Below are 134,003 nucleotides of genomic sequence, written 5' to 3' on the forward strand. Positions count from 1 at the left end.
TGATAGATGTTCACAGAATCAAGATCCGGAAGGATAATAAGGAAATAGACACAAAACACATGATCCTGACGTTCAACACCAGCACACTGCCCGACACAGTCGAAGTAGGTTATCTGAAAGTTAACGTAAGACCATACATTCCCAACCCTCGCCGATGTTTCAACTGCCAACGGTTCGGTCACGGCTCACAAAGTTGCCGCGGCCGGAAAACGTGCGCTAAATGCGCCTCGAAGGATCATTCTGATCAATGTGACGCAGCCCCGCACTGCGCAAACTGTGAAGGTGACCATGCAGCATACTCCAGGGCGTGTCCGTCCTGGAAAAAAGAAAAGGAGATGATCACCATAAAGACAAAGCAAAACATTTAATTTAAAGAAGCGAGAAGGCGTTTTGCACTCACCAACTCATTCTCCTTCACAACAAAACAAAACTTCGCCGATGTGGTGCGTGGGCGCGGCGCACCACACCAGGCTTCGGCACCTGTCCCGGTCACACGTAGTGAGCCTGGGGCGGGGCCATCCGCGCCGTCTGGTGGAGTAGCTCACGCTACTCTGCCAACTCCAAGTCAGGCTGCGCAGACCCCCGGGTCGGCGGGCCTCAAGACCTCTTCCCACAGGTCGAGGTCAAACTCTAACGTGAACGTGCCTTCTGCACGGTCATCCAGCGCCTCCGCAGAGGCGATGGACACGACCCCGGGCAGCCCCGCGCCGTCCACGTCGGACGGTCGGCGGAGCTCTCTGGATCGATCAAAAAAAGACAGGCCCCGAGTCACGGGGCCATCAAAAACTTGATCTAGTTTTTCACCCGATACAAACACAAAAATAAGATGGCTTTCATAATACAATGGAATTGTAGAGGACTTTTACACAATTACAGTGACATAAAAGACATACCAGGAGCACACGCTCCTGTCGCCTTATGTCTACAAGAAACAAATTTAGGTCCCCAAAAAAATAACTTTCTTAAGAATTACACTGTTTTCCGCCGCGATCGGGAACAGGCGAGCCGACTATCTGGAGGCGTAGCCATCATAGTGAAAAGCGGCGTCCCTGCTCAAGAGATCAGACTGAAAACAAAACTTGATGCAGTTGCAGTCAGCATTGTCAGCTACAAAACAACTACAATCTGCTCTGTATATATTCCTCCACATCTCACACTAACAGTCCGCGATCTACAAGGCCTCATTGATGAACTTCCAGAACCATATCTAGTAGTCGGGGATTTTAACGCTCACTCCCCTTTTTGGGGAAGCGAGCACTGTGACTCTAGAGGTCAAATAATTGAAGATTTTATCCTCACAAAGAATGTATGCATTTTAAATACAGAAAAAGCCACATACTGCTCCCCTACCTCAGGGAAAATGACCTTTTTAGATTTGTCGTTTAGTTCACCTTCTGTTTTTAACGATTTTAACTGGGACGTTATTGACAATCCATATGGCAGCGATCACCTCCCTGTACTAATCACTTTAACATCACCACCGGAAATAATCCCAACCAAACCGCGGCGCTGGAAACTGCATTTAGCAGACTGGGGACTTTTTAAAGCAAAAGCCACCTTAGAAAATATACTTTTAGATAATTTAAGCATTGACCAGATAAACGAATTGTTCACAAATTGTATTATAACCGCCGCACTCACAGCTATTCCTCAGTCGTCAGGAGTGACGCGACAAAACCATAAAGTATGGTGGACAAAAGAATGTAAAGAAGCTAAAAAACAACAAAACAGAGCTTGGGGTAAATTCCGTAGGTATCCGACGCATGAAAATTTCCTAAATTTTAAAAAGGCAAAAGCTAAAGCTCGGTATGTCCGTCGCAGTGCCGAAAAAGCTTCATGGCAGAATTATGTTTCATCTATCAACAGTCAGATCCCATCTAAAAAAATGTGGGAGCAGGTTCGAAAAATAAACGGTAACTTTTCACCATTCACAATTCCTTTTTTAACAACACCCGGAACACAAACAAGCATAGACGAACAGGCAGACATATTAGGGGAACATTTCACTGCAGTTTCAAGTTCATCACACTACACGCAGTCCGTTTTAAAATACAAAAATACAGCTGAAAAACAGAGGCTCCCAACAACTGGAGGTGCAAATGAAAAATACAATAGTCTAATTACCCGCCAAGAAATCAACAGAGTACTGCCTGCCGGAAAAAAAAAACTGCTCCAGGACCCGACCATATACATTATGAAATGCTCGTACATCTTTCTGAGCCTGCCATAGAAGCACTTTTAAGATTCTTCAACACAGTTTGGATGTCAGGGAAAATACCTGAAGCCTGGAAGAAAGCTATTATTGTACCGTTCCTTAAACCTGGTAAACCCCCAACCTCTCCTAGCAGTTATAGACCCATAGCCTTAACCAGTTGCCTCGCCAAATCCTTCGAAAGTGTCCTAAATATCAGACTAACCTTTGTTCTTCAATCCTGTGAACTGCTTGATATCCATCAGTGTGGATTTAAGAAAGGATGCTCCACTACAGATCACCTAGTCCGTCTCGAAAATACAGTCAGAGAAGCTTTTATACACAAACAGCACTGTCTTGCAGTTTTGTTTTATTTAGAAAAAGCATATGATACAACCTGGAGGTTCGGGATCCTCCAGGACTTAGCTGAGCTCGGCATCCGCGGCAGAATGCTGAACTCCATTAAAGACTTTTTGTCTAACCGCTCATTTAATGTCCGCCTAGGCTCGACCCTTTCGAGGGACTTCATTCAGGAAAATGGAGTTCCTCAAGGGTGCATTTTAAGCACAACTCTCTTCGTTGTAAAAATGAATTCTATTAGAAAAATAATCCCAAGGTCCATTATGTATTCAATGTATGTTGATGATCTTCAGATAGCGTGCACATCTTCCAATATATCCACATGCGAACGACAAGTACAGCTTACAATCAACAAAATGGCAACATGGGCAGACAAGAATGGTTTCCAGTTCTCACCACAGAAAACAGTGGCCTTACTTTTTTCACTCAAACGAGGCTTGCACACAAAATCCAACATTACACCTAAACCAAACCGAGCTGCCTTTAAAAAAGGAACACAAATTTCTAGGCATCATTTTCGACAAAAAACTTACTTTCCTGGCTCACATAAACGCACTGAAAAAGAAGGCGTCGCTAGCACTGAACATACTGAAAGTCCTTTCACGCAAACACTGGGGTTCTGATCGGGTATGCCTTCTACAGATTTATCGCTCTGTGGTACGTTCCATTCTAGATTATGGTTGCATAGTGTATGGATCAGCAAGGCCATCGTACTTGAAGCGACTGGATCCTGTGCACAATTTGGGATTGCGTCTTTCAACTGGTGCATACAGGACGTCACCCATAAATAGCCTGTACGTCGAAACCAATGAACCACCACTTGCAGACAGAAGAACAATGCTCACATGCACATACATTTTAAAGATCCGTTCCCAGCCTAGACACATCTGTTACCCGCTCGTTACAAAGTGACCATCTCGAACACTATTTACCAACAGACCCCTCGCAATCAGGCCACTTCTTCTCCGCTTTGAAGAGAAATGCCTAGAACTAGACATAATGAACACATTGCCTAATATAGCCCTCAAACCTGATCCACTCCCTCCTTGGTACTGCCTACCATCTCTGTGCGACTTCACATTAACACAATTTCGGAAGAAACACACACCGCACGAGCAGATATTACAAGAATATTTAGCACTAAATGAAAAATACCGCAAATACGAAGCATTTTATACTGATGGATCAAAATCAGCACACTACGTCGGAAGTGCTGTCGTTCAGAAAAATTGGGAAAAAATAGTACGGCTACCTGAGTGTACATCCATTTTCACCGCCGAGTGTTACGCAGTCTTGGTGGCTGTAGAAAAAATAATAAATGAGAACATTCAGAACAGTATCATTTACACTGATTCTCTGAGCATACTAACCTCACTTCACCATAGCAATGCAGTGACACCACTAATCGGGGATATCATACATAACATAACAAGCGCCACAATAAAGGGACAAGACATAAAATTTTGCTGGGTTCCCAGCCACATTGGAATCGCTGGCAATGAGAAAGCAGATGAATGTGCTGGAAAAGCTCGAAACAAAGAAATAAAGAAAGTGTACATTCCCTACAAAGATGGTATGAAGTTGGTGCACTGCAAATTAAGAAATAAATGGCAGTCGCAATGGAATATCGAAAGAAATAATAAGCTACATTTAGTAAAACCCATCCTAGACGAATGGAAATCATGCTCACACCAAAAACGATTCATCGAAGTTATTTTATGCCGTCTCCGTATAGGACACACACATCTCACACACAACTTCCTGCTAACAAAGAAAGACAAACCTGTTTGCGAGCAATGCGGACATGAACTTACCGTAAACCACATACTACTATCATGCACAAAACTTGAATCATTAAGGAAAAAATATTTTGCCATATTTTACAAAGAACATATCCCATTTCATCCAGCGTTGATTTTAGCTGAACATGCACCCGTTAGTATACTTGATGTTTTTAGCTTTTTAAAGGAAGCCGGTGTTCTTCAAAACCTGTAATGTTCTGACCCTGTGCTTCTTTACTTAGAACGATACACCTCAGCCACTTTCTCAGTCCTGAGAAGGAGGCTGAGGTTTTTATCTGAGTAGTTGGGGGCCTCGAGATCCTTGGCAAGCCAAGGATGTCCACGGAGGTTAACCAACTTTTAAAAGCTTCTGCAAACAGCCATTTCTAAAAAGTTTGTATTTAATCAGCCAGGTAATAAAAATAACTTTTAGGCCCTTTACACCACCGTTTTTATCAACTTTGTTTTCACACTCTGCTCAAGCCAAGTTTCCATACCTTGTTCGTGGCGCATGATAGCCTTAGATGCTTATGCGCCAATAAACCCAACACAACACAACAACTCCATTCTGTGGTCCTGCTGCGTCCACGTAAAGGGTGTTAGTCTGCTTGTCCCATTTCTTCTGCAGGGCTTCCCCTCTTGCCTTTCTCCTCTCGATGTTATATGCGGGATGCATATTCCGCGTAATGGGGTGCACGTTGATGCGTTTTCTCACATCGCGTGGGACCTCTTCCCTTTGGTCAATTGTATAGGGCTGATTAACATGGATCTTCTCGAGCAGTTCTCTGCCGGGTGTTGTGAGTGCGAGCCTATTGAGTTGAAGACACCGTATTCACTAGACGCGCCTTTGTTCATTCCAAACCATCGAGCTGGCATGGCGGAGTGGATAGCGTGCTCGTCTCGCACTCCGAAGACCGGGGTTCGATTCCCGAGCTCGACCAATTTCTTACTCGGTATTATTTATTTATATGGCCTTACTAGAAAAGTTAATTAGGTTAATTCCGTAATTAAGCAATTAACTAAGCTCAGTAACTTATGTGGAGCATCACTATATGATTCCTTCAATTGGTTGCATGGTTTACTAGCCAAAGTACAATTGGCCCCGTTTAAAATTTGCGCACTGTGACGTCACGACCGTTTCTACCAACTTAAAAGCGTGACATTTCTGTCGACAACTACTGCTTACAACGATGAGACATCAAAGGCTTTCGCCTTAATAAAAAGAATGCCTGGGGTAATATGATGCCGGTGAGGTAGGTCACAAAGCAGATATTTACACTTTCCAGGAAACCTGACCAGAAGAGCTCGTGCCATAGATAATGCAATACGTGACCATTACTGTACAGATGAACGTAGGATTCCTTTGAACACATAAGGCTAGCATAACGAAGCGCTGTATATTTTTCGATCAAGAAAACTGTAATGAAGGCGTCGGGGTTCAGCGACATTGGAGAACCACGAAGTTGATCCTTGATTTTAACTGCCCGCCAAAGAGAAAGATTGGTAATGGGCGAACACCGTCGATGATTATCAAGGCGCCTGCCATCCTGGTTGTCACTGTTACTCTCGCAGCTGACAGTGTCGAAGGGCTCATAAAGCCGCGCCACTTGTCTTCCTGCTGACAGTCTGCGCAAGACGAAAGTTTGACATTTCGGAAACACAACACTAAAAAAGTGCAATTTATTTTCGCTCTTCGTATTTGCGCAGCTTGTGTGGGGATCTTCTTTCAGCGATTCCGCGCTGCTTTTAAGTTTGCAAGAACCTTCAAACAAAAGCAGTGCAGGGGCATCATGTCTAACGATATATAAGAGGTAGTTTAATTTGTTGGTGGCTTTCTTGACTCATTAAATTGGAAGCATTGACACATGTCGTTTCAGAAAATCGACGCAATGCTTCTTAAATACACTATTTTCCTCGTCAAAGCAATGAGATAAGATAAGAGAAACAACATACTGTGAGGTAGTGGTGGAGGCAGTCCAGACAGTGAGGAAGACAACGAAAGTTTCCTCTAAAAGAAAACTGTTTATTGGGGCCGACTAGCACCCACAATGGACTGAATGATTCGGCGGCGGTGAATGCAGCAAGCGTGCTCGGCAGTCGTCGGACAGAATCTTGGAGATCTTGGCTCCACTGAATTTAAGGTAAGGAGCCAAAAGCGAAAAGCAGCTACAAAATCGGGAAATATGCAAGCAGTTGTTAGTGGCCATGACCAATCGAGATATGTGTGGTCGCATCTCGCGTCATAAATAAAATGATAAAGCCACCTACGGGTGACTTTGAACGCGAACGAACAATCTACAAAGATGCGTGGAAATATTTAGCTGAAAATTGGTTTCAATGTAGATGAGTGGTACCTGTTGTCAGGCTGGTTCGCGTAATTATTGAGACATAGGAAAACTATGCAAAAAAAGTCGTGAATTAATGGTATGGTAGAGTACAGGTGCAGCACTGAAAACTGAATTATTGCAAGTTGGTGCCTCGATATATGCACTTTCGAATCTCAGTAAAAACAGTTGCCATTGTTGCGCTCATCTGGCACCCTTTTTTGTGTCTTGCTATGCACACCTTTCCCATGTCCAAACAGACACAATGATGATTCCAAAAAGGCCGTTTTCGGTGAGGTAGAACCATTACCTGAGAATTTGGTTTTCAAGTACGTTCCTTCTATTCGGCGCTACTCTCTGCCACCGACTAAGAAGTAATCTGTGAAGTAACGGATATTCAAGATCAAAGTCACCAGAAGAAGCTTTTCTTTATGGTATTCAGAAACAGCGCAGAAACAATACTAGCCATTAAAGAAATCCCCACTTTGCAAGCATGCGTTCTTTCATAATTTGCGTGCGTAATTTGGGCTTGTGTTTCTATATGCATAAAGATCCCAATTGCTGTGCGTTATAGTTTAAAAACAGTAATCCACTTCAAGCGAAGCTTTCATTGCATCTATAGAATTAATATTGGTGTGCTATTCTTGAAGCTTGCAGGTGACGCTTCCTAGGTGTTATGACGAACTCTTTCTGACGCTTGACAGGGCTCAGAGCTCTCGTCACCTTCTCTTAGTTCCTTGGGCTGCCTGCCTTGGACTTCTAAAATCGTCATCCAACCTGATGACGCTCCTGCTGCAAGAACTAGCCGCAATGACATCATTGCGGCAGTGTGAGCAACGGAGTTCGTTGTCAAATTTTCCTTTTCCATGTTTGCTTCGTGGGAAATTTTTACCCCACGATTATAAATTTTAAAAATGAATCCTCGTGTTCATGATGAGTCGTCGTGAATACGTAGCTTCATTCCGGGAAATGCCTGTAATAAAAAAACCAAATAGACTGAACCCTCAAGTTTCTGAGCACGTGAATCCTCCACACCTCTCTCTCGTAACTTGAATCCCAAATCTTCTGTTGCTCTTAGACCACTTCACAAGCGATGTTTTTGAAGAATAGACAGCCGTTCCCTTGGAAAAACCTGGGTGCGTGGAAATCTTCTACGGCCTTGATCACGAAATGCGTGTCACACGTTGTACACCCTATCGAGGCTGCCGTCGACATCCTTTCCATATACCGTCGTGGTCGAGCAGGTGCGATGCCGTTCGTGTGCCAGACCGCTCCACAGCTTGCTCCTCTGTACATAGAGGGGGAAATCGTCGAATTTCTCACGGACCTGCCAACGAGACTCCAGCCGTTAAATGTAATGAAGTCTCCATTACTACCCCTCTCATCAACGCCGTGCGCGCACTTGTGAATTTCCTGCCACCCCAGTGTCCTGAGCGGCAGCTATGGGAAATTTTTCTTCCAAAAGACTTCTGGCACCCCATATTGGCCAGGCGTACCCGGAATTCTGCTCTTCCCAGTATTCGACAGTGGAATACTCATATTAAAAAACATTTATCACAGATAAACATCGCTTTCTTCAACCTTTCTCCCGCTACCTTTGCGTCCTTTTCTGGACCTTTGCAAAGCTTTTTGTACATCTTTGAGCCCAGGCAACCATCCGTTTGCTGGAATATAAATCGGACTTAATTTAATTTCACTCGCGCAACAAGAATACCGTATTTAAGCAGAGAGCATCTCCCTTCCCGACTATCCTGGTTATGCAAGATTTTAGTGCATGCACCATACTCAGCTGCTGCGCCTAATCGTGCGTTCATCCCCCATATCCTCAGTTTTAAACTCTTTCCACAAGTTGCGTCAAGAACAAAATAGCGAATACATTTCTTTCGGTTGGCCATTGTTGTTTTGGTTGCCACACCGGGGTTATTAGGCCACCTGACAAGAACGTCAATTGAAAAACTACCCTTCCCATGTAGCACAAAGTGGACTATGAAGTGAAGCCCCCTGTTGGTGCGTTGTGCGGAGGCCATGCCAGCTCCAGAGGGGCCAATGTGGGTTATGCAACGCGTTTGTTTCAGCCCCCTCCCCTCTCCCCGTAGGCTGCCCACAAACGCCAGACGACAACAAAGTTCTGACTCTGTTCTCAGTGCCCTTCGCAGCTGTTATTTTCTATCTGTAAATATATTCTTTCCCGCAACTTATTTGGTGGATGTGCGGATTTCTTCTGCGCCTACCGACAACGAAGCTCCGCGGCGGCCGCCAGTTCCTTTCGCTAATCATGACCCAAGAAGCCTCCCAGCAAACATCAGCACCGACCATGCCATCACTCGTTCTTTCTCCCCCTCGTGACCTTGGAACATTTTCTGGCACCGACAACATTGACGTCGACGACTGGATCCACATGCACGAACGCGTGAGTACCTACAATCGCTGGGATCCAAACCTTATGCTCGCAGATGTCATCTTCTATCTCAAAGACACCGCCAGGGTCTGGTATGAGACCCACGAACACGATCTGACCAGCTGGGACGTGTGCAAAGAGAAAATGCGGGAAATGTTTGGACTGTCGCTCGGCCGAACGCTTGCCGCTAAGAGGGACCTTGCCCCCCGAGCTCAAACTTCTACGGAGTCCTATATTTCGTACATTCCGGACTTGTTTGCCCTCTGCCACGAAGTTGACACCAACATGCCCGAGTCTGACAAAGTGGGTCAAGTGCTGAAGGAAATCGCCGATGATGCATTCAACTTGCTCGTATACATGAACTGTACTACAGTCGATGGAATTATAAAGGGATGTCGACGCTTCGAGGAAGCCAAGAGTAGGCTTATTAGCAAGCCGTACATACGCCTCCCCAACACGGCTGCGACTTCCTCATGTGAAGACCTGCGGCAGCGGGAAACCACAGCGCCTCCAGAAAATGTGACCCGCATCATCCGACGCAAGCTCGAAGCCATGTCCCCTGCCCCCCCCCCCCCCCCCTGCATCTACGTGATGGCGACAACCATTTTCCTACAATCGCTCTGGTACAAGCCATCGTCCGTCAAGAGCTTGCAAACCTGGGTCTCCAACCCGTCAGCCCCGTACGGCCTTCATCACCACCCGAAATCACTGCGATTGCTCCTGGAGGACCTTCATACTTCACTCCACGTCGACGAAGCACTAATGACTGGCGGACAACCGACGTCTGGCCCATTTGTTTCCTCTGCCACCGTATTGGCCACATCTCCCGTCACTGTCGCAATTAATGGTCACGTCGTAGCGGATACAGTCCTCTAAGCTCCCACCGCGACGACGAACAGCTCAGCCACGTTACGCCCCCGCCAGCCAAGCACAGTGCTACGGTCGCCGGCCAGATGCCCCGCACCAGCCGCTCCCCGTCCCCCCTACGTCGACAGTTTCGTTCGCTCCAACGCCGTAGCTCCTCTCCTCGCCCTCATGGACGCTCGCAAGCGGAAAACTACACGCTATATTCTCTGTAGGTGATGCTGCAGTACAGCCCCACTCCCAAAATCCTCTTTTAGCCTTTCGCGCGCACCATAATTTGGTCGCCATTCATGTCGATGGAGTGCCTGTGAGAGCCCGGATCGATACAGGCGCGCACGTATCCGTCATGAGTTCAGCCCTACGACGCCGCCTTCGAAAAGTACAGGCCCCTGCTCCCACAGCCATTCTCCGCGTTGCTGAGGGCGGAACGCCTCCTGTTGTTGGACTGTGCACCGCCCGGATGACGATATCCGGCCGCCATACATCCGTTCTATTCTCTGTTCTGGACCAGTGCCCTCATCAAGCCATTCTTGGCCTCGACTTCCTGTCTGAGCACTCAGCCCTCATCAGCTGCGCCTCTAGTGTTGTTCAGCTTGACCTTCTTTTTGCTGCGTCGCCGTCCCCAGTTATACCTTGTATTTGTGCTGTCGACTTTGTCCGTCTACCGCCTCAAGCCTCAACTTACATTTCTTTCTCATCTGTTCCCCCTGTATCTGATGGTCACTACATAGTGACTCCGAAACTTGACGTCGCCCTCACGCGAAGCATTGCACTTGCACACACTGTCTTTACAATGTCGGCAAACCGAGCGTACTTTCCGGTTCTGAACTTTGGCTCGTCCATCCAACCGCTCCCGCAAGGCATCTCACTCGACACACTGTGCCCTGCAGCCGAATGTGTCATATCGATGGTGGACAGCTGCTTACCTTCCACCCATCAGTGCCGGTTGCGTGCGGCCGCATCAACAGAGCAACCAACGGACGACTACGCCGACATGATCGCTTCTGACCTAACGCCGATTCAAACTCACGATCTCAGGTGGCTCTTATCTTTCCGCGACATCTTCGACTTTGATCCCAGTGTTTAGGCTCGTGCCTCCTTGGTGACGCATCGCATAAACACCGGTGATTCCACTCCTCACCGCAGACGTCCGTACCGAGTGTCCAGCGCCGAACGCACCGTCATAAATCAAGAGGTGGACAAGATGCTCGCAAAAGACATCATCGAGCCCTCGCCAAGCGGTTGGGCTTCACCAGTCGTCCTGGTAAAAAAGAAGGATGGCAGGTGGCGCTTCAGCGTTGATTATCGGCACCTCAACCGCATCAAAAAAAAAAAAGACGTACATCCTCTCCCGAGGCTCGATGAAGCATTAGATTGCCTTCACGGCTCCAAATATTTCTTTTCAGTGGATCTTCGGTCAGGGTACTGGCAAATTGGCATTGATGAAAAGGACCGCGAAAAGACCGCCTTCGTGACGCCTGATGGCTTACACCAGTTCAAAGTCCTGCCGTTCGGACGCTGTAATACCCCGGCTGCCAATGAACGAATGATGGACTCCCTTCTTCACGGCTTTAAGTGGTCCACCTGACTCTTTTACCTAGACGGTGTTGTGGTTTTCTCGCCTACTTTTACCACGCACTTCGAACGCCTCTCCTGTATTCTGACAGGGTTCCGTAAAGCCGGATTCCTGCTTAACTCATCGAAATGCAAGTTCGGTCGCCGCCAACTCACTATTCCCGGACCTTGCTGACGCTTCCTTCTTCAGGCAGTATTTTGATATGTCAGCTTAACTAAGTAGCCAAAAAATATATCTGGAACGAAGGGGGCAATATGGGGTGCCATCACTGAGCCCATGTTGGACATTCTGCAAGCATTCCACAATATTGCGTTTCGAAAAAGTTTTATTAGACATTAGCATTGGAAACTTGACGACTGGCCACTTATTGGTGTGTGCTGCGAAGGCAGCCTATGCGGGTGTTCAGAACTGTAATAGCATTTGGAGAGCGTCAGGCAGTCCAGCGGATAGTGGTAAGTGGGCATAGTTGTTCGTGCGCATGGTCTGATTAAGTTTTCTCGATTTATTTGAGTGCGAGAGCCCAGAGGTCCTAAGTTTGAATAATCCAGTAAAAATCTTGATAATTTGTCTAACATTTATCGGTAATAGTAAGTTACGACGGTTTATAATCCAAATTATTGAATTAAGAAATGCGTGCATATTACGATCGAGGCTGCCGGTGGGTACAGGCCTGCTGTAGTCGATTTAGTACCGCCTGCGACAATGCATTTGCAGCCGTATTTGGGCTCGCGGGCTTGCTTTGCTTTACTTTGAGTTATTTCTACCCAGAAGACTCCGAAAAGGGACTCATGTTGGAGCCTCTCGGCACACACGTTCTCTACTCCCGCCACGGCTGATGTGAGACCTTAGCAGTTTTGTTTAAAGCCAATTTAAAGCTTTAAAGCAGCAGTTTAAAGCCAATTAGGCTTTACGAGGTTTTTCCCGTCAAGAGCAAACATTTGTTACTCCTGCCCTCAATTAACCTGCATGCGACCAATGTGGCGAGCATGTGGGTGCGCCCTTTTTCCTGCCCAAACTCGGCCTATGTGGGACCTATTTGTGTAGGCAGCCCCATTTTAGCTAGCAGAGGATTTTAGAGGTAAGTTTGATGTTACATCTGCCCTCAAGTACTCCAAAAGGTAAGGTTGTGGGGAGCATTTGGGCGCGCCTCTTTTCTAGCCCCGCCGCGGCGTATATGGGACCTACAGCATTTTCGTACTATCAGCACTATGTGCACTAGCAGAGATTTACTTAGCATAGAGCCCATATTTACGTTGCATATGCCCACAAGTACCCGAAAAGGGACTGATATCTTCTACACGCAGGAATGCGGCCTGAGGTAGCCCTTGCAACGCGGTTATGAGGTCCTTGTAGAATCAACTGGGGCTTGCCCGATCTGGGTTGGCCCACTTACTGCTCACAGGGGAACGGCGTAGGTAATAGCCGGGTTGCTCAAGCCCCACTTGCTCATACGGACCACTAGGAGGGCCTCACATTGTGTCGTAATTGGATCTTACTATGTTGGTGGACACGGGGTCGCCCGTAGCGAAGCAGGTGTGGCAGTGCTGTTGGGAGTGGCCACGAGTGTGCAAACGGTTGAGTTCTAATCAGCCGGCACGGAACTCCAAGAAGCTGGTGATCTCCGGCTGAGAGTATGACTGTGTTGGTGCGAGCGTGCGCGGTCTTTCTTCTTCCCTGGATATTAAAAAGTTTGCTATGGTCAAGCGTGTAAATTTACACCAATAATTCTGCGATATTCGGACGTCCGGGCTTGATTTTTCCACGAAGTCACTCACGCCACCACTATGCTACGTGCACGCCTGGGTCGTGCCAAGACTAACGCTTTCGCTTCAGGTAATGGATAGAAAACTCTGGTTCTTGTTGGTGTTGACTACTTTGAACGCGACAGCGATAAGGTTCCCGCTCAGCGTAAAAAATCTCCGGGTGGTATAGCATTGCTGAGCACGAAGTACTCCCGCGAAAGCAATTTTTGCCGGTGAACACCACCGCCACGTACCTGTAAGCGCGATTGGGGTTTCCACTGACCCCGATAGCCAGTTCTGCTCCTTTTCTTTCCTCAAAATCAACGAAGTGCTTAACGTTGCCAACGCAACCGCCAATGAACCTTATAAATGTCGGTGGCGTATTGCTCAAATGCCACCTTTCTGGCAAAATGTTTTCAACGCAAACACAAGCAGCGCACATCTATCTGTGACTACAGCGTCGTAGCTCAAAACGCGATTGTGTTGTCCACTGACCCAGGGTCCCAGTTATACCCGTTTTCTTTTCTTTAGTTAGTTGGCGTACAGATAGATGTTGACGAAGAAAATTACGTGCATTGCACAGAGCAGTTGTGCCATTAAGCCTGAGGACATCATCATCATCATCATCATCAGCAGCAGCAATTGAACACCAGGCGTTATCGGCTGCAGTGGGCTATCGTGCAGTGGTCAGCGAAGCTGATCCGTTCACACCGCCGCTGGTTCGAATCTCACTCGCAGCAATAAATATTTTATTTCTACAGTAATCATCTGGTATACGATGGACCCAACCCCAAACAATCGTAGCGTTCGACGAACATCGCCTCCTTTACTACTGTGAAAGCACTATTCCGATGGGTGAAACCCCGATCAAGATCTTGCGATGTTTGTGGGGTTGCACTGAGTGAAATAAAAAAACAAAAAATCAAATAAATATCAGCGAGTCGGATTCATACCCAGATCGGCGCGAACAGATCAGCTTCAGAGGCCACTGCGCAAGAGCAATAGGTTATCACCGCAGCCGAAGGCGCTTCGTGTTAAACTGCAAACTACTCTCGCACTGTGCATTGCACATCGTCTTCGTCATCAACTAATACTACTGTTCAATTCAATTCAATTTCAATTTATTTCGGACATAAATGCACGATGTGAAATATGTCGACAAGGTAAGGCAAAAGGAGACTCCTGCGTCTCCTGACAAGGCCTTCACCCCGGACGTACACATCTGACAGCTGGCCCAGAATCACTAAAAGTATGTTGGACATGGACACAAGGAGAATCACAAAGCTAACTACACAGGTATGCGCACAAGAATGAACCCATATGAAGACATTAATCCCTGCTGAAAAAAAAGTTATATGATGCAATAATTCTTCGTACAAAAACTAGCGCAAAACACGACACACACAAGAAAGGTAGACAGGCGCGTTGTCCTGTCTACCTTTCTTGTGTGTGTCGTGTTTTGTGCTAGTTTTTGTACGAAGAATAATGCACCAACTAGCCCAGCAACAAGTGATGCAATAACCTCGTAGATCATTCATCATAGAATATCATACAATCTGTATGACATATCATACAACCTGTATGATATATCATACGAATTGTATGATATATCATACAGACTGTATGATATGTCATACAGATTGTATGATATTCTATAATGAATGATCTATGAGGTTATTACATCATAGAACTTTTTTTCAGCAGGATTGGAACAAAATTATTTGTGAAGAAGGTTATACAGTTATTAGCAATCTTTGCTGAAGTATTTCACAAAGCAACAATACATCAATTTCAATCACGTCATTTAAATCACAAGGAAAATTAGTGGAAACCTCAATGGGACATCAGGAGAAAGTTATTACACATTTGAAGGATGGAGAATTAGCTTTACTTGTTTTTTAAAACGTGGCATCGTCACGTTTTCATTCGCAAGTGTAAATAAGTATGGATATTCATTACACAACGCAATTATTTGATTCTGTATAGTTTTAGTACCACAGTTCGTTCTTGGTGTTAACCCCGTCAATGAAGTAGTGCGTAAGTTGTATGCTACGTCTCTGTTTAAGTTTGTGTTTGAAAAGGCGGCATAATCAAGTTTAATTTCGCGGAAAATCAATGTGGCTAAGCAAACGTTATAGAGCTGTGGAAATGGTAATATTTATTTATTTATTTATTTCTTGTACACCTCAAATGCCACTGAATAGGGGTATTACATGAGGGGAAACAATACAAAAAATGAATCTGAAATGAATGACATGGGGTTTAAAACAGAACATTTACAATGGCTTTTTTAAAATGGACGGGGCTGGTGTGGAGTGCGGCATCGGCAGGCAGGCCATTCCAGTCTACTGCAGTCTGGGAAAAGAAGGAATGAAGGTGCGCAGTGGTGCGTGCGCGGGGGGGATAAACGGCTTTGCTGTGGCTGGTGCGAGGAGACACGTGATGAGCTGGTTTTAGATCTGCAAGGGATGAATGATAAAACTTGTGAAAAAGGATTAGTCGGCAGATTTTGCGTCGCAGCTCGAGGTCAGGCAGGTTAGCTCTTGACTTCATGGCAGTCACACTAGAATGATAAGAGTAGTCTGAATGGATGAATCTAGCTGCACGGTTTTGCACTGATTCAAGTGCTTTAGTTAGATAAGAAATGTGAGGGTCCCAAACTGCGCATGCATATTCCAGCTTGGGACGAACCAACGTTATGTAGGCGAGAGTTTTAATAGACGAAGAAGCTACTGACAAATTACGTCGTAAGTAAGACAGGACACGATTAGCTTCATTAGTAATGGCAGTGATATGGGTGGACCAAGAAAGATCATGCGATATGTTAATTCCCAGGTACTTACATGTTGATGTCGGAGAAATAACGGAACCGCAAAGTACGTAGCAAGGAGTTGGGTAAGTGCGTCGCGGATGAAAAGAAATTAACGAAGTTTTTTTCACATTCAAGGACATTAACCATGTTTGTACCAAGTTTCTATGTGTGAAAGGTCAGTCTGAAGGGCTTGAGCATCGGCTTGATGGTTAATAGGACGGTAAATAATGCAGTCGTCGGCAAATAGGCGAATGGAAGATGAGATGTTTGAAGCAATGTCATTTATATATATTAAAAAGAGTAGAGGACCAAGGACAGTACCCTGAGGCACACCTGAAAGTACGGGAGACCTGGAAGAGGCGGTATTATTAACATACACAAACTGCTGGCGGTTAGTTAAGAAATCACATATCCATTCATATATGCGCATATCAGGGTTAAGACACGAAAGTTTTAAAAATAGCCGTTTGTGAGGAAACTTGTCAAAAGCCTTTTCAAAGTCTAAAAATATGGCAACAACGGGAATGTTATTATCGAGGCTAGAACTAAGATCATCAATGAATAATGCTAGCTGAGTGTCACAAGAGCGACCCTTACGAAACCCATGTTGGTTTCGACACTAAAGAAGACGTTAGTGTCATCGGCGTACATTGCAATGGCAGGGGTAAAAGGAATATTAGCAATATCATTGATGTATATCATTGATGTATCAAACTAATATTCGTGCTCCGAGCCATGTGGCGGTAGTGACAGAGAGCTGTGCCCTGCATGAGTTGGCGTGGACAATGCTGTGGCAGAAACATGGCACTAGAGCAGTACGTGTTGGCGTTGACAACATTACTGCAGAAACGCAGCACAGGAGCATAGGCCGTCAGTGTACATTGGATAAATTGGCATTGACGATGAAAAAGTTTAAGACGCACATAACTGGGTCCCCGGGTGAGTGGACACATTAATCGCGCTTTTAAGTACATTGTGGTCCGCCTTGAAGAAAATTTTGATTTGGCACAATACTTCGTGCTTTGCAGTGCTGAACCACCGGCCATTTTTTCCGCCATTTGCCGCACGAAATGACTAACTTGAGAGGATTTACCACACACTGGGGTTTTGCAGGTTAGGAGGCCTATAGTAGTGTCGCACTAAAAGCGGAGTGGCCCACTCGGCGGCCCTGTGCAGCTAAACTGACATCACACGCAGCGTGACGTCACAGGTGTATCTGTTCAATAAAAGTAATTAATAACTGCGTGTATTGCTATTAGGTTCGACAGAAATTTTAATCGATGTAAGTATTAAAGTAAATTATTTGTACTGAAAGAAACATTTCAGCTATTTTAGCCACAACACGTCACTACGACTCTGTAGTTGCGAGTCAGACACATACCCCATAACTACAGCGCAAACGACAGGACAGAGATGAAGAGGGACATCACACAGCGCTGTGTGGTGTCCCTTCTTCATCTCTGTCCTGTCGTTTGCGCTGTAGTTATGGATCATCGAAAACACCAACTCGCCCAACAAATGCTTTTGTCGAGTCAGACACGCTGCCCCTTGGGCCCACCGGCATGTTTTTACTGCTCGGGTGCAAGCTGGGCTTACTATCTAGGTTGTGTGGTCATTCACCTTGAGTTGTTTATCTTACAGCCGTATGATAATGAGCATGGATGTAATTAAAGATGTATTAATGGTGGCAATGGCAAATACGCTAGTAGCAAAGTGCATTTCGGCATTATGTACCTCCTTTGGTTGACTTGGCTATGGGGCGCCGGCATGCGGCGGCAGTCGGGAAACCCCCGCGACCCAATGTACTATCAGCGTCAATTGAAACGCGAACAAGCCAATTGAAACGCGAACAGCCCAACTCGCAGATATTATACTAGGGAGGCAAAATACATGAGCAGTTGATTTTCCCATTGACGCCGAAAAGACCGCTCTTCTGAAATGTTAATAGCCCACGCCTGTATTTAACCTCCAGCCTCTAATATGCTTGATTTTTTGTGCTCGCGTTTTAGGTGTTTTGTTCGCATTTCATTTGACACTGATAGTACTTCCCTTCTAGAGCAAATGGCACGCGGCATTTCCATGGCATAACGTGCGTTTTGCTTTCGTATGATGCCTTAGTGTCCGTGTCTGCGTGTATAGTGGCTCCGGAAGGCGCCCATTATTGCTGCCGCGTTGTATACATATGAGGCAGAGCTTGAGGGTCCCTTGAGATTTTTGCGCACTTGGCTAGTAGACAAGTCTTGTTTAAAAATGAATAGTTACTGCACATGATGTATTCCCCTTTTCTTTATTTGAGCACACGCACAATGATTTATGAAAACCAGATTAATCATAATTACCTTTTATATATTTACCGTAACTGTTCTGTCCCATCAACTCGTAATTTTCTTGTTCTTTGGAAGGCGAAAGGAGGTGGGCTCTGAGGCGGCGGCGACAGCTCAATTGACCAACGTAATGGGAAATGAACCTGCTATGATTATGCATTCGGCGGTTCTAATTTTTTGTAAGAAAGAACACATTTTTTACGCCATTCCATGGAGGTTCGGATTACGGTCGTCGATCCGGCCGAACACGTCTCTACTAACATCTCGCTGTATAAGTCAGCGCGTAGCATTTGCAGCAAGCGCTTGCATCTATTCAGAGAGGTGTGCGCATGATGTAGCTTGCAGAATAGCATGAAGAATACATGCTATTCGCTGGATTCAGGAAGCTATTCTGAGGTTCTCAAGAATTGCATTGCCAGGCACAAAATCAATCTGCATGTTTTGAACTGTCGTTCCAACTGTTGTGGCAACTTGCTTCTCTGCATTTTTGAGCCATCGGCAAAACAGAAATCTCAGTGTCCCTCAACAGTTCATGTCAAGGCGTTTTAAGATGTCTATTGTTTCGTCCTACGCATACATGGTGCATTTCAACACTTTCTAGACTCGTTCTCCAACTGTTCTGTCAATATGGCCAGGGTTTCAGGCTCTTTGGTTACATAGTGCGTAGAACACTGTCATGTTTTTCCGTTTAGTAGGCTATTGCATTCACTTGCGGGGCATAGATAGTTTCAAAAAGAAAGAACCAGAATGACTTTTTTTTTTATCGGACACAGCAGACAAGCCCCTGTTTTACACTTTAAATGCGGGTCTTTAATCCTATATAACAGCATATTCTGAAAAACTAAGAAACAGACAAGCAGTGCTAAATTTTGTGAGCTGTTAACGCGTCCTTCATTTCCACCTCCTTCTGTTCCTAAAGCACATCAAAGCACTGGTGGTGTCAAGAAAATGTTAAAAACTTGCCACGTTCAGAAATTACAGAACGACGAAGGTGCCGGCAAAATGTCACCACTGTCGCACGTTCCGAAATTGCGCCAATAATATTTTGATTCTTCTTGTGAAGATTCAAGACAACGAGAGAGATAGTTTCTTTACCGGCATTCTTGAAGATTTTTACCCGTAATGAAATATGGAGATACTTAAGCTCCGCCTTAGGGGCATGACGCTAGCGTATTGAGGTAATTCCCGTACATGCCGGTCATTTTCTATTTTATATATTCATAGATCGCTTGTGTGCTGTGCGATGTCAGTGCATGTTAAAGAGGCGCAGGTGGTCGAAATCTCCGGAGCCCTTCATTTTGGCGTTCATCATAGCCTGAGTCGCTTTGGGACGTTAAACCCCAAAACAAAACCAAACCTTTTTTCTTTCTGAAATGTTTTTCCTGACTCCTATCTATTCTGAGCACGGAAATAAATCGCTTTTGTTGATAGTAAGCGCCTGCCCTGTGCGGTCGTCCTCACGTGTGGTTGACTTTTTTGCGCTCAAGTATCCATTATCAATCGTGTAAAAGATTTCGACTCTTGCAGGTGCGGATGCACCTGCAAGAAGGGTGTAGAAGAGGATGTTCCTGCTAGCACACTGGACTTGACAAAGGACGTTGTTTGAGAATACGATAAGATTAGGTCTGGTGTTGAGTGCTCTTGGGCTGTTTCTTGCAACGCTGGCTGAAGTTATCAGATGAAGTTATGTGTTGATAACCGAAGTAGGAGTTTCCGCCACGCTAACCTTTCGTGGAAAAGACGGCATTCTGGCTGTCCCGTACTAGCCGAAATGAGCGAAGCTTCATCCATCGAGCAATACTTCTGAAGTTTTCGCAGAAACACACAACGCAATATCTGAGAAATTATGCAACACATACTTTTATGCAATGTAAATATTTATTGGGGGGAAGAATATAACGGTAACATTTGATTTAGGCCAGGACTTCTTTTGGACACCAGGAGCAAGGGGAGCGTGGCCGGTCGACAAGGTTTCTCTTAAAGTCCATATTGTTCTGGTCACCTTCCTAGCCGATTGTTCGTAAGGCAAGCTCTATAAGCCAGGTGTTTACAGGTTAATTTACTCATGATTCCTAGTGTCTATTCAGGGCAACAAAGTACGACGCAGCGCGAATGCATTCTTGCAAAGTGATAGTGTGAGGGCTGGACTTGCAGCCCCCGGATCCGGTGTGCGAAAGTTTTCTTTGACTATGCCCCTGTCTGGGCACTGAAACGTCATCGCGACGCCCTTTCTTAAGACAGGCGTCACGAAGTCTTGCTTTCATTCCATGCAGCAGAGTGTCTCTGCGCAAGCCATCGGGCCCACGAACGCTGGACGCCCCGCATCTCGATGACTCGTTCTAAGCTGGTGCGATGTGTTAAAAAGGGGAGCAAATAAAAAAATATTGGACGAGAGCGTCGAATAAGCTGAGTAGTTCGTGGTCGCAAGTTCGGAACCGGCGGGAAGGTTCTGGCAACAGGAGAAAAGCGTGAATGCACTCTTCCGCACTCATCGCCGTTTGTTCCCTGCTGCGTCGACGCAGTACACAAACTGAGGCTGTCAAGCGGAGTGGCGCAGATATGGCATACGGGGCGCCACCTAAATGTGAGGCTAGGCGAACTTCGAAATTTGCTTAATTACCGGTATGGAAATTTAACTGAACACTGCCATGCAGGTAAAGATAAACAGGAATGAAAGAAGAGAAAAAAAGTGCACACCTGTATTTGCAGAAAAACCATCCTTTTTAGACACCGCTACCAGGTAGTCCATGAAATTATGGAAGCTTACCACATGTATCACCAGCACTCTGTCGCCATGGCAGACTGTGAATAGAATTTTTTAGTCTCAGCCGTTAAAAGTTTTTCATAAAGTGCAATTACGTTTATTTCTTTTCCCCAAGCGATGAATGACACGTGCTGCATGCGTTCCGTTTTAACCTTTGAATGTGAGCGGAAACTGCTAGTTTCCCCTCAGACTTGGACTTCAGTCAACCAAATGATCAGGCAGGCTTTCGTAAAGGATACTCAACAATAGATCACATTCACACTATCAATCAGGTGATAGAGAAATGCGCAGAATATAGCCAACCCCTATATATAGCGTTCATTGATTACGAGAAAGCATTTGATTCAGTGGAAACCTCAGCTGTCATGCAGACATTGCGGAATCAGGGTGTAGAAGAGTGCTATGTGAAAATATTGGAAGATATTTATAGCGATTGCACAGCTACTATAGTTCTCCATAAAGTGAGCAATAAAATTCCAATACGGAAAGGTGTCAGTCAGGGAGACACGATCTCGCCAATGCTCTTCACTGCCTGCTTACAGGAGGCATTCCGGGGGCTGGAATGGGAACAGTTGGGGATAAGAGTAAACGGAAAATACCTGAGTAATTTGCGATTCGCTGATGACATTGCCTTGCTAAGCCACTTAGGACAAGAACTGCAAAGCATGATCAATCAGTTAGACAGGCAGAGCAGAACGGTGGGGCTAAGAATTAACATGCAGAAAACCAAAGTAATGTTCAACAGCCTAGCAAGGGAACAGCAGTTCGCAATTGGTAGCCAGGTGCTGGAAGTAGTAAGAGAATATGTCTACTTAGGGCAGGTAGTGACCGCAGATCCGGATCATGAGAGGGAAATAACTAGAAGAATAAGAATCGGGTGGAGCGCATATGGCAGGTTCTCTCTGATCATGAATGGTAGTCTACCAATATCCCTGAAGAGAAAAGTATACAACAGCTGTATCCTACAGGTACTCACCTATGGGGCTGAACCGTGGAGGCTAACAAAGGGGGCTCAGCTTAAGTTAAGAACAACGCAGCGAGCTATGGAAAGGAAAATGATATGTGTAACGTTAAGAGATCGGAAGAGGGCGGAGTGGGTGAGGGAACAAACGCGGGTTAATGATATTTTAGTTGAAATCAAGAGGAAGAAATGGGCTTGGGCAGGGCATGTAATGCGAAGGCAGGATAACCGCTGGTCCTGAAGGGTAACGGAGCGGATTCCAAAAGAAAGCAAACGTAGCAGGAGACGGCAGAAAGTTAGGTGGGCGGATGAGATTAAGATACAGTGGCGGCAACTGACAAAGGACAGGGTTAATTGAAGAGACATGGGAGAGGCCTTTGCCCTGCCTTGGGTGTAGGCAGGCTGAGGATGATGATGATGTTAGTTTGACGTTTTTCTTGGATTTCATGGTGCCATGTATAAATTGAGTACATTAAGCAATAAACCTCATGTGCGAGTTACCGCTTGTCCTCGTCGTACTGTCCGCATGTCGTGTTCTTTCGGGCTATTTTTTACACCAAAAACGTTCATCAATTTACCTAACTTTCAGCTCTACTCATTCTGACCGTCCACCGTGGATGGCGAGAAAAATACACAGACTACGGCCCCGTCTATATAAGCCCTGAAGCCATGCCAAGCCTTTTTTTGAGACTCTATTGTTCTTTATGTATTCCTCGGGTCGTCTTCCAAGGTCTGGGATCCCGTTAACGACGGTTGCTTGCCAGGCTTGGTGAATCAGCTGGCGCTATAACGACAGCTCTGAGTGAGGCAACTTCGTTTCCCACTGGTCTTAGCTAATTTTTGTGTTCCGTTATAGTTTGAGTTGCGTTCGACAGTTCCAGACCATGTTGAGGAAAGTAGATGTCTCTCCACAAGCCTGGTACTAATCTGTTGTATATTTGTCCGGCCAAACCATTGTGTAAAGCGTGAGGTTGGGGAACGTCCGCGCGTGCAAGCTACTCCAAATGGTGGTTTGTATTCTAATGAGGGCTTTGTGGGGAGAGCAAATTTATGGCAGCTGAGTCTATGAAACTCGCTACGTACGTACGTTTGCGGCGCCGATTCCTTAGAGTGTCTTGTTGCGCGACAGGGTGTGACTAATGGAAGTGAAAGGAAATGTGGTTTATGGTTTATGGGGTTTAACGTCCCAAAGCGACTAAGGCTATGAGAGACGCCGTAGTGGAGGGCTCCGGAAATTTCGACCACCTGGGGTTCTTTAACGTGCACTGACATCGCACAGTACACGGGCCTCTAGAATTTCTCCTCCAAAGAAATTCCAGCCGCCGCGGCCGGGATCGAACCCGCGTCTTTTGGGTCAGCAGCCGAGCACCTAGCCACTGAGCCACCGCGGCGGCTAAGAAAGGAAATGTGTAAACATCACAAGAATGCAACGAGCTAACCACGTACGGCTGGCGCAAGGAATAAAAGCAACCTCGCAGCATTGCTGACGGCTAGCAGGATTATTTGACGCAAAAAAAAACGGATTGACTATGGTAACACTCACGAAAGCAAGCAACGGCGCTACAGAGCGATTTTATGGCGCTATGTTGCGCAGCCAGCATTTTAGTGGAACAGTTTCGCACACAGGCACGTCACACAGCGGAGACAATTCAATGTCCGCAAGGGCACAGTCAGTGATCGGGATATAATTTGCTCACAGAGTTGCAGCTAGAATTACCTCGCGAGAGCAATGAGACAGAGAGAGAAGTTTGATCATGTACAAAAGGTTCTGTACTGCAGGTGAGGTTGTGCAAAGCCTTATATAGCTTCGATGCAGTAAAGCAGGCAGTGCGAATGGAAAAGTTTAAAATCGGCGTCATGTTTTTTTTAGGGCAAAATGTGGCTTTAATATAAGACAATGCAGTGTCCGTGTTCAGAATCCTGAGAACATATAAAGCGTCGACACATACTTCAGTGGCATTGGCTGTATAAAACGGAGGGCTTTGACAGGCCTTGCATCGTGAACTGCGGCTGTTAGTCCGCCTCAGGACGTGTAGGAAGTCGGCAACGCATGGGAAACAGGAAACGACGAAGGGGAGACAACTGGAGTGAGACGGCTGCTAGCCTACAACCTGAATTTTTTAAAAGTGCGTTGTGATCAATTCCAGTTGGTCCTCTTAGTCTCTTCTAGGATTCTAACATTCAGAAAATGTGTGACACAAGAAGTGGTGTGACACAAGAAGTGGCAACGTACATTTAGAGGAGGAGAAATCTTTGTTGAAAGATACTTCATGTCTCTATTGGCTTCGCTGCAGCTGACAGAACCGCAGTAGGCGTGTGTGCTATAGGGCAACGCAGCAGTGCAGCAACAACTGTAGCCACGCAGTGTTCAATGGTGTTTCATGTCTAACCGCGCTGAACACCATCTTTTAGTCACGAATTTCACTCCTGCATCAACCCTACTTCTCTCCACACGGCCAGCTCAGCTTTAGAAGAATCACAAGAATCGTCTGTTGCGCGAGTCAGCTTAAGCCTTTACAATGACTAACCCCCTCGCTCGACGGGCGCCGATAGAAATGCATGCCTACCACCTACAGGCCTGCCTGTATTTACGTAGTCTGGCGCTCTGCTCATAGATGACTTTCGAGTGACAGTACGCTGCTCACCGCAATCCAGGGGGCGGCATTTTGTCACACTAACAGAACATTGAAATTGAGGTACGGAATAATGCCATTTTTATTACTTGCTGTTAAAGCTTTATTAGCCAGCACGGAACTCAGTACATAAGGCTCTCCTCATAACTAATAAATAGGAGAGAAAGCCAGCTGAAGTAATAGAGTTCACAGTGACGAGGCATTATTTTTTGCTGTTGTCTATCCAGTCACGAAGTTCCTGACTACTTCTACTGTGCGCAAAGCATATCTGTAGTCTTTTGGCAACAGATGACCTCCACATTTCTGCAGAAATAACAAAGTTACACAGTCGCGTTGGTAAGCACGCCACGCAATAGCATAACATACTGTGAAAGTTCATGCACGAAGTTCAGAAGTAGCAAAGAGAACCCTGAATTTCTCTTCCGCTTACGTGGTGTTCAGAGGTAAGATTTTTCCGCCTTCTTATAAATTACCTCTGAAATCGCACTGATAAGGAAATAGGAAGAGAAACTCGTACACAACAGGAAAGGTCAAAACAGCTTGAAAGAAAGCTCTGATGGGGTCAGTATCCACTCAGCCGAAACGCCGTTGGCTGTCAGCCTGTGCGGTCCACTAATTGGCCGGTGGGAAGGGGGGGGGGGAAGGGGGGAGCAAACTGCCCACCGTGGCAGGCGGCATCCCAATAAAAGATTGGTCGATGAGGTTCCTTGCAAATTGCAACATGCGTCTCACAAGCCCCATCAATGCCTTTAAAGTTAGACGTTTCACGTGCAGAACATTTATCTATGCGCATTCATTCTTACCACGCACAATATCTGACTGGAACACTCTGCCTTCACATATCGCAACCACCACTGATCCTGATCAATATTTTAAACTTATATCTTCAATAACTACTGCTTAACTCTTCGCATACATTGTTATTTTATTTGTTCATGGCTTCCTTTTTTTTGCAGGGTTTGTTACTAAAAAGATTCATTGTATTAGTGTTGTGTTTGTATAATTTTAATGCTGCAGTAATCTTCGTTCTTTGCCGCGCTCCCATTCTTTTGATTCTTTTGCTTACTTATGTTATGCAAAGTGTCTTATTTGTGCTTTTGATTGATTCTTTTGCTTACTTATGTCATCCAAGGTGTCTTATTTGTGCTTTTGTTGATTGTTTTATATTTGTGGTTTGTTTTATTCTGTTCAATTGCCTGTCCCCCCCCCCTAACTAATACCCTCTCGAAGGCCTTTAGGGGTATTCTGTATAAATAAATAAATAAATAAATAAATGGCAGCATCAGCCATTGCAGGGCAGTGGCGCGTCACTTAACCGCTGCGCCAGTAGTGATGTGAGAATTCCCAGGTGTCTATGAATGTACAGAATGAAAAAGTTCTTCTTCAGTGCAATTCTAAAATAATGCAATATCACGCATACTTACGCCATGTGATATACCAAATCAAGGTAATGAGTTCAAATCAAATAAAAACCACAGAAAGCGAAGGTAAACCATGCAAAATCAGGGCTAACCGTGCTAGGGCACGGTAATTCGTAACTAGCCCCAAGCGAAACCATCCGTTGAATTTTCTTGCGCATAGCTGTTTAAGCTTCTTATTTCTGGGACTGTTTTCTTCTATCCGCGTCACAACAGACAAAGTGCTCTGCCTAAGAAAGATTTAGAGATTAATATTACCAGCCGCCCATGCAATAGATTACCTATACTCGTGAGTGTGAGTTTGGTCCTGATCTGAAACAATTCAGTACGAACTAGCGCAGTAGTGGTGTAAAAAAGCTTCCTGCATGCCCACGCATACTTAGGACACACCTCAAGTGAAAATGATGAGTTATACAAGGACAGAAAAACACTTTTTTTAAGGACGGTGTGAACTTGCTCATTATATCACGGAATCGGATCGTAGAAGGAGAAACATCCCTGTAGAAGAAAACGACAAAACGACTTGTCGTTTTAACGCGATAGTGATAATGATTTCGTGCAGCACAAAACCCGGCAGCGACGTCGGCGTCGTTCCCCGTGAACGAAAAATTCATGAAAGATCAGAGACACTGTAGCGCAGCAAAAGACGAGGACACAAGAAACGAGAGACGAACACCACGAGCGCTAACTTCCAACAAACTTTATTCTCCTGAAGCATCACACTTTTATACACCAGAAAACAGTAATCACACGTGCGAACAGTATCAATTTCTTAGAAAAACGAGCTCTTTATCTGAGAGGAGAATGGAAGGTGTGCTTACACACGAGCATCCTGACCTATTTATCTTTTCGGCTTCAATGATTTCGCGCGTTAACCTTTCTCTACTTTTTCCTATTACCAGACTTTTATCAAAGTAAGGCTTACAGGTTTTTGACTTGCATGCGAGAATGTGGTCAACCAGCGATCCGCCTTGCCCGTTTCTGACGTTGCGAGCGTGTTCCATTAGGCGCTCGTTCAGACATCTCCCCGTCTGGCCGATATAGTGTTTCCCGCATGACAAGGGAATTTGATATACAACACCTTCATCGCACGTGACGTAGGGCTTCTGGTGCCTAGTTGCGCAACCGCGCGCTTTGTTGGTGTTGGTCTTTCCCAGTTTGCACAACGTTGCAAGTTTTTTAGGCGCCGAGAACACGACGGTCGCATTCGCTCGTTGACCAATTCTTTTTAAATTGTGGGAAATCTTGTGTAGATAAGGTACTACAACAAGGTTTTTTCGTTCACGAGGAACCGGGTTTAGGTTACATTGATTTTCTGGTTTCATTCTTTTAACAAGTTTTTCGGCAACAGAAACTTGAACATGAGAGGGGTACCCGGCATTAGTCAGCCTCTTGGACTGCTCTTGAAAACTATCGGTCATCATGTGCGGACAAGATTTCTGGAGAGCATTTTGAAAACATAAATTGACAATACCTCTTTTTACCAGTTTTGAATGAGCGGAGTGATATGGCAGTATCGGCTTGTTACTACGCGGCTGGTAGGCCCAGCATATGTGATGAGCGTGAAAGATGAAGTTAATATCTAAAAATCTAATGGAGTTATCGATGGGCAATTCGCATGTTAAAACAAGCGGTTTAAAATGTTCTCTCATGGTAGTTAAAATGCTCTGAGCCTTTGACTCAAGTGAGCCGTGGTCACACTTAACAAGAATAAAAAAGTCATCAACAAATCTAAAGACCTTGATTACGTCCAAGCTGTCTAGGTGGCTGGAAACAGCCTTGTCAAGTTTTGATAAAAACAGATTACTCAGAATCGGCGCTATGCACGACCCGATGCATATCCCTTCTTTCTGAAGGTAGGGTTTTCCTTCCCAGTTAATAAACGTTGACTGCAAGTAAATAGCTAAAATTTCTAAAAAACTGCTCGCCGACACACCCGCCGCATTCTGGAAAGCAACACACCCAAACTCATCTATGCACTCCTCTACACAGCACAGCACCTTGTCATTCGGCAGCGAGTAATATAGATCCTTAACATCTACAGAAAATGCAACCATGCTGTCATCAGAGCGCGACCGAACAAAGTCTAAAATTTCGTCAGATTTCTTAACCATAAAGGGGTCGTCAAGCGGTAAAAGGTTAAGTTTGCTTTGTAAGTACATTGAAACCGTTTTTTGCCATGTGCCAGTTTCAGAAATGATCACCCTGAATGGTTTTTCCGGTTTATGGGTTTTTGCACTGAAAAACACGTCTAAATAATCTTTTCGTGCATCGCCTATTTCTTTAGCCAGCTTGGTAAGGTTTAACTTGTTGCAAAGCTTCTTCGCTTTAGCTTTTACTTTTGACATCATTACTTCGTTGCGGCAGTTAAATACAGAAGACACGGCTTCGTCAGCCTTTGACTTGTAAAGTTCACAGGATAGAATTGCAAAGCCACCTTCTTTGTCAGCAGGCAGCACGATCAGGTCCTGTTCCTTGATGAAGGACTCGACGCGCTTGAGGGGTAGCTTGGAAGATCCTGGCTTTGAGCACTGCAAAACGTCGACTCCTTCTGAAATGCAGCGGTCGTGTTCCAGTTGCGTTGCACGCTGCGATACTTGGCGTACCATCGCAAGTAGTTGTGCAGCTGACGGCTTGGGCTCCACAGCGAACTTTGGTCCTAAATTTCCCACAAATTAAAAAGAATTGGTCAACGAGCGAATGCGACCGTCGTGTTCTCGGCGCCTAAAAAACTTGCAACGTTGTGCAAACTGGGAAAGACCAACACCAACAAAGCGCGCGGTTGCGCAACTAGGCACCAGAAGCCCTACGTCACGTGCGATGAAGGTGTTGTATATCAAATTCCCTTGTCATGCGGGAAACACTATATCGGCCAGACGGGGAGATGTCTGAACGAGCGCCTAATGGAACACGCTCGCAACGTCAGAAACGGGCAAGGCGGATCGCTGGTTGACCACATTCTCGCATGCAAGTCAAAAACCTGTAAGCCTTACTTTGATAAAAGTCTGGTAATAGGAAAAAGTAGAGAAAGGTTAACGCGCGAAATCATTGAAGCCGAAAAGATAAATAGGTCAGGATGCTCGTGTGTAAGCACACCTTCCATTCTCCTCTCAGATAAAGAGCTCGTTTTTCTAAGAAATTGATACTGTTCGCACGTGTGATTACTGTTTTCTGGTGTATAAAAGTGTGATGCTTCAGGAGAATAAAGTTTGTTGGAAGTTAGCGCTCGTGGTGTTCGTCTCTCGTTTCTTGTGTCCTCGTCTTTTGCTGCGCTACAGTGTCTTTGAAGTATGTACCAACAAACCCAAAAAGCCACGCTCATGAAAGATCCCCAGGAAAGCAAGCTACGAGGCATGTAGACCACCTGGGTGAAGGAAGAAACGTCCCCGGAAAAAACGACTCCGGAACGTACATCCCCGGAAAAAATCTCGCTGGAAAAAAGGTCCCCTGAGGAAGGACCGTCTAGGAAAAAATGTCCCCAAGCGAAGAAAAAAATTTCTTCCGGAACCAACTTGACAGAAAATTGTCTCCAGGTGCAGTGCATAGGCGCTGAACTACCACCCCTAAATATTCCGGCGGCGCCATGTGATAGCTCGATGACAGTGTAGAGGACACGCGCAGTCCTTGTGTCTACAAACACGATGCCCAGCAAGAAACGTTCGGTCATGATGTCAAGTGCCTTCGTTATGATCTGACGATAGATATATATTTTTACACTTGCTTTCTGCAGTCCACATTATTTGCTTGTGTTTAGCTTGTATTTAGTTTGCGTATCGAGATGTCCTTCTCATCATATGTTATGTCGCAAACCTTCCAAGCGTTGAGCGATAAACAATTGCTACACTTGCGTTGCACAGACTATGCCGTTGCGTTTACGGATCAGTGACTCGTACTACCGGCAAACAACTTGTATCCGACTCATGCAAGCCGTGCATGCATGCGAGCCGTATGCACGCGAGTTGCATGCATGTACACTTGCGAGGCGGCCGGATGCTCAAATTACTGCGGCTTACGATGCGTCTGATGTCACCCTTTTGGGGACATTTTATCCTACTTCGCAAATCGGGACGTTTTTTCTGGGGATGTATCTTCCAGGGACGTTTTTTTCTGGGGACATTTTTTTCTGGCTGCCAGGCCACCTAGGTCATGTAACCTTGTGGCGTCATGCCAACCTGCCCGCCGGTCCGTAAGCGAGCTGCGTACCATGGCAGGTGGCATTTAAATTAATGACTGGTCCCGAGAGGTTGCTATGAAAGTTAGCTTGATTTAGTAAGTTCCTGTTGAATAAGTGTTGTGTATATTTTTTACTTTGCAGACCATTACCCAACAGGCACACGAGTTTGCATTTTAAAGTTTTTCTTACACCTACTGGAACTTTCGTGATGTAGTTAGCGCCAAAAACGAGGACCAAGGTGGGAGGGAGACACAACACGAGCGCTCCTGTTGTGTCTTCCTCCCACCTTGGTCCTCGTTTTTGACGCTAACTGCATCATGAATAAAAATCAACTCTCGCAGTTCTCCATCTCACCTACCGAAAGTTTTTCATAATAAGTTCGACAATGACAGTTGAGTACAAAGCTCTCAATCGTTTCAAAATTTCTGCATCAGTACTCTTTGCTAATGTGTCTTCGTAAAATAGTGTGAGGTATGTATGTGGCTCCACCCTTTTATCTTTCATATCTGAGGCGAGAGTGCATCCTGAGATTTGTTACATGCGTCTGGTACGTTCCTTTATTGGAGACACACTGAGAGGATACATGGGTAAGTTACAGGAGAGGAGGCTGTGCTCTCGGCGCATGCGCTGCCGCTGGGATCTCTGGCGGTGGGTTCTTGCGGTGCTGAAAGCGAAATTCGTGCACGCCACACTTGAAACCGAAACTCACGAACACCACACATCCCTCCCCGCTCAGACTGAGTCACCACCGATCTTCGTAACGGTCCGGGGGACGACGACGCCTCGGCGGCCTCTGTGGTGGTCCTTGCAGAGTATCACCGGATGGGAGTGGCCCAGTTGTGCCGTGGTCATCTGGAGCACTTCTTGTGGACCCCCTTTGCTGATCGTCGGTCTGGCTGTCCGGGAGAAATAGCGGGAGCAGCGAAGACCGGAGATGACTGCTTGACGGCTCTGCTGTAGAAGTGTTGTCGTGAGACGCCTGCTGCCTCGTAGTGTGAATGTGATTCTTGTGTCTTCGCACGACGCCTCTGTCTGTGCTGATCAGCCAAGACCTACGACCGACCTTGTTCAGGATGGTTCCTTTCATCCAAGACGGGTCGCCTATGAAGTTCTTGACGTAAACAATCTGATTTCTACGAATGCGCTGATCGTCATCCCTTTCCTCCTTCGTTAGCTGGGAGTTTGTAGGCTTCAGGTATGTCAATGCGGTCGGAATTTCGCGACCATACATCATCATAGCGTGCGTTTGCTTTGTGCCCGCATGCAGTGTTGTGTGCTGCTGTAGGAGAAATCGAGACAATCGACAGGTGACAGGGCTGTCTTTTTCTTTTGTGAGCGCTTGCTTTAGTTCGAAAACCATGCGTTCCACTTGACCTTTCGTGGCAGGATGATATGGAGCGCTTGTGACATGTTTCACTCCGTTTCGTTTGAAAAATTCTTCTGTTTCCGCTGAAACGAAAGATGGCCCGTTGTCGGTAACTACTTTTCTTGGTACACCAAAAGTTGCAAAAAGGCTTCTGCACTCCATGATTAGGTGCTTCGACTGGATGCTCGCCATTTGTCGGACTTCAGGCCATTTTCTGAATGAGTCGACGACAAGCAAGAACATGTAGCCTTCGACGGGTCCTGCAAAATCCATGTGAATTGTCTCCCATGGCTGCGTTGCTCTAGGCCATTCTGGAAGCGGTGCCTTCACTGGTGCCCTTCGGTTTTCTTGACATGGTCTACATTCCTGACTAGCCTGTTCTATGTCCCTGCTCAGACTTGGCCACCAAAGGTAACCTCTTGCATAGGCTTTCATCGCAACGATCCCTCTGTGCCCTGAGTGATCTTTAGAGCATCGGGGCGTGCTGCGAGCGGAATTATCACTCGGGTGCCTCGCAGTAAGCATCCGTGAAGCGTAGACAACTCGGGTGCTAGCTTCACATAAGGTCGGAAATCATCGCCTTTCAATGATTGCAGTTTTCCATGCTGGGCTGCTTCAAAAACAGCTGACAGGATGTTGTCCTCTCGCGTTAGCTCTGCAATGCGTTGTGGCGAGAGTTGGGGATCAATTGCACATTCCAGCATCAGCACGTCGCCTGGAGGGGATGGCTCGTCGTCATCTCCTTGTAGTGGCAGTCTGCTTAACGCGTCTGCGTTCTGGTTGCGCCTGCCTTGCCTGTAAACAAGGTCGTAGTCGTATGCGGACAGCTTTAGGCACCACCTCGTCATGCGAGGCGATAGGACTTGTGGAAGTGGTTTCTTCGGCCCTAGAATACTGAGTAATGGCTGGTGGTCTGTGATGATCGTCACACGTCTTCCCGTTATGTATTTCTGGAAATGGTTGACAGCGAATATTACTGCAAGTCCTTCTCGATCTAGTTGTGCATAATTCCTTTCTGCTTTGCCAAGCGTTCGAGACGCGAAAGCAATGGGTGCTTCTCTTCCGCCCTCATCCGTCTGTGACAACACGGCGCCGACTCCGTAGGGTGAAGCGTCGCACGATAGGAGAAGAGGCTTCCGTTCGTCGTAATGAACAAGCACAGTGGAGTCTCGAATTAGCTTCTTTAGTTCTTCGAATGCTTTTTGATGCTTCGTCCTCCATTTCCATTGTGCTTCTTTGTGCAGAAGCGTGTACAATGGTGAGGCCACTGTCGCTCTGTCCTTTAGGAAGCGGTCGTAAAAAGCAAGCAGCCCTAAGAATGCTTGGAGCTCAACTTTAGTTTTCGGCTCTGGTGCATCCATGATAGCCTTAACCTTATCTCCAGTTGTATGCACACCTTCTTTATCAATGCGGAGTCCTAGGAACTCCACATTGCAGACCCCAAACCGACATTTGTCCTTCTGAAGGCGCAGACCCATACTGTCCAGTCTTGAAAGTACTTGGTCTAGCCGTTCATTGTGCTGTTCCGACGTTTCGCCGCAGACAATTATGTCGTCCAGGTACACGCTGGTGCCCGGAATTCCGGCGAGAGTTGTCTCCATGATTCGCTGGAATATCGCCGGTGCTGCTGAGATTCCGAATGGAAGTCTTTTGACCGCGTACAGTCCATTCATTGTGTTCACGGTCAGTACTTTTGCTGTGTTTTCAGTGACTGGCAGTTGCTAATAGGCTTGAAACAGATCAAGCGTTGAGAATATCGTTCCACCCCTGAGAGTAGACAGCACCTCTTCAGTGGTCGGAAGCGGATAAGCCGTTTTCACGGACGCTGCATTTACAGTGCTTCTGTAGTCGCCACAGAGCCTTAACAATCCAGACTTTTTCCGAACAAGCACCAAGGGTGTCGCCCAGTCGGAATGCTGAACTGGTTGCAAAATGCCTTGTTGCTCTAAACGATTCAACTCTTCCTTGACAGCAGGTCTAAGAGCAAGGGGAACTGGTCGAGCTTTGCAAAAGCGTGGTGGGACGTTTGGGTCTAACTCTATGTTGACTGGTGGTCCCGCGTAGCTTACAACGTCTTCAGCAAAAACACGTTCATGCTTTTCAAGCAGGCGATATAGCACTGTGTGTTCGGTTCGCGTGGCGTCTTGCATTTGGTTTACGCCTTGTAGACGTATTTTTAGAGCGTTGAACCAGTTACGGCCAAGAAGGCTGCACCCGTTGCCTTCCATGACATGCAGTGGAAGAACGTAATCCTTCGACTTGTGCCGAACTTGTACTTCCGTAGTGCCAACGAGACTCAATTGCTCTCCTGACCACGTGTGAAGGTTCAAGTCTGATTGCACCAGCAGAGGAGATTTTGAGGGCCAGCTGCGCTCGTAGGTTTCCTTGCTGATTAGCGAATATGCTGCACCAGAGTCAACCTCGAAATCCAACATCTTGCCATTGACGCGTAGCGTTAACATGAACTTTGGGCATGCCTGCAAGCTCTTTACTGTATATAGCTCCTGTGCTGACCTCTTTGGCGAATGTGCCATGCTTGTATTCTGGCTTGCAGGCTTAAGCTCGAGATGATGAGTTGCAGTTTTGCGTTTTTTCTTTGTGATGCAAGCTCTTTCGATGTGCCCAATTTTCTTGCAAAAGTTACATGCAGCATTGCGAAACTTGCACTCACCCGGGTCGTGCGGGCCCTCGCATCTGTAGCAGCGCGCCTTGCGCGGAGTGTGTTCTCCCTTTGCACCTTCTTTCTTCTGGCTTGTCTTGTGCACTTCCAGATTTTCTCTTTTCAGCTTTATGCTCTGTTGCTGCAGGACAGCGCTCTCCGCCCTCTCGGCGAAGTCGAAAGCCCTTTGGAACGTAAGCTCTCTTTCGGCGAACAGACGCTGTTGAAGAAGCTCGTTGCGGATGCCGCAGACGAAACGGTCGCGTGACATGATATCCAGGGGGAGCGCGGTGCTCACGGCGGCGGCCGTCGCCTCTGCGGCGGGCGGCGACGCTCCTACGCCGAAGTTACAATCCGCGGCGAGTTTCCGTAAAGCGGCAACGTAGCCAGCAATGGACTCGCCTGGTTGTTGGTCCCGTCTCTGGAATTTGCAGCGACAGTAGAGCTCGGATGGGCGTGGGTCATAATGCGTAGCCAAGGTTTCGACGATCTCGTCGTATGGCACTTCTCCTGGGCTCTTAGGTGCGACCAGTGCGCGGACGGTTTCGAATGTCTCCGGTCCGCAGAGAGTCAGGAGCAAGGCTCGCTTTTTTTCGTCGTCTGTGATGGAATTTGCCACGAAGTAAAATCCAAGGCGTTGGATCCATGATGTCCAGGACTTGCCCGAGAAAGGCTCGATGGAGGCTTGCAAGGATGCCATCGCCAGTTGACTCCACCCGTTTCTTCAGTGGGTTTTCGCTTCCCTCGTCGCCAGTCTTACATGCGTCTGGTACGTTCCTTTATTGGAGACACACTGAGAGGATACATGGGTAAGTTACAGGAGAGGAGGCTGTGCTCTCGGCGCATGCGCTGCCGCTGGGATCTCTGGCGGTGGGTTCTTGCGGTGCTGAAACCGAAACTCGTGCACGCCACACTTTAAACCGAAACTCACGAACACCACAAGATTTTTGGGAGCTCCTTCTATAGCATATTCGATGTTAAAATCCGCCTGAGAAAAGGCAAAATGTTGCTCTTTTGGCTCCACTTCCCAACGAATAGGAGCTCATAACGTGTCTAGCTCTGCGTACTGAAGGCAAGCTCTCTGTCCTGCATTAAGCGCGAGCAACGTCAGCCGTAGTAGTTCTTGCCAAGTGACGATGATAGCCGCTCACGCGTGCTGGACGAGCGAAGCGCGTGCCTTTGAGTCAACACTGGCGGCTGCTTTTTTCTTTGCCCAGCAGTACAGCTTCCTGTTCGGTTTGAGGCAGGTTAGAAAGCGTCTTAAGACGTGACTGGATTGCCAAAACTTGCTATAATGTGCACATAATTACTGCATGCTGAAGAGAGAGAGGTCAATAGAATAATAAAATACAACTTACGAATATCTTGGCAGTAAACTCTGTTACGTTCAATTTGTAGTCTTCAAGGTAGTGCTGAGATGAAAATGCAGTTTAAGAAACTACACTCCGTCAACGGCCAGCTACTAAACCAATTATTTTCTGCGGGGAATAAGTCAACTCGTAGCTTAAAGCCATCTTTTCTTAAGCCGGTAGAGGACATTAACAGTCCCGACGTGAAAGCGAACACAATGTTTGAAAAGCATGAAAAGTTGACCGGTTGATATTGATCCATTTTGCATTGGAAAGCAGCAGTAAACACGCGAGAGGTGTGGTAGAAGCGGCAGTCGCATGCACATAGGTCGTAACACCGCAAAGCTAACTGAAAGAAGCTGGAGTACAGTTGATCTTCGTATAACAATGTTGGAGGGGCCCGGCGATTACTTCGTTATACGCGTAACTTCTATATTTCTTAATAACCTGAGTTGACAGAGATTCCAAGGAGAAATGTAAATGTTTTGTTATATACAGTTTCATTATAGCGAGGTTCGAATGTATGTACAGACAGGAAAAGCAGTTGTTTATTGCATATATGATAACACGGTAAAAATTTCGGAAGCCCGTCACTACGGCGTCGCTCATAGACTGAGTCGCTTTGAGACGTTAAACCCCCATCAACCAAACCAAACGAATCAAAAGTAGTGCTCAACCAGCCAAAGGAGTGCAGACGTTAAATTCTGAAATCGCCCCACAAGTATAAACTATAAGACTGCGTGTCAAGCAACCGGTAGTGCCGCGTAAGGAGAAGAGAGACATTGGAGAGGGCCATAGTAGGATACAATTCAAGAACGCGGGGGCTTTTCCCCCTCAAATTGCCCCCTTCCAGCCAGTGGCATCAGCATATTATCATGACCCTTCTAGCGTGACAATGCAAGGAGCAGCGCCACAATGAAGAGAAGGGGCTATCACCGACCAGGGAGGGAATAGATTATCCTCTTTTATCTACCACTCCCAGCTTTCCCATGATAGCAGGGTCATGAAAATCGGCCGACGACATTGGCTCGAAGGGAGTCATTTGATAAGGAGGAGCCGCTGGCCTGTTAAGTTGTATCCGATTATAGTTGCTCCATAGATGAACAGTTATAAAAGTAGAAGCCAAACAGGGCGATCGCCTGAAAAAATAACCTGCTTCAGTATACCAGGTGCTCCACTGAAGATTTGAAGTAGTTTTCAAAAATAGCAGAGAGAGAGAGAGAGAGAGAGAGAGAGAGAGAAAAGGACGGAAAGGCAGGGAGGTTAACCAGGCGATGCCCAGTTGGCTACCCTACACTTGGGGAGGGGAACAAAGGGGAAAAAAGGAAAAAGAGCGGCAAAGAAATGAGTCTGTCAAGTGTCCATCGACCACTATGTCACAGGGACAGAGGGCGCGCACAGAAAACTTAGATTATAGGCGGGAATGCAACCCTGAGTCCCTTAGGAAATTCAGGGGCGCTTTCACCGCTTTCCGTTGTCTGGAAGGTTGTGTCCAAGGCCCCAGAACGTTAGACTCTGTTAAAGGACGCGAGTCCAAGCGGAGCAGAGAAGCAACTCTCAGTACGCGGCTTTTGTAGCCGCGTACTGAGAGGTTTAGCTGTCAAAATAAAACCTGTGAGTCATTGTGTCTAGCAACAAGGTTAATTAATTGACAATAATTAACTTTTCAACTATCAGAAGATTTGCCGGTCGTTATTAACCTCCATATCAGCTTTTATAATTTCGAAAAGGTGATTACCCTCGGCGCTGTGGCGTAACAAATTTTGGCTACATCGTGTAAAAATACATGCATATTCGGAGAACATGCAGCCAAAGCAGCCCCTTAAAAGGCTGCTGTTCGTTACTTCCACCAGCAACAAGAAACCTCAGTAGGAAGCCCCGAGAGAATGACTGCTGTCGATTCCTCTCTCGCCTTTGGAAATTGCTACTAAGGCTTGAAAATAAGCGCCAGAGTACTGCTAGGCTAACAAGGCGCTTGGAAATGTTTTTGTCCTTTCTTTTAGAAAGGAAAACTTATACAGCCTCTCTAAATAGTAGAAACTTTTCGAGAGATTATTAAAAACGGGGATGACAACAGGACTTGACTGACGAACATTCCCAGCTACTCATATTAAGGTAAGGCCAGACCTTTGTAATATACTCTATTATATCAAATTAAGGTTTGCAACAAGTGTAAAAGCTCGAAGTGCGATGAAATAATGATCCAAAATCAAACACCGCCGATTTCTAGTAGCGTAGAAATATTTAGCGGCTGATACGTTGCCCTTCTGTGCAGCCTATATGTACATATATAGGTTATACAGTATATATAGGGAGCAATTTTGGTTCTCATCTTTTTCACCTTAGGCATTCAATAAATAGGTGAGGATTATTTTACCGAGTGCTTCAATGGGAGGCTTCCACACAAGTAAATATATCGCTTCTGATCAGAAAATTGCCATCGGAAATCTGGCACCGGACATTTAGACTCGTGTAATTTTTCACAGTTACGTTATCTATGTTTTCTGATCCTGCAGAAATTTACAGTACTTTACACTGCAGGTATATTGGCACCAATGAGTTCGGTAACATGCTTTGTTGACACCTAATGATCTTTATAAGCATGCTTCAGTAGGCTGCTCATTGAATGTACTTATGAAATCACATTCTATTGAATCTATAAGCACTTCGATGCTTTCTTTGCCATCAGTTCATTCACTGGCGCAAAGCGGCCAATATCGACCCAGGTTCCATTGGTACTCAGGATTGAAATCTTAGCCGCTGCTACCACATAGTCGTAATTACTGGGCCTTCTGTTTCAACGTCGATTTTTTATGGTTGGTTGGTTTATGGTGTTTAACGTCCCAAAGCGACTAAGGCCGTGGATTTTTTATTCGATTCCGAGAAACAAAAAAACTTGATTTCGCCTGGACGTTCACTGTATTATTAGCAGTCTGAAATTTAAAGTTTTTCAAAGAGTACTTGTGGAAGACTTACAGGAAGAAGAATTTCCGTGATTCGGCTAGCTTTGAGGAAGCAGTTTTGAAGGCATCTCAGGTTTTCGTTGGCTTTCTACAGCAACATGGAAACGACACGTTTTATTCAGAGCACGAAATTTTATACAGAAAACCATGGCCCTATACGTACAGAGGGCAAAACGCTTGTCTAGGACACGTTCTGGGCGTGTTTCGGTCTGAACACGCGATATCTAGCAATGGCATTTGATTAGAAATGGTGTGGATGTAAGCATGTTCAGCTAAACTCACAGGATTTCATCTTCATTTTTTGCTTTCCTGGTCGCCGCTGCTTTGGGATATGCGAAGCGCACGCTTCGTTCGTTCTAGACATGAGTTTTGTCCTCTATACCTATTATATTAGCATTATAGTTCCTTATTCCTAGCAGCCTAATGTTATTGCATATTATTCATTTATCTCTTACTTAGAGCATACGCTGCAATTACGATGCAAACTCTGCAGAAGCTGTACCGCCAATTCTGCTCTGGGACTTGTGTGTACGGACATAGCTGTAGGTACCTCGTCTTGTCACGAGAGAAATACATTGCCATATTTCTTCCACTGCATTTTAATATTACTATGCTGTTAATAACATAAGATTTGCACCAATATTAACGTTATTCACGTGGTAACTGTCATCAGATTTCGTATCGTGCACTAAAACAACGGCTGTGTTGATATATTTGTGGAATTTGGCTGTGTTGAATTTTGCTGGTATGTTTAGAAAACACTTAATTGAAATAATTGATTTAACCTGAAATTCTTTTTTCGTCACAGTCTTCTGTTATTATGTACTCTGTATGTAAAACGATAGTTTTTACTAACACTTGATGTCCGAAAGTTCTTTTTGGATGTCATGTTTTCAAAGCTATTTTCTTTTTTTGCCGCACCGAATGCTATCTACCAGTGTTATTTAGACTGCTTTGCTTTTAATCTTGTACTACGCTTACGCTTTTTTGTATATGTCCGCCGTTTTTTGAATTTGCTTTTACGTATTTCGTGTACTTGGACCCGAACTAGCCGCTGGCTATGGGTCCAAAAAGTGTTTGTATTTCCTGTAAAAGAAATTCGTAAATAAATTGAAATTGAAATATTGACCAATAACGTATCCCATTCGCATGTTATCAGTGTAGCTTTGGTATTCTTTTCAGATGGAAGTCTGATTGAAAAGTGAAGACAAGCTACTGTTGCTACCAAGAGTGTCCTTGTTTCTTCAGTAACTACCGCAGTGATTAACCTGAAGTAGTGCAATGAAACGCCTTAGTGGCAAAGCTCTTCTGCTGTCCAAATGTAGGTGCAGGACTAAGCTTGTAGGGTACAAGACCTTTCCAGCTGCGTGACAGGAGCACGATAAATGATTTCTTATTTTCTTGATCAAGTAGTCACCCAGCAAGCTCTAGTAGGATACATCAAAGAAGCACTGCAACTACACAAACGTTGAACACTGTTCAGAAGCTCGAATTGCTGTGCGAGTCTGTTGTTTATGTTTGAGCCATAAACCACCTAGACACAGGAGCAGAAGAAGGCGCGCACACACACTGTCGCTGGACTTAGAACTGGTTTATTTTTGGCTTATCTACGTACTCAAAGCCGTTTTCTTGCACAAGTGCACATCCAAATAACAAAAAAATCCAAGTCCGGTCGTCCTTCCATCCCCGGCGACAGAATGTGTGCCTTCTGGTGCTTTGTCTTTGTTTTCGCTTGTTTTTTTGCTAGCAGCTAAACACCATGAAACAAAGCCTCTGAACAAACGGTACTCATGACGCCAACTATGGAATAATGTTTCCTGATTTTTCTTACTTTCATACACTCTTCTGCATACGAGTAGCACAGGCGAAGAGCAACACATAGTCTATTTGTTTCCTGCGAAAACAAAAAAAACGTGACAGTCGATCAATGCGTTTCATAGGGCAGAGTATAGGTTATCATTAGTGCTCACCATTAATGGCGGTGGGAGTGTGGTCTATTTCTTCCAAGACAATGCGACACGCCATTCCCCTGGCCACTCTCTACACCTCCCGACACTAATTGGAGACCACTGTTTAACTCTCGCCACCCGTCACCTTTGCCAAAACGCCCTCTCACCATCTTCGGCAAGCTCTCTATCTCCCGTCTGTCTTTTACGCTCTCCTTCTGTACGCTTTGCCACCTTTCAACCGAGGCTTCACACGCCTTTGCTAACGTCGGATACTTTTTGCGCTAAAAGGGGTTCTAATGTTCATGCATCAAAAAACATTGATTTGAGGTTCTTTTTTTTTTAACAAAGCACGGCGCTCTTATGATAACGCATCCCTACTATTAATAGCTCCAATCACGTTCAGTGACTGCGTCCATGACGAAATATTTTAACAAGGCTTTCGTACGTGTATTTTCAATTAGGTTCTCCGCCTTGTTTGAGATTCACATGATTTAGCAGTAGTGCACGCCGCACGGAGAACAGAAACACAACCGGTAGGATAAATCTTCAAGAACGGAAGAGAGCACGCGGGCAGGCCAAAAGAAGACGCACAGCATAACACTGAACTACCAAAGCTGACTGAGCACAGGGCTCACTTAAAACGTTTGCTCACAAGTTTCGATTTATCATCGTCTCTGTTCGAAGCCTGGCCTCGAAATGGAAACAATGGAAATGGAAGTACCTAGGTATTCATATCACTCAAAATTTAACATGGTCTATCCATATTGACTACGTTATTAATAAAGCTAACCGCATGTTAGGGTACATACGTCGCAATTTCTCAGCCGCTCCCTCATCTCTTAAGCTTATACTCTATAAAACACTTATACGTCCTAAACTAGAATACGCAGCATCAATATGGGATCCTACACATGATAACTTTGTATATTCCTTGGAACTAGTCCAAAATAATTCCGTTCGCTTCATTCTTTCAATTTACAACCGTACGGCAAGCATCACAGCCATGAAATCTAACGTGTCACTCCCACCGTTACAATCTCGCCGTAAAATTGGTCGCCTAACACTATTTCACAAGCTATATCATCACGTTACGCTTCACGAGTATTTCATATCACCCCCAGAAAGCATTTCACGTCGCATCGATCACCGCCACAAGGTTGGCATCCCAACATGCCACACCAACTCTTCTTTTCAGTCATATCTTCCTCGCACATCTGTGGAATGGAACCGCCTTCCCCCCGATACTGCAGTCATTGCAGATAACAAACCCTTTCACGACGCAATAGCTAACATTGTTTATTCTGAAAGAAGTTGATCATGTGTTATATCTGTTTCCACTGTGTCATGTACATTGATTTTATGTTATTTACGCTTTGTGAATGTTGTTTCTTTTAATCTGGAGAAAATTTATTTCGTACTACCTGTTTTCACTGTATTATATTCATTGTTCTTTATCCTAATTAACCCACTCCCCTCTGTAATGCCTTTGGCCCTGAGGGTACAATAAATAAGTAAATAAATAAATAAAACACAGTAGACACTTCCCTTGGCATGCGGGTCTGTTCGTTGCGAGCGCACTGCACCTGGCGGTCCTAATCACAGCCCTGGCACCAGCCCTCGGGCGTGCAGAAGCCTATCACTTCCGTGCAAATAGAAGAAGCGAAAAAATCACCCCGAACCCCCTCCAGCCACCTCTGTAGCCCGCGTAAAGCTGCTATTCACTCCCCGGTCCTTTCCGTTAGTGCTCGAAACTTGTGCCGCCGCTTGCCACGCTGCCAAGGTCGCCAGCACAGGAGCACCACGCAGCCCTCGCGCTAGCGCCTGCTTTCAAGTGCACTCCAAAAAAAAATTTCTTTCTCCGGCGGACGCGCCGAAAACACCTAGCGTTAATCTGAGTTGCCTCAGGACTTGTTTTGTTCATCATGCACATGTGAAGAAGATGAGAGCGCCTGCTGAAATGATCTCTGGTACGTTTAACGACGACACGGCAGACATAGGCGCTCTGGATACCGGTATTCGGAAAAGGTATGATATTTGGAAATATTTATGAAAGACGTCATGCATTTTATGACCATGCCGTAGACGACAGGGTGCTTTTTTTAGCCTTTCATTCTTACAAATGCTTAGAACCTGGCCACAGAACCAACGCACATATAAAACAAACATTCTGGCCGTTTAGCAAGGCAAGCACGAAATATTGTGCGAAGCTAGTTTTTTGCACGTCGACAGTAATGCTACGTACATGGAAGCGTGATAGAGCCTTCGCGGTGGTTCAGTGGTTATGGCGCTCGTCTGATAACCGAAAGATGTGGGATCGATCCCGGCTGCAGCGGTAGAGTTTAGACGGAGGCAAAATATAGAGGCCCATGTACCGTACGATGTAAGTACACGTTAAAGAACCCCAGGTGGTCAAATTTCCGGAGCCCCCACTACGGCGTCCCTCATAGCCTGAGTCGCTTTGGCACGTTAAACCCACAAACCAAAACAAAAAAAGAACGAAAGCTCCACTAAGATGGGCGCCCACCCAGGGAGCCAGGTATGTGCTCTTCCTTTCTCAAAATCAGGGGAGTACGACGTTGTCGACGTCAAAGCCAACGAACGCCGACGGCCTATTACTGTTGTTGTTGTTGTTACTGGCCATTTATTATTGATCAAAATAAAAATGGAAGAAAGGATGTTGCTAGCCTCGGCATCTGCGATAGAAACCTGAAGCACCTGAGCTGCGGCTAGCGGGAATAAAACGACAGCGAGAGGGAAGGAAAGGATAGGGGTAGGGCGGCAATAATCACCATTTACAAATACAGGATATTGAAATAGCCTATAGCACCATTGCCGCGTTTCTGCCAAAACGCTGTCAACGCAAACAGCGCGCATCCCTGTGTTACTACCGCCACGTAGCTCAAAGCACGATTGAGGTTTTCACTGACAAAGGTAGGTAGTTGTGAGCACTTCGGTTCCTTTCGTGACTTCTGCTCACAGGTTGAAGTTGATGAAAACGGCTATGTGGAATCCACAGCGCGAGAAAGTGATTGTTTAAAACAAGGCGGGATTGGCTGCGGCGACAGCGTTGTGCTCATTTCCTGATCATTTCGTGTCGTCGCGGGTTCAAGACCCCGTCGCGGCAATATTTAATTTATTTCTGCAGACACGTCACAGGCTTTAGTCAGACACCGCTTTTTTCATGATTGCAGTGAAGTAGAGCTTTCGCACTGCAACTAGAGTTAAATGGAAGTCCAGAACGAAGAGACTTTTTCCCGTCAAAGGATACCCTTCCAGCCAATGGCATCAGCTGATTCTAACAAGACTGTTAGCGTGAGAATGCGGGGAGAGGCATATGAAAGGGGATAATCCCCATCGTCCATGGTCACGCTGGCATGTTCATGAGCATCAGCCGATGCTGTTGACTGCTAAGGGGTCCTTTGATAGGGAAAAACCGCTTTAAGTTGTACCCGACTGTAGTTCATTGCAGGAGGTAGCGAGCGCAACACACTTCCTTTCGCATAGATCCCGATGCTCTAATATTAGGCTGCCACTGTGTGCGAAGAAAGCAGGGAACCACTTGCTTTCTGTGAAACGTCGAGTCACCGCAACAGGTGAGACGGGAAGATAATTGATAACAAAATACTGGCACGCACTTGGCACACAAAATGCAGGGCGTGCGCCGAAGAGCGCTTAGGTTGTTTCTATCGAGCTGGGCTAGCTAAGAATTTTTTTTTCAACAAGCCCTCCCAACTTTCAGCTTTTTTGCAGTGGGCTTATTCTCTTGGAGTGCGCGCTGCGTCTATTATCCGAAATGGCGGTTAAAAATATGTAAACCTATACATACTGAAATAATAGAGTGACTAATTGATTATCTTGCCTGAGAATCGTTTTGATTAGCAAAGAATATGCAGCGAACCGACAAACGTAACTGAGATGGGACAACGCAATGCAGCCTGAACCCGGGCCCGCTTTTACTAGGACCTTGCTAAGGTTTACTAGCGGTCTGATGACAGTGGTAGGCACGCAATAGATCCTCGTTGTACGAAGATATGTTTTGCATTAGGCTTGTGCCCTTGACCGTGGTTGCGTTTCGGTGAGTTTGGCGTAAGAAAGTTCCGACGTTCCACGCAGTCTTGGCACCGCAGACAGGAACACCTAACGCCATGTAAATGTTGTTCTGCTCCTTCACAGAAAACTTGATTACTCAGCCAATCCAAATAACTGGACGGTTGTTCATCTTCACGGAGCCACTGGTCGACCTCGTTAATGCAGCATCACGCTCCACCTGCACGTGTGAGCGAGAAGCTAATCGCCTTATTTCCAGAGACCGAACTGTCTGATCCGTTCAGATTGCAAAGTGTGTATGAATATTTCATTAATGCTCGTTCAAAAGACAATTCAACGTTGGTGCTTGTATGCACTGAGGATACGTTTCTGGTATCGTAACTGAAGTTAGGATACCAGAGGTTACGTCTCTGGTGTCTAACACTTAGCGAAGTGGCATCGCTTTCAAGACATCACCTTCTAGAACGTCACCCATTCAATAGGAGTAATGCACGTGCGAAGGCGTTTCAAGGCTTGTGATGTAGGCACTAGCGCTGCGATCACACTGATGCACCCCAGAGATCGAAGTACTTTTAACATAGATGCGGCACTGCATGCTACAGCTTTTCAGTCTGCATTCAAGCGGGTGTTGTAGGCAATGGAGCGTGTCCTGGTCACTTCCCTGCAGCAGACAAGAAGGAGTGTCTGCTTCGGCGACCAGCCTGTGCAACATAGTTCCCAGATTTTTGCACTTGATCTAAAGTAGTTTTCAATGGGGCACCTTATGTATAAATAAGCTTAGTGCGTAAAGTACAAAATTCCAGTAAAGACAGACACAGGGACAAAAGAGCGGACTGGGTGTTTTTCACCAAAGCGTCGTATGGAGAACCTCGCATATGGCAATAAAAATGAGGCAGGCATAGTTTACAAGGAGTGAAGATTACACGAGCATTGATTAGAACTCTGGTACCGCGAAGAAAAGAACGTAAGGAAACCGAAGACTGGCATGGGGGGGTTGAGGCGCAGGCATGAAAAGACAGCTCTTGCTTCCGGGAGCAGAATGAACATAACACCTACTCAAGGGCGGAGTGCGACGGTGAAATACTGAGGAGCAGTGGTGTGTTGTGTTGAGTGTCCGGCTCATAGGCAACCAAGATCAGCATGCACCAAACACAATGATTTTATACATTATAGTCCATTTATTTCTGCAGACATTTTAACCATGGCTCTTTTATTACATCTTCTATGTTTAAAAGCCGTGACAGCTAGACAAGTTTACCTTCACCTAAGAGTGAAATTCGGCGTAAAGTAAGTGCTCATTTTTTTCGCAGTTTTCCAAGTTCTGTGCACGAGAATAAGACGTGATTTATTTTGAGTTCATCTCCCCATTTTTGACATAGGGATTTGTCATGCTCTGTCAAGAAAAAAATGTGTGCTATGTATGTGTGTCCAATGCAGGACGACATAATATAGTTCTGTAAAACATCCTCGAGACCTGCATGATTTCAATTCTCCAAAATGGGCTTCATGAACTGAAGATTGTTGTTTATTCTGTGTTCCGAAGCCGCTTGCCATCGTCGAATTTGGCTACACTTCGAATTCTTGTAGCTCAACTGTATTTGCAGCGCTGCTATCCCGAAGAAGCCTTCCGTCACGATCGAAATAGTGTTGGACTTGAACGCAATGAGCCAATGGTAGCAGCGGAGGATTGATATGACCAGGCGGTGTTTCTGCAACTGCTGAGGGGCGTCGCTAATTTCTCGCGTTTACGATACTTTCTAATTTATCGAAACTCTGTACTCGGTAAAATTGCAGCTTTGAGATCACTAAGACTAATCTCTAAAAGTTAGACGTAGTGTCCTCTCTATAATGAACTAAAACAAGCTAGAATTGCTCCTGCATTCATCCACATTGCTAGAAACCGAGGCCACAGTAGAACTGCGCTCTCTTTCTGAGAATAAGATCGAAAACATTGCTCCTTATTTCAAACTGTGGTGTTGATATGATAAATGGTGGTACTCCGCTTAGGCCTTCAAGAAACAGAGATTTAGAATAAGGAGACCACTACCGCATACCGGTTCCTCCAAGCGCCAGCTGCGTATATCCAAATGTCCCCGAGGGTCGCACACCTGCCACTGCGCGGGTGCAGCAGGGTTTCCACAGACGCGGAACATAGCGGATATCGCAATGCTAAAGCTGTCTGCCGTTCGCCTTGTACAATCTAGCTGTTCTACAAGATAGTGTCCAGTTAGATGCTGCGTTGATGTCTCTAAAATTTTAGACCCGAACAAATAATTTTTGTTTCTATTTCACCGAAGATGTGTAGTACAGTTTCTGTGTCGCGAATAAAATTCACTTGTAAGTTAGCGCTGTGTCCTGTGTCATAGCCCTGTCCTCCTGTGCGCTCGTGTTTTCATCAAAAATCTAGGTTTAACTATATTCAGTTCAATACCGATAAAAAAGACTGCCATGTGAGCATTTGCATGCCTTGTCTATTTCCCTGGCTAACACCCACTGACCTCAGATTGTTCATAGAGCCTCTTCTTGTATTGGGGGTCAAAAATTGATCATGCAAAAATTTAACAGTAATATTATTACTATGGCTAGAAGATATCACTTAAACTTCAAATATAATGCACTGCCTGAGCAAGAAGGGGAGGAACGATTTTAAAGCTCATTCTGCATCCGTCTTAACATCGCCATCGTGATACTATGGTTCTGGAAGTATGTGCTTTTAATGGTTTTGGGAGGTTTAACATCCCAAAGCAACTCAGGCTGTGAGGGACGCCGTTTGGAGAGCTCCGAATCATTTCAACCACCTGCACTACTTTAATGCGCACTGACATCGCACAGTACACCGGCGTCTAGTATTTCGCCTTCATCAAAGTGCGACCGCCGCGGCCGGGATCGAACCCGCGTCTATCGGGTCTAGCCCAGCACTATAACCACTGAGCCGCTGCAGCGGCTTTGACTCTGAAATTAAAGGCTTCACTTGGCAATATTCTGCTGGAATTTGACGTTGAGCACTTCGTCGCCGCCCTGGGAGACGCAAGGGCAATGAAACTATTCATTTTTTGCTGACAACGATCAGTGTGTGTGTAGGGGCGCGTTGGAGTCGCATGAATTGCATCGGCGTGTGTTGTAGCATTGTGGTAATCTACGACTGTCCTGGATTCCTCAGTCTTCCTCAATCCTCATTACAACCTCAATAGATGATGCGAAAAATGGTTATAAAGCGCAGACCGTGGCTTTTGTTATCTTTTGTTTGTTTGTTTATTGATACTGTTAACCCTATTGAAGGGTCATTACAGGAGTGGTAGGAAAAAAAAAAGACAGCAAAAATACCAACAAATCTGTCATCAAGCGCATTGTACACGTACACGTAACGTTTCACTTTCATTGCCCTCATTTCTTATTCGAAGATTGAAATATGTTCATTCAGAATAAACAAAACTAACCACTGCTTGGCAATTTTCCGAATAATCAAACTGTCACGTACCCTGTAGATAGATCCTGGAATATTCATGGTAATCGCAGTGTTCTTACAGGCCCATACGAAATCCGTAGCAACTCTCATGGCTTTAGCTGTGTCCCAGGCATCTGAAAAGTAATTAACCAAAGGTCCTCAGTAGATTTTGTTGGGTGTATCCTTTGCGGATAAACGCCCCCTCTCAAGTTCAGAAATTTAAAATTAATGTTTCATGGCGTCAGCTGGCGCGTTTGAAAAATACTTCCCTTTTAACCAACCCCCACAGTTTAAGTTATAAAATTTCATTGCATACAGAGGTTGGGTAGTAGACACCTCCACACTTTACTGCACCTTCTCATTGTATGGATAGTATCTTCATCGATTTTTCGAACCCCACTTACCCGGCACCACACCAACGATTAACGCAACGAAAATCCAATATCTCGAACTTGATAATAAAACAACAGGACATGGATAGAGGAATTCCGTATCGATCATTTTCAGATGGTTAATACGAATAAGAATACGTCCACCACAACTCTATACCAATTCGGGTGTCGCTCAAGCTTCTGTAAATTGCGCGCTTGTACATTTATTATATACCAGTGATAAAGCATTAACTATTATTTCTACCGTTGTACATTACGAGTCGCCATGGGCTGTATCTTTGTATATATCTACAAATATATAGCGAGTACTAATGACGTCATTACGTTGCAATCTGATGTTAATAGGCCAACAGAGTGACCCTGCAGCTGTCAGATACAAATTAACCAAGAAAATATAAATCTTCGAACTTAAATTCTGATTTAATGTCACAAACCAAAACTTACACTACGAGTAATGGCATAGTAGACACGGTCCCATCGGTTAAAATATTCCAGGGACACAAACTCCGTCTAAAGGATATGGCGAGATAGGGTTAACGGATCCATTCAGCGGCGCGGGGTTCTCTTTGCATATCATTTTGCAGAGACGGACACTAATATTTTTTTAATTATTGTTTTAAATTTTATTTTTTCTCATTTTTTTGCCACAAGACACACAAGGACGGACATTTCTCAGTGGTTGAGATGCAGCACGCCCGGATCACGACCGAAGTGTTGTGGTTCCAGTCCTGGCTCGGCCATATTTCTTTTAAGCGCAGTTGCTTTTCTTTCTTCAGAGGCACAACGCAGTAGTAGTGAAATTACGTCACGGCCCTGTGGACCAGTGAGGAATTGGGTAGTGACGTCACCCCTGTTGTACTGTGTGATCGTTCTGGGGTGTTCGAATTTCCCGCGAGAGGCCTTGTGATACTGAAGTCACAACTCTCGCGGACATGCCGGATTTTCTCATTACAGCGCCGACGCCGGCTTTTCCGATGAACGGAACCCCTGACTCTGTCGCGTTAATACCACAGCATGTTCTTGAATTTTATTTCTAGGCAGAATGACCATATAGAACGTAGTACATCAAGAGTGCAATAAAAAGAAGGCTTTCTCAGGCGACGCTTATACCAGGTGTTTCAGGGAAGACTAAGTAATTTTGAGAAATAGGCCCTTGGGGGTAAAAAATATGTCTTTTGCGGCATAGCATTACCAGTGTCGGCTGACACCGGAAAGCCGGTGAATTGTCGTAAGTAATAAGCTGGTTAACTAATTTCTGATAATTGGCTTTTTAACTATCGCAGCTACGCAACTGGCTGCAATTAATGATTTGTAGCCGGTCGTTAGTAATAGCGATATCAGCTTTTAGAATTCTGAAAAAGCGATTATCCTTCGCGCTGTGACTGGAAAAAAATTTGGCTACATCTTGCCAAAATACATGTGCTTTCGAAACGAATAAAGCTTTCCAGTGCACGTGACTAGCCAAAAAAAGCCAAATTTTGTCGAGTCACAGCGGAAACGGTAATCGCGTTTTATAAATTATAAAATATGATATGGGTATTACTAAGAACGGGCTCCAAATCAATAACTGCAAATAGTGGCCTGACTGTGATAGGTAACGAGTTGATTTGTGTTGCGTTGTGTTTAATGGCTGATAGGCAGCTAAGGTCATCATGCGCTTGGTATTTAGAGCCAAAAATGTACAAAAAGTAGGTGGGGCCGGAGCAAAAGTAGCGCCAAGTTTGAAAACGCCGGAAGTATGGCATCCCGTGGCCGCAAGTGTGGACGGATCCAACGCGTGAAGCCAAATTTGAAAAAGAACCGCGGCGCGAAGTTTGAAAACTCAGATGGGTAATTGGCGGAATTGATTAAGTTAAGATAATTAATTGTGGTAACGACAAAGTATCAATAAGGTATCGCCAATGCTTACGCATTTCTCCAATGCGGATGCCGCAATGATCTTTAATGTTTTTTTTTGCGTCACAACCAATTCACTCCTAAGAATCTAAGAGTAGTCCTGAAGAAGAAAGCAGCTCGATTGATCTTGTCATCTTACTTGCGACGTCAGAGGGCTGCATCTCTGAAGGAAACGCACAGCACTGCATCGCTCGCACTGCGAACAAATTTCGTTAGATTATCCTCTTTTCACACACTGTAACACAGGAATACACCGTCTGCCTAGCGAACAATCTCAGCGCGTCACAGTGAACCCTATTTTTCCCGAACGGAAAAGTACGAGGATCGGCCTTGCACTTCTTCAATTCTCGATTGCAGTGAGTTACACTTCAGGATCCCCGTGAGTACACAGTCTTCGCTATTTCGTTGCGCACTACTAACTTAACTCAGATCCTCGAATTTTAGTAGCAAAACTTGATTTGTCAGCGGACTCTTTCGGAACTGTAGTTTTCAAGCTTTTTAGTTTATTGTGAACCTTCGCGAGAATATTTTAACGCGGTAGCGTTAGAGGCTCCGCTGCACCGAAAATCCGACTTCGGCGTTCTCGGCGTTGGGAGCGAAAAACCACGGGCATGGTTCTGGCAACTGCTCCCTGGACAGCAACCTAGGAGGCAGATGGGCCACCTAGGTCACGTGACCTTGAGGAGTCATCACAACCTGCCCACTGGGTAGTGAGAAAACTGTCGACGAGGGAAGTAGCAGTTGAGCACCGTGGGGCGCACAACGCCCATCGCTGGGAGCACCTGCCATCGCAGGGCGGTAGCGCATCGCTTAACAGCTGCACACCTGCGGGAGGAGGGGTATGAGGACTCCCAGGGATCTATGAGTGTAGACTAGAGAATGACCGGCATATATGGGAATTCACCCATTACACTATCGCGTAATACCTATAAAGGCATAACTTAAGTGTCCCCCAAATTCTTTTTTTCTAGTGTAATGTTTCTGAACTGGTTGTGCCTGAGCTCCGTTTAACCATCAGCACTGCTTTTGTTGTTCGTGAAATAATCGTGCTCTTGTTTATGCCGCTCCTTATGTATGGCCTCCAGCATATCTATAAATAAGGAAGTGAATACAATTGATGCCTTATCATCTGCAAGTACAGTATATGCTTTAACCACACAATACTGCCGCTATTAGCTAATTACCAGTGGCTGACGGCAAGAAAACTCTCAACAATTTTGGGAATGTCTTCGTATTATAGACGCTTTTTCATACCTTTTAAAGCCTCGCCGAAGCTCTGACTCAAGTATAAAAGTACCAAAGGTAGACGTTTGGAAAAAGGAAGCATCTCAAGCGGAAGTCTTCAGGGAACGTAAGCGACGTTTACACCAATCAACAGTAGTCAGATACTTCACTGAAAACGCCGGCGCGAGCTGTGTGTGTTTAAATTGAGTCCTTGTCCTGAAAAACGACGGAGTGGAGCGAGTAATCACTTCAACTAGCCGTTCTTTTATCAAAGATGAGAACCTACTACCGACGACAGGAAACTGATGCCTAACGACCAGCTGGGTTGGATGAAAATTCGGCCTTTACTCGTACCGTAGGCCTTTCAAAGCTGTAAGTGACCACCACTCTTTGTGTTGGCTTGCAACGTTAATGTCTCCTTGGGCTGTCTTGCTCCCTAGAATATACGACTACAGCAGTTCTACATCACACTGGTTCACAAGTCAGGAAGGGAGTATTTTGATACAAGATGTGTATCGCGTGCACCGACTGAAAACACTCCGACGACGACGGTGTCTTGAAGCAAACATGGGCACCAGCACTTTCACACAACAAATCTAGGACCACCAGCTTAATCCCAGAGGCTTGCAGAGAATGCAGTTCAGCCTCTGCAGCAGAAAGAGGTGCGGAGTACTGGCCATGCTTTTTTAAACTCCAGCCTCGTTCCTTAGACAAGTCACTGGCCGCACCACTTGACGTACAGTCTTTGTCAAAAGTAACCAGGCTGCATGGTTTGCTTCTAGCTCGTACAGTGTAGCCCTTACAGCTTTCCTGAAGCTGAAATGGTGGTTAAAGGTTCTTACTTTCCAACACCTTTTGATCTTTAAGAGAGCCACAAGGGCTGCACTATACAAGCTAGAATCAAACCCTGCAGCCTGGTTACTTTTGATAAAGACGGTACATGTACAGTGATGTCTTCACAGAACACGGCCTCAACAAGCTGGTATCTCGCTATGTCACGAACTGCAACAATCTTAGCACTGATCTGAGGAAGCCAGTTCTGTCCAGAATAGACTGCATCCGGTTTCGGCATCCTAGACGATCACGAATGGCAAAGTGCAGGTGTGTACGGTTATGCGTGACCCGCACCCCTATCGTACTAAGAACTTGAATCAAGTCCACCTTGGCAAGAAAGAGCTCCTTGTTTCTATATATTATTGCCATGGTGGATTGTACGTCTACGTATATTTCAACGCGGTTTCGCTACTAATTATGAAAGTGGCACTGGCATACACTTCAGTACCGAAACATTTATCGTCGGTGAACACCGTCACCATAATATTGGTAAAAACGACATCTGTGACAGTTTATCGCATCCTTGTCTTTTCATTGCATCTGTTTGCAATTTGTACACGTTTATTGCAATAGCTACACACAGCTTTTTGAAACTTGCAACTGTCCTCACTATGCTGCGCGTCACACCCCCAACAGCGTTGCAAATTCCGGGCTTTCGGTTAAAGCCCTCTATTGGCTGTACCTCCCTCCCGCGTCTTTGGGCTACATGCCGTGTGCCTGACAGAGTTCCGCTTGGTCTGGTCTCCAGTGGCGTTTTTTGCTGAGAGAGGAAAGTCGTAGGTTTTCTTGAAGGTCAGCTCCTTCTCGGGGAAAAGGCGTTGCTGGAATGGCTTGTTTCGTAATCCACGCAGAAAACGGTCGTGCAGCATGACGTTCAGGCCTAGCACTGTAGGAAAAATGTTTGCGCAGCATGACATCCGGTACTAGCGCAGCAAGACCGACCGCGGATGAAAGCTGCTGTCGAAATCACAGGCAGTAGCGAGCTTCCTGAGCGCCACAGCATAGTCGCTGACAGTTTCACCGTCTTCTTTGTCGTGCCGTTGGATGATTGCTCTGCAGTGCACTTCACTCGACTGTGAGTCGAGGTGAGCCTGGAGTTCCGTGGTAACCTCGCAAAATTGTACCCTATTGAGCGGCCTCGGTTGCACAAGGGCGCTTATCACGTGAAAAGGCGCATTCCGGCATAATATCAGTAGCTTAGCGCGTCTCTTCGACGTGTCCGTGATGCCTTTAACTCTTAGAAGATGAACTAGAGAGGCTCATATGATTTGCAAGCAATAAAGTTGCCGTTGAACTCAGCTATGCGAACGAAGTCAGCAGCTGCCATAGCGTACACTGCTGGCAGCTTGCGCAGAAGCCGACACTCTGGTTTGTCGCGAGCCTTCCTCGTCGCCAACTCTAACGTTCGGTCAGCCGTAGTAGGCTCCTGGCACGGATTTTAAAACAAGACAGATGAAAACAGCAGCCGCGCTCTGGAACAAACGCCGCTACAACAGCCGCATGCATGCGCTTCCGCAGAAGAAAATCTCGGGTACGACCAAAGTCTTCACGGTCGTCTACACTGCGGTTCGAATAACATGCATACCTCGTGAGAGATGGTGATGAGGTGCTCATTCTTACTTGAGAGTGCCTGCCAAGTGTGCTACAACTCTTTTTAGTTCGCGTACCGATTTTACTCTCGCGGTACATACCTGCAGTAACTGTCTGCTCGAGATGGATTTATTTTAATGAAAGAGCATTAGAGGTCCGTTCTTGATAAAAGCCTCTGTTCGTCCATCCATATAAAGAAAATGCAGGTTGGCCCATCTTGCAGGAGCGGCAGGTTGGAACCTGTCCACCGGACTGCGGGCACCCTGCCCACCACGGCATTCGGCAATGAAATTACCTAAAAAATTTGATGGCATTTGCCACCTGCCAACCGTGGCACTGTGCATAAGATCATTTCTCGAAGTAGACAGCCTCCCGAAGAACTATCTGTTGACAAATGAACCTTACGGGTGCTTAGGACGAGCAACCTGGTCCTTTCAAGCCCCACCTGTGCTGTATTTAAAACAGTAGCCTGCCGTGGCAGTGGCACATCCAGTGAGCTAGATGTTATAGTTGATGAAAAAATAGGACTTCGATAGGCCCCAAAATACACGCAAAGTCGAGGGACTAGCCTTAGCTCTTAAGCAACCACAGTTGTCGAAAATAATTCAAGGCTCTCTACTAGGGCCCTAAGTTGAAAGCATCTTTACTAGCACATCCGCCGTCTCCGTACGTGGAATACCACATACACTAATTCCGGTGCGCCAAATATAGTAGCATGTTAATAGTGGTGATTATTCTTCTAAGCTAGTCACAGATCTGCACATGCTGAAATGTGCAGATTGGTGACTGATGACGGCTACCTTTAGTGAGTTGGCCTGCTGGCGAAGAAATACATTCACGATTCTACCGGTTTTACAGACGTAAATACGACATAGCGAAACGATATTTCATGCGCCAAGTTATACATGCCATACATATAATAGGCCTTCTTCTTCTTCACCAGTGATAGCTTTTTCCGTTCGCAATTAACCTTTGCGCCAACTGGCCAGCTTCTTTGCTGCTGAAAACAGCGCCCTCACAAGATCGTTTGCCACCCTGTACTGCGTGTGATGCAGTAACCCTTTAATGCACGAAACTATATTAAAGCTGGAATAAATAATTGATTATGACGATAACATTTCTTTTACGGCCCTTTTGCCATTAAATCATTTAATAGCCTTCTTCAACGTTAGATATATTGCTCACAACCAAAATTGCGAGGACACTTTGGCAACTAAAGTGTTGAGAGGCGAAAGCCCAGGACAGTTTGCCGTGACGACTTCCGGTGGATGTGACGTCACGCCGTTCCCATGGCTATATTGATACCCAAATTATACATCTTTCGGGAGCCTTAAGTGTTATTTACACTTGATTACACATTTTTCTGCTTAATTTGACACAAATCCGACGCTTTTCCGACCATTCCGTGACAATTTTCACTATGCCGCGACGACTTCTGGTGGACGTGACGTCACACCATTCCCATGGCTATATCGAGGTCGGCGCCATTTCGACGCAATTCCGGCATCTTTGCTTAAAATAATTAACTTAATAATCTACACTCATCAAACTTGATTTCTCGGTTCATTTTTTTTGCTCTTCTATCGGAAGCGATCATTGGTTTTCTTTCATCTTTTTAGTTCCCGAGTTAAACGCGGATGACAGCTTTGTTAAAAGACGGCATTACGAGCCTTTAAAGGGTTTCGCCTTAAAAGCCCTTCGCCTCTTAATCGGCCCACTTAGGCATCCAAACCCATTTCAACTTCTTGGTTACAATAGGTTTCCATGACACTTTTCTTTGTTTCGTTATGCACACCTTATTTCTGATGATGATGATTATGCCGGGGTTTATTTTTTGGACCAAATGCATCTAAGGCCAAACAGCGCCAAAGACAAGGCTTTCCGTTAGCTCAGGCTAACATGTTTGCACAGGTTAATGTCAACAGCAGGTGTATGGGGTCTAAGAGTAGTGAGAATGTGAATGATGATAGTGTGTCAAGAAGGTGTATACGTAAGGTGGAATAGCCTAAAGTGGTGTTAACGGCCTAAAAATTGTTGTCAGAAAGGATACATAGAAAAGACGAAGTCGGGCAGCATCAACAACAGTCCTTGCTTCAGCAAGAAGGGCGAAGCATCTGGCAGCTACGGCTAAGCTCAGCCTTCTCCATAAGAATGAGAACGGGCCGAGGTCACTTGAATTAAGAGATTTCTTTTAAAAAGGCTGCCGAGTTAAAAAATTTAAATACCCTATCCAATGAGAACATGTGGTCATCACGCAAAAATAAACAAGGGTTTATTGGTGTTTTAAAAGTATACTGTTCAGGAAAGTGCTGTCATCTTTGTCTCCAATATCGGGCACATGATCAGTGTGTGGACGACTGAGATGTTGGCACCAGATATCGCGCATTTTGGTGCTGGTTTATCCTTTAAAAGATGTGAATTCGGGATGCATGATATCTTGATTCTTTTGTAATGCAAACAGGTGTAGAGCAGCACGCCTTTTCACACATTTCTTACCACCAGCACACTTGAGTGATCCGTACGGCCAGTATTGGTTGGGGAAAATGGCGAATTTTTCTATTTTAAACCTTCCGCTGACATTTCTTGAAATACTGTGTTAGATAAGGTCGTTGTACATGTGTGCAAGTTAGGTATATATGTTACGCAGGAGTATATGAAAACGTACAGCCCCCGTCAAAAGTATACAGCCCAGAGGGTTTGCTTGCAAGGCCTGAAGTGTGCCCCGTGATGCATCCTGAGCGACCTTAACCTCTCGAAAGAGGAATGGCTTCGCGTCTTTAATCCTCTCAAGCTTTGGACTGATAAACACGTTAGGGAGCCACGCGTAAAAAGCTTAGAAGCAAACCGCTCGGGCTGTACACTTTCGACGGGGGCTGTACGTGCACCGCACTATCCCATTCCAAGTATTGTTTATTTTTTCATATCAGCAAGCATTTTCGAACATATACTCCTATGACACTGGTCATGAAAGTGCTGGATGTAGGATAGAAAACAACCAAGGAAACAAGCTTACTCAATTGTGTGGTGCAGAGGTCTATTTTCGTCATTTCTTGGCTGTTAGCAGTTGCCGCCATGCAAACAATGATGATGGCTGACCGCATCATTGAATAACTGTGAAGTAAGCACTAGGGTCATTCAATTTCCATCTGGGTCCTTTCAATAACGTTTCATTAAACCAGCTAAGCTGCCTTTCAAGCAAGAGCGCTATCCTGCATGGAACAAAAGTAAGGAGGGCGCGAGGAGGCTTTAACGACAGGGGCAGTGGGCAGGAAAAATGAACTGAGGTGAAGGAAGGAAATAATAGCATGCACGTGCCTCGCGCGGCCTTGTCAAATATGCAATGAAGAATTAGCTACGTATGCGCTACCGGCTATTTCCCCGCACGCGCAGGAAACATTGAAAAGGAGCAGGCTTCAGTATTTCACATGTATCCTGCCTGCATAGTGTCAACAGCTGTCTCCAGATTATTGAAACAGTAGGTTGGTTGATGGACAAAAAAAAAGGTAACAGTAGATGGCTTGTAATAAAATAACAAAAAGCATTCAGAAAAAGTGGTGAGAAGGACAGCCTAAGAGCACACGGCTGGCCTCCAGCGAATGTGTGGCCTCCAGTAAACTGCTGCGTACAATGCACCAGCGTCCAAGGCTTAAAAACAAAAGCGGCATGGCTCGTCAAGGCTATGACGGGGCAAACTTGTTTTAATAGGTAGCGAAGCAAGCAAATCATGTCCAGCTACGTGAACTGCGGTCCGCCCTGGTTACCTTGTGCGCATTCATGAGACGAGATCCATCTGGAAAGATTGACACACGGGACACATTAGCTATTTTTGCAGTGGGGCCAAACGTAACATACACGCATTCTGTAAGCTGTCAGGGGCGAAATTTGCGGATTGGTGATATGGTTCGGGACACAAAGGGCAGCGTCACTTATCGAAGACACTATCACGTAGCGGTGCCGGACAGCTGGAAAGCACGTTGGACGGCAGATTAGAGAACTTTATCTGGAATGCCAATTCGACGGAATTGTTGGTCATAAAAAAGGAATCAAATGCAGCGGCCATACAGACACACCCACCTGGCTGTCGTCTTAATCAGGCTAGGCGCTGCAATTTGCTCTCGTTGTAATCGACAATCAGGGAGCTTTATAAGGCAACCTACATAGAAGAATGTCTAAAGAAAGGCGCCCGTTACAGGCGCCATCTGGCATTCCCTTTCGAAAGAGAATGGGGTCACATCCCTTTATCTGAGTTGACGTCGGATCGTAACCACTTGCTTTACAAGATTACACATTGAAGGTAGCTACAAAAAGAGCGGAATCAGGAAACTCCCTTCTTATTCACAGAACCTCTCTTTAGCTTATGCTCTTTTGAAGTCAACGTAAAGTAGGGGCAATTTTCGCTACATCATTTTCAGAAATTGCATTGGAGAAGGGCTATGGCCCCCCTTTTCACGCTTTTGCTTTTGTGTTTAGAGAACGACGTGCGAATACAGACTGCGAACAAGAAGTTAATTCGGTACAATTTTTAAGAGCCTTGCTTAAAAAATTTAGCAAGTCTTAACTTAAAATTGAAGCAGAAGTTTCTAGACATTCTAGGTTATAGAGTAGAGTAGAGAGTAGAAGTGTATAGAACATTCTAGAAATGTGTGTGCATGGCTGCAAATACGTTCAAGTGATCTGGTCGCATGGCAGGACAGAGAAAAAATTTAGGCAGTGATTACACAGTAGCCAAAAGAACGAAAAACTCCCCTCCTGAAGACAGGCTGAAAGCGGTAAGAGATCGCATCAATCAGGATAGAACTAAGAACCGAAGCAATTTCCAACGCCATTTCTTTGCGAACAGTCGTTTTGCGGAAAGAAAAATCAAACTAGCCAGAGAAAGACAAAAGAACGGAAGCACCACAGTCCGTTGTCAGACACAGTAAGAGAGAAATAAATTTTAATGAGGAAAAGGTGGAGAGGTCGGCCGGTGGTAACATGGCCCTGGCCTGCTAATCCACACAGGGGAAAGGGAAGAGCAGGAAAAGGAAAAGGCGCTCTGTGGTGTTGTTCTACGTTTTGTCCTTGTCTGCCGCGCCGAAGCATTTCTTGAAATATGTATGACCAACTGGCCTAAAAAACAACCCTTCTCAGGAAAAGGAAATTGCGAATGAAGGTTGATGATGGCATAATACAATGAGTTTCACGGGTGATGTCTACACACACACACACACGACACTGGCTGGCACTCGCATCGCGGTTAGTAGACGCACATAAAACTGGTGTCTGCATCACAAACACCGACACATGTCATTAACCATGTAGGTGGTGCACAGGCGGACACAGACGAGTATTCAGGCCTGTTTCACGCAAAAAGTTGAGCACGGCCTTTATCACACGCCACCAATCAGAACGTCTCGACCTGGCGCCCAGAAGAGTTTCTTCAGAGAGAGGGCGAGAGTCCAGTTGTTTCACGGTCGCCTACAATGTTGTTCTTTCAGCAGTATAGTTCGGGCACTCGCAAAGAAGGTGTCCAATAGTCTCTGGAGTGTGGCACTGTACGCAATTTAGGTTACTTTCGATGCCGATCTTGTGAACATAGTGTTTGGGTGTAGGCAACGCCAAGCCGTAACCGGTGGAGTAAAGTCCCATGACGCCGCACCACCATAGATCGCAAATGTAATCGTGAGCCGGCGTCAAGCTTAGAGACGCGGTCCTGTTGATGACTCGAATCATGCCAGTGCGACTGCATTGCGGCTTGCATTAAATGCGCCAACAAGGCTCCAATGTCTGATCTAGAAAAGGCTATATCAATGAAAGCACCATCACTATGTGCCATCCGAGCCTCGGCGTGAGCACGCTCGTTTCCCGCTATGCCGCAATGGCTCGGTGTCCATTGAAACTTTACGATATAGCCGCGGTGGAAAGCTTCGGCTAACAAAAAGTACAATCTGTTGAACCAGCTGCTCGCATGCCCTTGGTATTGCATAAGTTTGTACGACCTGCAATGCCGATCATCCACACGATGCAGGAACCATTTCAGGGCATATGCGCCATCGGCAAATCATCCAAGGGTCACCATTTCCAGTCCAGAAATCTTTTACTCAGATACCAATAGTAGATAAGCAAACTTTCCTTCTATGCTAGTACCAACTAGCGATGTAGCATCTGGAACTTGTACAACATTTATTGACGCCATCCGCATCGTTTCCTCCACTGGGATGTTGTAAGCAAAGAGCGCGTAGGGTGAAAAAGCTTTCCATGCCGTGGGTTTAGCCCCGAGGGGTTCGTATTTATGTTTGTGAAATGGATTACTAACGGAAAAACATCATTTTTTTTCATTGTCTCAGGACATAGCGGAAAGTAGATACATGCAATGGAGGCTGATTCTCCGTATGTGATGTATACGATAGTGTACAATGAATTCTAAGTGATTGCGGTTTGGCTGCAAAGGAATTCAATTTTTTTGATCAATTTTGTGTTTTATACACCTGTGACGGTGGATGTTCAGAACAGACATGCAGGCGATTGCGGGGAAAAGCTGCGCAAGACTGCATGTTTTCTGCCAATAGTCAGCAGCTGGTCTCCGGAGGCTTGTGCGACTCCGCTCCCCACCCGCCTCATTTATTTGCACTAAGAACTACTGCGACTAAAAGATGCGCAGTGAAGCTATGAGTGTCGCACTTACAATAACTGCGGCGCCAAAAGATCATTTTTTATCTAATGTTTCTGTGATATTATATTTACAGTGTACCTCGCGCTTTTACTCGGTCGCCTTACTTCCGAGGACCAACTTATTATCTCTACGTAAAAACTCTGAGTTGGACTTCTCCGGTAAGCTATTGTGGCGAGAAGCATGCCAAGGTGGTAAGCTGGATCAAGCATTGGCACCAGAGACTGATTTAGAACCGGCTGTCCTCGTGGGCTGCAACCAGACTTTCTTGCCAACATGTATGACTGGGTTCCATTCCCGTCTCATGACATGTAAATACCAGGGCAAACGACCAAGACACACGACGAAGAACGAGCACACAAGCGCTGACGTCTCACTGCTCTCGATGGAACGGACCAGGGCCTCTAAGTTCATTTCCTTACACAGCTTTGTAGCCTTCATCTTTGCCCTCTTTAGCCCAGTGCGGCTTCTCTCGTTAAAGGGGGCATCAAGAGCTGCCGATGCCTTCGACATCGAGACATGTTTCATCTAGAACAGGGAGAGGTCAGCGCTTGTGTGTCCTCCTCGTTCTTCGTCGTATGTCTTGTTGGTTTGCGCTGCTATTCATATGCAATGAATCATCAACTAGCCCGCACTGTTACCCTACTGAATTCCCGTCTCAGCGCGGAGGAGAGCGTTTTGGATTTACTCAGCCACAGTGTGCACTACAACAGCAACAGCCTCTCAACCCTCGTCTTATTCCTCGACGTGCCGAAAGCTTAGGACTGTCTCCTACCACATGCCATTATCTCTCACCTACATCGCACGAAGCCGACAGGGCGCATTCTACGCTTTGTTCAAAAATTTCTCTACGACCGTAGGATGCAAGTCTGCCTTGGAAAGACATTTAGCAGCGAAAGAACTGTCTTGCAAAGTGCCGCAAGGAAGTGTGCTATCGCCATTGTTGTTCAACGCAGACATGGCGCTTCAGCCTTAACTTATGCCCTGCTCACCATGTCAGCCAGCCTTACCGCTTTGTTCATCACTAATGCGTTTCCGTATCCTTCCGCTGTGCGCCGCGATGAGTGCCTCGGCACCGTCCAATTCAGTGATTCCATTCTTCGTCATGTTGAGAATAACAATTCGCCGTCCCTTCACCAGTTTCCTTCCACCTTCGGTTCACACCAACCCATTTTGAGCAGTAGGTCGACTGTCTCCAGAAGGGTCTCTAGCAGGGTCATGGGCTCGCCGAGACCTTTGCTGCCTACGAGCTGCTTCACGGACGCGATATTGCGCATCGAATATTTCACAGCAACTCCTCCTAGGTAGGCATTCTCGTCTCTGATCCTCGACAGGTGTGGCGACAGCGACGAAGTTTGTACAGAGCACGTGCGGGTACCGCGTCTTGAGTGCGCAATACATTCTGCGCAGGAACTGGAGAACCGATAGAGGTGACTACGCACTTCACGTATTCGGTTGTTCTACAAAGGCAACTTACGTAACTGGCATTTACACTTCTCGTATCACTGCATTTGGCTGATCACCGGCCGTGCGGAGTTTTTTCTCTTTCAACGCTGCCTCTGTCTCGGTCCCGCTAAAGATTGCTTCCCCTTCAACCGCTTCAACCTTCAACCAGCCGGCCGCAGCCATGAAAACTGAAGCACATATTATCTTGTAGCACGGCTGTGTTCGCTTGGTCGGCCGTAAACTGCATGAGGAGAGAAATCACAAAGCTATGAGGAGCAGGTCTCCACGGTGTGCGAAGCGGACGTTTTTTGGCTGAGCGATCGGCACCAGTCGAACCCACTGATAACGCTCGCTTATTACAAACGAGTGTGGTGTTACATTCAAAGCATGTATACTTTTGCTGTAGCAGCGCACACGTTGGAAATAAGCGACCGTTATATGTGGGCTCAGCTGTTGTTGGTAATTCAGGGAAGCGAAGAACAAAAAACAACGGAACGTTTTTACACGGGAAACGAGTAGAGCTACACCACCGAGCTCTGAAGCTCCGCAGACAGTCTGCATCAACTCGCAATGACAGATGAGACATTTTTAGTATGCAATAATTTTTCGGATCGCTGTCCTTGACTTGTTACAGTAAAACAAATAGAGTGGGTGCTCCAAACTCACATCATATCGTGGCCATTAACAGAATGTAAGCGACTTTGCAGAAGACTGTCACGGAGTTGCAAGAACCGTTGGATACGTACCGCCCGAGTGTGAACGCAGCATTAGGAGCGACCGCCGAAGACTAAGGCTACGCCGATGAGTGCACTGTGGGCAGTGTAGAAGAGGCTAAGCGAGGAAGGGACTGAGGCTAGCTTTTCTTTCCGTGCAGTGGGAGGTGGTTTGTTCGGTCTAGGGGTGCGAAGGGGTGAAAGAGTGAAGTTGGTTTGGTAATTTGGGTTTAACGTCCCAAAGCAGCCCAGACTGAGGAACGCCGAAGTGAAGGGCTCCGGATATTTCGACCACATGGGGTTCTTTAACGTGCATTGATATCGCACAGTACACGGGCCTCTAGAATTTCGCCTGCATCGAAATTGGCGGGGTAGCTAGGGCTGAGCAACTCACTACCCACAGCGTGATATCAAAATCCCGTCTACATACCCTCTACTACATTGCCGAAGAAAAGTTTTCGTAAGGTATATCTTGCGCCCGTAGTCTTCAAGCAACTGCATTTTAGAGGAAATCGAAGGTGCGCTGAACACTCAGGAGCATGACCAAGGGAGAAGGGTAATGAGCCGGCCCGAGCTGAGAGTAACGTAACGACCTGAGAGAAATGTATTGCAGTGTAATTATTTCTCGTTCTGATGGAGCAGGTTGCCCGGATCGAGTGCACCAGGTGCTGAATTACGAGCGCTGTCAAGTTTGGCCTCAATTTTGAGAGCGTGACGTCAAAATGCGTAAGACGCTAACCGCGGAATCAACCAATAAGCAGGAAAGTTGAGGTGGGTAGTAGCACGGATGCGCCCCGGAAGCATTTATTTGCACGATAAGTGGACCGAAGCCTAACGTTTTGCTGTAAACACGCCGTGAATAAAATTAACAATGCTTTATTTTGCGAACAAACTATGCTTCAAAGCCAACAACATGAATCAAGACAAGAAGACTCCTTATTTTTAATTAAAAGACTAGCGCATAAAACTAGGACAAAGACAGAGAAGGAGACAGGACGAGCGCTAAACATCAACTAAAGGTTTACTACACCAAACATGTACTTAAAACACTTCAGTGGCACATGCGCACACTGAGTTACAAAAAACTAATCAAGAAGTGGCAAACTGTTTCGCAGATACATGGTTTCTTTCCTGGTCAGGGCAAGTGACGTCGTGCTTACACACTTGTCACCTTCCCTCATAATGTGATAAGCCTCACAAATCTCGCGACCTAACCTTGTGCCTCCCCTACCAAGCACACACGTGGCATCAAACGCCGGCACGCACCCGCACCGCTTACAATGCGTAGCCAAATGGCTGCCCCCCGCCAATGAATCCACCAGCGTGCGATGCTCTCGTAGCCGTTCATTTAGGCAGCGTCCAGACTGTCCCACGTAGCATCTACCGCATGAGAGGGGTATGCGGTATACAATGCCAGCGGTGCACGGAACGAACTTGCACACGTGTTTTATGGTGCATACCGGTTTCCTCTTCTCATTGACGGCTTTGCACATGCGCACCAGCTTTTCGGGGGCGGTGAACATGACGTCCACACCGCACTTCCCTCCAACCTTCCTCAGCCGGTGCGAAAGCTGGTGCACGTACGGTATAGCCGTACGCCTGAGCCTTTTGGCACTTTCTCCGGCGGCCACGCCAGGGCGGCCACCTGCCCTGACTTCCTTCAGGAGGCATTCCGCCACAGCCATCACTGTGTCGTTAGGGAAACCGGCCTTCTTCAACCGGTGCACTTGCGCTTGCAGGCTGTCCTCAATCTTATGCTGGCAGGACTTCTCGAGAGCACCCCGCAGGCAATTTTTTGCAATCCCCCGTTTTACCAATTTAGAATGGGCCGAATTATACGCTAAAATTTCTTTTTTTGTGCGAGGCTGGTACGACCAACAGATGTGCCCAGTGCCAAAGAACAAACTTAGCTCGAGGAACTGGAGGCACCCGTCCACTGGAACTTCATGCGTGAACCTCAGCTTGCCAGAACAATCCCCGAAAATCTCTAAAACACTTTTTACAACCTGTGATTTGTCGCTCTCGTTGTTAACATGCATAAACACAATAAAGTCATCCACGTACCTAAAACACTTAACAACACGCTTTTCGTCTTCAATGCACGCTGCAACGCGCTTGTCAAACTGTCCTAAAAAGATTTCACTAAGAATCGGGGCTATGCAAGACCCTATGCAAATGCCATCTTTTTGCACAAACAATCGGTCATCAAAACAAATGTAAGTGGATGAGAGGTAACACTTAACTAAGGCTATAAAGTCATTTACCGAAACCCCGCTACTATTCTGAAACTTCACAGCCCCCCAGCTTTCAATCCGCTCTCTTACTGCATCTAACAACTCTTTTTGTGGTATGGAATAGAATAGCTCCTCAACATCAACAGAAAACGCGAAATTAGCTCCTGAAGCACCACCTTGCGCTGCCAAAAATTCTATCACATCTTTTGAGTTGCGCACTCGAAAAGGGTCTTCTACGTCTAGTTGGCTAAGGTGCTCTAGTAGGTATTTTGACACCAGGCCTTGCCAGGCTTCTTTCTCTGATACTATAGCTCTGAGAGGCATGCCCTCTTTGTGTGTCTTCGCAGAAAAGAAAACGTTCAGCCCCTGCTCATTCGCTGCTTTAACTGACTTATGAAGTCCTGTCAAATTGATCTGTTCGCAAACCTTTAATGCCTCAGCCTTTACTTTCCTGCCAGATCTTTTTAGGAGAACAAAGTTCTTGTCAATAGCCTGCATAGCCTTTTCATGAACATTGGTTTCGGCAACACGACGAATCCCCCCTCTTTATCTGCAGTCAATAAAGAAAGATTATTCCTTTTGAGGTAATGAACTGTATTGCTCACTGCTAGCGTTTCCACACGTGGACATGGTTTTTTACTTAACAAGCAGTCGACACCTTCGGAAATACATCTAGCTTTCTCTTCCACGTCTGCACATTGCCCTACTTTCCTAACCATGGTAAGGAGACCGAGCGGGGTCTCGTTAACTTCATTACAAAATTTAGGCCCGCAGCTCAAAACCCTTCGAACTTTATCAGGGAGACCACATTCTGCTAAACACAACACTTCCTTCTTAGGAACATTTTGAGAGTCCTCTCCCGCTTTTTTCCAAGCACACAGAGATGGCAGCCCACAAGACCACAGGAACTCGGTAACATTAGCTGCCTCCCTAGCCCAAGTCCTGATCATTGCATCACAGGTTACCTTGCAGCTTGTCCTGGTCGCGGCATGCACACGCAAGCACAGCTGGAAATACCGGATGTGTCTCCATAGTTCGGCACGGAAGATCTTGGTGATTCTTCTAGTATGTCGCACGGACGCTTGGCAGGGATGGAACAAGGCTTGCACCTCAGGCGGTACCAGTCCATTCTTGAGGGCGAAGGATAGCACTCTTGCCCGATAAGTAGTTATTGCTATTAGGTTCACATAGGTAACTGAAGGATCACTACACATAAAAGAAGGAAGAACAGGGCCCGATGTACGAGAAATCAATGCAATCAAGGCGGAAAGCTGGGCTAGTTGGTTTGACATAGTTAATTAAAAGACTAGCGCATAAACCAACTAGCCCAGCTTTCCGCCTTGATTCCTTATTTTTGCAATTAAGTTTGCTCTTCAGTCACTTCTGCTGCCGCAAGGGTACGCTGACGCTGGGAGAGAGTCGGCTAGGTGGCGTGAGCTGCCGCCCGATTCAAAGGATGCAGCATTACCTAACCACACACATGTTCACCCATCGTGAAAATGGCTGCCAGAAAAAAAACAGCTGATTCGACGGCTGTATTGCTTTTTATGACACATTATCTAGAATATGGACATCTAGAATTGTCTACAGTACGTAGTGTGCGGACGCCATAGGTGCGCGGAAAAGTATGTTTGAATTCACTGATTCCTCCGCGCCTGCCGAGATTTATTTGGAAAGGAGCGCTCGGCTAGAAAATCGACGAAGGCAACTTTAAGGCGTGTTCACACTGGCGAGTCGCAAACGTCGCGCGACCGATATCTGTCAGCTAGTTCGGTTTCCGAAGCACTTGTAAACCGGGGAGAGAGCGTAACAAATTGATCTAAAACTGTCGCGCGACCTCCGCGACTCCCCACTGTGAACCCGCCTAGCCCCTTTTCTCGGTCGGCGTCTGCTATCGACGCCAAATGTGCTCTAAGGGCGATGAGGGTTGTATTTATGTTTGCTTAAAAAATACCAGGCCACTAAGAATCGACACACTGGAGCAACTGCCGACATACGGGAGCAGACCGATGCAGCTGCTGGGAGCTTGCAAGCTCATTGCGAGAAATGAGAGCCTGCACGCTCGGTCACTGTGGCAACAATCACTCTTCTGCCTCGTAACCAACTGATGCCGCCCGCTTCGGGCTAAGCACGTGATGTTCGTGTTGGTGTTGCTGCCGTTCCGTTCAAATGATGCTCGGATGTAGCCGCCGGAGATACTGTGGTGGCGAAAGTTTAAGCGAAGGAAGCCCTCCTTCGCCGCCTTGTCTTGGGGGTCTCGCCGGAAAGCGCGCACCTTCTACGACTTGACTTTGACAGCAGTCTCTGCCATTCGCCGAAAACACTTGCTGATAGTCGGTTGGACTACGCCGATGTTTGCTTCCTTTCCTACGGTGCCTTGATACCCACCGGCGGCGAAGAAGCGCAGCGCGCACACCACTTGCCGGTCCATTGACAGAGCACTCACCCGCACGCCTCCCAGTTCAACGGCTAGTTTGTCGCACAACCATTGTGCAGTCTCATTCCTATGTCAAAACATCAGAACAACTCGTTCTGCACGTCGAAATCGTCTTCGTGCACCCTCCTGCACTGTTGCTGCTGCACTGCTGCACAGGCGTCCACGCGCGTATAAGGCGATGTAGACAGCCGCCATTTTCGCTCTCAAAAATCGCCTCAATCGGCTCGCATAATTATGTAAGCAACGTCAACACTTCTGGCACGTTAATGACGGCGGCCGGTTACACCAAAAATCAGTATGGCCGCTGGTCAGGAGTGACCAATAGGAATCCGGGGAAAATGAGACTGTTTAGGACTGAGAGCGACGCGTAATTCGGCCCCAGGTCAGCAGTAGTTCCTTATTCTGTAGGGCCACAGTACGTTGAAATCAAATTATTTCTTTCACTAACTGCGTGTGCGCACATTATCAATAATGCTCTCTTATTGGCTTGATGCCAATCCTACTATATTAGTGTGAGAAAAGAGCATGATCGTTACCCAAAGACACCTCAACAGAACAAATAATTTTTGCGGTTCGTCATCAAACACGTGCCAGGAACCCTTACAGCGTGCGAACGTTGTTCTGGTCAAACACGCGAGATGTCGTCGGTTTAACGTCACCAGCTCCGCCAGCACATCTCTACCAGGGTACAAGAGGGGATGACAGCGGTTCGGTGCCGCAAGGCAGCTAATGAGTGCCAGTCAGAGCTTAACAGGGTGTTGCAGGGTTTCTAATTTTACACAAAAATACTCATACAGACCGCACACTTGAGTAAGTTAACAATACAGTACTCAGATCAGACAACAAGCAGCAAACAACAGAGCAGGTAACAACGCGAACTCTAAACCCGGCACTGCGACAGTCCCATACCCCAACGAAGCTTCATGGGCACTCCCGAGGACGCTGGCTTTCAGACGGGAGCGAATTCGTCCGTTGATTCGACGCGCTGATCTCTAGATATGTAGAGACGAGAGTCCTACAGTAGAGTTGGTATTGAAAGCATATGAATGGATGTTCTACGGTACGGGCGGTCTAGCGGCTCTAAGTATTGGTAGAAAACATTTATTCTAGGAAGGGGGTTATGGGGTAAGGGGGGGGGGGGGTGTAGGGGGGGGATTGCTCAGTCTGGTACTCCGTTAGCTCAAGCTGGTGCCTGAGCTCTCTCAACCAAGGACCTTTGGGCTGCGAGGAACGCGACAAGACCATAAAGCGGTCGCTCAGGATAGGGGCGATGCAAGACGATACATATGCCCTCCTTCTGTATAAAAAGAGATCCATTCCTATCAGCATACTTGGATCTAACAGAGATGAACAGAAATGATAAAAAGCCACTCGCAGAAATGCCGCATTCATTTTCAAAAGTTACAACTCCATGCTTATCTATAGAATCACTTACACAAAGGAGCAGATCGTCATGTGGAGCTGAATAATATAGGTCCTTCACCTCAACGGGGAAACCTAGGTAGGCCCTGCTCCTATGTTCTTGTAAGAATTCAATGGTTTCATCTGAATATTTTACTATAAATGGGTCTTCTACTGCGAACACGCTGAGTTTGGCTTGCAGAAAGTTAGCAACTGCGGCATCATCGACTACGCAGAATATTTTCGTTCTAGTGGCAGATTGTGAAAAGGGCCTTAAACGAGTAGTGGAGCTCGCGCTTGACGCCATGGAAGAAACAATGCTTGGTGCAGTTGTTCCACCCTACCTGCTACATTCCTCAGAATGAATTGCGGTTGTTTCCTGTGTTTTCTCCCACGCTCCCTTTATCAGCACGATAAAGACCACGCACTCTTCCACACTCGAGTAAATGCGGTCGTCAGCGCCGTTAGCGTGAAATGCAGGAGTCGACGCATTCTCAAGAGGCGCAAGTGAGTCTTCGAATTATACATCTAGGATTCTCGAGACGGCGGCCTATGCTTCGCTCTTATACGTAGAGGAAAAGGACCCTGATAAAATACGACAGGGCAACGTGCTAAGCTCCTACTGTATATGGACGCCTTTGTTTGGGTTATAACAGGGCCGAATCGGGGAGCTCTTTCGGGCCGGTGGTTTGAGTAAATGCTGTTAATCCGTGCCTAAAGATAAGTAGTAAAGTAGCACTTCATAAGTAAACGTAAAATCTAACCAACAGAGGTAGTAAGATGCATTTGCGTATTAAAAGCTTTCGGCCGTTTTATGTTTGCCCTTTTTCCTTCTTGTTTTTAGCATACAATGTTCAGCTTGAAATGTATGCTAAACACGTTGCTTGGGGAATTAACTGCACGGGATCCTAAAGCGCACGGAGGCTGCACCTTTCAGCATAGGGTAAAGGAACAGCTGACCTAGTAAAAGTTGCAGTAACAAACGAAATTATCAGAATATGATTCAGGTTTATTCGTATGTAGTCGATTGCTCACATACTGTTCGCATCAAGATAGTTAGCTTAAAGCTAAGATCTTGCCGGGCTGTTAACGGAAGTGATCGTTTGAACGTCACCATGGCATCAGCCCAGTGCTAGATTTCTAACAAAACAGCTGCGCAGACAGCAGACTTGAAATAAATTGAAGCTTAATGAAATCCACGTGGCGGGATTCGTTTAAACATTTTCAATAATACTGCAATGCACCTAATACGCTGAAGATTCCAGGAAGTACGGAGAAATTCTTTACAGGAGATTTAGAAGGGGCTATAATAAAGTTGCTGTATGCCTGGGATGTTATATGATGGCGCTTCCGGGATATTCTCCGGCAGTAATTTTGTTCATGCTCTTTGTAGAAGCTCATTCATCTGTGATCGAAATTTGAATTTTAGCGTGTTCGCGCCCTGTCCTCTCTCGTCACTTTTTGCACTCCGAAGCATCGGCGCTCTTCCGTCGATCCCACCGCGATGGGTGGAGCCCCTGACCCGCCGGAGCTGCGTGGATTACTGACCGCGGCTATGGTAGCTATTTGACGTCTGAAACAGTCTAACCAATAGCGATATCTGAACTGGTACACTGGTATACGATGTAGCGAGCGACGGAGGAGAGTGCCAGCATGAAAAAGTCTCCCGAAAGGGCTCGCCAACTATCGCGCGTTATTGTGGGTTTTCTGCTGCGCGTAGAAGTGCAGAGGTATTAACGTAAAAGCCTTTAGGGCCTGATCGTAGTCGACAGAAGGTTGTCAGCAGATGGTTGTCAGCAGAGGTGTTAGACCAGAAAAAAAATCTTTGTGCATGATGTGATTCGAACCACCATCGATACGTTCCGCCGCCGATCGTGCTAATGGCTACGCTACTTCCTGCCAACGCGTATGTAACTGTCTAGGACGTTGGAGAGTGTTTGCAGAAAGGCGTACAATCAGACGGATACCTCCCAAACGCCGTCCAGCGTCTCCAGCACTTAATATTAACAAACAATTGTAATTAACATCTTAACCACACATCAGTGACACAAGCAGCAACACCGCACCAAATACTGTCGCCTCACAGTACTTTAGGTCAACTATGTGCCGTCCTAAATTTTTTATTTGGCTAAGGTGTCCATGACAACAGAATGAAGCTAAATTGATCTGCTTTCCTCGAAATGTATTTCCGAGGCCCGTAAAAATAGCTAATCGTGTTATCAGCTTTACTAACAGATGTTTGTAATACATTGGTGTATCGACAATGCAGCATCGAGTACCTGCATCGGAAATCAATTCTGGTTCTGTATCTTGTGGCACAAAAGGGTGTGGCACAAAAGATGGATTTCGAGACCCACCTTCAGTGGAGAATAAATATTTATTGAAAGCTACCTGATGTAGCTATTGGCTTCGTTGCAGCTGGTAGAGACGCAATACGTATCGGTGATATAGGACAACGCAGGAGTGCAACGACTGTCGAAGACTGCAGCAACAACCGTAGCCACGTAGTGTTGGAACGGTGTTTGCTTGAAACAGCGCTCAACACCAGCTGTGAGTTGCTACACAATCGTTAATTTCACTCCAGCATCAGTCCTACCTCTCTCAGCACGGTAGGCTCAACTTAAACCTCCACGACTAAACATTTTCTTTCCACAAGAACGACGGGCATCGATAGAGATGTGTGCCTACCTACAGACCTGCCTGAATGTGCGTTGTATGCTGCTCTAATCTCAGATGACGTTCCAGTCTCTCCGCCGCTAACCACAAGACTGCCAGCGGTATTTTCTCAAACTGACAACAAAATACTGAAAGTGAATTCGAGAGTAATGACATTTTGCTACATACTCTGAAAGCTTTATCAGCTAGCCCATAAATCACTAAATACTGCTTTCCTAATAGTAATAAGTGGAAAATATCTGGTTGATGTAATCGGGCTTATAGGGAAGATACGTTATTTATTGCAGTGTTTTTCTTCTATCCAGTCACGAAGCTCTTGACCACATCAACAGTGCGGAGAGCATATCTGTAGTCTTTTGGCAGAAGGTGGCCTCCACATTTCTGCAAAAGCAACAGAAAGGTGCACAGGTGCGTCAGTTAGCAGACCAAATCATAATACACTGTGAAAGCGCATATGCAGCGGCTGAGAAGCAGTATGCAGTGCTTTGCCTTTCTCTCGCGCTTTCATTGTGTTCACAGCTGGTATTTTTGTGCCATGCGTTAAGATACTTCAGAAGCCGCGCTGATAGGGAAAGATGAAGACAAAGCAAAGGCGGAAAAGAAGGTCTGAAAGGTAAGTTCGCTTTCTGCCGATAACTGTTAAGCTGTTTTTATTTATGGTACTATTTTCTTGTTTAAGCGGAACAGCAGACAAGTTATTCCCTCATAGAAATAGTCTATAGGGTTACTGCAGATTTCTCATAGACGCCTTGCTTTCCTATTGATATTTCCTTTTGTCTATTTAAACTAAAGATGTATTGCCATAAACCTGTAAATTATCTCTCTAGACCTTCTACAGCATTTGCATTTTCTATAGACTAGTCTATAGGAATTCTCTATGGAAACACTGTAGTTGGTTGGTTTATGAGGTTTAACGTCCCAAAGTGGCTCAGGCTATGAAAGACGCCGTAATGAAGGGCTCCGGAAATTTCGACCACCTGGGGTTCTTTAACGTGCTCTGACATTGCACTGTACACGGGCCTCTAGAATTTCGCCTCCATCGAAGTTCTACCGCCGCAGCCGGAAACGAACCCTCGTCTTTCGGGCCAGCAGCTGAGCACCATAACCACTGAGCCACCGCGGCGGCTGATAGAAGCACTATAGACTTTATAGAGAAATACCTATGGACAATGTATGCACCGGCCGAAAAAAATTTGAGGCTGCTCTGGCCATGGCCGATGTAGCGAATACTATGCAGTACCTTATACACGTCCGTGTAGTCCGTTACTAGGACATCGCGGAGGACAACTGCTAAAAAGGATACGCTCCGCAGACGATCGCTCTAAGGCGATGTACAGCGCTTTAGGCAGATTTTACTGAAGAAAATGCCGCTGTCAATGGTTCCGAGGATTTCAATTAATGGCATCTCAGCAGACTACCGCAAGGAGGACATTTATCGCCCCTAGACATCGGCCACCGGCCCTTTCTAAGCTTAATCCAGTGTACTATTAAAAATTAATGTTCTCAAGAGGAGTGGTATTGATAATAAGACTGTTTTCGAATTTCAAGGTTTTGTGCTCGCATAACTGTAGTTATCTAATATTCCACTGATGGCACTAGTTTCCTGAGCGATGCCAGATATTGGCGATGCTTCGTATCAGTCTGTAGCAGGGAGGACACGTAGACGGTACAGAGCCCGTCATTACTTTTTGCAGGATTGCATTACTTCGCCACAAACTATATACACACAGTTAAAAAGAAAACATTTCTTACCAAGCCCCAATGGATGCCACCATACCGCATCTTCGGAAATTTGATAGTTAAACCGAGGTTTTTGTATTTCGCGTCTTCAATTGCGGCGGGAAATGAAGCTTTTTTTAAGGCGCCAGCCTTCCTTGTCCCATTGAGCGAAAACGCTTCATATGTATAAGGTTGTGTCTGCGCGTGTTTTCTTTTTAACGCTCGACGGTGTCCATAAATGATGGCATCCTCATTCAGCCTCGCACGTGACCGTTAAAGTTTGGATTGGTCGCATGAGGTTACAAGGGAAGAGCAACCTGCATGGCACGAACTCCAGCACTGGCTGCACCTATCATCGATGGGCCATGGTGGTGGTGGAAAATATTTATGTACAGGTATAATACAGGAGGTTATGCATGAGCTGACCCAGAGGGGGCCAGCCCTTACAAATACTAGAAGGAGGTCCCTAGTTCGGGATCCCAGTGGCATCGGCCGCCGCCCGGGCTCGCGCGGCCAAGGCCCGTTGGGCCTGCAGGTCAGAACAGCCGAGCAGGGTAGCCTCCCAGTCCTCCCGGGTTGGGTTGGGGTGAGGGGGGATAGCAGGGTTGGAGGGGCAGGCCCACACCATGTGGTAGATATCCGAAGACTTCTCCGCACAGTGCGGACAGCTGCCCGAGAAAGAAGGGACGAAGTGTTTCAGAGCTGCCGGGCACAGCTAAGTGTTAGCATACAGGCGGAGCAGCAGCCGCTCCTCCGCCTTTCAGAGACCTTTACACGGGCGGGGATAAAGACCATGGCCAGATTGATAGAGTAAAATGATGTCTTTAAAGGTGTAAGCTGGAATAAATTCGAGTTTCTGATCTTCAGGGTCGGAGGGGAATGTCCGGTGAGAGAGCGCGCGGGCGGCGGCGTCAGCTGCCTCATTTCCCTCAAGGCCCATGTGAGCTCGAGCCCAAACGATACGCCGGTGCGCGGGGTCACCGGTGTAGACGCTGTTTTGAAGAATGCGGTAGGCTAGATACGGTACCCAGCCCTGCTCGACGTTCCGACATGCCCCTCGCGAGTCGGAAATAATTGTTTTTGAATTGGAATGAGATGCAGCCAACGCAATGGCGACCTCCTCCGCGTGTGTTATGTCACGGGCTCGGAAAGTAAGGCCGTTCACTGTTTCGGATTGGTGGACGACTGCGGTTGTGTACCATCCCCCATGGTGGGGGCCTGAGACATCCGCGTAGAATACGCCGGGTTTCGATCCATACTGGCGGGCCAGGGCTTCCGCCCGCGCCAGGCGCCGGCCATTATGGTCCTCACGGTTCATGTTCGCGGGAACAGGGCGCATGTGGAGGGCGCATCTGCTCTGGGATGGAATACGTACGCGCTCTTCCATGAGAGTAGTGTGTTGGATGTGTAGTCGGGCAAGGAGGCGGCGACCCGACGATGTCTTCCAGAGACGTGTGTATTGGTCAGTCAAGTGGGCTTCCCGGAGCTCCCGAAATGTGTTCACCATGCCTAGCCCCAGGAGGCGCGTGTTGGAGGTGGTCACGGGGAGGCCTAGAGCCCGCTTAATAATTTTGCGGAGGATAACTTCGTGTGAATCCTCGTCTTGCTTCCGCAGGTGGAGGTATGGAGTCGAATATAGAATTCGACTGGTTACAAATGCATGCGCCAGCCGCAAGGCGTCCTTACATCGTAACCCCCCGCGCTTGGTAGAAACCCGGCGGACCAAGCGGCCCACCTGGTCCCCCACCTGACGGAGTTTGGCCAATGTTGTTTCTGACCGTCTGTCTTCATGTATAAAGAGCCCCAGTACTCGGACTTCGATATTTTCAGGGATTGGACCTGTCTCGAGAGACAATGAAATTTTGGCTGTGCACTTTGGTGAGGGGCGTATGTGCACAAATACAGACTTTTGGGTGGAGTATTGGAGGCCGCAGCGGCGAGCATAACGGTCCACTATGGTCGCCGCCTGTTGCAGGTTAGCCTCAATGTCTGCAAGGGAACCCTGCGTGGCCCACAGGGTGATGTCATCAGCGTACAGCGCATGCTGCACACCGGCGACAGCGCCCAGCTGGGCCGGTAGGCGCATCATAGCCAAATTGAATAAGAGGGGAGAGAGCACCGCGCCCTGGGTTGTACCCCTGGTTCCTAAATGAAAAGGGCCATGTTCTTTATCCTGGATTCCAATGTAAGATTGTCTGTCGGTTAAAAATTGCCGAATGTATTGAAAGGCATTTCTGCCGCAGTTAGTTTGAGAGAGGTGGGTGAGAATTATCTCGTGGGTAACGTTGTCGAATGCACCCTTCAAATCCAAGGCGAGTACGACCTTGTCATTGTGAGGGCACTCCACGGGGTCGAAGACAGCCCGATTGAGTTGTAGCAGGACATCTTGTGCAGATCTGTGTGGGCGAAACCCGAACATGGTGTCTGCGAAAAGGTGTTTGGATTCCATAAACTCGGACAACCTGTCACGTACCATCGTCTCCATGCGTTTGCCCACACAGGAAGTCAGAGAGATGGGGCGGAGGTTATCCGTGTTGATGGCCTTGCCAGCTTTAGGAATGAAGGTGACCAGGGCGGTCTTCCACTCGATGGGTAGTGGCACTTCCCCAAGCCAGATTGAGTTAATGTAATTCAATAAAGACAGGTATGCTGGGTAGGGGAGGTTGACTAACAATTTGACTACTTTTGTCCCGACCCGGAGCGGTGCCGCGTTTTATTTTTGCCAGGGCAGCCTTCAGGTTGTGGAGCTGGAACGGTTGATCAAGCTCAACGTTCTCAGAACCTGCATAAGAGTACGCCGGCCCGCGAGAGTCCTGGGTGGTGCACAAGTACTGGTCCCGGAGCTTGTGCGCCAATTGATTTGTGTTGCCCTGAAAGCTGTTTATTGCTCTTTGGAGGTGTTTTTCAGTTTCCGTGCGTGTTTGCGTTGGGTCAATTAGGGCGCGAAAGAGTCGACACGTGTTCCGGCTGGACATTTGACGCGCGGCCGTATTGCAGCGGGCCACCCAGTTGGAGTCGACCAGTTGGGCCGCATACTCAGCCGCTCGTTGAGTGAGCTCGGCGATGCGAGTTTTAAGTTTGCGGTTGTGCTTTTGCCGGCGCCACCGACGGACGAGGCAATGCCGGGCCTCCCATAGATGAAGCAGGTGGTTGTCCACATCCGAGACCGCCTCTGAGAGCAGAACTTGAGTTTCGGAGGAGGGAAGGCCAGAGACCAATTGTTGTGACCAAGACTGGTAGCCCTGCTTATGTATGGGTGTGGCATTGTTATAATTCTGCCTGAACTTGGTCCAATCTGGGAGTCGGGCTTGTATTGTTAGTCGCGCGAAAGGATGGGTACTAATCGTAGTATTCAGGAGGCAGTGGTCGCTGCTGAGGGTTTCCTCGGTGTTGACCCAGTCTGCATATTGAATGTTGCGGGTGAAGGTCAAGTCCGGACATGTTTCCCTAGTCACGGAGTTGCCTATACGAGTTGGGTGGACTGGGTCAGTGTGAAGAGTGAGGCCCAGCGTTGACGCAAGCTCCGCCAACTTGCGTCCCCGCTTCTCTTCACGGCAGTAACCCCACATCCGAGCGGGAGCGTTGAAATCGTCCACAATCAGGAGGGGGTCTCGACCCGCAACTCTCAGTGCGCAGCTAAAAAGAGAGCTGATCGGCATACGTGGACACCAATTTCATTAAGGTGGGCCCCGTTTTTAAAATTTTAAAGCGGGTTTTCCTTCCCGCCTCCGGCGCCGACACTAAGCCTAACGGCTGCGCCGGCGTTGGGCTGCGAGGGAGCTGCTGATTTCCGCAAGATGACGGAAACGCACGTTCAACGCGGTTATGACCCGGACGCCATGTCTTGGTTGACCGTTCCCGTCACTGTGGAACCCAAATCGGCACCCGCGTACCCAATCCGCAATGAATCTCTCGTCCGTCTACATGAGCGTCGCTCCAGACGAGAGGCCAAGATAGCGGCTGACGCCTGGGCAACCGCCGAAAATGCAACCCGCCAAGCTCCCGCCTGGCAAGCGGCGAAGGACTCCGGCCGTAAGGGCCGCAACCCAGTGACCAAGTGGAGGCCCAAGCCTTTACCAAAGTTTCAACAGGACGACTTTGTCATCGTGATCGAGCCCCGGAAATCGTTGGCCATCCGGGACGCCTTTCAACACGGCGAGATCGGTGCCGCGTTCGGCGCTTTCCTCGGGGCGCCTCAGGCAGCCGAGTTGAGCCTCCGTTTAAGCAAGGAACAAAATTTGATCCTCGCCAGCACCCGCAACGCTCACGTCGCAGACCGTCTGCTAGGCGACTTTTGTATCAAATCGACCAAAGGAGATGTGCCTCTTGCCGGCCATCTCAAAGAACATGAAGCGGACGTCTGCTAAGGGGTCATTACGTTAGCCAACCAAGAGACGTCAGAGTCTCTACAACTTTGCGTGCAGTGGAGGAGCGGCACTTTACTCGATATCCTCAAATTCGGCACCTCAAACAAGGCTCGGCTCACTTTTGCCGGCACGGTGAGGCCTCGATACGTACACTACAACTCTGAGATTGTCACAGTGCACCAATATTAGCGCACTATTCCGGCCTGCAGTTTGTGTGGAACTGTCGGCCATCGGGCGGACTCTTGTCCCAACCCAACACAAGACAAGTGTGGCCTGTGTGGACAGCAGGCACCCATACAAGAGGGGGTGCGGGCCCCTCAAAAGTGTATGCCAAAATGTGCGGTTTGTGGTGGTGGCCATGCCACGAACTCGCGGGACTGCAGTGCTAAATATCGGCATACCAAGCCAGCCGCCCCTAAGGGCGGGAAATCCATCGGGACGGGCAGGCAGCCACGTCCCCCAAACAGCTTCGGCAGCGATGCTTCAAAACGACAGACGCCTACTAGCGGGAAGGACGTCAAAAGCTGTCCAGTGCAACCACCGCCCCCAAACGGCGGCCAGGAGAAGCAAGCCCGCTCCCAAGACAACAAAGGCGCGGCCGGTTCCTAGGCCAACGCCGTCAAAAATGGCAAACAGGCGAGCGGTTCAGGCAGGGTTGCCTCCTCCTTCCACCCCCTCTCCCCTCCCTCTCGCTCAGGCGGCTGACGCTGAGCTCCACAACCTTGTAGCTTCTCTCCGGGCACAAAACGAGATGCTACTTGCAAAAATTGACGCCTTAGAGGCTAAAACAACTCCCCCTCCCCCTAGTCCCTCCGATACGGACGCTATGGAGAGCGAGACGGCGGCGACGCCGACTATGGAACCTTCCTTTGCCGAAATCGAAGCCCGTCTTAATGCCAAATTTGACACCCTGTTGGAAACTCCTATGGAACGCCTCATCGCTAGAGTCATAGAGCCCATCCACTCTATGATCGCTCAACACGTAGCGACTAACACCCGCCTTTCTCGCAGAACCGGTCCTCTTAAGGACGTATCTGGCCGGTCCTCCAGATTGTCCCGCCGAGTAAATGACCTTGACGATGACGAACACAGCTGCCCCCTTCTAGGTGCTGAGCTTCAGCCCCTGGTATCTGGCTCGGGGGCAGCCTCAGTTCCACCTCTCACCTCTATATCAGAGCATGGCGGGACACCACCGGTGTAGGCGCTCCCCTCTTTCCACATCGGCTTCCCCCATTACGATTACTCAATGCAACTGTCGGGGGCTCCGGTCCCGTTCCAAGCGGGCCGACCTTCGACTTTTCCTTTCAACCTTTGAGCTTTTGCCTGCCGTAGTTGCCCTCCAAGAGCCAGGGAAAGGCGCGGCACTAACAAATTATACGACGCTCCAGCAGGACGCCTCGTCTTGTATATTAGTCCATAGAAATTATACAGCCAACCAGGTCGACTTAGACATGCAACTTGAATACTCCTATATAATGGTGACCCTCCTCCCACTCCGCAAACAGGACCCACCGCTACACATACTCAATGGGCCATGGCCCACCGCTTAACCGCTGAACCTCTGCGCCAGGATTGGTATGAGGACTACGAGAGATCTCACAATGTAAAGCTGAGAGTGACCTCATGCAGACGGTCGGCGCATCCGAATGCAACCTGCGGCGGTTATCAGAAGGGGTGCGGCGGTGGCTGCGTACAGCCAGAATAGCCGGTTGCGTAGCATCAGGTTACACCGCGCCGCAGCGCGGCGACTGCATTCCTGAAGTTAGCAGGCGTGCGTACGCTTTCTCACACGTAAGAGGTGTCATCTCTGTCGACTCTTTACGGATATAGTCCGGGCAGAGCTTGGACGTGCACATTTATTAATGGGAAAGCATTGTTTCAGGTGTACCAACCCCTCGCAAGAATCATGTCTTGCGCACTTTCTTTTCCGACAGCCAGCAGGAATCTGGTCTCGCGCTCCGAACTAACCCGAGCTTAGCCGAGTTAGTTTGGAGGAGCTTCGCGCAAGCTGTTGCAAGTGGGAGGCAGTTAGGGTCAATTAGGAGGGGCATGGCGCCAGCTGCAGCCATTCGGAGGAGGGCGTCGCACCACCTAATTCATGTAAGTATGCGGAGTCATCGCAACCTTCCGACCGGGTTGTGAGCAAACTGACCACCGTGGCACGTGGGAGTTAATGACTGGCCGCGAGAGACTGTTCGGGAGAGCAACATGGGTCGCGCAACCACTGGCAGTGGCTGTGATAGAAACAGCCACCTGACAGTGCAGCGGCACACTGCCTGATCGCTGCGGTGGTACTAGTGCGAGGACTCGCAGCGATCTATGAATTTTAAGTAGAGAATGAGAAATTCTGTATATATGACGATAAACAAACGAAAGCCCTTAGGGTGCAGCTTAAGCGTTCCATGCTTTCGCACGTGTACTCGGGTTACTCTTTTAAGCCCCTACCACTTTTATATTTTCTCAGAATGAGCGGTGAGATCGAATAGACCTGGATTTTTTACAGAACTGATTAGGTACTGCATTTTGGCAGAATACATATATTCATTCTTTGGTGCTGACAAATTTGTCTTTGAAATATTTCGGTGTGGTGGCCGTATGGTGATCATGGGTGATTATTTATTTGTTGTCCTTTTTTGTAATATTAATCACCGGTTCTTTGAGACAACTTGCAATGCGCGCAACAAAACTTTCTTTGCAATGACATCATTGAGGTCTCAATATGTCAACTTTTTAGATCAATGTTTATTGCGCGTTTGGCATTTATTATCTCATTTATTGAGTTCATGTTGATTGTGTGTTGTGGATAATTTCTTCCTCCGGAAGGCATGATCCAACAAGAACATTAATTTGCATAATGAAGGTTTTCTGCTGCCTACTGAAAGTGTGTTTTTAATAACGAGTTCTATAATGATTGTTTAGTACAAACCACCATTGTTTCAATACTTCTGAATCAGTACTATTTGTTAACAGATATTTCTAACGTAGATTATGTGTGTGCATGGACTAGCTTTTTGTTTCATGACTGAGACGGTAGAGTAAACCCTGAGAGTTTCGGGAGTTCTTCTCTAGTGTGTTTGATGTTAAAATATGTCTCAGAAAAGGCAAAAAATTGCTTTTTCTGCTCCAAGTGCCCACCGAATACCTGCCTATAGTGACATGTCTAGCTCTGCATACTGAAGGCAAGTTCTCTGTCCTGCATTAATCGCAAGCAACACCAGCTGTAGTATTTCTGGCCATGTGTTGATGATAAAACTCTTCTGCTTGCTGGAGGAAGTGAAGCACGAATCCTTGATCAATACTGGCGTCTCGTTGTTTCATCGATCGGCCGTACAGCTTCCTATTTGGTTTACTGCAGGTTACAAAGAGGCATGAAAGGTTTGCCATAACTTGCTATAATGTGCACATAATTACTTCACGTTGATGTGACGGGAGAATAAAATCATTAAATGAAACTTACCAGTATCTTCGCGGTAAATTCTGTTGCGTTCAAGTTGTAGTCTTCAAGGTAGTACTGAGATGAAAATGCAGTTTAAAAAACTACACTCCGTCAATGGCACTAAACCAAACATTTCCTGGGGTGAATGATTGAACTCGCAGCTTGAATTAAGCCATTAGACAACGTTAATTTTCCCGGCATGAAATCGAAAACAATGAAATGAAAAGGAAGAAAACATGAGCTGTTGATTTTGATCTAAGCTGTGATGCGTCGTCGGCAAACCTTGTCATGACCACGTGATCACAACGTCTCCGGCGGCCTATAAAAGGAGCTGCCTGAGTAAATCGTTCGTTCTTGTTGCGTCTTTCCTGCGTTATGCTATATAACAGTGACGACGAGGTAGCGCGCCGGCGCTAGGCGAATTTACCTGCGCAAGAATGAGTGCCGGGCGGCCACCGGAATTCACAGATGCAGAAGGTACGTGGTCTGCGTATCGTATTTGGCTAGGGGCTTACTTCGAAGCCCATAGCATCGCGGAACCAACCAAGAAGCGAGCGCTGCTCATAGCTTCGCTCAGAGACTGTGCGGTGCGAGTGGTGGAGGGGCGGTGTCATCCTAAAGAAGTGAATGAGCTGAGTTACGAAGAAGTCGGCCGGCACTTGGAAGACCACTACGCTCCACAAGTTAACGAGATCCTGCAAGTTATGATTTCTTCATGCGCTCGCAAAAAGACGGCGAATATGCCCATGACTTCACTGCGGAAATTAGACGGCTACAGGAGAAGTGCAACTTCGGAACGTCACGGGAGCGCATGTTGCGGGACAGAATTGTGTGCTGTGTGCAAGATGAAGACGTACAGCGACATTTACTTACTCAACAGAAGCTTACACTAGAAGAGGTGGAAGGCTTTGCTGTCTCGGCACGGACAGCCTCCCAGAACGCGAAAAGCATGCACTCTGCAGAGCTAGGAGACGTACATTTTGCCCGACAAAAGAGCCGTTCATCGAAGCCGCGACCAAGGCTGGAGAAACGCGATACACGTTTAAGGTGTGGTGGCGAGTCGCACACCGAAAGGGAATGCGAACACCTTCACGAGGTATGCCACTGGTGCGGCAAACGAGGACATCTGCACCGAATGTGCCAGTGCTAAATTTGCTTCGGCACGTATCACGCCCGACAGGACAACGACGCCAATGGCAGCAGCAGGGGACACGAGCTCGGACGACAGCGAAGCCCTGTACACTATTGCAGCGGTTCTCCACCAAGAAGCCAGCATCCGCAAGGTTCGGCCAATTTACAAGGACATTAATTGGAATAACGTCGCTCTTACTATGCTCGTGGACACAGGATCAACCGTGAGTGTCATCTCCGTAACTGCGTTTCAGAAGTACGAGGCGCTGTGGCCTCTGTTGCACAAATCACAGCTTAAGCTACCCTGCCTCTTGGGCAAACTTCCAGTTTTCGGAGAGCTCAGCATGACTGCTACGTGGACGGGAAAAGCTTTCCGGGTACGGTCATAGTGGTCGACAGCGTCGCACCATCTTTGTGCGGCAGAGACACAATCAAGGAATTCAGCGAGGCTGAGGTGGCAGTGTTGTCGCGTGTGGTTGCGAGTGTGCAACCGGTTGAGATAAAAGCTGCCAGCACGGAATTGCAAGAGCTGCTCAACGAAAATGCTGACGTGTTTGTTCCAGGACTCGGCATATGCAAGGGACCACCGGTGACATTGCAGCTGAAAGGGAATGCGTGTCCAAGGTTTGTTAAGGCCCCTACGTTCCCCTACGCTTTGAGGGATAAGATGTCGGAAGCGCTGCACCAACTGGTTGCGCAATATGTCCTGGCGCCGCTGAAAACCGCCGAATTGGCAACACCAGTGTTACCCGTTTTAAAGGGCGGTGGGTCTCTCCGAGTGTGCGGAGACTTTCGTATGACAGTGAATGCAGCCACAGTGTTAGAACAGTACCTGTTGATTCGAGTGGACGACATTTTTGCTAAGCTAAATGGCGGAGCAGTATTTATGACGTAGGAGTTACGCCAAGCCTAAACCCAGCTACCTTTAGACGGGGATGCCAAAAACACAGCAGTCTTCAACACTCAGAAAGGCCTCTTTTGTTTCAACCGATTGCCTTTTGGCGCAAGTTCTGCTCCAGCTATATTCCAGAGGCGGATGGACGCGCTGCAGGCCGATATTCCAGGAGTGCAGGTGTACCTGGATGATATTATCATCGGTGAAAAAAAAGACGATGTGTCAAGGCTGAAGAGGGTGCTGCAGCGCCTGCGGGAGTACGGTCTCCGACTGAACAAGGATAAGTGCAAATTCCAGCAAAACGAAGTCACTTTTCTCGACCATCGGATCGACGCTAAGGGTCTGCGACCGAAGGACGATAACATCAAAGGCGTTGTCGAAGCCCCAGGACCTACATCAGTGAGTGAGCTGAAAGCTTTTCTCGGACTTGTAAATTATTACGGCAAGTTCTTGATCAATCTGGCCACTGTGCTGGCTCCGCTGTACGCCCTCCTAGCTAAAGGGGCCAAGTGGCAGTGTAACAAGGAACAGGAAAAAGCTCTTCACAAAGTTAAGCAGGCAATTGTGTCTTCCAAGTTACTTGTTCATTTCGACCCGGATAGCCACTTCGGCTCGAGTGCGTTATAAGGCAACTGCGGATCACTTTCACGGGCAACAGAGAATCAACGATCGAGGGGAATATGAAGCTCGGAGACAAACAAAGACTGCAGGCGATTCGTCTCTCCCGTTTGGAAATTACTAATCATGCTTGAAAACTGTGCAAAAATAGTGCTAGTGAGGACAAGGCGCTCAGCAGATCGTACGGCCATTGTATTAGAAACGAAAAACATGAAACAAAACCTTTCCTAATAGCAAGAAGTTTTAGAAATTTCATTAAAAATGGGGATGAAAAGAGGACTCGAACCATAAACCTTGTCATATACTAATGCCAGGAAAAGGAATGACTGCTGCAATATACGGTATTATATGAAATTAACGTTAGAACAATTGCGAAAGCTCGAAAGGCAATGAGATTGTAATAAACCAAAATCACATAACGCGGAATTCTGCTAGAGTAGCAGTACCATTTCAGATTCGAAGGCTGCGACATTATGGTTCTTGCTATAGGTGCCAGATTTTGTGTACACATTTACATTGTGATGCTAGCAGTGTAAATAAGTGAAAATATTTTATCTGACATCAAATCGCTTCCCTCCGGGCTGAATAGTTAAATTCAAGGGTACCATCTTCTTAATCTTAGGCAATAAAGGAATAGGCGGCGATTCTTTTGCCCACTGGGTCAACGATATGCCTCCACCAAAGTAAATACATTGGTCCTCTATTAAGCGTAACTATTGGTATTGAGCTACCGCGCAACTAGATTTGCGTAATTTTTCACATTTTAAGTGATTGACGTTTCCTGATGCAGCAGAAATTCAAATGGCGTTTCTCTATAGTTTCCTGGGTATAGATATGTTCGCTAACGTGTTTTGTGGACACTTGGCTTTACAGACATACTGCTGTAGACCTGAACCTGCATACAGCCTCTGCTCCCTGAATAGACTCTCCACGTTCCTTTTTAATAACTAAGCATTGCCTTTCTTTCTTCCTTTCCAGCCCGTGCTTCCTTGGCATTAGTTTCCTTGATTCACTGACGTAAAATTACTAACATCGATCCAGTGCAAATGCTGATGAAGCTTGCAAATTAAGCCGCTACTACCATATACTTGTCGAGGTTTGTGGTTCAGCGTTAATTTTGGCATCATAACATACTCATAAGTTCACTGATGCGTACCATTTCAAAGCTTCATTTCGCATGGATTTGCATAGCTTGGGTTTCGCTCGGGGCACGGCTTCAAAAAATATTTTGAAGACAAAATACTTACAGGATAGAGAATTTCAGTGATTCGACTGACTTTCAGTAGGCAGTTGCGAAGGCACTTCAGGTGTTCGTCAGCGTTCTACAGAAAAATACAAAACATATGCCATATGCTCATTTAGTTCTTAAAATTTGATAGAGATGATAAAATTTGATAGAAAATTTGATGTTTCGCTGCTCCCTGCAGCCTGCTCTTGTTGCATATATTTAGGTTATCCAGCATTCTTAGCAGGCGCTGAAATTTTGATCAAACTGGGCCGAAGCTCTACATGCAGCTCCATACAAAGAGGTGTTTGTTTAGACACAACTGTGCAAGCCTTATCTTCTGACAAGAGAAATGAAATTACATTATTTTGCCACTGCACTTTAACATTAGTATTCACCTAAAAACCTTTCACAAGCTCTTCAGTGGTGTAGAGGGCCTAAAACGTTAGTACTACATAGGAAGAATGAGAAAAGAAATATTGGAAATGGCTAGAAGTAAAAGCTTTAAAGAATGTCGGGTAACCTCAGCGGCCATCCTTGGTTGGGTAAACATCTTGAGGCTCCCAACCAATCAAATGAAGACCTGGGCCTTTTTGTCGGGAACGAGAAAGTGGCTGAAGTGTATCATATTACAAAGTGAAGCAGAGGATCAAAATGTACAGTTTCTTAAGAATGCCTGCTTCTTTTATAGGGCTAAAAACACGACATGTTATCAATACCATTAACATCTAAGAGCAGCGTTGGGTCAAAGGATTGCATACATTCAAATTTTGATTGAAGTGCTTCTTTTTTAGTTTTCCGAGTTTTGAATATAAGACCGTAGCATGGTTTAGTCTCGGTTCACCTCTGTATTTTTCACCAAGCGGTTTGTCTTGTTTCGTCAGTAACAAGTTGTGTAATGTGTACGTGTGTGTGCGTCTAATCCAGACACGACCTAAAATTATTCCATAAAACATTCCTGGTGCCCACAGGTCTTGCATTCTTACAGACGGGCATTACAAAGTGCAGCTTGTTGTTAAACTCGTTGTCTCATGAAGCCATTTTGTTCTCAGTTTATTTCGAAGAAACTTCAGGCAGTCTTTATGCAGTATGTTTAATTGTTTTATTTGTACATTACGGGCAAGTGTAGTACATGCATCAGCGCTCTCGTTCCCGCTGATCCGCACGTGACTACGAACTCAGCAGGATTTTATTCTACGTCTTTGAGTATCAGCTTTTATTATAATATGTATTATGTCTCCTGTTATGCGTTGAACCAAGTTTCTGGGGCTTATTGCTGTCATTACACTACATAACACTGTGTAAGTCTACATAACACTGTTCTCAGGTTCTCTTCATTATTTCTTCTACAGCTACAGCAATGGCAAAGCATTTTGTTCTGAAAATTGAAGTGCACTGAAGCTGCCTGATTACTTTCTCAGATTTTCCTTTCTTTGATTGCCGAACTCCCTACGTAGAGTGCTGTTTTGGAATCGTCTGTGTAGAAATCAGAGTAATATTTCTATTTTTCACTTCCGAAAGCTAACGTACAAAGCCATTGGACATCAGATGTCACGAAACGCCAACTATGGAACAACGCTATCTTTTTGTTCTTACTTTCGTGCACTGTTCTGCATACGAGTAGCACAGGCGAATAGCAGCACACAGTTTATGTGCTTCCTGCAAAACAAAAGAAATAGGCGATCAGTTCGACTCATGCGGCATAGTATTCGTTAGCATTATTGTCCCGCGCATACGACTACCGTTGGTGTGATGCACTCATTCAATTACAGTGCGTCATCCCCTAGCAATTCTCTTCACGTCGCGATTCTGGTTGACGTCCGTGGTTTTCATCACGCCGCTTTTCGTCTCTCACCTGATTGATCTCTCTTCACATTCTCCCTTCCCTCTCTCTCTCGTTCATTCTCTCTATATCGACTTTCCCTCTTCCCCCAAGGCTTCACTCACCGCCGCCTAGGCCGTAGGCTTTTTGCGCTAAGGACGGTTCTAATGCTACCGCAATAAATAACGTATCGCTTTCAGACTTTTTTTATACAGTCACAGAAGAATCATCATAATGCATTGGTACTATTAATAGCATCAATAAATGTCAGTAACTGCAATATTACCGGATGTTTATTAAGTCTGTGTAATATATGTAAGCAATACTATTATAATCAATCACGTTCAGTAAAAGCGATAGAGTGGGATCTTTCAACAAGGCTTTGTGATATATGTAGGTACGTTGAGTGAAGTTCGTTTCATGAATTTCTTTTAGATTCAGGCGATTTAGGCTAGGAAGGGCAGCAGACAACGTCCTTGATGACGAATGGATGTTGCACAAAGAACAGAAACTGAATGTAGCATAAAAATTCAGCGAGAAAGAGCAGGTGTCCAGGCAAATAGAAGCACTACGTAAATCTCAGCCGCCGAAGCTTACTGAGCACATGGCTCATTTTGAACGGTTTCCCATACGCGGCTGTACTTCTTTGCGGCTGGAAGCCTGAACTCAAAACTGAATAAAAAAAACAACGCACACTTTTGCAGCCGTGCGCGTCTGTTTGTTGTTCCGTTTTCTAACTGACCTCAGCCGGGCTCTTTATTTCATAACTTTTACAACAGGCCCTCCTAATATTCAGTTCTTTTACTGTGGGCTTATTCTTTTGCCGCGTGTGCTGCTTCTTTCAAGCAAAGTGGGTGTTGAAAAAAATTAGAAACGGTGTCACTTCGTCATTCTCTTTACTAAGACTTTTCTCATACCTGAGACCCGTTTTGGTAAACATACGCAGTGAACCGAACAAGAGATGAGCAGCGCCATGTAGCTTATACACGGGTCCGCTTTCACTAGGACCTAGTTAGACTTTGCTACAGGTCTGGTAAGATTGGAATGACGCTGTGGCAAAAACATTCTCGCTCTCCCAGAACATTTTTTTTCTGTTTGGCTTGTCCCCTTAAGTGTCAAATGAAGTGGAGCCTTGCGGTGAGATGCGTGTGGCAGTTCTTTCACTCCTGCGCCACTTCTCAGTCTTGACATTGCAGACGTGAAACGCCGTCGTCATCTTAAGATGAATTGCTCCATCATTGAAAATTAGCTTATTCAGTCATTCCAAATAACTGGGATGTTGCCCACCTTCACGACGCCGCTGGTGGATTTGTTTAATAGAATTCGCGCTCCACATACACGTGTGGGCGAAAAGGTAAACGCCTTATTTCCAAGGACCCAACTCTCTGACGCGTTCTCATTCCCAGGCGTGTCGTCTATTTCATCAAGGCTTGTGCAAAAGGCGATTCAGCTTTTGTGCTTGCACACCCTGAGGCTAGCCTCTCCGGTAAACACGCCAAATAATGAAGTACACTTAGCAAAGTGGCATTGCTTTCAAGACGCCTCTTTCGAGGATGTCGCGCCGTAAATAGCATTAATGCTTGTTCGAAGGTGCTTCAAGGCTCACGATGTACGCACTAGTGGTGCAATTTCACTGCTGCACGCCAGGGATCAAAGTACTATTAGAATAGATACTAGATTGCTTTAAGAGTTCAGTCTGCATGGCGAGCGATGCGATACAGGATAGACGCTGAAGACTGCACACCGCCTGTGCAACATAATTCTTAGATTTCTTACTCGGTTTTAAGTATTTTCAATGGATCGTGCTATCAACAAATACGCTTAATGAGTAACATACACAACTGCAGTCCAGTAATGACAGCCATAGAGACAAGAAAGAGGACTAGTTCATATGAAGGCCGCCCGCATAAGGCAGGAAAAATGAGGCAGGTGTGCTTGACGACGAATATAGATTACACGAACACTAATTAGCAATCTGATAGCTCGAAGATTACAAGGAAATGCAAGACTAGCAGGCGGGAGCTGAGCGCAGGCATGGAAAGTCAGCTCCTGCTTACAGTAGCAAGGGTGAACATAATAGCGAATTAATTAGAAATATTTATTGCATGGAGTAAGACTCCTCTCAGCTAGTATCCTCCACAACGGCAGAGAAGAAGGGTAAAAGACTTACAGAAAGGGATGTTGGGTTGTGTTGCGTTTTTTTTTCACAAAAGCAACTAAGACCATTATGCCTTAAACACAAAGTATAAAAAGTCTGCTGTAAAAAATGAACTATAATTTATCATCTGTACAGTTTAAGACATGAGCTTTCTTTTAAAACCTGAAAACACGTATCAAATCGAGAAGTATAATTTCACCGAAGCGTAACATTGCGTGTGTTCGAATATGTTTGTTGTTATCAGTGTTTAAAGTTTTATACACGAGAATGAGACAGGGTTTAGTGTGAGCTCATCTCAACATAGAGCTTTATCTTGTCAACAAACAAATCTCTCAGGTGTTTGCGTCCATTGAGAACAGGACAAAATGTTACTTTTATGAGACGTTCCTATTGCCTGCATGATTTCTATTCTACCGAGATTTGCTTTACCATGAACAGTTTGTTGTTTACTTCGTTGACACAAGTCGCTTGCAATTTTTCCTTCAATTTAGTGCATATTAACTTCATGCGGTCTCTATGGAGCATGATTACTTTCTTGATTGCACCGCTGCAAGCTCATCAACCATACGTGCCTACTATCTAATTTGCCGGTATCCCGACGTGGCTCGGGGCCCAAGGGAATCTTATCATGCGCCAGTGTACTGTAATTTTTTACACTCCGTAAGATGCTGTTGACAAAGGCTTAACGCGCATTTCTAGAATGGAGTGCATAGGGCAGGCTAAGTGAATAGGCTTAGATTACGCTGTTTTCAATATTTTATTTTCTTATTTTGTCTACAGCTACAAACGCAAGACTTCATTCGCCAGGGAAAACAATGTCGCAATATTATTCCGGAACGAAATACTTCCTCTTGTCAATATTGTGACGAAGGAGACAAAGCTGGCAGTTGCGCGGGACGGAGTGCCCTCCCTTGGCCAGCAGCCATTAAACCATCTCTTTTAACACTATATTACATGAAGTTGACTTTATCCTCTTGGGCGCCGCGCTGGGAGACGACAGGGGCATGGATGCTAATACACATAAAGTTTTGTACTGGCAACGTGCGATGCTTATGCAAACCAATAAAACGCGTTCAATCAAGCAAGAGTTCCAGCAGATGCGTAGTCTGGGGCTTGCACGGATTATAAGAAAACATTCTCATATTCTTCTGGAATCCTGGACGCTAAATGTAGTTGTAATGCGCGCAACGCCTCTTTTTTATGTTCTTCTGGTTTTTATGGCCCTTGTTATTTATTCGAATCTTTACATATGTTCAGTCAGAATAAACACAGCACTGTTTCGCTATTTACCGAATAAATCTAACTGTGACGTACCTTATAGATTGTCCCTGGAATATTTACGGCAATGGCAGTGTTCTTACAAGCCCATATGAAATCCGTAGCAACTCTCATGGCTTTGGCTGTGTCCCATGGATCTGGAAAAAAAATTTAACCAAAGTTCAACAGCATTTGTAGGGTGGGTATATTGTTTGGGAATAATTCACCCTCTCACCCCCAAAAAACTAAGGAAAGTTTCAAGAAGTCCTGCTGGCGGGATTAAAGAATCAGTTACTTCAGCAAAACAAGCTTGGCTTTCTTTACAAGCTTTCTTATCAACCAGCTGTACGAGTTGGTATCACACCTCAGGACTTCACTACAACTGTTTCAATATGTGTATGGTATATTCATCGATTTTACGAATATTTTTAGCCGCGGACATTATCAGCAATTAACACTCAAAATCGATAATCTAGAAACTAATAACGCAAGAACGCTACGCCAAGAAGAATTGACCAATCATACTTCCAGCCGAAATCCATTTCACGTCAGGTGGCCCTCAACGTTCAATATTAGGCACGCTCAATTATGCGCTATATGATATTGATAAAGCAATAAATATTGCTTATATTGTTCCCCAATACGCTGACGACTTTGTAATCTGCAGTGATGAAGATAATTCAAACAACGAAATTAGTTTGCAATCATATCTTAATGCACAAGCAGAATGGTGCTGCAGATGGCAGATGCCAATATCGAAAAGTCTAAACATTTAAACCTCACTACAGATTCAAGGTCACAACCCAAAACTTACGTCATAAATAATGAAACAGTAGTCTCGGTTTCATCGGTTAACATAATCGGCAGGCACTTAAGCTCCGTCTAAAGGATATGACGCGATAGCTTTGGGGGTCCCTTCAGCGGCCCAGTGTCCACTTTGAATACTATTTCGCAGAGACAGACAGCGTCATTTTACCTTTTTTATATTTTTATTTTTTCTTTATTTTGTTGCCTCAAGATAGACAAGGCCTCCGTTTCACTATGTGGAAAGAATATTCCTGAGAAGTCGACGGGTAGTGCGGTCGGATCAGGACCCATGAGTCACACATTCAATTTTGTTCTCGCACACCGTGGAACACATTCAAGATATGTTGAACTGCTCGCGTAACCCGAAGGTGATGGGAGTCAGGCGAATTGGCCCTGAGCCTCGCCCCATGCTAATACTCTTCAAAGATGAGAGAGATCCGCTCTGGATTTATTATTGAAGTACGCCACTACACTGCCAAATCTATAACAATAAATATGAAGTATGTGTGATATTCGGCCAACTGGTACATCGAGCTGACGTAAGGCCGAACCCAAATAACGTTAAGTGTCAAGAATGTGGTATGAGCAACCACCATCAGGAACATACTTCTGACCCCAAGTGTGCGCTATGATCGGAGGGGGCAAATGCTAAGAGACACACAGTATCGGGAACAACTCATCCCGGCGAGAGACAAAGGAGGGATTTCGCATGCGACAGGACTGCTTCCCATGCCTGGAGTCCGGGAAAGGCTCCGGCGGTCACTGCAAGTATACAGGTTCTTCTAAATCTCGATGTCGCTAGGGTTCCTGGGACAACCTCAGCATCAGGGCCGTTCCAGCTCCTGGGGAAGTTCCAGTTCCAGGCCCCGCTTAAGCTCTCGCCAGCGCTTCACCTCCAAGAACGGCAGAACACTGGCAACAGCTGGAACACCGGAGCCCAGCCTAAAACCGGGGAACGCTCAGACCCTCAGGTGCGCCGCCCACGGACAAGACGAGCGTGTCCGATGACAAGAGGGTGAGCTTTGTAGATAAGGTCTCGCAGATTAATCCAGCTAGAGGTCTGAGGACATCTCAAAACTTAAACGCTTACGGCCATCCAAATTGAAAACGAGGAAATGAAGGTGGAGCTTTCTCCCAAGCTCCAGATAAATAAAGAACTCCAGGAACGAGAAAAATACAGAAGTAATAACCCGGAGAGTGCGATCGTGCTGCAGCAATCTCTACCACCACTCAGCAAGAGAAATCGCGAGATGGTGCACAACCCGAACTTACTCTAAAGGGAGTCTGCTATAAACTGGAGGCCGAGATTCAGACCATTCAGGCCCTGGACACCAAAATCCAGGCGCAATTTCAGACATTGGAAACCATTATGCTAATACAAATTCAGTCGATTCTCTCCTCAACAGAGGGACTACCAGACGTAACACTAAGACACATGAATTAGCTCTTAGCCATCAATTCATGGCAGCACACTGTGCAAAATACCACTCAACAAATTCAGAGTGGCCATACACACAAAGGATAAGACCCAATCGCTGTGGAAATGGAAATGCCGGGGGTATCGGCGAAAAAGGCCGATCCTTCCGCAGCTCCTTACGCCTCTGAAGGTCCCCCTAGACGTCATCGCTCTTCAGGAAACTGGAGGCGCGTCAGAATTAGTCGGTGATCAAGCTTTTAACGACGCAGGCGACAAACGTAATGCTACTACATTCGTTAGAAGGAATATTACGGCCATTGAGCATGACGCGGGTTGCGCCACATTGAGCACGTTCTCTTCGAACTTATTCAGGCCAAAAAGACCCAACACAGCCTGGATATCTATAGCACTCGACGAAAAAACAAAGTTACAATCAACTACCTGTTCAGAAAGGTCGCAGTATCGGCAGTAAGCAGGCACTAGTCATACTAGGGAACTTCAATGCACAGCACCCCGCGGAGGGCTATCCGGAGAACTGTGCGAAAAGAGAGAGAGGTGTGGCTGTACATACAGCACATACCTGCTCACGCATCCTTTCACCCCTACAAGAATGTGTAATAGCGTGTGTACTGACATGTCCCCAGGCCTCATCTTGGTAAAGAATACAGGTACAGCAAACTGGTGCGACTCCTTACTGGCCCTAGGCAGTCACCATTACACGCTTGTCACAGAAACTGACGTTGGCCCTGCCAAGCGCCAAACGCGCTTCCCGCACATTATCGAATGGGACACTTTGCCTCTCTCCGCCACGCTCGCTACTAGGACGAGAGAAAGGCAGAAATAACAAACATAGAACAATGGGCGGAGGAACTCGACAATGATACGAAGAGCGCGACTGAAACGCTCGACGACAATACAGAACTGAAAGTGTAGACAGCGGCTTTCTTCATATGTGGGGGGCCAAAGCTAGTAGGGAAAAGCTATTATAGAAACGAAAAGAGAATCGCAATTTTAGACGACGCCTAGGGCGCTATAACATAAAATTGAGGAATATGTCCTGACTCTGCGATCAGAACTGGGGAAGAATATGTAACCAGCTTGAGGGCACCATTAGCCGCGCGAAAACATAGAACCTCCTTCATCACCTCCTCGATCCAGAAGGTAGAAAGTACACAAATCGACAAAATTTACAGAAATTTGGTTATAAATTTGAAGGTTCGGAACAGGAACTCCTCGATGCAATTCGTTGTCGATGTATAAGCTTCTCCAGTAAACTCTGGGCGGACCCTGAGAACCAAAGTTTGTTTTTCATTTCAGTTACCCTCTCCAAAATCGGCATGGGGCTGACGCGGGCTCTAAAGGGGAAAGACTAATTGGAGCCTACCCACATGGTCCCTACAGGGGTTGATGTGGGTGCTTTAGGGGTACAACTAACCCAAAACACCATACTTCGTTCCATCAAGGGATAATATCTTAGTTATTTCTAGCTCAGCTTGACCTAAGAAACCCACTGAAATTTTCTTTGTAAGTACAAGGAAATAAGCAATCTTGGCTGCCCACAATAAGCACGTGTTGCAGGTTGGGCAGGCAGCGCATCTTGTAGTGATTAGAAAAAGCTTTATTAGACACTGTTCACGTTGCGCGGGTAGCCTATTTTTGCGTTCCAAACTATAAGGAGATTTGGAGAGTGTCGGGTAGTCCAGTGCATCATGGTGAGTGGGCACAGTCATTCTTCTGCATGGTCTGATTATTTCGCACAATTTAGTTGAGTGCGAGAGCCCAAAGCACGTAATTTCAAGTAATGGAGTAAAGATGCTGAGAATTAATTACGTTGTCTATGAGAGTAAGTTATGGCCACCTGCGGCTGTGCATCGAGCGCGTGCCTCATTCGGCCTTGCCGCGTTTTTTCTCACATAACGCTCGCATTGTGTTGCATCTGCCCAGAAGACCCCGACAAGGGACTCATATGGGCAGCTTGTGGCCACATCTCCTTTCTAACCCCGGCACGGTCGAAGTGTGATCTCTGTGGTTTTGCCTGTGCAGCCCCGATCTGGCTAATGGAAGCTTTTCGACACAGAGTCCATATTTATGTCCCAGATGCCCTCAAGTGCCCTACCAGGGCCGATGTGGGCTAGATGCAGGAACGTGGCATGACTTAGCGCTAGCAACACCAATACGGTACCCATGTAGAATCAATAGGGGCAAGCGCAGTTTGGCTGGCCCTCGTATTCTCCGCAGTGGGCCCATGTAGGAACTCTAAGTGTTGCCCCGGCCCCACCTGCCCAATGTGGGACACACTAGCGCTCCTCATTGCGTGCTACCTGGGTTAACATTTCTTTTGAAGAGCCTTGTGTTGTAGAAATGGTTTATTTTTGGCTTATCTACGTACTCAAAGCCGTTTTCTTGCACAAGTGCACATCCAAATAACAAAAAAATCCAAGTCCGGTCGTCCTTCCATCCCCGGCGACAGAATGTGTGTGCCTTCTGGTGCTTTGTCTTTGTTTTCGCTTGTTTTTTTTATAGCAGCTAAACACCATGAAACAAAGCCTCTGAACAAACGGTACTCATGACGCCAACTATGGAATAATGTTTCCTGCTTTTTCTTACTTTCATACACTCTTCTGCATACGAGTAGCCCAGGCGAAGAGCAACACATAGTCTATTTGTTTCCTGCGAAAACAAAAAAAAAAACGTGACAGTCGATCAATGCGTTTCATAGGGCAGAGTATAGGTTATCAATAGTGCTCACCACTAATGGCGGTGGGAGTGTGGTCTATTTCTTCCAAGACAATGCGACACGCCATTCTCCTCGCCACTCTCTACACCTCCCGACACTAATTGGAGACCACTGTTTCACTCTCGCCACCCGTCACCTTTGCCAAAACGCCCTCTCACCATCTTCGACAAGCTCTCTATTTCCCGTCTGTCTTTTACGCTCTCCTTCTGTACGCTTTGCCACCTTTCCCCCGAGGCTTCACACGCCATCGCTAACGTCGGATACTTTTTGCGCTAAAAGGGGTTCTAATGTTCATGCATCAAAAAACATTGATTTGAGGTTCTTTTTTTTTAACAAAGCACAGCGCTCTCATGATAACGCATCCCTACTATTAATAGCTCCAATCACGTTCAGTGACTGCGTCCATGACGAAATATTTTAACAAGGTTTTCGTACATGCATTTTCAATTAGGTTCTCCGCCTTTTTTGAGATTCACATGATTTAGCAGTAGTGCACGCCGCACGGAGAACAGAAACACAACCGGTAGGATAAATCTTCAAGAACGGAAGAGAGCACGCGGGCAGGCCAAAAGAAGATGCACCGCATAGCACTGAACTACCAAAGCTGACTGAGCGCAGGGCTCACTTAAAACGGTTGCTCACAAGTTTCGATTTATCATCGTCTCTGTTCGAAGCCTGGCCTCGAAATGGAAACATAAAACACAGTAGACACTTCCCTTGGCATGCGGGTCTGTTCGTTGCGCGCGCTGCACCTGGCGGTCCTAATCACAGCCCTGGCGCCAGCCCTCGTGCGTGCAGAAGCCTATCACTTCCGTGCAAATATAAGAAGCGAAAAAATCACCGCGAACCCCCTCCAACCACCTCTGCAGCCCGCGTCTCCCCGGTCCTTTCCGTTAGTGCTCGAATTTTGTGCCGCCGCTTGCCACGCTGCCAAGGTCGCCAGGACAGGAGCACCACGCAGCCCTCGCGCTAGCGCCTGCTTTCAAGTGCACTCCAAAAAAAAATTTCTTTCTCCGGCGGACGCGCCGAAAACACCTAGCGTTAATCTAAGTTGCCTCAGGACTTGTTTTGTTCATCATGCACATGTGACGAAGATGAGAGCGCCTGCTGAAATGATCTCGGTACAGTTAACGACGACACGGCAGACATATGTGCTCTGGATACCGGTATTCGGAAAAGGTATGACATTTGGAAATATTAATAAAAGACGTCATGCATTTTATGACCTAGCCGTAGACGACAGGATGCTTTTTTTTTAGCCTTTTATTCTTACAAATGCTTAGAACCTGGCCAAAGAACCAACGCACATATAAAACAGACATTCGGGCCGTTTAGCAAGGCAAGCACGAAATATTGTGCGAAGCTAGTTTTTTGCACGTCGACAGTAATGCTACGTACAGGAAGCACGATAGAGCCGCCGCGGTGTTTCAGTGGTTATAGACCTCGACTGATAACCCAAAGGACGCAGGATCGAGCCCGGCTGCGGCGGTAGAATCTAGACGGACGCGACATATAGATGCCATGTACTGTACTATGTAAGTACACGTTAAAGAACCCCAGGTGGTCAAATTTTCGAAGCCCTCCACTACGGCGGCCCTTATAGCCTGAGTCGCTTTGGGACGTTAAACACACAAACGAAAACAAAAAAAAAACGAAAGCTCCATTAAGACGGGCGCCCACCCAGGGATCCAGGTATGTGCTTTTCCATTCTCAAAATCAGGGGATGGATGGAAAAAACTTTATTGTCAATAAATTGGTGTTCTTGACCCTTACGGGTCACTGGGCGCCGTGGTCGATCCTTGCTCCAGGATGCCGCACTTGACTGCTGCCATCGTGGCTCGGCGCACAAGGAATCGTTGCGCTTCCTCGTCCTCGCTGGCCAGCAAGTGCTCCCACTGCATCACACTCGGGTTTATTCTTGGCTCTAAGTCTGCCTTAGGGCAGGTCCATGTGATATGTTCTAGTGTAGGTTTACCCTGACACCACGGACATTCGTCTCCATATTGTGTAGGGAAAATCTTGTGTAGTTTGTAAAGGTGTGGGTAGGTACCGGTTTGTAGTCTGCGCCAGTCTACCGCCTCCTCTTTGGTGAGCCTTTTGTATGGGGCTGGGTAGCGTTTCCGCTGACACCTGTAATGATCGAGTATATCTGAGTACGTGGGGGTAACTGGGTCAAACGTGCCTGTGGTGCAAAGTGCTGAGTCTGCTCGGTTGACGTATCCTCGAGCTAACTCGTCTGCTGCCACGTTGCCCCTCATCCCCTCATGTCCCGTAACCCACACTATATTATGTTTAGTGTTTTTGTGTCTTCTCGTCGTGTGCAGAATATGATTGGCGATGCTGTCGATCCTACCTCTTGTGTAGTTTCTACATGCTTGTTTGGAGTCCGTCACTATAGTGAGGTTGTGTCCTGTTGCGTTGCCGTGCGATATTGCGAGAGCAATGGCGGCTTCTTCAGCTGCTTCTATGTTTGGGTTGTTTATCGTTGCGCTGGTTATTTCTTGCCCTCCTTCGTCTGTTACAACGGCGATTGTTTTGCGTTGGTATCGGTACTCTGCTGCGTCCGTGTAGACTACGTTGGGATTGTCGCTTAGTTCCCTGGTGAGTGCTCGGACTCTGGCTTGTCGTCTTTCATGATGTAAATTCGGATCCATGTGTCGTGGTATTGGTCTTACCCGGATGTTGTTTCTGTCTTCATTATTAATCTGTTCCTTGTCTCTTTGTGTACCTAGAGGTAGCCGTAATTTCTCCAGTCGGTGTCTTCCCGTTCTGGTTTGAGTGAGTCTGTCTAATTGCGCACTACGTTGCGCTTCTCGTAGTTCGTCGAAGGTGTTTGATACTCCCAGGGCCATTAGTTTTTCGGTTGGTGTGGACATTGGAAGTTTGAGCGCCGTTTTGTACGCTTTGCGTAGTATGGTGTCGATTTTTAGAGTCTCTTGCTTGTTTAGTTCGTGGTAGGGGAGGCTGTACGTAACCCTGCTCGGGACGAGGCTGTCAATGAGTCTTAGGGTGTCCTGTTCTCTCATCCCCTTCTTTCTACTGCTGATTCTTCGCACGATTCTGGCGACTTGCTCTGTTGTATTCTTAATAGAGGCAATGGTTTTGCTACATCGGCCTGTGTTTTGCAGCCACATTCCAAGTACCCTGACTTCCGTTTTCTCAGGTATTGTCTCGTTTCCGAGTTTCAGGGTGATTTGGGAGTCCTATTTTCGTGTACTTTTTTTTATTCTTACGTATTCTGATTTTTCTGCTGAGCACGATAATCCTCTGGCCCTGGCGTATTGTTCAGTATGGTCGATCGCTTTTTGTAGCCGCTCTTGTTTAGCTGCTAGGGAGCCTGTGGTTGTCCATATTGTTATGTCATCTGCATACATTGCGTAGCTGATGTTTTCTATTTCGTCCAGTACTTTCGTGAGTCCTAACATCGCTATGTTGAATAGTAGCGGTGATATTACTGAGCCTTGCGGGGTACCCTTGTTTGGCACCGTGAAGCTCTCCGATCTTGTATCTCCGATGCCTATCGTAGCTGTTCGTTCCGTGAGAAAGGCTTTGACATAATGGAAGGCTCTGCTTCCACAGTTTATGTTATTGAGACCTTCCATGATGGCCGCATGTCCCACGTTATCGAAGGCTCCCTTTATGTCGAGTGCTAGCACAATGCGTTCGCCGCTTCTTGGTATTTCAGTGAGGACATCCTCCTTTAATTGTAGGAGTACGTCTCGCGTGGACAGTCTCCTTCTGAAGCCAAACATGGCATCAGGGTAATATCCCTTGTCCTCCATGTAGTTCGTGATCCTTTCATTAATCACCCTCTCGTATATCTTCCCTAGACAGGAGGTTAGGGAGATTGGTCTTAGGTTTTCAATTTGGAGTCTTTTACCCGGCTTGGGTATCATAATTACCTCTGCATGTTTCCATTCCGCCGGCACGATTCCTTTTTCCCAGATAGCGTTTAGGTACTTCGTAAGCTCGGTGATGGCCGTGTCTCCCATGTTTCTAATGGTAGCGCTATTTATTTTGTCCTTTCCAGCTGCCGTATTCTTTTTTGCTTCCCCTATGGCTGCCCTTACTTCCTCCTCGGTGATTGGCCTATCCATCTCGGGGTTGTTTTCGCCGGTGTATACTTGGTCTTGCTTTGGGTGCATGTTTGTGCCGTAGCATTTTTCCCTCAGTGCTTGTGTAAGTTGGTCTTCCGTTCCAGGGAAGGTGTGGAGTAGTTTTTTTCATGGACTTGCCGCTTTCCGTTTTGGTTTTTGTGGGGTCTATCAAAGCTCTTAGTATATTCCAAGTTCGGGCCGTGCCTAGTGTTCCTCTAAGTGCTTCCGTGAACTGTTGCCAGTTTTGCGTGGCGATGTTGTCTTCGTGTTCTGATGCCTTCTTAGTCAGTTCTGCGATCTTCAGCTTGAGTTTCCTGTTGTGTTCTTGCTCCCTACATCTCCTGAAAAGGCTTCTTCGTGCTTCCCATAGGTGAAGAAGGTGGCTGTCTACGTCTGGGTGTTGTTCCGTGCGAACGATCATCTTCGTGTATTTTTGTCTGACCTTCATAAGCTCCGTGCCCCACCCTTCTATGTTGGTTATCGGTTTTATTATTTCGTCGCTGTGGTTTCTGAAGGCTTCCCAGTCTGTGATTTTGGCAGTCCCTAGGCATCTCTTCATTTCTCCTGCGGCTATTTCTAAGTTAAGGATGAAGTGGTCGGTCCCTAAGGTTTCCATCGTATTTGCCCATTGGATATTCTCGTTGTTTTTTGAGAAGGCTAGGTCAGGCGTGGTGTCTTTGCAGACGCTGTTTCCTATCCTCGTCGTAGTTGTGGGGTCGTTAGCTAGCTCCATGCAGTATTTTTCTGCGCTTTCTGCTATGCTTTTACCTTTGGCATTGAGTTTTTGGTACCCCCAAATGGGGTTTGCCGCATTAAATTCTCCTAGGATCAACAGTGGGTTCTGGCCTGCCATATCGCTGGCTTTTTTGAACAGTTCGTGTATTCTGGGGTTTTTTTGTTTGGGGGGCTGTATACGTTTATGATGAAAGCGCTGTCATCCGCTGGTTTTTCTGGTACAATTTATAGTACAGTGTGGTGTAGGTCCGTATCCGGTATGTTGGTTTTGCAGATTGCCGTAATTGACTTATGTACTAAGATGACGGCCTTGCCGGAACCGTCTCCGTCATACATCTCGTATCCTGTTATACTTGTTTTAGTCTTGGCCCCGTATTCTTGGATGGCAATGATGTCCGGCGGTTTTTCTTGGTTCTTTATGAGATGGATTAACTGAGTTTGTTTTCCTTTTATTCCTCTACAGTTCCATTGCCAAATTTTCAAGTTTCCTTTCTTGTTTAGCCTTGTGTGTTTGTCGTTAGCCATTTTGTATTCTTGCTTCCTGCTCGTCGGAATGGATGGGCCTATTGCTCATGTGTTCTCTCATGCGTTTGCTGTGTGCTTCCTTCGTTGTAGTCGCTACTTTCCCTTTAATGTAGTTGTATTTTCCGTCCATTTTCTCCAGGTCTTCACTGACTTTGACATGGTGTTTCATTATTGCTAGCAAAGTTGCTCTCACCATCTCCTGATCGAGTTCTTGGATTTCTTGTACTTGGTGTTGTGCCGCCTTTATGGCGGCCACCTCTGCGGATTCTGTCATACGTTGGTACGTTTCTATTTGATCGGCCTCCGTGATTGACATGGGTTGTCTGGCGTGTTCGAGGTTTTTTAGTGCGTTCATGTATTGTGCTTTTTGTCTTTGGAGTTCTATTTTAAGATGCGTGTTTGGTTCTTCTAGCTCTTTGACCCTTTGATCGCTTTGAGCAAGTCGCTGTTCTAGTTTTACTATTCTGTCCTCAAGTTGCATTGTCTTAGAGTGTGACACAGTGGTTGCACAGTTATGTCCAATTGGCCAGCTCACCTTCTTTTCCGGTCTCTGCTGTGGCTGGTTGAGATCTTGCTTCTTGTTTTCGCTCGCCAGGCCTGGGAAGTCCCCTTTGCGTTCCTGGAACCCGCTGTTTTCTTTGCGCGTTGTCGACCTGGATCTGGATCGCATCGCTGATCTTGACCTCGATCTCGTGCGCTTGTCGGCGTTGCTGCTGAGTGTTGCGTTGTTGTCTGAACGAAGCAGTTGCTTCGTTGCGTCTGCCCCTTGTTTTTCTCTGGATCTGCTCGTTCGTGTAGCAGCGTCCCCGGTGTCTTGCGTTCGCTGTCCCGGCGATCCAGCGTCCCCGTTGTCTTGCGTTCGTTGACCTGGCGGGGTCTTGCCTTTCGGTTGCCCCGTTTGGTACTTGGCTTTTTTATACCGCATGTCGCAGTCCTTGTCTCCAGTAGCGTGGTCACCACCCCAGAGCGCACATTTTCTTTCTTCGCATTGATGGTTTTCCTGGGGGTCCCGGGTCCCACATGACTTGCATACCTTCACCTGTGGGGTGGGGCACACGTCTGTTCTGTGACCAGGCTGCATGCATGTGTGGCACACCTGCCTTCGGGCTCGGTACGGGTAGCATTGGTACTCAGCCTCTGCAAAAATCACTTGCTTGGGAAGGAATTTGTCGTCGAAGAGTAGCATTGCTGAGGAGGATTTACCCAGCATTCTCGCCCCGACGATTTCGACTCCATGCGTTCGGACTCTAAGTTCCGCCAGTAGGTCTTCGGTCTTGAGGCCCGGCTCGACTGCGTGGATGACTCCTCGGATCACATCATCCGGCGCCGCAATGTACGTGTTGACTTCGTAGTTGACGCCCTTGATGCTGAGTTGTCTTATTTGCTTGATTTGTCTTGCCGTCTCTTCAGATGGCGTGCTTGTGATGATTATGTTGGATCCAGGTCGGATTCTGGTAATGAAGTTCTCTCCTCCACATGCTGAGTGGTGGCCGGTAGCCGCCTGGATTGCTTTCGAGATGAGAAACTGTGGAAACTCTTTCAGTTGCAGCCCTTGCTTAGGTCTTATAATGACTTTCACGTCGGTCTTAGGTAGCGGTGGTATCCTCCGCGATGGCGCCTTGCCGCCCGTTTTCTCCAAATTGGTCGCTGCGTCCCGTCCGACTGGCGTCTGTAGCCTCCTGGCTTCCGCTCTGGCTTTCTTTTCTTCTTTTGCTTGTTTGAGCTTTTCTCGTCGTCGCGCCCTGGCCCGCATAACTGGCGACCAGTTATCCGCGCCATCGTTGTCGTTTTCCTCCGCGTCCGTGTTAGCGTCGCTCGCGCGTTCCCGGCACGTTTCGGTAGAACTTTCGTCCTCAGAAACTTCGTCTTCCATGTGAGAATCCTCGCACTGTGAATCCTCGCTTTGCACGCCCTTGGGAGCGTTTCCGCTCCCGCTGGGGCTAGCGAGCATCCCACCGTCGGCTTCTGTCTCGGCGCAAACGCCGAGGTCTAGCGGAGGCCTTCGTCTTGTTAGGCTTAGCTGCGGCGGTTCGCTGGCGAACTTTACAACTCGATAAAAGGTCGCAAAATTGGCCTACCGTTTTGAAGTTGGTATCCAGATGCGTCGGATATCTTGCTTTCCTCGCACACCAAAAATAGCTGGACCACGTCTGTTTTAACCTGGTAAAATTAGCCCACAATGCGGGAGGCGGTCCGACATGCGTCCGCTCCCACCACCAGGCTAGCGGCGTTGTCGAGGTCAAAGCCAACGAACGCCGACGGCCTATTGCTGTTATTGTTGATGTTACTGGCCATTAATTATTGATCAAAATAAAAATGGAAGAAAGGATGTTGCTAGCCTCGGCATCTGCCATCGAAACCTGAAGCACCTGAGATGCGGCTAGCGGGAATAAAAGGACAGCGAGAGGGAAGGAAAGGGTAAGGGTGGGGCGGCAATAATTACCATTCACAAATACAGGATATTGAAATAGCCTATAGCTCCAGTGCAGCGTTTCTGCCAAAACGCTGTCAACGCAAACAGCGCACATCCCTGTGTTACTACCGCCACGTAGCTCTAAGCACGATTGAGGTTTTCATTGACAAAGGTAGGTAATTGTATGCACTTCGGTTCCTTTCGCGACTTCTGCTCACAATTTGAAGTTAATGAAGACGATTATGTGCAATCCACAGCGCGAGAAAGTGACTGTGTAACACACGGCGGTATTGGCTGCGGCGACAGCGTTGTGCTCTCGTGCAGTGGCCGACTAACCTGATCATTTCGTGCCGTCGCGGGTTCAAGACCCCGTCGCGTCAATATTTAATTTATTTCTGCAGACACGTCACAGGCTTTAGTCAGACACCGCTTTTTTCATGATTGCAGTGAAGTAGAGCTTTCGCACTGCAACTAGAGTTAAATGGAAGTCCAGAACGAAGAGACTTTTCCCCGTCAAAGGATACCCTTCCAGCCAATGGCATCAGCCGATTCTAACAAGACTGTTAGCGTAAGAATGCGGGGAGAGGCATATGAAAGGGGATAATCCCCATCGTCCATGGTGACGCTGACATGTTCATGAGCATCAGCCGATGCTGTTGACTGCTAAGGGGTCCTTTGATAGGGAAAAACCGCTTTAAGTTGTATCCGACTGTAGTTCAATGCAGGAGGTAGCGAGCGCAACACACTTCCTTTCGCATAGATCCCGATGCTCTAATATCAGGCTGCCACTGTGTGCAAAGAAAGCAGGGAACCACTTGCTTTCTGTGAAACGTCGAGTCACCGCAACAGGTGAGACGGGAAGATAATTGGTAACAAAATACTGGCACGCACTTGGCACACAAAATGCAGGGCGTGCGCCGAAGAGCGCTTAGGTTGCTTCTATCGAGCTGGGCTAGCTAAGAATTTTTTTTTCAACAAGCCCTCCCTACTTTGAGCTTTTTTGCAGTGGGCTTATTCTCTTGGAGTGCGCGCTGCGTCTATTATGCGAAACCGCGGTTAAAAATATCTAAACCTATACATACTGAAATAAAAGAGTGACTAATTGATTATCTTGCCTGAGAATCTTTTTGATTAGCAAAGAATATGCAGCGAACCGACAAACGTAACTGAGATGGGACAACGCAATGCAGCCTGAACCCGGGCCCGCTTTTACTAGGACCTTGCTAAGGTTTACTAGCGGTCTGATGAGAGTGGTAGGCACGCAATAGATTCTCGTTGTACGAAGATATGTTCTGCATTAGGCTTGCGCCCTTGACCGTCGTTGCGTTGCGGCGAGTTTGGCCTGAGAAAGTTCCGACGTTCCACGCAGTCTTGGCACTGCAGACAGGAACACCTAACGCCATGTAAATGTTGTCCTGCTCCTTCACAGAAAACTTGATTACTCAGCCAATCCAAATAGCTGGACGGTTGTTCATCTTCACGGCGCCGCTGGTCGACCTCGTTAATGCAACATCACGCTCCACCTGCACGTGTGAGCGAGAAGCTAAACGCCTTATTTCCAGAGACCGAACTGTCTGATGCGTTCAGATTGCAAAGTGTGTATGTCTATTTCATTAATGCTCGTTCAAAATACAATTTAACGTTTGTGCTTGTGTACACTGAGGTTACTTTTCTGGTATCGTAACTGAACTTAGGATACCAGGCGTTACGTCTCTGGTGTCTAACACTTAGCGAAGTGGCATCGCTTTCAAGACATCACCTTCTAGAACGTCGCCCATTCAATAGTATTAATGCACGTGCGAATGTGTTTCAAGGCTTGCGATGTAGACACTAGCGCTGCGATCACACTGATGGACCCCAGAGATCGAAGTACTGTTAACATAGATACGGCACTGCATGCTACAGCGTTTCAGTCTGCATTCAAGCGGGTACTGTAGGCAATGGAGCGTGTCCTGGTCACATCCCTGCAACAGACAAGAAGGAGTGTCTGCTTCGGCGACCAGCCTGTGCAACATAGTTCCCAGATTTTTGTCCTTGATCTAAAGTAATTTTCAATGGGGCGCCTTATGTATAAATAATCTTAGTGCGTAAAGTACGCAAGAACAACATTCCAGTAAAGACAGGCACAGGGACAAAAAAGCGGACTGGGTGTTTTTCATCAAAGCGTCGTATGGAGAACCTCGCATATGGCAATAAAAATGAGGCAGGCATAGTTTACAAGGAGTGAAGATTACACGAGCATTTATTAGAACTCTGGTACCGCGAAGGAAAGAACGTAAGGAAACCGAAGACTGGCATGGGGGGGGGGTTGAGGCCAGGCATGAAAAGACAGCTCTTGCTTCCGGGAGCAGGATGAACATAACAGCTACTCAAGGGCGGAGTGCGACGGTGAAATACTGAGGAGCAGTGGTGTGTTGTGTTGAGTGTCCGGCTCATAGGCAACCAAGATCAGCATGCACCAAACACAAGGATTTTATAAATTATAGTCCATTTATTACTGCAGACGTTTTTATAACCATGGCTCTTTTATTACATCTTCTATGTTTAAAAGACTAAAAACACGTGACAGCTAGACAAGTTTATCTTCACCTAAGAGTCAAATTCGGTGTAAAGTAAGTGCTCATTTTTTTCGCAGTGTTCCAAGTTCTGTGCACGAGAATAAGACGTGATTTATTTTGAGTTCATCTCCCCATTTTTGACATAGGGATTTGTCATGCTCTGTCAACAAAAAAATGTGTGCTATGTGTGTGTGTCCAATGCAGGACGATATAATATAGTTCTGTAAAACATCCTCGAGACCTGCATGATTTCAATTCTCCAAAATGGGTTTCATGAACTGAAGATTGTTGTCTATTTTGTGTTCGGAAGCCGCTTGCCATCGTCGAATTTGGCGGCACTTCGCATTCTTGTAGCTCAACTGCATTGGCAGCGCTGCTATCCTGAAGAAGCCTTCCGTCACGATCGAAATAGTGTTGGACTTGAACACAATGAGCCAATGGTAGCAGCGGAGGATTGATATGACCAGGTGGTGTTTCTGCAAGTGCTGAGGGGCGTCGCTAATTTCTCGCGTTTACGATATTTTCTAATTCATCGAAACTCTGTACTCGGTAAAATTACAGCTTTGAGATCACTAAGACTAATCTCTAAAAGTTAGACGTACTGTCCTCTTTATAATGAACTAAAACAAGCTAGCATTGCTCCTGCATTCATCCACATTGCTAGAAACCGAGGCCACAGTAGAACTGTGCTCTCCTTCTGAGAATAAGATCGAAAACGTTGCTCTTTCTTTCAAACTATGGTGTTGATATGATAAATGGTGGTACTCCGCTTAGGCCTTCAAGAAACAGAGATTTAGAATAAGGAGACCACTACCGCATACCGGTTCCTCCAAGCGCCAGCTGCGTATATCCAAATGTCCCCGAGGGTCGCACACCTGCCACTGCGCGGGTGCAGCAGGGTTTCCACAGACGCGGAACATAGCGGATATCGCAATGCTAAAGCTGTCTGCCGTTCGCCTTGTACAATCCAGCTGTTCTACAAGATAGTGTCCAGTTAGATGCTGCGTTGATGTCCCTAAAATTTTAGACCCGAACAAATAATTTTTGTTTCTATTTCACCGAAGATGTGTAGTACAGTTTCTGTGTCGCGAATAAAATTCACTTGTAAGTTAGCGCTGTGTCCTGTGTCATGGCCCTGTCCTCAAGTGCGCTCGTGTTTTCATCAAAAATCTAGGTTTAACTATATGCAGTTCAATACCGATAAAAAAGACTGCCATGTGAGCATTTGCATGCCTTGTCTATTTCCCAGGCTAACACCCACTGACCTCAGATTGTTCATAGAGCCTCTTCTTGTATTGGGGGTCAAAAATTGATCATGCAAAAATTTAACAGTAATATTATTACTATGGCTAGAAGGTATCACTTAAACTTCAAATATAATGAACTGCCTGAGCAAGAAGGGGAGGAACGATTTTAAAGCTCATTCTGCATTCGTCTTAACGTCGCCATCGTGATACTATGGTTCTGGAAGTATGTGCTTTTAATGGTTTTGGGAGGTTTAACATCCCAAAGCAACTCAGGCTGTGAGGGACGCCGTTTGGAGAGCTCCGAATCATTTCAACCACCTGCACTACTTTAATGCTCACTGACATCGCACAGTACACCGGCGTCTAGTATTTCGCCTTCATCAAAGTGCTACCGCCGCGGCCGGGATCGAACCCGCGTCTATCGGGTCTAGCCCAGCACTATAACCACTGAGCCGCTGCAGCGGCTTTGACTCGGAAATTAAAGGCTTCACTTGGCAATATTCTGCTGGAATTTGACGTTGAGCACTTCGTCGCCGCCCTGGGAGACGCAAGGGCAATGAAACATTCATTTTTTGCTGACAACGATCAGTGTGTGTGTAGGGGCGCGTTGGAGTCGCATGAATTGCATCGGCGTGTGTTGTAGCATTGTGGTAATCTACGACTGCCCTGGATTCCTCAGTCTTCCTCAATCCTCATTACAACTTCAATAGATGATGCGAAAAATGGTTATAAAGCGCAGAGCGTGGCCTTTGTTATCTTTTGTTTGTTTGTTTGTTTGTTTATTGATACTGTTAACCCTATTGAAGGGTCATTACAGGAGTGGTAGGAAAAAAAAAAGACAGCAAAAATACCAACAAATCTGTCATCAAGCGCATTGTACACGTACACGTAACGTTTCACTTTCATTGCCCTCATTTCTTATTCGAGGATTGAAATATGTTCATTCAGAATAAACAAAACTAACCACTGCTTGGCAATTTTCCGAATAATCAAACTGTCACGTACCCTGTATATAGACCCTGGAATATTCATGGTAATCGCAGTGTTCTTACAGGCCCATACGAAATCCGTAGCAACTCTCATGGCTTTAGCTGTGTCCCAGGCATCTGAAAAGTAATTAACCAAAGGTCCTCGTAGATTTTGTTGGGTGTATCCTTTGCGGATAAACGCCCCCTCTCAAGTTCAGAAATTTAAACTTAATGTTTCATGGCGTCAGCTGGCGCGTTTGAAAAATACTTCACTTTTAACCAACCCGCACAGTTTAAGTTAGAAGATTTCATTCCATACAGAGCTTGGGTAGTAAGACACCTTCACACTTTACTGCACCTTCTCATTGTATTAGTATCTTCATCGATTTTTCGAACCCCACTTACCCGGCAACATACCAACGATTAACACAATGAAAATCCAATATCTCGAAGTTGATATAAAACAACAGGACATGGATAGAGGAATTCCGTATCAATCATTTTCAGATGGTTAATACGAATAAGAATACGTCCACTACAACCCTATATCAATTCGGGTGTCGCTCAAGCTTCTGTAATTGGCGCGCTTGTATATTTATTATATACCAGTGATAAAGCATTAACTATTATTTCTACCGTTGTACATTACGACTCGCCATGGGCTGTATCTTTGTATATGTCTACAAATATATAGCGAGTACTAATGACGTCATTACGATGCAGTCTGATGTTAATAGGCCAACAGAGTGACCCTGCAGCTGTCAGATACAAATTAACTAAGAAAATATAAATCTTCGAAGTTAAATTCTGATTTAATGTCACAAACCAAAACTTACACTACCAGTAATGGCATAGTAGACACGGTCCCATCGGTTAAAATATTCCAGGGACACTTAAACTCCGTCTAAAGGATATGACGAGATAGGGTTAACGGATCCATTCAGCGGCGCGGGGTTCTCTTTGCATATCATTTTGCAGAGACGGACACTAATCTTTTTTTAATTATTATCTTAAATTTTATTTTTTCTCATTTTTTTGCCACAAGACACACAAGGACGGACATTCCTCAGTGGTTGAGATGCAGCACGCCCGGATCACGACCGAAGTGTTTGGTTCCAGTCCTGGCTCGGCCATATTTCTTTTCAGCGCAGTTGCTTTTCTTTCTTCAGAGCCACAACACAGTAGTAGTGAAATGACGTCAAGGCCCTGTGGACCAGTGAGGAATTGGGTAGTGACGTCACCCCTGTTGTACTGTGTGATCGTTCTGGGGTGTTTGAATTTCCAGCGAGAGGCCTTGTGATACTGAAGTCACGACCCTCGCGGCCATGCCGGATTTTCTCATTACAGCGCCGACGCCGGCTTTTCCAACGAACGGAACCCCTGACTCTGTCGCGTTAATACCGCAGCATGTTCTTGAATTTTATTTCAAGGCCGAATGACCATATAGAACGTAAACAAGGGAAGGGGAATGAAGGGCTCGTTATAAATATGAAAGAACCCAACAGCCACAGAAACCAAGGGGCACAGGGGATTTTTTTAATTAATTTATTTATTTTGTGGTGTTGATCAATTTAGAATATTACTTAATATGTTATCGCTTAAAGCTAATTGATTAGAAAAGCAGAAGAAAAAACAACCACATGCCGCCGGTGGGATCCGAACCCACGACCTCCGAATTACGCGTCCGGTGCTCTACCTCTGAGCTACGGCGATGGCTGTCAAATATTCTGCTTTCGGGGGTATTTATCCTTACAAGTAACCAAACCTTGAGAGTGTTCATAAGCGCCACCAACGTTCATAAGCGGCGGACGTAGAACGTCCTGAGTTACCGCAGGTCTGACGTAGAACGTCATCGAACGGAGAGGGTGGAAGCTGCGTGAGAACCCTCTTATGCTTCCTATGGCGTCAAGGCTGCCAGAACCGAGGCCCTCGCTAAGCAATTAAGCAAACAAGGGAAGGGGAATAAAGGGCTCGTTATAAATTCAGTAATATTCTAAATTGATCAACACCACAAAATAAATAAATTAATTAAAAAAATCCCCTGTGCCCCTTGGTTTCTGTGGCTGTTGGCTTCTTTCATATTTATAACGAGCCCTTCATTCCCCTTCCCTTATTTGCTTAATTGCTTAGCGAGGGCCTCGGTTCTGGCAGCCTTGACGCCATAGGAAGCATAAGAGGGTTCTCACGCAGCTTCCACCCTCTCCGTTCGATGACGTTCTACGTCACACCGGCGGTAACTCAGAACGTTCTACGTCCGCCGCTTATGAACGTTGCTGGCGCTCATGAACACTCTCAAGGTTTGGTTACTTGTAAGCATAAATACCCCCGAAAGCAGAATATTTGACAGCCGTCGCCGTAGCTCAGAGGTAGAGCACCGGACGCGTAATTCGGAGGTCGCGGGTTCGGATCCCACCGGCGGCATGTGGTTGTTTTTTCTTCTGCTTTTCTAATCAATTAGCTTTAAGCGATAACACATTCAGTACTATTCTAAATTGATCAACACCACAAAATAAATAAATAAATTTAAAAAATCCCCTGTCCCCATTGGTTTCTGTGGCTGTTGGCTTCTTTCATATAGAACGTAGTACATCAAGAGTGCAATAAAAAGAAGGCTTTCTCAGGCGACGCTTATACCAGGTGTTTCAGGGAAGACTAAGTAATTTTGAGAAATAGGCCTTTTGGGGTAAAAAATATGTCTTTTGCGCCATAGCATTACCTGTGTCGGCTGACACCGGAAAGCCGGTGAATTGTCATAAGTAATAAGCTGGTTAACTAATTTCTGATAATTGGCTTTTTAACTACCACAGCTACGCATCTAGCTGCAATTAAGGATTTGTAGCCGGTCGTTAGTAATAGCGATATCAGCTTTTAGAATTCTGAAAAAGCGATTATCCTTCGCGCTGAGACTGGAAATAGTTTGGTTACATCTTGCCAAAATACATGTGCTTTCGAAAAGAACACAGGGAAAGAAAAGCTTTCCAGTGCACGCGACCAGCCAAAAAAGCCAAATTTTGTCGAGTCACAGCGGAAACGGTAATCGCGTTTTATAAATTATAAAATATGATATGGGTATTACTAACAACCGGCTGCAAATCAATAACTGCAAATAGTGGCCTAACTGTGATAGGTAACGAGTTAATTAATTTGTGTTGCGTTGTGTTTAATGGCTGATAGGCAGCTAAGGTCATCATGCGCTTGGTATTTAGAGCCAAAAATGTACAAAAAGTAGGCGGGGCCGGAGCAAAAGTAGCGCCAATTTGAAAACGCCGGAAGTATGGCGTCACGTGGCCGCAAGTGTGGACGGATCCAACGCGTGAAGCCAAATTTGAAAAAGAACCGCGGCGCGAAGTTTGAAAACTCAGATGGGCAATTGGCGGAACTTGATTAAGTTAAGATAATTAATTGTGGTATCGACAAAGTATCAATAACGTATCGCCAATGCTTATGCATTTCTCCAATGCGGGGGCCGCAGTGATCTTTAATGTTTTTTTTTTGCGTCACAACCAATTCACTCCTACTAATCTAAGAGTAGTCCTGAAGAGCAAAGCAGCTCGATTGATCTTGTCATCCTACTTGGGATATCAGAGCGTTCCATCTCTGAAGGAAACCCACAGCACGGCATTGCTTTTCACAGACTGTAACACAGTCTTTTCACAGACTGTAACACAGGAATACGCCGTCTGCCTATCGAACAATCTCAGCGCGTCACAGCGAACCCTATTTTTCCCGAACGGAAAAGTACGAGGATCGGCCTTGCACTTCTTCAATTCTCGATTGCAGTGAGTTACACTTCAGGATCGCCGTGAGTACACAGTCTTCGCTATTTCATTGCGCACTACTAACTTAACTCAGGTTCTCGAATTTTAGTAGCAAAACTTGATCTGTCAGCGGACTCTTTCGGAACGGTAGTTTTCAAGCTTTTTAGTTTATTGTGAACCTTCGCGAGAATATTTTAACGCGGTAGCATTAGAGGCTCCGCTACACCGAAAATCCGACTTCGGCGTTCTCGGCGTTGGGAGCGAAAAACCGCGGGCATGGTTCTGGCAACTGCTCCCTGGAGAGCAACCTAGGAGGCAGATGGGCCACCTAGGTCACGTGACCTTGCGGCATCATCAAAAGCTGCCCACTGGGTAGTGAGAAAACTGTCGACGAGGGAGGTAGCAGTTGATCAACGTGGGGCGTACAAAGCCCATCGCTGGGAGCACCTACCATCGCAGGGCGGTAGCGCATAGCTGCACCCCTTCGGGAGGAGGGGTATGAGGACTCCCAGGGATCTATGAGTGTAGACTAGAGAATGACCGGCATATATGGAAATTCACCCATTACACTATCGCGTAATACCTATAAAGGCAGAACTTAAGTGTCCCCCAAATTCTTTTTTTCTAGTGTAATGTTTCTGAACTGGTTGTGCCTGAGCTCCGTTTAACCATCAGCACTGCATTTGTTGTTCGTGAAATAATCGTGCTCTTGTTTATGCCGCTCCTTATGTATGGCCTTCAGCATATCTATAAATAAGGAAGTGGAAAATGCAATTGATGCCTTATCATCTGCAAGTACAGTATATGCTTTAACCACACAATACTGCCGCTATTAGCTAATTACCAGTGGCTTGGGGCAAGAAAACTCTCAGAACAATTTTGGGAATGTCTTCGTATTATAGACGCTTTTTCATACCTTTTAAAGCCTCGCCGAAGCTCTGACTCAAGTACAAAAGTACCAAAGGTAGATTTTTGGAAAAGGGAAGCATATCAAGCGGAAGGCTTCAGGGAACTTAAGCGACGTTTACATCAATCAACAGTAGTCAGATACTTCACTGAAAACGCCGGCACGAGCTGTGTGTGTTTAAATCGAGTCCTTGTCCAGAAAAACGACGGAGTGGAGCGAGTAATCACTTGAACTAGCCGTTCTTTTATCAAAGATGACAACCTACTACCGACGACAGGAAACTGATGCCTAACGACCAGCTGGGTTGGATGAAAATTCGGCCCTTACTCCTACCGTAGGCCTTTCAAAGCTGTAAGTGACCACCACTCTTTGTGTTGGCTTGCAACGTTAATGTCTCCTTGGGCTGTCTTGCTCCCTAGAATTTACGACTACAGGAGTTCGACATCGCACTGGTTCACAAGTCAGGAAGGGAGTATTTTGATACAAGATGTGTATCGCGTGCACCGACTGAAAGACACTCCGACGACGACGGTGTCTTGAAGCAAACATGGGCACCAGCACTTTCACACAAAAACAAATCTCGCACCACCAGCTTAATCCCAGAGGCTTGCAGAGAATGCAGTTCAGCCTCTGCAGCAGAAAGAGGTGCGGAGTACTGGCCATGCTTTTTTAAACTCCAGCCTCGTTCCTTAGACAAGTCACTAGCCGCACCAATTGACGTCCAGTCTTTGTCAAAAGTAACCAGGCTGCATGGTTTGCTTCTAGCTCGTACAGTTTAGCCCTTACAGCTTTCCTGAACGTGAAATGGTGGTTAAAGGTTTTCACTTTCCAACACCTTTTGATCTTTAAGAGAGCCACAGGGGCTGCACTATACAAGCTAGAATCAAACCCTGCAGCCTGGTTACTTTTGATAAAGACGGTACATGTACAGTGATGTCTTCACAGAACACGGCCTCAACAAGCTGGTATCTCGCTATGTCACGAACTGCAACAATCTTAGCACTGATCTGAGGAAGCCAGTTCTGTCCAGAATAGACTGCATCCGGTTTCGGCATCCTAGACGATCACGAATGGCAAAGTGCAGGTGTGTACGGTTATGCGTGACCCGCACCCCTATTGTACTAAGAACTTGAATCAAGTCCACCTTGGCAAGAAAGAGCTCCTTGTTTCTATATATTATTGCCATGGTTGATTGTACGTCTACGTATATTTCAACGCGGTTTCGCTACTAATTATGAAAGTGGCACTGGCATACACTTCAGTACCGAAACATTTATCGTCGGTGAACACCGTCACCATAATGGTAAAAACGACATCTGTGACAGTTTATCGCATCCTTGTCTTTTCATTGCATCTCTTTGCAATTTGTACACGTTTATTGCAATAGCTACGCACAGCTTTTTGAAACTTGCAACTGTCCTCACTATGCTGCGCGTCACACCCCCAACAGCGTTGCAAGTTCCAGGCTTTCGGTTAAAGCCCTCTATTGGCTGTACCTCCCTCCCGCGTCTTTGGGCTACATGCCGTGTGCCTGACAGAGTTCCGCTTGGTCTGGTCTCCAGTGGCGTTTTTTGCTGAGAGAGGAAAGTCGTAGGTTTTCTTGAAGGTCAGCTCCTTCTCGGGGAAAAGGCGTTGCTGGAATGGCTTGTTTCGTAATCCACGCAGAAAACGGTCGTGCAGCATGACGTTCAGGCCTAGCACTGTAGGAAAAATGTTTGCGCAGCATGACATCCGGTACTAGCGCAGCAAGACTGACCGCGGATGAAAGCTGCTGTCGAAATCACAGGCAGTAGCGAGCCTCCTGAGCGCCACAGCATAGTCGCTGACAGTTTCACCGTCTTCTTTGTCGTGCCGTTGGATGATTGCTCTGCAGTGCACTTCGCTCGACTGTGAGTCGAGGTGAGCCTGGAGTTCCGTGGTAACCTCGCAAAATTGTACCCTATTGAGCGGCCTCGGTTGCACAAGGGCGCTTATCACGTGAAAAGGCGCATTCCGGCATAAAATCAGTAGCTTAGCGCGTCTCTTCGACGTGTCCGTGATGCCTTTAACTCTTAGAAGATGAACTAGAGAGACTCATATCATGATTTGCAAGCAAAAAAGTTGCCGTTGAACTCAGCTATGCGAACGAAGTCAGCAGCTGCCATAGCGTACACTGCTGGCAGCTTGCGCAGAAGCCGACACTCTGGTTGGTCGCGAGCCTTCCTCGTCGCCAACTCTAACGTTCGGTCAGCCGTAGTAGGCTCCTGGCACGGATTTTAAAACAAGACAGATGAAAACAGCAGCCGCGCTCTGGAACAAACGCCGCTACAACAGCCGCATGCATGCGCTTCCGCAGAATGCAATCTCGGGTACGACCAAAGTCTTCACGGTCGTCTACACTGCGGTTCGAATAACATACATACCTCGTGAGAGATGGTGATGAGGTGCTCATCCTTACTTGAGAGTGCCTGCCAAGTGTGCTACAACTCTTTTAGTTCGCGTACCGATTTTATTCTCGCGGTCCATACCTGCAGTAACTGTCTGCTCGAGATGGATTTATTTTAATGAAAGAGCATTAGAGGTCCGTTCTTGATAAAAGCCTCTGTTCGTCCATCCATATCAAGAAAATGCAGGTTGGCCCATCTTGCACTGCAGGAGCGGCAGGTTGGAACCTGTTCACCGGACTGCGGGCACCGTGCCCACCACGGCATTCGGCAATGAAATTACCTAAAAACTTTGAGTGCATTTGCCACCTGCCAACCGTGGCACTGTGCATAATATCATTGTTTGAAGTAGACAGCCTCCCGAAGAACTATCTGTTGACAAATGAACCTTACAGGTGCTTAGGACGAGCAACCTGGTCCTTTCAAGCCCCACCTGTGCTGTATTTAAAACAGTAGCCTGCCGTGCCAGTGGCACATCCAGTGAGCTAGATGTTATAGTTGATGAAAAAATAGCACTTCGATAGGCCCCAAAATACACGCAAAGTAGAGGGACTAGCCTTAGCTCTTAAGCAACCACAGTGGTCGAAAATAATTCAAGGCTCTCTACTAGGGCCCTAAGTTGAAAGCATCTTTACTAGCACACCCGCCGTCTCCGTGCGTGGAATACCGCATACACTAATTCCGGTGCACCAAATATAGTAGCATGTTAATAGTGTTGATTATTCTTTTAAGCTAGTACACAGATCTGCACATGCTGAAATGTGCAGCTAGGTGACTGATGACGGCTACCTTTAGTGAGTTGGCCTGTTGGCGAAGAAAGACATTCACACTTCTACTGGTTTCACAGACGTAAATACGACATAGCGAAACGATATTTCATGCGCCAAGTTTTACATCGCATACATATAATAGGCCATTTTCTTCTTCACCAGTGATAACTTTTCCGTTCGCAATTAATCTTTGCGCCAACTGGCCAACTTCTTTGCTGCTGAAAACAGCGCCCTCACAAGATCTTTTGCCACCCTGTACTGCGTGTGATGCAATACCCCTTTAATGCACATAACTATATTAAAGCTGGAATAAATAATTGATTATGACGATAACATTTCTTTAACGGCCCTTTTGCATGAAATCATTTACTAGCCTTCTTCAACGTTAGATATATTGCTCGCAACCAAAATTGCGAGGACACTTTGGCAACTAAAGTTTTGAGAGGCGAAAGCCCAGGACAGTTTGCCGTGACGACTTCCGGTGGATGTGACGTCACGCCGTTCCCATGGCTATATTGATACCCAAATTATACATATTTCGGGAGCCTTAAGTGTTATTTACGCTTGATTACACATTTTTCTGCCCAATTTGACAAATATCCGACGCTTTTCCGACCATTCTGTGACAATTTTCACTATGCCGCGACGACTTCTGGTGGACGTGACGTCACACCATTTCCATGGCTATATCGAGGTCCGCGCCATTTCGACGCAATTCCGGCATCTTTGCCTAAAATAATTAACTTAATAATCTACAGTCATCAAGCTTGATTTCTCGGTTCATTTTTTTGCTTTTCTATCGGAAGCGATCATTGGTTTTCTTTCATCTTTTTAGTTCCCGAGTTAAACGCGGATAACAGCTTTGTTAACGGACGGCATTACGAGCCTTTAAAGGGTTTCGCCTTAAAAGCCCTTCGCGTCTTAATCGGCCCACTTAGGCATCCAAACCCATTTCATCTTCTTGGTTACAATAGGTTTCCATGACACTTTTCTTTGTTTCGTTATGCACATCTTATTTCTGATGATGATGATTATGCCGGGGTTTATTTTTGTGACCAAATGCATCTAAGGCCAAACAGCGCCAAACATAAGGCTTTCCGTTAGCTCAGGCTAACATGTTTGCACAGGTTATATGTCAACAGCAGGTGTATGGGGTCTAAGAGTAGTGAGAATGCGAATGATGATAGTGTGTCAAGAGGGTGTATAAGTAAGGTGGAATAGCCTAAAGTGGTGTTTACCGCCTAAACATTTGCTGTCAGAAATGATACATAGAAAAGACGAAGTCGGGCAACCTCAACAACAGTCCTTGCTTCAGCAAGAAGGGCGAAGCATCTGCAGCTACGGCTAAGCTCAGCCTTCTCCATAAGAATGAGAACGGGCCGAGGTCACTTGAATTAAGAGATTTCTTTTAAAAAGGCTGCCGAGTTAAAAAATTTAAATACCCTATCCAATGAGAACATGTGGTCATCACGCAAAAATAAACAAGGGTTTATTGGTGTTTTAAAAGTATACTGTTCAGGAAAGTGCTGTCATCTTTGTCTCCAATATCGGGCACATGATCAGTGTGTGGACGACTGAGATGTTGGCACCACATCTCGCGCATTTTGGTGCTGGTTTATCCTTTAAAATATTGTGAATTCGGGATGCATGATATCTTGATTCTTTTGTAATGCAAACAGGTGTAGAGCACCACGCCTTTTCACACATTTCTTACCACCAGCACACTTGAGTGATCCGTACGGCCAGTATTGGTTGGGGAAAATGGCGAATTTTTCTATTTTAAACCTTCCGCTGACATTTATTGAAATACTGTGCTAGATAAGGTCGTTGTACATGTGTGCAAGTTAGGTATATATGTTACGCAGGAGTATATGAAAACGTACAGCCCCCGTCAAAAGTATACAGCCCAGAGGGTTTGCTTGCAAGGCCTGAAGTGTGCCCCGTGATGCATCCTGAGCGACCTTAATCTCTCGAAAGAGGAATGGCTTCGCGCCTTTAATCCTCTCGAGCTTTGGATTAATAGACACGTTAGGGAGCCGCGCTTGAAAAGCTTAGAAGCAAACCGCTTGGGCTTTACACTTTCGACGGGGGCTGTACATGCACCGCATAATACCATTCCAAATATTGTTTTTTTTTCATATCAGCAAGAATTTTCGAACATATACTCCTATGACACAGATCATGAAAGTGCTGGATGTAGGATAGAAAACAACCAAGGAAACAAGCTTACTCAATTGTGTGGTGCAGAGGTCTATTTTTGTCATTTCTTGGCTGTTAGCAGTTGCCGCCATGCAAACAATGATGATGACTGACCGCATCATTGAATAACTGTGAAGAAAGCCCTAGTGTCATTAAATTTCCATCCGGGTCCTTTCAATGACGTTCGATTAAACCAACTAAACTGCCTTTCTAGCAAGAGCGCTATCTTGCATGCAACAAAAGTCAGGAGGGCGCGAGGACGCTTTAACGACAGGGAAAGTCGGCAGGAAAAATGAACTGGGGTGAAGGAAGGAAATAATAGCATGCACGTGCCTCGCGCGGCCTTGTCAAATATCCAATGAAGAATTAGCTACGTATGCGCTACCGGCTATTTACCTACACGCGCAGGAAACATTGAAAAGGAGCAGGCTTCAGTATTTCACATGTATCCTGCCTGCTTAGTGTCAACAGCTGTCTCCAGATTATTGAAACAGTGGATGGTTGATGGACAAAAAAAAAAGGTTACAGTAGATGGCTTGTAATAAAATAACAAAAAGCATTCAGAAAAAGTGGTGAGAAGGAAAGCCTAAGAGCACACGGCTGGCCTCCAGGAAACTGCTGCGTACAATGCACCAGCGTCCAAGGCTTAAAAACAAAAGCGGCATTGCTCCTCAAGGCTATGACGGGGCAAACTTGTTTTAATAGGTAGCGAAGCAAGGGAATCATGTCCAGCTACGTGAACTGCTGTCCGCCCTGGTTACCTTGTGCGCATTCATGAGACAAGATTCATCTGGAAAGATTGGCACACGGGGCATTTTAGCTATTTTTGCAGTGGGGCCAAACGTAACATACACGCATTCTGTAAGCTGTCAGGGGCAAAATTTGCGGATTGGTGATATGGTTCGGGACACAAAGGGCAGCGTCACTTATCGAAGACACTATCACGTAGCGGTGACGGAAAGCTGGAAAGCACGTTGGCCGGCAGATTAGAGAACTTTATCTGGCATGCCTATTCGACGGAATTGTTGGTCATAAAAAAAGGAATCAAATGCAGTGGCCATACAGACACACCCACCTGGCTGTCGTCTTAATCAGGCTAGCCGCTGCAATTTGTTCTCGTTGTAATTGACAATCAGGGAGCTTTATAAGGCAACCTACATAGAAGAATATTAAGAAAGGTGCCCGTTACAGGCGCCATCTGGCATACGCTTTCGAAAGAGAATGGGGTCACATCCCTTTATCTGAGTGGACGTCGGATCGTAACCACTTGCTTTAAAGATTACACATTGAGGGTAGCTACAAAAAGAGCGGAATCAGGAAACTCCCTTCTTATTCACAGCACCTCTCTTTCGCTTATGCTCTTTTGAAGTGAACGTAAAGTAGGGGCTATTTTCGCAACATAATTTTCAGAAATTGCATTGGAGAAGGGCTGGGGTCCGCCTTTTCACGCTTTTCGTTTTGTGCTCAGAGAACGACGTGCGAATACAGACTGCGAACAAGAAGTTAATTCGGTAAAATTTTTAAGAAAAGCCTTCCTTAAAAAATTTAGCAAGTCTTAACTTAAAATTGAAGCAGAAGTTTCTAGACATTCTAGGTTATAGAGTAGAGTAGAGAGAAGTGTATAGAACATTCTAGAAATGTTGTTCATGGCTGCAAATACGTTCAAGTGATCTGGTCGCATGGCAGGACAGAGAAAAAATTTTGGCAGTGATTACACAGTAGCCAAAAGAACGGAAAACTCCCCTCCAGAAGACAGGCTGAAAGCGGTAAGAGATCGCATCAATCAGGATAGAACTAAGAACGGAAGCAATTGCCAACGCCGTTTCATTGCGAACAGTCGTTTTGCGGAAAGAAAAATAAAACTGGCCAGAGAAAGACAAAAGAACGGAAGCACCACAGTCCGTTGTCAGACACAGTAAGAGAGAAAGAAATTTTAATGAGGAAAAGGTGGAGAGGTCGGCCGGTGGTGACATAGCCCTGTCCTGCTACTCCACACAGGGGAAAGGGAAGAGGACGAAAAGGAAAAGGCGCTCTGTGGTGTTATTCTACGTTTTGTCCTTGTCTGCCGCGCTGAAGCATTTCTTGAAATATGTATGACCAACTGGCCTACAAAACAACCCTTCTCAGGAAAATGAAAGTGCGAATGAAGGTTGATGATGGCATAATACAATGAGTTTCACGGGTGATGTCTACACACACACACACACACACACACACACACACACACACACACACACACACACACACACACACACACACACACACACACACACACGCACGCACGCACGCACGCACACACACACACACACACGACACTGGCTGGCGCTCGCATCGCGGTTAGTAGACGCACATAAAACTGGTGTCTAACACAAACACCGACACATGTCATTAACCATGTAGGTCACAGGCGGTCACAGACGAGTATCCAGGCCTGTGTCACGCAAAAAGTTGAGCACGGCCTTTGTCACACGCCACCAATCAGAACGTCTCGGCCTGGCGCCCAGAAGAGTTTCTTCAGAGAGAGGGCGAGAGTCCAGTTGTTTCACGGTCGCCTACAATGTTGTTCTTTCAGCAGTATAGTTCGGGCACTCGCAAAGAAGGTGTCCAATAGTCTCTGGAGTGTGGCACTGTACGCAATTTAGGTTACTTTCGATGCCGATCTTCAGAAGATAGTGTTTGGTGCAGGCAACGCCAAGCCGTAACCGGTGGAGTAAAGTCCCATGACGCCGCACCACCATAGATGGCAAATGTAATCGCCAGCCAGCGTCAAGCTTAGAGACACGGTCATGTTGATGACTCGAATCATGGCAGTGCGACTGCATTGCGGCTTGCATTAAATGCGCCAACAAGTCTCCAATGTCTGATCTAGAAAAGGCTATCTCAATGAAAGCACCATCACTATGTGCCATCCGAGCCTCGGTGTGAGCACGCTCGTTTCCCGCTATGCCGCAATGGCTCGGTGTCCATTGATATTTTACGATATAGCCGCGGTGGAAAGCTTCGGCTAACAAAAGCACAATCTGTTGAACCAGCTTCTCGCATGCCCTTGGTATTACATAAGTTTGTACGACCTGCAATGCCGATCATCCACACGATGCAGGAACCACTTCAGGGCATATGCGCCATCGGCGAATAATCCAAGGGTCACCATTTCCAGTCCAGAAATCTTTTACTCAGATACCGATAGTAGATAAGCAAACTTTCCGTCTATGCTAGTACCAACTAGCGATGCAGCATCGGGAACTTGTACAACATTTATTGACGTCAACCGCATCGTTTCCTCCACTGGGATGTTGTAAGCAAAGAGCGCGTAGGGTGAAAAAGCTTTCAATGCCGTGGGTTTAGCCCTGAGGGGTTCGTATTTATGTTTGTGAAATGGATTACTAACGGAAAAAAAACATTTTTTTCATAGTCTCAGGACATAGCGGAAAGTAGATACATGCAATGGAGGCTGATTCTCAGTTTGTGATGTCTACGATAGTGTACAATGAATTCTAGGCGATCTAGAAAAAGAGAGCTACCAGTGTTCCTGTAGTCTTCAGGCCCACCGAGAAAGGAGGAAGCCTATGGAAAGCCAACCCCAACATTGTGGCTTCGGAGGTTGTAGCATCGGCTCAAGAAAAAGTCCTCAGCCATCGCATTCACAAGGATGGGAGCCTGATGGTTACAGTATCGACGCTGCCCGCCGCCAACGGTCTGCTCACGGTAACTAAGCTGGCTGGAGTGGCCGTAGAGGCACGAGTCCCATACTCTTACATGGCAAGCTATGGCAAAATACAAGATGTACCTGTCACCTACACAGACGAAGATCTGAAGGAATATCTACGCGACCAAGGTGTCCTTTCAGCAAGGAGGCTAACCGCCTACACTCCTGAGGATAGTGGAAACATCAAAGAGGTACGCCGTCGCACAGTTATATTGGAATCCGCAAAATATGCGCCCCTACCAAAAAGAGTAACGCTTGGGTTCTGTAGTTACCCTGTAACTGAATACGTCGGAGCAGCAACTCAGTGCTATAAATGTCAGAGGCATGGCCACATATCAAGACATTGTAACGGCCCCGTGCGCTGCAAAGTGTGTGCTGGCCCCCACTCGCACAAAGAATGCACTTCGAGAGCGCAACCTAAATGCGCTAACTGCGGTGGCCCACACCTTGCTTCCTATGGAGGGTGTTATAAAAAGAAAGCAGCCACAGTTGCTCGCACGGCAGAGCAAACACAAGGGAAACCCCTAAGCACCATGAACCACCACCTAACCCCGACGTGGTTTTCACGACTACGGCAGCTCTTTCCGAGAATCAGTCAACACAGCGGGGCAGAGCAGCTGACAAGACCTACGCAGATGCGGTAAAAAAGAAGCGTGGGAAGTCCGTTGGTTCTTCTCCTTCATTAAAGCTGCTGCAACGCACTGCACAAGACCCGACAAACAGCGTCGCTCGCTCTGAGCCTAAGGCGCCACAACATGACAGGAAGATCAGCGGCAGGCAGCAAACCGGAAGCTCTAAACAAGATGTCACATGCCTACTGATTCCGTTGCTGTTTGCAGCCTTCAAGGCTCTCAACCGTGCAAACCCCTCGACAGGAGGACTCCCAGAAGTAGAAGCTGTCCTTGCAATGGAGCCGTTGGTGTCGGTCTCCTACGCTCCGCAGGGGCGTAATAACACACTTCAGTAATCATGGCTACCACAGCGAGAACTTCACCGCAGCTGACAATCCACAACATCTTTCGTACATGCACCATTTTCAGTGGAACCCTCGCGGGCTACGCTCTAAGCTCTCAGATTCCCGACAGCTCGTGCGAGCATACCGCTTCCCCTTCATAGTCATCTGTGAATCACGCGTCGAGGAAACTTTCCGACTCAATGGATACTATTTCCATCATTCACAACGACCAGATAACGTCAGCAGATTGCTGATAGGCTTTCGCAAGGATATCCCGGCCTCACCGGTTCATGTCCCGCCTCACAGCGACAATGAATACGCGTGCGCTGTCACAGTTATTGCCGGACAACAGTACGCTCTGATTGGAGTATATCTTGAGCCAGGCACGCCATTTGGTGCTTTGAGACTTGAAATCTTGATAGCAAGGACGCCCTCTCCGCATATTATTTGCGGAGACTTCAATGCTCATAATGAAATTTGGGGCAGCTCACATACATGTGCCCGAGGTGCCAAGCTTGCAGAACTTCTCTCCGAGCATTCAGTTCAGCCATTAAATTACGGCAGCATCACCTACCTCCGAGGCCCGACGACTACCAGCAGCATCGACGTGACATTTGTCACAAGTTCATTCGCCCACAACTTTGGCTGGTGCACTGATTTGGAGACACGCGGAAGCGACCATTACCCAATCCTCATATCGGCTTTTCAATCGTAGAGGAGCCCAAAGAAATTCCTTACAAAATCTACAGACTGGGACGCATACAACGACGCTGTAAGCAGAGGAGTTACTGCGGCAACTCGCAATGAGGAATTAGCATCAACAATGGCGTATTGCCTGAGAGCGAGTACACAAATTACAGCTAAAAATGATAACCTACCTTCAAATGATGACACATTCCAAAGGCTTTGCGCTATTCGCAGGCGAGCTGAAAGGAAAGCTCTGCGCACAAAAAGCCTCGATGACTTACGTGCATGCCGACGGGCACAACGTCACATTCGGCGCTACATGGATAAACTCAGTCGGCAAAAGTGGCGTGACTTTTGTTCTACGCTGGATGTGCGCAAACCAGTAACCAATATATGGCGGATAGTTAGAGGTATGCGCACGCCACTTCAACAACTCCACCCCTTCGCTGCACTCTGCCTTCACGAACAAAAATCTATAAAAGAAGTCTCAGAAGAATACTGCAAGCTACTGTCGGCAGGGTCAGGGCATTCGACACTCTCCGCAGATGGTCAAACAGGCATCCCAAAGGCGGCAGTGCCAGCGTTAGACCTGCCTTTCACAATGGAAGAACTACCCACAGCTATCGCGGAGATGAACAGGCACACGTCTCCGGGTCATGATGAGGTAACCTATGACGCCATTGCAAAGCTACCCCACACCTCCCGCCTTCGACTCCTGGAGTATTACAATTCTTCCTGGATGGCTGGTGAGGTCCCCACGGAATGGAAGCTGTGCGAAAATTGTGCCCGTTTTGAAACCCTGTAAGTAGCCAACAAGCTACGCATCATTCCGGCCCATTGCCCTACTGAGTTGCGTAGGTAAGCTCATGGAGCGCATGATCTGCAAGCGCATAACTTCGTTCCTAGAACGCCGAAATGAGTTCCCCCAAGAAATGAACGGGTTCCGTCAAAACAGGTCTGCTACTGACATTATCATCGCCCTCGTCTCATCAATCGAGGAGTACCTTAATGCTGGGTACATCCCGACAGCCGTTTTCCTAGACATCAAGGCCGCTTTTGACTCCGTCTTTCACCATGCAATTCTCGCAGCCTTTGGCAGTCTTGGCCTTGGAGGAAGGCTATACAAGTGGATTTGCCATGATTTAAAAGAACGGCAAATTATTTTTACCACTCCAAACGGTCCAACACGCTTTCACGCAGTGGAGAGGGGCGTACCACAGGGAGCGGTGCTCAGCCGTCTTCTGTTCAATATTGTCCTTATTCACATAAGAAGAAACCTTCCGCGAGGGGTCCGCATAACAATTTATGCTGATGATATCTGCACCTGGACCGCATCACGTTCGCGCTATGTTACCCAGCAACGTCTTCAGAGAGCGCTATTGCACATTTCGATGTACCTGGCTTCCAGAGGTTTTCGTCTCTCGCCAGAAAAGAGTGTTGCAATGGCGTTTACAAGAAAAACAATGACCCGATATCCGCTGCTCCTAGGCGGACTATCGCTGACATATGTACGATCATAGCGATTCCTGGGTGTTTTAATCGACTATAATCTGTCATGGTCACCTCAGATCACAAAACTCGACGACAGGATTACTGCAGCATCGCAAGTGTTCAGGTTCATGGCGGGAACAAGGTGGGGTAGCAACTGCCGATCAATGCTTCTGATTGAAAAAACCTACGTTGAAGGAACCTTGCGCTATGTCTGCCAGTGCTTCAAAGATTATCTACATCAAGCAATAAGACTCTCAATGCCGCACGTAACAACTGCCTGCGAATATGTCTTGGCCTCCCAAAGGGTTCCTCTGCATCAGGAACAGTAGCGGAGGCAGGATGTCTCTCACTAGAGATGATTGCCGCCCAGGAAACTATGCGTACCCATCTCCGCCATGTTCTTCAAGGGAAGAAGCACTTCCTGCACCGTGTCCACCTAACTCACAGCAACTCTAGCTTTGGCCAGGCAGTGCAGCTCCTGCCCATCCCTACTATTAATCAGCCACAGAAACTACTACCTCTGGCCTTTCCTCCATGGACACTCTCTCCTCTAAAGGTGAAGAAGTTTGTTCCAGGTGTGAATGCAAAGAGCCGCATGCCACAGGCAGCGCTTCTGCAAGCTACTCTCGCCTACTTAATTGAAGAATATACGCAGCACACCCATATCTTCACCGATGGTTCAACTAGTAAAGAAACCTCTTCTTGTGGCCTTTATGTGCCCTCAACAGGCCATGCCCTTTCTTACCGGCTGCAGCGGAGGACATCCTCTACAACAGCTGAGTTTCACGGCATTAAGGAAGCTGTTTCTTACATCCTGCGCCGAACCGCCGGCCGTTGGGTTATCTTCACCGATTCAAAAGCATCTCTGCAGATCCTGGCCAACCTGCTGAAGAAAACGAATCACCAGCCAGTTTGCCTGGACATCGGATATATACATCATTTAGCTATTGCCGCAGGCCACTGCATAACATTTCAGTGGGTACCTGCTCACTGTGGCATTCTGGCTAATGAAAAAGCAGATGAAGCGACCCGTAAGGGCCATTAACATCAGAGATAAATTCGAAGTTTTTTCACGAAATCTGATGCGTCCCAAATGGCTAAAAGTTTTGCTTACGAAGAAACGTATCGGCTTTGGAGTTTGCCGACACATCAGTACAAATTTCTTCACTGAATCGACCCACATCTTAGATCAAGACTCGAACCCAGAATTCCTCGACAACTGGAAACACTTTATACCGACTTCGTCTGAATGCTGCATATACAAACGGCTTGCGATACCGTTTTGGACAAATGAACAGTCCGCATTGTGACAACTGTGCCTCGATATAAACTGTGGAACATATCCTGCTTGAGTGCCCTGCGTATGCTAACGAGCGTGCGTACTATGAACATTGCATGCAGAAGCTCTGCCCAGTGCCCCTAACAATGGACAAAGTTTTAGGTCCCTTAGCCTGCTTCAGGCAAGAGAGACTTGCAATGAACTTTCTTTTTACTATTTAAAAGACATTGGACATCTCGATAAGCTCTAAATTCACTTGCACGTTACCTTCATGCATTCTTCATGAAGTGAACTTTGTCAGCACATTTGTCGGACTATGCACTCCATCATTCCATAGCTTACATCAATACTCGCCATTGCATCCTTAGTACCCATTTCATGGCCGCATTTTATATTGGTTTTTTTTTCTTCCACCTCTTCCACGCTGCTCTCCTTCAGTCTTTATCTCCTAAATTCCGCTCTCTACGCAGAGTAGCATGCCAGCGATATTGAAACACCGGCTAAATTCTCTGTTTTTCATTAAAGAGTCTCTCTCTCTCTCTCTCTCTAAGCGATTGCGGTTTGGCTGCAAAGAAATTCATTTTTTTTAACCAATTTTGTGTTTTATACACCTGTGACGGTGGATGTTCAGAGCAGGCATGCAGGCGATTGCGGGGAAAAGCTGCGCAAGACTGCATGTTTTCTGCCAATAGTCAGCAGCTGGTCTCCGGAGGCTTGTGGGACTCCGCTCCCCTCCAGCCTCATTTAATTGCACTAAGAACTACTGCGACTAAAAGATGCGCAATGAAGCTATGAGTGTCGCACTGACAATAACTGTGGCGCCAAAAGATTATTTTTTTATCTAACGTTTCTGTGATATTATATTTACAGTGTGCCTCGCGCTTTTACTCGGTCGCCTTACTTCCGAGGACCAACTTATTATCTCTACGTAAAAACTCTCAGTTGGACTTCTCCGGTAAGCTATTGTGGCGAGAAGCATGCCAAGGTGGTAAGCTGGATCAAGCATTGGCACCAGAGACTGATTTAAAACCAACTGTCCTGGTGGGCTGCAACCAGACTTTCTTGCCAACATGTATGACTGGGTTCCATTCCCGTCTCATTACATGTAAATACCAGCTCAAACCAGCAAGACACACGACGAAGAACGAGGACACAAACGATGACGTCTCACTGCTCTCGATGGAACGGACCAGGGCCTCTATAGCCTTCATCTTTGCCCTCTTTAGCCCAGTGTGGTTTCTCTCGTTAAAGAGGTCATCAAGAGCTGCCGATGCCTTCGACATCGAGACATGTTTCATCAAGAACAGTGAGAGGTCAGCGCTTGTGTGTCCTCGTTCTTCGTCGTGTGTCTTGTTGGTTTGCGCTGCTATTGATATGTAATGGATCATCAACTAGCCCGCACTGTTACCCTACTGAATTCCCGTCTCAGCGCGCAGTAGAGCATTTTTTATTTACTTAACCCCAGTGAACACTACAACAGCAACGGCCTCTCAACCCTCGCCTTATTCCTCGACGTGCCGAAAGCTTACGACGGTGTCCTACCACATGCTATTATCTCTCACCTACATCGCACGATGGCGACAGGGCGCATTCTACGCTTCGTTCAAACATTTCTCTGCAACCGTAGGATGCAAGTCTCCTTTGGAAAGACATTTAGCAGTGAAAGAACTGTCTTGCAAAGTGCCGCAAGGAAGTGTGCTATCGCCGTTGTTGTTCAACGCAGACATGACGCCTCAGCCCTAACTTATGCCCTGCTCACCATGTCAGCCAGCCTTACCGCTTTGTTTATCACTAATGCGTTTCCGTATCCTTCCGCTGTGCGCCGCGGTGAGTGCGTCGGCACAGTCCAATCCAGTGATTCCATTATCCGTCATGTTGAGAATCACAATTCGCCGTCCCTTGCCGTCGACGCCCTGAGCCAGGCGGTTCCCGCGCTCGACACTTCGCCTACAGATGTTTTTCTTCTCTCAAACGACGCAAGCCTGCCTGCTCCTCAACGCACTCAATGTCTTGCGCTGCTTCATCAGTTTCCTTTCACCTTCGGTTCGCACCAACCCATTTTGAGCAGTACGTCGACTTTTTCCAGCAGGGTCTCTAGCAGGGTCATGGGCTCGCCTAGACCTTTGCTCTCTACAAGCCGCTTCACGGACGCGATATTGCGCATCGAATCTTTCACAGCGACTCTTTCTAGGTCGGCATTCTCGTCTCTGATCCTCGACAGGCGTGGAGACAGCGACGAAGTTTGTACAGCGCACGTGCGGGTATTGTGTGTTGCCTGCGCAATACATGCTGCGCAGGAAATGGAGAGCCGATAGAGGAGACTACACACTTCACGTAATCGGTTGGGCTAGAAAGGCAACTTACGTGACTGGCATTCATACTTCTCGTATCACTGCCTTTGGCTGATCACCGGCCGTGCGGAGTTTTTTCACTTTCAACGCTGCCTCTGTCTCGGTCCCACTAAAGATTGCTTCCCCTTCATACGCTTCAACCTTCAACCAGCCGGCCACACTGAAGCACATATTATCTTGTAGCACGGTTGTGTTCGCTTGGCCGGCCATAAACTGCACGAGGAGAGAAATCGCAGAGCTGGGAGTCGCAGGTCTCCACGGTGGCAGAAGCGCACGTTTTCTGACTGAGCGATTGACACTAGTCGAACCCACTTATAACTCTCGCTTATTACACACGAGTGCGGTGTTACCTTCAAAGCATGTATGCTTTTGCTGTAGCACCGCAAAATTTCGAAATAAGTGAGCGTTACATGTCGGCTCAGCCGTTGTTCGTAATTCAGGGCAGCGAAGGACAAAAAACAACGGAACGGTTTTACACGGAAAAAAAGTAGAGCTACACCACCGAGCTCTGAAGTTCCACAGACAGTCTGCATCAACTCGCAATGACAGATGAGACATTTTTAGTATGTATTAATTTTTCGGAGCACTGTCCTTGACTTGTTACAGTAAAACAAATACAATATGTGCTCCATTCTCACATCATATCGTGGCCATTAACAGAATGTAAGCGACTTTGCCGAAGACTGTCAGGGAGTTGCAAGAACCGTTGGGTGCACACCGCCCCAGTGTCAACGGAGCATTAGGAGCGACCGCCGAAGAGTACGGCTACGTCGATGAGTGTACTGTGGGACAGCTCTTTTTCGCAATTGAGAAGAGGCTAGGCGAGAAAGGGACTGAGGCTGGCTTTTCTCCCCATGCAGTGGGAGGTGGTTTGTTCGGTCTAGGGGTGCGAAGGGGTGAAAGAGTGAAGTTGGTTTGGTAATTTGGGTTTAACGTCCCAAAGCAGCCCAGACTATGAGGAACGCCCGAAGTGGAGGGCTCCGGATATTTCGACTGCATGGGGTTCTTTAACGTGCATTAATATCGCAGAGTACACGGGCCTCTAGAATTTTGCCTGCATCGAAATTCGCGGGGTAGCTAGGGCTGAGCAACTCACTACCCACGGCGTGAAAACAAAATCCCGTCTACATACCCTCTACTACATTGACGAAGAAAAGTTTTCGCAAGGTATATCTTGCGCGCATAGTCTTCAAGCAACTGCATTTTAGAAGAAATCAAGGGTGCGCTGGACGCTCAGGAGCATGACCAAGAGAGAAAGATAATGAGCCGGGCCGAGCTGAGAGTAATGTAACGACCTGAGAGAAATATGTATGTATATTACAGTGTAATTGTTTCTGGTTCTGATGGAGCAGGTTGCCTGGATCGAGCGCACCAGGTGCTGAATTACGAGCGCTGTCAAGTTTGGTCTCAATTGTGAGAGCGTGACGTCAAAATGCGTAAGACGTCAACCGCGGAATAAACCAATAACCAGGAAGGTTGCGGTGGCTAGAAGCAGGGATGCGCCCCGGAAGCATTTAATTGCACGATAAGGGCACCGTAGCCTAACGTTTTGCTGTAAACACGCCGTGAATAAAATGAACAATGTTTAATGTTGCGAACAAACTATGTTTCAAAGCCAACAACAAGAATCAAGACAAGAAGCCTCCTCATTTTTGCAATTAAGTTTGCTCTTCAGTCACTTCTGCTGTCGCAAGAGTACGCTGACGCTGGGAAAGAGTCGGCTAGGTGGTGTGAGCTGCCGCCCTATTCAAAGGATGCAGCCTTACCTATCCACCCACATATTCACCCATTGTGAAAATGGCAGCCAGAAAAAAAAACAGCTGATTCGACGGCTGTACTGCTTTTTTGACACATTGTCTAGAATGCGGACATCTGGAATTGTCTAGAGTACGCAGTGTGCGGACGCCTTAGGTGCGCGGAAAAATCTCTTTGAGTTTAGTGTTTGCTACGCGTCTGCCGAAATATATTTTCAAAGGAGCGCTCGGCTAGAAAATCGACGAAGGCAACTTTAAGGCGTGTTCACACTAGCGAGTCGGTTTCAGAAGCACTTGTAAAGCGGGGAGGGAGCGTAACAAATTGATTTAAACCTGTCGCGTGACGTCCGCGACTCGCAACTGTGAACCCGCGTAGCCCCTTTTCTCGGTCGGCGCCTGCTATCGACGCCAAATGTGCTCTAAGGACGATGCGGGGTTCTATTTATTTTGTCTAGAAAATACCAGGCCACTCAGAATCATCACACTGCAGCAACTGCCGACATACGAGAGCAGACCGGTGCAGCTGCTCGGAGCTTGCAATCTCAGTGCCGGAAATGAGAGCCTGCACGCCCGGTCACTGTAGCAACACTCACTCTTCTGCCTCGTAACCAATTGATGCCGCCCGCTTCGGGCTAAACACGTGATGTTCGTTTTGGTGTTGCTGCCGTTCCGTTCAGATGGTGCTCGGTTGTCCGCCGGGGATACTGCGGTGGCGAAAGTTTGCGCGAAGGAAACCCTCCTTCGCCGCCTTGTCTTAGGGGTCTCGCCGGAAAGCGCGCATCTTCTGCTACTTCACTTTGACAGTGGTCTCCGCAACCCACCGCAAACACTTCCTCATAGTCGGTTGGACTACGCTGATGTTTGCTTCTATTCCTACGGTGCCTTAATACCCACCGGCGGCGAAGAAGGCCAGCGCGCACATCACTTGCCGCTCCACTGACAGCGCACTCACCCGCACACCTCCCAGTTCAACAGCTAGCTTGTCGCACAGCCATTGTGTAGTCTCCTTCCTATGTCAAAACAACGGAACAACTCATCCTGCAGGTCGAAATCGTCTTCATGCACCCTCCTGCACTGTTGCTGTTGCACTGTTGCACGGGCGGCCATAGCGTATACGGCGATATAGACAGCCGCCATTTTCGCTGTCAAAAATCGCCTCAATCGGCTCGCATAATTAGGTAAGCAACGTTAACACTTCTGGCACGTTTATGACGTCAGCCGGTTACACCAAAAATCAATATGGCCCCTGGACACGGCTGGCCGATAGGAATCCGGGGCAAATGAGCGACACGTAATTCGGCCCCAGGTCAGCAGTACTTCCGTATTCTGTGAGGCGCACAGTACGTTGAAATCAAATTATTTCTTCCGCTAACTGCATGTGCGCATAATATCAATAATGCTCTCTTATTGGCTTGTTGCCAATCCTACTATAATAGTGTCAGAAAAGAGCATGATCGTTACACCGAACTCACCTCAACAGAACAAATAATTTTTGCGGTTCGTCATCAACCACATGCCAGGAACGCTTACAGCGTGTGAACGTTGTTTTGGTCAAACACGCGAGATGTCGTCGGTTTAACGTCACCAGCTCCGCCAGCACATCTCTACCAGGGTACAAGAGGGGATGACAGCGGTTCGGTGCCGCAAGGCAGGCAATGAGTGCCAGTTAGAGCTTAACAGGGTGTTGCGGGTTTTCTAATTTTACACAAAAATACTCGTACAGATCGTTCACTTGAGTAAGTTAACAGTACAGTACTAAGATCAGACAACAAGCAGCCAGCATATACAAAAGAGCAGGAAACAACAACACGAACTCTAAACCCGGCACTGCGACAGTCCGATACCCCAACGAAGCTTCATGGGCACTCCCGAGGACGCTGGCTTCCAGACGGGAGCGAATTCGTCCGTTGATTCGACGCGCTGATCTGTAGATGTGTAGAGACGAGAGTCCTACAGTAGAGTTTTTATTCAAAGCATATGAATGGAGGTTCTACGGTACGGGCGGTCTAGCAGCTCTAAGTATTAGTAGAAAACATTTATTCTAGGAAGCGGATTATGGGGTAAACGGGGGGTTAGGGGGGGTTTGCTCAGTCTGGTACTGCCCGAGCTCTCTCAACCAAGGACCTCTGGGCTGCGAGGAACGCGACAAGACCATAAAGAGGCCGCTCAGGATAGAGGTGATGCAAGACGATACATATGCCCTGCTTCTGTATAAAAAGAGATCCATTCCAATCAGCATACGTGGATCTAACAGAGATGAACAGAAATGATAAAAAGCCACTCCCAGAAATGCCGCATTCATTTTCGTCATGAGTAGTTGAATAATATAGGTCCTTCACGTAACCGGGAAACCTAGGTAGGCCCTGCTCCTATGTTCTTGTAAGAATTGAATGGTTTCATCTGAATATTTTACTAGAAAGTGTTCTTTTACTGCGAGCACGCTGAGTTTGGCTGGCAGAAAATTAGCAACTGCAGCGTCATCGACTACTCTGAATACTTTCGTTGTAGTGAGAGATTGTGAAACGGGCCTGACCCGAGTAGTGCAGCTCGCACTCGATGCCATGGAAGAAACAATGCTTAGGGCCGTTGTTCCACCCTATCTGCTACATTCCTCAAAATGAACTACGGTTGTTCGGCGTGTTGTCTCCCACGCTCCCTTTATCAGCACGATAAAGGCCACGCACTCTTCCACACTCGAGTAAATGCGGTCATCAGCGCCGTTAGCGTCAAATGCAGCAGTCGACGCATTCTCAAGAGGCGCCAGTGAGTTTTGGAGTTACACATCTAGGATTCTCGAGACGGCGGCCTATGCTTCGCTCTCATACGTAGAGGAAAAGGAGCCTCATAAAATACTACAGGGCAAAGTGCTAAGCTCCTCCTGTATATGAAGGGCTTTGTTTGGCATAAAACAGGGCCGAATCGCGGGGTTGTTTCGGACCGGTGGTTTGAGTAAATGCTTTTAATCCGTACCTAAAGTTAAGTAGTAAAGTAGCACTTCGTAAGTAAACGTACCATCTAACCTACAGAGGTAGTAATATACATTTTGTCTCTTAAAAGCTTTCGGCCGTTTTATGTTAGGTGTTTTTCCTTCTTGCTTTTAACATACAATGTTGAAGTTGAAATGTCTGCTAAACACGTTGCTTGGGGAAATAACTCCCGGGCTTTCTCAAGCACACGGTATACGGCAAGGGAACCCCTGACCTAGTAAAAGTTACAGTAACAAACGAAATTATCAGAATATGCTTGAGGTTTATTCGTATTTAGTCGATTCCTCACAGACTGTTCGCATGAAGATAATCAGCATAAAGCTAAGATCTTGCGGGGCTGTTAACGGAAGTGATCATTTGAACGTCACCATGGCATCAGCCCAGTGATAAATTTCTAACAAAAAAGCTGCGCAGACAGGAGACTTGAAATAAATTGAAGCTTAATGAAATCCGTGTGGCGCGATTCATTTAAACCTTTTTCAAGAATACTACAATATACCTAATACACTCAAGATTCCAGAAGTACGGAGAAATTCTTTACAGTTTTAAAAGGGGCTATAATAAAATTGCTGCATGCCTGGGATGTTATATGATGGCGCTTCAGGGATATTCTCCAGCAGTAATTTTGTTAATGCGCTTTGTAGAAGCTCCTTCATCTGTAATCGAAATTTGAATCTTAGCGCCTTCGCGCCCTTCCCTATCTCGTCACTTTTTGCACCCTGAAATATCGGCTCTCCTCCGTCGGCCCCTCCGCGAGGGGCGGAGCCTCCTGACCCGCCGGAGCTGCGTGCGATTACATACCGCAACTATGGTAGTTATTTGACGTCCGAAACACTCTAACCAATAGCGATGTCTGAACTGGTATACTGGTATACAAAGTACCGAACGACGGAGGAGAGTGCGAGCATGAAAATGTCTCCCGAAAGGGCTCCCCAACTATCGCCCGTCTTGTGGGTTTTCTGCTGCGCATAGAAGTGCAGGGGTATTAACGTGAAAGCCTTTAGTGCCTCAT

At 46.6% G+C, this 134,003-nt stretch overlaps 2 protein-coding genes and 1 pseudogene across 2 annotated transcripts; 1 reads left to right on the forward strand and 2 right to left on the reverse strand.

The window, feature by feature from the left end:
• Positions 1 to 9,054: 9,054 nt before the first annotated feature.
• On the forward strand, positions 9,055 to 10,133 carry LOC149361880 (uncharacterized; annotated as a pseudogene).
• Positions 10,134 to 24,919: 14,786 nt separating this feature from the next.
• Positions 24,920 to 57,279, reverse strand: LOC149361881 (uncharacterized). The gene is made up of 6 exons (XM_089569613.1): positions 57,050 to 57,279; positions 48,134 to 48,234; positions 40,491 to 40,553; positions 38,673 to 38,747; positions 35,706 to 35,759; positions 24,920 to 25,033 (listed from the first exon to the last, which is right to left on the reverse strand). The coding sequence occupies exons 1-6, from the start codon at positions 57,138 to 57,140 to the stop codon at positions 24,950 to 24,952; spliced, it is 468 nt and encodes a 155-aa protein (XP_089425739.1). The 5' UTR covers positions 57,141 to 57,279; the 3' UTR covers positions 24,920 to 24,949.
• Positions 57,280 to 71,865: 14,586 nt separating this feature from the next.
• LOC149361882 (uncharacterized) lies at positions 71,866 to 117,903 on the reverse strand. The gene is made up of 6 exons (XM_089569614.1): positions 117,813 to 117,903; positions 107,762 to 107,862; positions 95,052 to 95,114; positions 85,006 to 85,080; positions 81,136 to 81,189; positions 71,866 to 71,973 (listed from the first exon to the last, which is right to left on the reverse strand). Exons 1-6 carry the CDS (start codon positions 117,901 to 117,903, stop codon positions 71,890 to 71,892), a joined length of 468 nt encoding a protein of 155 aa, XP_089425740.1. The 3' UTR covers positions 71,866 to 71,889.
• Positions 117,904 to 134,003: the final 16,100 nt, after the last annotated feature.

Source organism: Amblyomma mixtum, chromosome 2 (genome assembly GCF_055824585.1).
Source record: "Amblyomma mixtum isolate Tamu chromosome 2, ASM5582458v1, whole genome shotgun sequence".
Lineage (NCBI taxonomy): Eukaryota > Metazoa > Arthropoda > Arachnida > Ixodida > Ixodidae > Amblyomma > Amblyomma mixtum.

Coding starts and splice junctions, on each gene's coding strand:
- LOC149361881 (XM_089569613.1), bottom strand. CDS start 57,140: ATGATGCGGTCAGCCATCATCATTGTTTGCATGGCGGCAACTGCTAAC. Junction 48,235..57,049: donor CCTCTGCACCACACAATTGA/GTAAGCTTGTTT, acceptor ATTACTTTTCAG/ATGCCTGGGACACAGCTAAA. Junction 35,760..38,672: donor TCACGGAAATTCTTCTTCCT/GTAAGTCTTCCA, acceptor TTTTCATCTCAG/CACTACCTTGAAGACTACAA.
- LOC149361882 (XM_089569614.1), bottom strand. CDS start 117,903: ATGATGCGGTCAGTCATCATCATTGTTTGCATGGCGGCAACTGCTAAC. Junction 85,081..95,051: donor ATGCAGAAGAGTGTATGAAA/GTAAGAAAAAGC, acceptor ATTTTTCTGTAG/AACGCTGACGAACACCTGAA. Junction 81,190..85,005: donor TCACTGAAATTCTCTATCCT/GTAAGTATTTTG, acceptor TTTTCATCTCAG/TACTACCTTGAAGACTACAA.